Source organism: Olea europaea, unplaced genomic scaffold (genome assembly GCF_002742605.1).
Source record: "Olea europaea var. sylvestris unplaced genomic scaffold, O_europaea_v1 scaffold574, whole genome shotgun sequence".
Taxonomy (NCBI): Eukaryota; Viridiplantae; Streptophyta; class Magnoliopsida; order Lamiales; family Oleaceae; genus Olea; species Olea europaea.
The window spans coordinates 5,233-149,411 of record NW_019264080.1 but is presented as its reverse complement, the minus strand read 5'-3'; the positions used below and the strand labels follow the sequence as shown (position 1 = coordinate 149,411).

The 144,179-nt window shown below is 35.2% G+C and overlaps 7 protein-coding genes across 8 annotated transcripts; 3 read left to right on the top strand and 4 right to left on the bottom strand.

Annotated features, from left to right (window-relative positions):
* Positions 1–850: 850 nt before the first annotated feature.
* Positions 851–2,496, bottom strand: LOC111389283 (crocetin glucosyltransferase, chloroplastic-like). Its single transcript, XM_023014197.1, has one exon. The coding sequence runs from the start codon at positions 2,421–2,423 to the stop codon at positions 1,029–1,031; it is 1,395 nt and encodes a 464-aa protein (XP_022869965.1). The 5' UTR covers positions 2,424–2,496; the 3' UTR covers positions 851–1,028.
* Positions 2,497–8,444: 5,948 nt separating this feature from the next.
* LOC111389292 (crocetin glucosyltransferase, chloroplastic-like) lies at positions 8,445–10,132 on the bottom strand. Of its 2 annotated transcripts, XM_023014213.1 has the most exons (2): positions 10,002–10,132; positions 8,445–9,890 (listed from the first exon to the last, which is right to left on the bottom strand). In XM_023014213.1, the coding sequence occupies exons 1-2, from the start codon at positions 10,107–10,109 to the stop codon at positions 8,709–8,711; spliced, it is 1,290 nt and encodes a 429-aa protein (XP_022869981.1). In that variant the 5' UTR covers positions 10,110–10,132; the 3' UTR covers positions 8,445–8,708. The 2 variants fall into 2 exon arrangements, with proteins under 2 accessions (XP_022869981.1, XP_022869980.1); XM_023014212.1 differs by having other exon boundaries at positions 8,445–10,132.
* Positions 10,133–64,673: 54,541 nt separating this feature from the next.
* Positions 64,674–68,212, top strand: LOC111389282 (receptor-like kinase TMK4). Its single transcript, XM_023014196.1, has 2 exons — positions 64,674–67,093; positions 67,518–68,212. The coding sequence occupies exons 1-2, from the start codon at positions 64,825–64,827 to the stop codon at positions 68,030–68,032; spliced, it is 2,784 nt and encodes a 927-aa protein (XP_022869964.1). The 5' UTR covers positions 64,674–64,824; the 3' UTR covers positions 68,033–68,212.
* Positions 68,213–89,038: 20,826 nt separating this feature from the next.
* LOC111389294 (probable acyl-activating enzyme 16, chloroplastic) lies at positions 89,039–110,484 on the top strand. Its single transcript, XM_023014216.1, has 18 exons — positions 89,039–89,397; positions 90,690–90,881; positions 94,213–94,327; positions 95,281–95,368; positions 97,749–97,960; positions 100,137–100,255; positions 100,666–100,815; positions 100,957–101,024; positions 101,516–101,621; positions 103,098–103,256; positions 103,454–103,507; positions 103,587–103,667; positions 105,485–105,622; positions 107,644–107,803; positions 109,031–109,110; positions 109,240–109,385; positions 109,983–110,040; positions 110,131–110,484. The coding sequence occupies exons 1-18, from the start codon at positions 89,224–89,226 to the stop codon at positions 110,221–110,223; spliced, it is 2,193 nt and encodes a 730-aa protein (XP_022869984.1). The 5' UTR covers positions 89,039–89,223; the 3' UTR covers positions 110,224–110,484.
* Positions 110,485–112,212: 1,728 nt separating this feature from the next.
* On the top strand, positions 112,213–114,638 carry LOC111389284 (pentatricopeptide repeat-containing protein At4g14050, mitochondrial). Its single transcript, XM_023014198.1, has one exon. The coding sequence runs from the start codon at positions 112,655–112,657 to the stop codon at positions 114,488–114,490; it is 1,836 nt and encodes a 611-aa protein (XP_022869966.1). The 5' UTR covers positions 112,213–112,654; the 3' UTR covers positions 114,491–114,638.
* A 283-nt stretch (positions 114,639–114,921) lies between these two features.
* Positions 114,922–120,414, bottom strand: LOC111389281 (heat stress transcription factor A-5-like). Its single transcript, XM_023014194.1, has 2 exons — positions 120,096–120,414; positions 114,922–116,376 (listed from the first exon to the last, which is right to left on the bottom strand). The coding sequence occupies exons 1-2, from the start codon at positions 120,330–120,332 to the stop codon at positions 115,225–115,227; spliced, it is 1,389 nt and encodes a 462-aa protein (XP_022869962.1). The 5' UTR covers positions 120,333–120,414; the 3' UTR covers positions 114,922–115,224.
* An 11,104-nt stretch (positions 120,415–131,518) lies between these two features.
* On the bottom strand, positions 131,519–132,158 carry LOC111389296. The gene is made up of 3 exons (XM_023014217.1): positions 132,043–132,158; positions 131,752–131,905; positions 131,519–131,656 (listed from the first exon to the last, which is right to left on the bottom strand). The coding sequence occupies exons 1-3, from the start codon at positions 132,156–132,158 to the stop codon at positions 131,519–131,521; spliced, it is 408 nt and encodes a 135-aa protein (XP_022869985.1).
* Positions 132,159–144,179: the final 12,021 nt, after the last annotated feature.

Genomic DNA, 144,179 nt, shown 5'->3' with positions numbered 1-144,179 from the left:
GTGAGTGAATGTGGATCATTGTACCAAAGTGGAGATTGAAAGGGTGGCACAATGATGCAACAACCCCTTTATTGATTTGATGTATTGATTGGTTGAATTTTGTTAAATCTGTTAAAATTGTTGCTGGAAGAAAAATGTGTTTCTGTTTTAAAATCGCGTTTGGCCCTTAAAAATGGATGCCTGAGATGATGTCATGTGTTAACCCCTCAACCGTAAGATGGCTGACCATTGGTGACTCTTATGAAAGGCTCCTCTAGGGTTTTCGTGCGTGTGATTTTTCTTCCAGATCTTTCTTTCTCTCTCTGGTTGCTAGACTTCTTTATCTTCTCTCTGAAAAAATCAAAACCCTCTTTTGATTTTTCTGTAACTCTTAAAATAGTGTTATCTTGGGTGATTTCTACTACTAGAGGGTTGTGTTCTTGTGTGAACTTTCGGTTTTGAGGGAAGACTGTGTTTTTTACTATGATCTTGTGTGGTTATAGTTTGAGTGCCAAAAATTCTTATTTCAACGCCTTAGTTTCGAGATTCATACTGGCAGTGTGCTCCTGGAGATGGAAGCACTTGTGATTCTTCCAAAGGCGCGAAGATCTGTAGATTTTGGATGTATTTTGCCTTTCGGCAAACTGTGGAAATTGATCTTTAATTCTTTGTCCAATTTATTATTACAGTTTTCAATATATGTTTCTTACAGTAGCTTGTTATAATAATTGTCTAATTTGTTGAACCTCCTCTTTACACAAACCTTGGGAATAAATCTGGTTTTAAAAATGGAAAAATCTTTGGTTTTTTATCTCGTTTTGATCTCCGCACATTATGTTTACTGTTCTCTGATATTGGGTTACACGAGACATTCACTTTAGAAAAGTTCATACAAATCCTCTCGTCTAATGAGTGCCAAAGGCCGTATTTTCACATTCCTTAAAGTTGAAGCAAAATTAACGAAATGAACACTTCCAAATCCCCTTAAACTAATTATAATCTTATAATCTATTAATAAAACATCATAAATAGAATATCCTAGTTATTTACTATCCCGAAATCTCCAAAAGCTTTTTGAGATTGTTGTAGGTAGAACCCCCTTCTTTAACAGCTTCTATAGCCAAACCTCTCCATTTACCAGCATTTCCTCTGATTTCTTTACCTCTGTTTCCATCCCCCATGACAATGTCCAAGCATTTCTTGATTTCACCTCTTTCAGTAATACTTTCCCCATTTGCTTTTGCTCTCACACCTGTGCCCCAAACCTCATCCACTATCTTCGCGTTTGTCGTTTGATCTGAGAATTGCGGGCAGCATATTATTGGTACCCCAGAAACAATACTTTCTAGTATTGAATTCCATCCACAATGTGTCACAAAACACCCGATACAGCGGTGGTTTAGCACTTCAACTTGAGAACACCAGGGCACTATTATCCCATCTCCATTCAGACTATTTTCCATCATTTTATGCATTTCCTCTTCTTCACTGTTTGATGATCTGAGGACACAAAAAAAAGGCCTCTCGCTTTCCTTTAATGCATGAAAAATCTCTTCTTTTTGCTCTTTCTTTAACACTGCCAAGCTTCCAAATGACACATAGATCACTGAACGCTCAGGCTTCGAGTCTAACCACTGAAAGTAATCATCAGATACACTGAATAAATCGACTCCAAATGATTTGTCTGTTAGGTCACTTCCATCACAGAAAGCTGATGGCATTAAGGGTCCAACTGCAATAACATTCATATTGGCTATATCTTTGAATGATTCTTGTTCTAATTCTTCAAAGGAATTAACAAGAACAAAGGATCTGGGATCTTTTTCTAGGACCTTTATATGTTCTTGCATCACAGGGATCAACAAACCACTCGTGGGACTTTCAGGAAAGAGAAAGGTGGGTAAGTCACCGGAGGAAAACAATGGCAATGCTGGTATTTTTATTGAAACCGAGGGATCCATTCGGCGATGTATACCTTCTTGGCTATTGAAGAAACGGTGATAAATGGTAAAAGCAGTCGCACACTGTATAAAAAGAAAAGCAGACGGTACCTGAAGTTCACGCGCCACCACAGCCACCCAAGGAAGGAGGATGCTGTACACTAGAAAGGTCACCTGTTGACCCTCGGCTGAAAACTTCTCGATAAGATTCGTGAGATTTTGGGAGCCTATGCTCCTCAAGCTCTCAACATAGCTAGAAAAACCATTGTCGTATTGGTAATTATCATCCTTTTCATTGGAAAAAGAAGCGTACGACAATCCCTTGAGAATTGGGAGAGATTTCATTTGTTGGAGGCCACTGTTTGTAGTGACTAAGGTGACCTTTACACCATTTCGTGCTAGGATTTTGGCAAGCTGAAGAGAAGGGTTGATATGGCTTTGGAAAGGGAAAAAGAGGATGAGGAAGTGAAGGGAGTTCATCACTGTTGCTTCATCTCGATTCATTTCTTCTTTGGTAATTGCAAGCTGTCGGTATGAAAATCAGAAAATGTCTTACTTGCATTTATTAATGGAGCATAAAATTTATTATTATTGTATATAAATATTCTACACCGGTGACAGAGTCACGAGTATGTTTTCATATTTGGATGGGAAATGCCACTTAGGACCTTGCTAGGAGGATGTCCTATTGGAGGGGCGGCTGGAGGAGGGGGGGGGGGGGGGGGGGGGGGGGGGGGGGGGGGGGGGGGGGACACTTGATCATGTTGTCAACCATGTTGTAATGATTTTGTACAAATAGAATAATCTATGCCACTTATCCTAGACCACATAGACCTGGGATTTTCTATTGGAGTGGTGACTATGGGGGCCACCACTCGATCATGTTGTCAACCATGTTGTATATGGTTTTGTACAAATAGAATAATCCATGCTACTTATTCCCGACCACATAGATCCGGGATTTTCAGGGGGACACACGTCCCCCCATGGGCAGGGGTCTGGGATTTCTAGCAAAACTTTATTTGGATATGGCTTAACACAACACTCATGTTCCTACTTAAAAATGTATTTTATACTAAAAAATATAGAGCCAAAATTGCACTGAGGTCTTCAAACTAAGTTTCTTTATATCAAAATATTTTCTTAAACCCTGCAAGTATTTATCATTCATTTGATAGTTAAATAATCAAGTTTGATTGAAAAGACAATAACACCACCAAAATTTGAAGTTCTATCACAAAAAGATTATATTATTAAGAACAGTAATTTAAATCTTTATATGTTATATATTTCCTTAATCTTTATGTTATATATTTACTTAATCCTTTCATTAAATGCTTATATATTTACCTCTCAAGTAGTGAAATATGTAAGACATGGACAAAATTGGTTATTGGGGGACCAATGTCATACAGATTTTAAAAAATTGAGGACCAATTCCACACAAATATGGTTAAGGACACTATTGCAAAATTTCAATAGGTTGAAAACGTCTTCTCTATTTTTTCAAATAAAAAACATGTCCAACATGTTCTACTTATTTTGATGTTTATGTTGAATCATTTAATCTTATGTGATTCATTCTTGTTATCCATGTAATAGTTCGATACTTTATTTTTAATTTTTTTCCCCCTAGAGGAGGAAATTTACTTATTTGACTATGAAATAGATGTTATTATGAAAATAAGTAACTTGATCTGTACTTAATGTTGTCAATGAAAAGAAAATTTTAAAAATTTGTTATTTATAAATTAATTTGATTATATGTATGTTATTGAAACTAAGCCAAAACATGGACATGAAATTCTTAGGCAATTTTTAGACCATCGAAATTCTTAGTCAATTTTCCAACTTTGGGTGGGATTCTTCACTCACCATGGAATATGTTGGCGTAGAAGATCAATGCCCATATCAAATAGTATTTTGAAAATAGTTACGTAGATTGATATATTTTTTATTGTATGGTTTGGCCAAAACTTTAATTTGTTTGGAACGACTTATTGTCAAAGTTATTTGAAATATTACTTATTATTATTTTTATTATAAATGTATACATTTACTTATTTTTATCACGATTCTGCCAGTTTATATATATTTTCTAAGTTAACATCGATTTTCTATTTTTCAAGAAAAGCTATGAAGATCTAGTGAGGACAAATGATATGAGCATTTTGTGTCAATTATCTTCTTTTTTTTTTTTTTTTCATGTGAGGTTGACAAGCACTGAAAGTTGAAAATTTGTATGATGAGCCTTATGAAATTTAAATACAATACCATCTAACTATTGGAGATGAACGAAATGAAATAACTATATAAGAACTTCCCTGTAGCCTGTAGGGAATTATATATATATATATATATTCTTTTCATTTCCCCTCCTGAAATTGTGTATTAGCTTTGGCAGCAAAATTTAAGTTTTTATGTAGTTGTATAAGTTGTTTGGCTTAACTTAAAATTTATTATTCATTTAACTGTTAAGTAAATTCAGTAGTTTTTAAAGATGGATATTTTGTTGCAGGCCCAGTAAAATTAAACACTGATGGCACCCTTGAAAGTGAAGTTTTGACTCAAAGGCTGCATTCTTGCTTGCTCAACAAAACTTTAAGGGTCCTTAGGAGGTTCTAAAATACGACTCAATCGAACCAATCTAATGAACCAAAGTACCTAGAACAAAACCACAACATACAACCAGTATCGTGGACCTAAAGATTACTATAGCGGGAAACTTTTACGAAGTTTTGCACATATCTTACGAGAAAGATCGCCAAAATCAAAGAACAAGGAGACGAAAGAAGCTTAGAGAGAGAAAATATGAGAGACTCAAAAATCAGAAAACCATACAAACTGAATGAAAAGTCACCTAACTAAAGGTCATATTAGACCATGGAGTGGTCACAGCTATTGATTAAATCAAACGGCTCATAAGCAATCTAAAGAAGCACAATCCAAGTATCAATGAAGCTGCTAATTGTAGGTTGCCACTTAGACCTTCCTATCCAACTAAGCAGCAAGGATAATTACAAAATTGAACCCATCTTATTTGCATTGTCTTTTCTTCAACCAAGAAGTTTATACCTTTGATCGAGAGTCAAATAATCGAGAAATGAATAGGTACATATTACGAATTGTGCTAGATGCAATGTTGGCAGCACTGTATTGGCTGCTAACACTACATTTTTTGGGCAATATCCAATGACTGTTAAGCTGTACGTACAGAAAATAGATATACAAGAAGAAACAAATATTACATCTGCCTGGAAGTCAATTACCCTTTTTTATTATTTTTATTTGTGAGTTGTTTTCTTGGTTATACTATATGTACATAATGATTTATATACACATAATGTTGTAAGATATGATAGAATCAGAATTTTCTCAACCAAATTAAAATAAAAAAATTCCCCGACGCTCTTTTTGATATTTTATCTATATGTAAATTATTATATAACTTCATTATGTACAAGTAGTATTATTCTTGTGTTTTAACATCTCATTTCATAGACATCAACTTATCTTTATTATTACGGTGTTGTGGCATTTTTAAGTTTAGAAGCTTTATTGTTTAAAACATTTTTAACGACAGATAGAAATTTTTAACGAGTAGCTTTATATTTCACTGTTAAATGTGATTTTAGCTATGAATATTTTTTAGATAGTAAGTGATATTTAACAATGAATATATTATTGGAAAATTGCAGCAGCTATCCCTAACTTTTTTAATTTTTACATTCTTTACCCTAACTTTCAATTTGTGCCAACAAACGTCTTTAACCTTTCGAAAATATACAGATGGGGTCCAAACTGATCATTAGTTGACTAAAAAAATTGATTTTCACCAAATTTGATAAGTGCAAAATAGTTAGTTAATTCCATATACCAAACAAAATTAGAAAAAACAAAATAAAAAAACAAAAATAACCTCATCTAACACTCCCCAGCCCATCCACCCCCTGGACAAAATCAAAACTGCGACTCTTCTTTTTCTCCGGCAAGACCTACCGAAAATAGTCACCATCGCCACCTTGTACCTACACTACGACCACCGCCACCACAACTTCCCTCACTACCACCCACTACCAATTTCGGCAACCTCTACCACCATCATACTCGAAAATCAGACCCATAATCGAAAATCACACCATACTCGAAAATCAAACCCATAGTCGAACGACGACTACCCTAAATGGATACCGCCATCATCATCTCAAATCGCCAACAATCTCTGCAATGAAAACCCACAACCAAGAGTGACAAGGATTTCAAATTCTTTGCAATTTCGAAACCCTACAAAAACTCGCTGTTCATTGCCAATTTCAAAATCAACAAACCCCAAAACCACTACCAAAGATCTAAATTTCGGATCTCTGCCAAACGACCATCACTATTGATCGTCAACTCTCCACATAACCACAATCGAATATCATAAAATGGAAAAATGAAAATCAAAACTATTATAATGCTTCAATAGATTTATGAAAGTAAAATTTGATTTGAGTGGTGGCACCGGCCTTTGAGCGACGATGCCGACATTGTGATGTGTTTGTGGTGATCAACCTTTGGATGTCGGTTTCTACCACCGGTGTGGGTGGGAATGAGGAAGAAGGGGAAGCAGATAAACCGGCTTCTGGGTTTTTCATGAGAGTGGGGGTGGAGTGGGTAGGTTTCTTTTTTCTTTTTCCTTTTTCCTTTTTTAATTATTTTATGTTAAATTTGTGGAGTTACCATTTTGTCCTTAACAAATTTGGTCAAAATTAATTTTTTTGGTCAATTAACGGTCAAATGAATGCTTTCCATCCGTTTGGACTCCAACTACATATTTTTGAAAGGATAGGGACGTTCATTGGCACAAATTGAAGGTTAAGGTAAAATATACAAAAATTGAAAAGATTAAGGACTACTGCTGCAATTTTTCCTATATTATTTTATTTTCATTATTAAAAGAAGTTTCTACAACAAATTTTCTTTCATGTTGAAAACATCAACGAAAATTTGATAGTCAAAATTTTTAACCAACCACAAAATTTAGAACACCACAACTAAAATATCTCGTAGTTGAACTTTCAACAACAACATTAAATTTCGTGGTTAATTTTTGAGACGGCCTTTTTGACGATGATTGAAGGAGGATTATTTATTCTTTGACTACATACACAGCATACTGAATTTTTTTTTATATTTTTTTTGTGGTAATATATTATATGCGTTCAGATCCTACTGTTTAGAACAAGATAGACTTGAGCATGTAGTACTAATTTCACTATTTTTTTTAATTTAATAAAGATACGAAATTCATTGCATGTGTCTTACTGGTTTCTTAAGTCTTTTTAAGTCAAAAAGTTTCAGGCAATTGAAGTATTTGGATTGTGGTGAATCGGGTGATCACGATGAAACATGAATTTAAGACCACATGTAAATTTCTTTAAGAGGAAAAAAAGCATGGTTTAAGTAATTTTTAATAATTTAAAGTTAATACAAATGTAGAAGGGTAAGATAAGAACGTAGATTAGGTTTTGAGTGAAAACAGGAATTTGTGCAACTCAAACTCTGAATTTTGTGATTTTTAATGTCGATATTGTTAGTTAGATGAGAAGATGTAAGTACACTTTCAATTCAGCTAAACCATTAGAGAAATAGCATACAAACTCATGTCTAACGAATGGTAGAAAAACCACTTTCTAACTGCACTTCAAGCATCAAAATAAGAAATAAGTAACTAATGATAAAGCTAAAATTGAGGGAAAAAAAATCTGGTAAAAATTGACTACACTATCAACTCAAGTCAGAAGAAATAAATAATGAAACCTTCTTGTACATGTAGGGGTTCTGTGTGAACCTGTACTGAACACTCACATGAAAAGATCCCATGTGAGTAATTAAAAAAAAAAAAGGAATAATGTTACAAGTATATAAACATATACATATGTGTATCCATAATGTCACGTGACACTCTATTATTTGTCTGTTTAAAACACAATCAACTTTTTCAACCAATCTTTTCCTTCCACATCACATTATGTCATCCTTTATGTATATTTATTATGTACACTTAGCAAAATCCAAAATAAAAAAGGAAAATGCTGTGTGTACACCTTGTATACAGCTTTACACTCCCCTCACATGAAAGGGACTCACGAATATTTTATTACATGTGGGTCTCCCTTCATGTGAGGGGGATGTAAAGCTGTGTGTACATCATTGTGTACACACAGCACAACCCAAAAAAAAACCCTTTCCACTCACCCCGCATTTGAGTGTCTTGTTATGGTTCGGGGAACCATGAGTTTGTACACACAAACTTACTGATAAAAAATAACCTATCCAAGATGCTTTGTTTTATCATTTAGCCTTTGTTTGAGCACCATTTTTTCATCATGCATTTTTCAATGGTGATTTGATCTCATTTCAACAACACATTTTTTAATAAAATAATAATATAAGTAAATCCAAAATTTGTTCTTATTTTTTAACTACATATTCTTCATCATAACACTATTTAAAAATACATTTTTTTGAAATAAAAATGGGTTTCGAACAACCCCTTAATAGGGATGGAATATTTATTCATACAAAGGAAAAAAATATATATATAGCAAAAAATACAAAATTTTAAAGAAGAGACAGGACTTGACCTCTAGCTAATGAGAAAACAGAGGATAACTAATCCAATCAATACGATCTTAGTTTTCCTTTTTAAACTTTGTCCCCTCGTTGTAATTCTCAGCATCATGCATCGAGCAAGATATACTGCAAGAATATGGTGCCTTCCACTTCCTTTCCATCAAAGAAGTACTATCTTGTAATCTCCAAAAGAATTTTAAGATTGTTGTAAGAAGAACCCCCTTCTTTAACAGCTTCTATTGCCAAACCTTTCCATTTACCAGCATTTCCTCTTATTTCTTTACCTCTATCTCCATCACCCATAACAATGTCCAAGCATTTCTTGAATTCATCTCTTTCAATTATATTTTCTTCGTTTGCTTTTGCTCTCACACCTATGCACCAAACCTCGTCCACCATCTTTGCATTCGTCGTTTGATCAGAGAACTGTGGGCAGCCAATGATTGGTACTCCAGAAACCATACTTTCCAGGGTTGAATTCCATCCACTGTGTGTCACAAAACACCCTATTGACCGGTGGCTTAGTACTTCAACTTGAGAACACCATGGCACTATTATCCCATCTCCATTCAGCCCATTTTCCATCATTTTATGCACTTCCTCTTCTTCATTGTTTGATGATCTGAGGACCCAAAAAAAAGGCCTCCCACTTTCCACTAATGCGTGAAATATCTCTTCTTTTTGCTCTTTCTTTAACACGGCCAAGCTTCCAAATGATACATAGATCACCGAACGCTTAGGCTTCGAGTCTAACCACTCAAAATAATCTTTAGATTGACAGAACAAATCTCCACCAAATGACTTGTCTGTTAGGTCACTTCCACCACAGAAAGCTGATGGCATTAAGGGTCCAACAGCAATAACATTCATATTGGCTACAGCTTTGATTGATTCTTGTTCTAATTCTTCAAATGTATTAACGAGAACAAAGGATCTGGGTTCTTGTTCCAGGACGTGTATGTGTTCTTGCATCAATTTGATCATGACACTACTAAAGGGATTATCCGGTATGAGAAAGGTGGGTATGTCGCTTGAAGAAAACAATGGCAACCCCGATACTTCTATGGAAGGCGAAGAATTAATTTTGCCATGTATGCCATCTTGGCTATTGAGGAAGCGGTGATAAATGGTCAAAACGGTGGCACATTGATTAAAAAAAAAAGCAGATGGTACCTGAAGGTCACGCGCCACCGCTGCAGCCCAAGGAAGAATTATGCTGTAAACTAAAAGGGTTACTGGTTCTCCATCGGCTAGAAACTTCTGCAGAAGATTGCTGAGATTTTGGGGGCCTATGCTCCTCAACTCGGCCAAGTAGCTTAAAAACTCTTTGTGGGTTTGGGAATCGTCACTGTCCTGATAATCCAAAATGGAAGCAAACGACAACCCCGTTAAAGTTGGAAGAGATTTTATTTGTTTGAGGCCACGGTTAGTCGTGCCTAAGGTGACTTTGGCACCATTACGTACCAGGTTTTTGGCTAGTTGGAGGGACGGATTGATATGGCCTTGGACAGGGAAAAACACGATGAGGTAGTGATGGTTGTTCATCAGTGTGGCTTGTTGCTCTTGAGCCATTTTCTTCTTTGGTGTACTGAAATGGGAAGATTGTCAATTTATAGCTATTATTTCCTGGTTCATGCCTTTATGTCTTGTAGTCCCGTTTGCGCCCATTATTTTTTATTATATTAAATTAAATTTTTCTCTCTCATACTTTTAACCACACAATTTTCAATAAAATAATATTACACGTAAATTAAAAATTTTTCAACCGATTATTTTTCAAAAAAAAAATACTATTCATCTTATTATAATCTATAAATAATGGGACTGGCATGAGGGCAGCATCACATTGGAGAAGTTAAACAATTGATGTGACGGGGACAAGATTTTTCAACAATCAATTTTAGTTTGACTAATCAAAACATTAATGAAAAATGAAATTGGATTGGAAATGAGGGTATATCTTTGTCCCTACTCCAAGAAACGTACATAAATTTTGACTGTTAAAAACAAGAAAGTTGAAGGACAAGTCGCCCTTCAATTGATCAATGAAACAAAAATAAGAATACATATATTTTGCCGGCTTTTGACTTTATAAAAATGTAGTTATGGGCGACTTTTGCAAGAAAAGGGGGAATTATGCTAGAATATTTATGCTTGGCAAAACTTAAATTATATATTTTTATACTAATTAACACATTTCCAAAGTAAAAACCAATCCTCCTCTTTCGAACAAATTCAAATAGGCTAAATTAATGACAAACACCGAGTTAATAGCCAAAATGGTTATTGAACTTTGCAAAAAGTTTTCATAGAGTGAATGAACTTTAAAAATCACTTAAATCATCACTGAACTTTGTAAAGATTTTCGCGGGGTCACTGAACTTTGCAAAAAGTTTCCATGAAGTCGCTGAATTTTAAAAATCATCACATTTATCACTAAACTTTGTAAAAAGTTTTCAAGGGATCACTAATTCAATGATTCACTAGGAAACTTTTTGCAAAGTTCAGTGATCATTTATGTTATTAACTTGACAAACACCAACTAAGTTCAATAAATAATGAGAAGTGATTTTATCATCATATCAACTGGATTATCCTGGGTATCAACATTGCTCATTATAATATTAACATGAGCAATCACATTAAGCATAAATTGATACATCAAATCAATGTATTTAGTCCTCTCATAGAATATCTGATCCTTAGTCAGGAAGATAGCACTGTGATTATCACAATATATTATAGAAATATGCAAGTCTTCATTGATTTCACTAATCAATCCTCTCAACTATATAGTTTCCTTACATGCTTCTGTAATGACCATTTACTTTGTCTATGTTGTAGATAAAACTGCTGTATTTTGCAAAGTAACTTTCCAGCGGATAGCACAGCCTCCAAGGTAACACATACCCAGTAAGTGTTCTTCTCTTATTAAGATTCCCTGCATAATTTGAATCTACATACTCGGTGACTACATCTGTATTTTGACCAAAATACAAGCAAAGTAAGCATTAGTAGAGCCCTTAAGTATTGGAATATCCATTGCACTGCTTTCCAATGTTCCTTCTCATGATTTGCTATGTATATACTAAACGCACTGACTACATGTGTCAAATCTGGTATTGTACAAATTATTGTATACGTAAGGGAACCAACTGCACTGGAATAAAGAACTCGAGACATATAATCAATGTCTTCATCTGATTGAGGACACAATCAAGATGAAAATTTGAAGTGGGTAGCTAAGGGAGTATACATAATTTAGAATCCAGCATATTGAACTTTTGAAGCACCTTCTCACTGTACCTATTCTGACTCAAATATAATTTGTTAAACTTTTTATCCCTTAAAATTTCCATAACCAGAATCTTCCCTGTTGCACCAAAATATTTAATCTCAAATGCTTTACAAACCTAAGCTTTTACTTTTCTGACCTCTATTTTATCTTTGGTTGCTATGAGTATATCATCAATGTATAATAACAAATATGTAATCGATCCGTCAACTCCCTTTCTGAGGTACACACAACTATCATAACTATTTCTAATGAAATTACGAGTAGTCATGAATGAGAACCATTGCCTTTATGACTGCTTTAGTTCATACAAGGACTTATTTAACAAGCACATATAGTCTTCTTTTTCAGAGACTATGAAACCCTTTGGCTGTTCCATGTAAATGTTTTTTTCAAGTTCTCTATTCAAAATGCTATATTGACATAATATGCTCAAGCTCTAAATCATTCTTATCCACAACCCTAGGTAAAGCACGAATTGAACTATACTTTAAAATTGGTGAGAACACATTTGTGAAGTCAACACTTGAAATATGAATATAACCCTTTATTACCAATCTAGTTTTTTACCTTGTATCTTCAATCTCTAATGTCCCTTCCTTCAATTTGAACACCCACATTTTATCCTTAGGTAATTTTATCAAGTCTCAAGTGCTATTTTTATTTAATGACTCCATTTCCTCCTATTTAGGAATCAACCATCTAATAGAATCACTCAAACTGTTTGCCTCTGAATATGTATCATGCTCTTTAATGGAATTAATATTTTTAGTCACACTCAATGCATAAGCTACAAAATCTGCTTCTTCATACTTTTGTGGAGGTTTAATTTATCTGCGAGGTCTATCTTTAGCAATCGAATACTATGGTGTTGTTGGTGGTGTAGGCAAAATAGGCAAATTGTTACTGTCTACTAGCTTTGAACTAGACTACTCTGAAGTAGATTGTTCTGAAGCTTCTGAATATTTTCCTGAACCAGTTTTCAGCTCCACATGAGTTCAATGATTATGTTCCTTAATTTTACCAGAATCTCCACAAGGCGAACCATAAACCATAGCAAGTTCATCAAACACTCCATCTCTATTGGCCACCATCATTCCTGTGTCAGGAGACCACAACTTATACCTCTTCGCACCTGATTTATACCCCAAAAAGATGCACTTCCCACTATCTACACTCCAACTTCCCACTATCTACATGACCATAAACACGATACATAAAAATCTTCAAATTAGAATAACAAGAAGGTTTTTCAAACCATATATCTTTTGGTGTCTTTTTCTCAATGGTAATTGATGGTAAGCGATTAATTAGAAAATAAGTTATAGTAGCAACTCCAACCCAAAAAGTCTTAAACAACCTAGAATTTAAAAGCATACAACGAACATTTTCTATTAAAGTTCTATTCATTAGCTCTACCATACTATTTTGTTGTGGAATTCTATTTCAGGTTCAAAATTCATTTCTTCTTCCTGAATGGCGCCTGTTGCTCAAATTAATGCCCAAAGACTCCTTATGTCCAACTTTGATCCCTCTAATACCATTCTTCAAATAGTCCATGATAAGTATATTTTGTATACTTATCTGGGTTAAATGAGATTAATTGTAATAAATTGTGATGACTTACGACTTAATTAGATGTTAATTCTGTTTTTAGGTAAAACTTAAGGCAAATTGGTGGAATTTGAAGAAATGAACGAAAAAGGTTAAAAATGAAAGAATTCTGAAATTTGGGGATCAAAATATAAACATTCATTATTTGATTCGGACCATAAAATGATGATTGAAGATCACATATGATAAATTGGAGGTCAAATGAATAAAATATAATTGAAATATTCACAAATCAATCTCAACCTGAAGAAGTTATACTCCGAAATTTTTAGCCTCAAATTAAAACCCATTTTTCGAATAGCAAACATTCGTATTGGGGAAATTGTATTTTTAGAAGAACTGTAGCCCTTTGAGTCATATCTTTTCAACGCACATTGAATCATCTCAATTGGATATTGAAAGAGATTGTTATGATCAAAATATCAAAAGCTACTTAGGGACGAACTCCGCGAACCTGTGAGCGCTCGTGGGCTAATTTTGGGGCATGGAGAGATTGAAATTTTATAACTCGAGAACCATTTGGATCAATGGTACGTGTGTGATGGTTATACATGTTTGCACACACGAGCCATTTTCACATATAAGTTGGGAGTTTTTTTCGCATTTCAAATTATTTTGCAACCCAAATTGGATGCAATTTTAACCTATTTTTCTACTCTTATAAATAGAAAACAAGGGCTATACATAAAAAAAATTCTCTCTTGCCTATTCATACAAAGTAATATCACCAAGAAGGAGGGGCCAATTCATCTCTTTGACAGAGAAGATCAAACCCTAGCACAGAATTGAAGCCAATTACATCAAAAAAGTGAAGAATTCAATTTTGGACTTGAAGATCAACATATTTTGTATTCTTTCATAATCCGAGTGATATTTTTCCATTATTCTTCTTGTAATTTAGTTAAAACCATGCTAGGCTAGATCCATTTTTTGTATAGGATGAGAAGAAACTTATTGTTTATTCGTTTTAAATTCAAGACTAGTAGTTTAATTTAGTTCTTGCATTTCTTGATTAATTTTGCATACCCATTGCATTATTTATTTATTTGACCATCAATTAAATAATTAATAGCTGTTGTAATATTGAGAGACTCACAATAAGAATATAACGTGGCAAGATTATCATATGTGTAATAGATCTTAGGAATAACATTTATCCCATGTGTAATTATATAGATAATCTAAAATTTAATGCATTCAAAACATTCAAATTTGAGTTAGAAATAGATTCGAGTCGTGGTTAGGATAGAATTAATTTTTCTTGAAAAAGTAAATTAAATACATTAGTTTTATTGATTGTCAAGAACGCATGAAAGGAATTAGATTATAAATCAAAAATTGAAATAGATAACAATAGGCGGAGTCGAACTTCAATACAATCATCCATAATTTGATAAAAACCAAATTTTATAGATTTCTTAGATAAATTTAGCTTAAATCAAAAACTCTCTTTTGTTTCATATCATTCAAATTCATACGAAACTAGTAAATTTGATTTGAAATTTATTCGTTGTAGGAAGCGAATAACGATACTCTTAACTCATCAATTTTATTATTTGCCAATGATCTCGTACGCATTCGGGGTCATATGAATAGTCTACCAAAAAACCCAATGGAATTTAGGTTAAACTTCAATAAATCTCTACCTTGAACCAAATTTCAATGTATTAAACAAACTTCAAGATTCTTTACCTAGAGACAAATTCCATTGCAGGGAATAAACCAATGGCTCTTCAACAAAAAAAAAATAACTCCAACAAAACTCTCCAACACAAATTTCTTCACCTCTTCCACAAGACCCAACTAGGGCAAACACAATAATAAAAAACAAACTGAATCTAAGCATTACTCAATGGGATTACCTCTAGTGCCAAAGTTGTTAGAATTATTACCATGAGCAACAAATTTACAAATAATTTAATAATAACCAAATAGGGTAGAAACAACCTCTATAACAGAATCAACATAAACTAATTGATTCGATAGAAGGTTCTTGTGTAGAATCAATACCTTCAACCATATTCAAAGCAAAAATAATAACTAAAGCAGTTTCACTATACCTATGTGGATGCCTACTGGCAATGGTGACAAAGTGAAATTATCCATGACTTCTAAACTTGACTCTAATATATTCCTAAATGTGGACTCTAAACTAAACTCCGACGGTATTGAACCAAAATAAAAATCTACCTACGTCCATAAATTTTGTTGATTGATCCAAAGATTCTGTAGAACCAAGCATTGCTTACAATTAGAATTTCCTTGTGTACCAAATTTGCTCGAATTACGAGCAACAACATTAAAACTAACTCCAACTGAGCTAGCGACATATTCTTTGATACCAAATTCGCTCAAATCATGAGCAACCCAATCACAACCAATTCTATCCGAGTCAACGCTTATTAAACCATAAGAAACAAACCAGCCTCACTGAACCTCTGTTGAGGTCTAATATTCAATTTAGTGACAACTGCATCAAACGTGATCGTTTAACCTTACAACACATATAACTTGACCTTACATTGCTTCTCCTCCGGCATCCAAACAAAAGCTGCCATAGCAAAAAATGTCTTGTTGCGATCTAAAAGTGGAATATCAAACTTCATAATTATCATCCTGAAACAATCAAACCTTATCTTGAGTTTCTCACTCTAAAACAAAGCTAAAACTGGCTTTCCTAGAAAATTGTACGACTTGTTAGAAAACTAGCAACGATTATGAATGGTACAATAACACTTGCTAGAAATCGAGCCATTGGTTGTGACGAATTATGTATCGCATTAATATAGCATGTTAACAAATTTAAACAAGTGGATGCATGCACTAACACCACTTGTTAGAAAATTGTGAGATATGACAGAATGAGAAGTGAATGTCATAACTCAAGAAAACAAGGAATAAAGGTTGAAAACACTATGGACAGAAGAGGAGAATTTTATTCATAAGGAGAGAAAATATAAAATGAATTGTATTCTAATTCTATACAATGAAATCTAAAACATAATTCAAAGCTAATAATCATGTGGAGTATATATAGTATTATATATTTATGGTATAAATATAAAATGTGAAAGAAATAATCAAATTAGATAAAGTGCCAAAGTGGTGGGAAATGTGACATTTGTGTGGGACGTCAGGGGTTCGAGTCACTCCCCACGCATATATTAAAATGTCTTGATAAGGCCTTGGGGTTCTAGCCAGTATTTTCTGACTGTTTATTTTTGTAACAATCTACTAACAGTCATTAAAACACCTACTACTCAGTCATTAAAATTATGCATTAACATGGTGAAAGACTGTTCCTTCCATCTTGCCTATATAAACCTATATTTCGTTTTGGGAAAAACACACACAAAAAGAAAATAGAAAAATCATCTTGCATCAATCCTCCTTTTCATATTCTGAATTTCTTATATTCGGGTTTTTATATTTATTCTGGAGTACAATTGAGTGTTCTAGAAAAATCATTCGTGATTGCTACACAAGTGGTTTACGATCGTTGTATCCTGGAAATGATTGTCCACGGAGGTCACAGCAATTATTGACGGGAAATTTCACTTTAGGACATCGTGCTGTCACGAGACTCGATCAGACAATAAGTTTTATATTTCTGCATTATATTGTTCTGATCACTACTGCAACTAATTATTTTTTCCAACATATAGGCCTTAAAAGAATATATTACAGATGGAAAGAAGATAAAAATGACTCAAAAAAATGAAAACAATACTTTTCGGAATAACACTTCTGCTTTAGTTACATGCAAATGCTAGGCGGGCAGCACATGGCGCTTGAACAAAAATGCAGGCAACAAGAGAGTGGCAGTCTAGTATCCCAAATGACGCTCAGGGGCTTTGTTTCGGGGTCCAAAATTCGTTTCTTCTTCCTAAATGGCACTAGGCGCCCAAACTGATGCTTTAAAGACTCCAATATCCAACTTTGATCCCTCTAATACCCTTCTTCAAAAGGTTCACCAAAAAGCCCAACGAAATTTGCATCAAATTTCAACATTGGCAGTCGTCGCAATAATGGCTGTGGTGAGTTGTTGAATTTGACGTTGGTGGAAAAGGTAGGCTTTGTGTTAAATTTGGTTGTGGAAGAGTGGGTTGTGAAGAGGGTGGCAATAGGAGACAATGATTTGAGTGCAAAAAAGGTGCAAAACTATGACTTGAGTGCAATAGGTTGTAAAACTGATTTCTACTCAACGAAATTATCATTTAGTTGTGGCTTGAGTGCAAAAAATGATGTATTGCATTATCATTTATATGGGAAATTAACAAGACAAATAATCAAAATGAATAAATAAATAAATAAATATATATATATACCCTCCAAACTCTTTCCTCATGAGCAAGGGCAGCAGTGTAATCAATCACCTATTCCTAACATCTTCTACAGCTCAATCCTACGTAAACACAACACAATCGAGTCCTACTATTGTTGTGGATAGTCTTGAGCAAGAGACTTCCAATGGTATTTATATAGCCTATGCTTAATCCTCATTTTTCAAAAACTCACTTTTAAAAAAAAAATAAAAATTTAAACCACACATTCTTCCATAAAATAATATTATACGTCAATTGATAACTTTTTCTTATTTTTTAACTATACATTCTCCAAAATATCATTATTTCAAAACTCATTTTCTCCCATATTTCCATTAAAATGGGGCACAAACAAGGGTTTAATGATTTCTATTATATTGTAAATTAATTTTCTTCAAATAACTTTTAAGTTCTCTTCATAAAAAAATGTAGAAATAGCCGTAGATTGACATCGGAAAGAATAATAAATGAAAATAAGGAAAAACGGAGATGTGTGCACATTTGATGAGATATCCTCTCCATTTTCCAAGAGATTCGCATCATCATGCAAAAATGTTGTTTCGCAACACTTGAAAGATTGGAGTGCAGCAACACATAATGGTAGAGAACTAGGCTACAAATGTCATCATCTAAATAATTTTTTTAGTAAATTTGAGTTATGTTCAATACTGTAATCACTTACAAGTTTTTACTCTACCTTATGAGAAAGTTTGATGTTGACTTAGATTTGAAAGACATCGTTGTAAAATGTATAAAGAACCCAAAATGCATGTACTAAAAAGTTAAAATAATTGAAGTTGGAGGAAAAGGATCCACTATAGTGTAAGCCAGTAACTATTAAATCACATGAGGATTGTAAGTTGATGTGTGCACACTTTGAAAGTGAGAAGTTATTTATTGACTATTATTACTTGTTATGTATGCAATGATAATTATCATTTTGTAGATGCTTTTGTATGTTTCTTGTTAATTTCTTTTAATCTTATTTTCAACTTTGTAGTTGTTGCAAGTCCACTTGAAATATTGGTCAAAATATTGGTAGCGGCCAAGTATTGGTTAATAAATATCTTTTACTAACTTATTCGGAATCCAATAATCAGATTTTGGTTGGTTGCAACCAAATCTTGGTTGCTGAAATATAAAAAATAAAAAATGTTGACCATTCACTGACCAATTTTTGGTCATCATGTGAATAATACAAACCAATTTGATAAAACAAACAACGGAAAAGATCTAAGAGAGCCGGAAGAAGAAACTAATTATGAGAGCCTCCAAAGAAGTAGGTTTCTAATGAAAAAACATGGGTTTATATATTACAAAAGAAGTAAATAAAAATGAAACCTATAAAAAAAGGAAACTAAATATTGTACAATAATATTATATAGAAACTATAAAAGGCTAACAACCCCCCTCAAACTCACGATGTTACAGTAAGAAGCAGCGAGAGTTTGTCAAATAAGAAACGAAAACGATGAACTGGATAAGACTTCGTGAAAAAGTCAGCAAGCTGTAATGATGAAGAAACAAATGGTAGTGAAATGGTGCCAATCTGTAAAAGATGGCGAATTAGATGGCAATCAATCTTAATATGTTTCGTGCACTCATGGAATACAGAGTTGTGAGATATCTTAGTAGCATTTTTATTATCACAATACATAAGGACTGGAAAGGATGAAGAAACACCCACGTCTGCAAGTAACCAACGTAACCACACAGCCTCAGTGGTAGTAGATGCCATAACACGATACTCTGCCTCAGTAGAGGAATGAGAAACAACAGTCTATTTCTTACTCTACTAAGAAATAAGTGAATAACCTAAAAAATACAAAAACCAGCAGTGGACTTGTGATCAGTGGAGTTACTGGCCCAATCAGCATCAGAGTAGGCACAGAACACTAAAGATGAGGTCGATGGAAACAAAAGATGCTGAAAGCAAGTACTATGAAAATAGCGCAAAATACGAACAACGGCTATCCAATGAACTGCAGTAGGAGCTGAAACAAATTGACTAACAATATGAACAACATAAGCAATGTCAGGATATGTGATGATAAGATAAGCTAGACATCCAACAATAGTCCGATACAAAGTGGGATCAATTAATGGTGCATCGTCAAAGGATGAATATCGGGCGTTGGCCTCAAGAGTATCAACAGTTTTAGAATCAGTAAGATATGCACGCTCAATAACATCCATAGTATACTTGGACTGAGAGAGAAGATAACCTTTAGGAAAAGAAGCAACTTTGATCCCAAAAAATAAGATAATGTACCCAAGTCCTTCATTTCAAAACGATGAGCCAATTCTAATTTCAAACCTGCAATTCCATCAATGTCATCACCAGTAATAATCATATCATCAACATATGGTAATAATAGAATGTGACTAGCTGAAGTGCATCTAAAGAATAACGCGGAGTCATGATGACTGGATGTAAAACCAAGAGACGTAACAACAGTAGAAAATTTCTCAAACCACGGACGAGGTGCTTGTTTGAGACCATATAGTGCCTTCTTGAGTTTGCAAACAAATTCGAAAGAGCCAAAGGAAGAACCATGTAAACCTCATCTTTAAGATTTTCATTTAAAAAGACATTTTTGACGTCCAAGAGAGAGACTCCACTAACGAATAGATGTAATTGCAGTAAGTGTATGAACAGTGGTCATCTTGGCAACGGGAGCAACTTTCTCCTAATAATCCAAACCATACTGTTGATTTAAACCTTTAGCAATCAATCTAGCCTTGTAGTGCTCAACTGAACCTTCAGATTTGGTTTTAGTCTTATAAACACAATGACAATCGATTGCATGTTTACCTTAAAGCAATGCAACCAAGTCTCAAGTGTCCGTCTTATGTAGAGCAGAGAGTTCATAAGCCATAGCTTGTTGTCAAAGAGGATCCAAAATAGCTTCTTTATCAGAAAATGATTTAGATAACTTATGAATGGAGGTTAGAAAGCAGAAAAGGACTCAGAATAACAAGAATAATCAAAACCAGGTAACTAAGTGGACTTACGAATACGTTGAGGATATCGAGGAAGAGATAGAACAGGAGCTGAATCAACAATCTCAGGCGGTGTTTGGGAAGCCATAGAAGATTGAGGGGTATCATGAGTTGAAGCATGTGTACTTGCAGGATACGAAGAATTAACAATACATGGGGTATGGGAAGGTAGACTATTTATATCATTAGAGAATGGATCAATATGAATAAGGTCAATTTTAGTCACGTCATGAGTATTATCAAAAATAGAGAAGAATGGAATGTTCTCAAGAAACACGACATGACGAGAAATATATAACTTAAGAAAACACAGATAGTAGAGCGAGATGTCAACTTATGATGTTTGACTTTAGGACGAAGGACAAAGTAAGTACAACCAAATACTCTCAATGAGAAGTAATCCGGAGGATGTTCGATGTTTCAAAGGGTGATAAACATGAATTATGGGAAGATAAAATCTTATTAAATAAAGAACATCAGTAAGAGCTGCTTCTCCCCAAAATTCACTGAGAACTTTGGCAGACAAAAGAAGTGAACTAGCAGTTTCTACAATATGTCTATGCTTTCGTTCAACAACACCATTTTGTGGGGTATTAGTACACGATGTTTGATGAGTTGTGCCGTCAAGAGCAAGCAATTCAAAGAAATCAGTTAAAGTGTACTCTCTACCCAAATCACATCTAAAACATTTAATTATAGTGAAATGTTGAGTTTTAATAAGTGTTCTAAAGGACTGATAAATAGACAAAAAGTTAGATCGTTGTTTCATAAGATAAACTCAACAATAACGACTATAATCATCAATAAAGGACACATAATATCAAGACTCTCCTTTTGTAGCAATAGGAGCATGTCTCCATACATCAGAGTGAACAAGATCAAATGGTACAATAGAATGAGAAATAATTCGAGGAAAAGGTAAAGAATAAAATTTTGTTAACTTGCAGTCACTACAATCAGAAATGTCAAGAGCTTGTATATTTCCCAATTGACCCTTAAAAACTAAAAATTTCAAACGATTAGCGAAAACATGTCCAAGGCGAGAATGCCACAACAAAAAAAAATAGAAGACGATGAATTCAAAGAAAAAGATGACAAATCAACACCAGAGGCTACAACGTGTGGTGGTCTTAGATTGTCCAAAACATATAACCCTAATTGTCTACTGCCTATCCCAATCAGCCTCTGAGATTGAGGATCCTGCACATGACAAACAGTAGAAGAAAATCGAACTAAGTATCCAGAATCGCACAATTGGCCAATAGAGATAAGATTCAGAGCAAGAGTTGGAACACAATAAACATTTGAAAGTGATGAATTATGTGTATTAACAGAACCAACACCTACTAAAGGTAATGGTGTGCCATCAGTAGTCATAACAGACATAGACAAGTTAGAATGAAACAAGTCAATAAAGAATTATGAGTTAGAAGACATGTGTTTAGAAGCACCTGAGTCAAAGATCCATGAAGAAGAAATACCTGAGTGACTCTATGATGACAAACCTATATGAGTGGAGGCTGATACAGCATGTGGCTGTGTAGCTAAGAACTTTTGAAACTGCTCTACTAAGTCCGTCAACATTGGATTGGAGGAAGGTGATGCTCCAAGTATGGACGATCACTAGGTGGCACCTATGTTAGCATTGAGATGATAGGGTCGCTACAGTGATTGAGGTTGCTGCTTCTTCAATAGCTTAGGATTTTGAGATTTCCAATGTCCTTTTTGTTTACAAAAGGTACACTTATTACTGGTAACTCGCACATAACCTTTATTCTAATTCTGTGTGGACAGTCGAGAGGGTATAACCAACATTGAGGTGCTAGATGAAAGAAGAGATACTTCTCCTACAAGAGATTTCAAACGTATTTCCCCAGTTACAAGTTCATTAACAATCGAATCAACTAAAGAAAGTGGAGTGCGATACAAGATAGAGCTTCTAAATCCCTCGAAGTTACTGCGAAGTGCCATAAAAAATTGAACTAATCGCTGCTTCTCTCTAAAAATAATATATTCCTCACATGCTTTCAGTCCTGCTGATTCCGTAAGAGCCAATTCATCCCAAATTGAATTCATAGCACTGTAAAACTCAAAAATATTCATATCATTCTGATGTAAAGCTCATATATCAATTTCCAACCGATACCATTTTGTAAAGTTAGACTTAGTGTATAACTTTTGAAAGTGCTCCCGAACTTTCTTTGCTATTTCAAACTTTGCTGACTGTGTACTAATGGATTGCTCAGCAGAATTATGAATCAAAGTGAGAAATTTCGCACTGTTTGACTCCCAATTATTTAACTCCATCACATAATTCTCAGCAATGTTCTTGGGTTTCACAACAGTTCCACTGACATAGCCCCTCAATCTTCTTCCCTTTAGAAAATTGCTTATCACTATACTCAAATATGAGTAATTTTTACATACTAATGGATTGAAGTGAATCATCTCTTTCAATTACCATTATGTAGTTGTTTTGCGCGGGTAGTCGCTAACAATTAAAAAAGGGATCAGACGATTGTGTAAGGAACAGAACTCTTGAGACAAAGTCCCAAAAAAGGTGTTTTATTGGCAATGATTTACAATTGAAAATAAACAGAATACCTCCAAGGGGCGCAAGCACACGAGTATAAAAGAAGTGTTTAAATTTAAGCTAAGAAATTAAAGTTACATATTCTCTGTTTGAGAGTGTTTGATTCGGGGCCTTTATTCTATGTCTTCTCTTCTTTTTTATATTCCCTTGATGACTTCTTTGTGACAAATTGCTTCGAAACTGCTTGATTGTTTTATAACTACCAACTTTCTTTATGGTGGCTAACTTCTCGTGGAACTGCCGTCTCTAATTGCTGTCATTACTCGTTGTCGTTCAACCGCCTTCAACTGAGCTCCTTGAATCGTGAAATGTGATAAGATTACTCAATAACTGTTATTCTGGACAACCATAATATTTTATGTTTGCTAAGATCCTGGGCGATTCGAAAGTTTGGGCGAAAATGGGATCATCGCTCTGGGCGACCGTAAGGCACTCCATTCGCTCAGTTTCTGGGCGTCTTGCAAACTTGGGCGATGATGTCATTGTGTTCGTGGGCTTTCACTGCATTTATCAATAATCCTGTTCGGACCTTTATCCTGAACTCCCCAATTGGGCTTCACTTTTTGGGCTATTTGATTTGGGCTGCACTTTTAGTGTGTCAACAATTACCCCCCAATATGGCAGAATTGATACCAATTATTAATCTTTGCCATATTCACTTTGTATTCTCCAGCAACATTTGAACCTCCCAAGAATTTCAATCATTATTTTATTCTATAGCCCGAAAAGGTGCAACGTTACAAACCTTTATAAACCCAAAAGACACGCCATTTCGTCGCGCTACTAAGCCTCATCTCTATATTTCGCGCTTCCTCCTCACTATTTTACTGTTCATTTTCTTACTTCTCTGCTACGTTTCTTAGGCAAATCTTAACAAAACTATACTGTACACCCAATGGCGACTTCACAAACTAAATCTGATGATTCTTTTAGTTTCGAAGATTTCCAGAAAATCCTTACTAGACCGTATGTAAATCCAAACATCCTTACACCAGCCAATGCCGACCTCAATGAATTCTATTTGGGTCCATCATTCAGTAATACTGAAGCCGCTGGACAAGTGGCGGTGGGCCAGCTATTCCCTTGCACTCAAGACCCTCGGTTCCTGAACTCTCTGTCATTGAGGCCGATTCGTGAAAAAGGTATTGGCACTTGGCCCAAAGCTGATGTTATTTTTCGTAGATGGCATACACGTCTTGTGAATCATGGCCCTACCAAGGTGATTTTTGATCGTGCTAGGATTTCAGACTTATTAGAAATTGCTCTTCAACCCCTAATTTTCGACCCAGTGTTTTTTTCGATTGCTTTGAGTTTTTGGTCTTCTGAATATAATACCTTCGTTTACCCTGTTGGTCCCATATCTATTACTTTAAGGAATGTTGAAGCCCTAGTAAATCTTCCGCCTTTGGGCAATACCATCTTTCCTGGTATCTTGATTTCCAGTGTTGGCCCGAAATTTGACAAGAAAGTTACCGAGTCCTATTCAAGCATGCAAGGCTTTTATAATCATTCAAGCACTGAACCTTCCCACACTGAGCGTGTGGCCTTTCTTCAAATTTGGCTTTGTAAATATATTCTCTGCGTGCTAAATATGAAACCCTGTATGAGCTACTTACCCATAGCGCATGAATTGGCGCGTGGTAGGCCTTTGAACTTATGTTCCTTCTTTTTAGCTGCCCTTTATAGAGGCATGGCTTCACTTCAATCTCAACTGAAGAATGGTGCATCTCCCACTGGCAGTGGCCCCCTTTGGTTCACTCAACTGTGGTTGAGAGCATACTTTCCACCACTTGGTGCTCCATCAATTTCCCTTCGTTCTGCTAGCTGCTATGGGTTAGCCATTGACCCGTTAAAACCTATAAATATGTCCAGTAGGGACATTTTTTCATTCTTTTATACCTTAAATTCGATTCCTTCCTTCTTTTCTTTTCTTGCTCACTTGACTCCAGATTATGTGCAATATCCATCCACCCTGGACAGTGCGAGCGCCTCTCTGCTTGTTTGAATTCAGTTTTTGATTAGGAGGGAATTGTTCCATGATATTTTAACTGGAACCAATGCCAAGGCTGGGGTTGAAATATATGCTCCCCATTTTTTTGCTCGTCAACTTGGTTTTGGCCAAACTTGCCCTATTCCTCCTTGCTACTCCAAAAATTTGACAGATCGTTTTCACACTATTAATAAGGCAGAAGCACAAGCTGTAGATGCTTGCAACATTCTTTTGACGAGCAAATTTTCATTAGCCCCTTTTAATTCTAGCTGTGCCGTCCATCCTCTTTTTGAACAGCTCTGGCCATCAGTAAAATGCAGATTGTTTGCAACTGATGCTAATCGTGCCTTCCATTTATTGGATCAGCCAAACACTTCCTCTACTTCTCCTATTTTGGTCACCCTTGTGTCCATTAGGAATCCTCCCTCCCCTGCTCACGCTAAACGTCCTATCCGTCCATCTACTTCTCCACCTGCCAAGGCTACTGCAGCTAAAGGTGCCTTAAGCCGCAAAAGACCAGCTTCGGCATCTCTCGTTTTGCAGGATGATGATGATTATGACGCTCCACTCATCCTTAGGAGAAAGGTAATTGAATTTCTTTATTCACAAACATACTTTTCTATGTACTAATGTTTTACCTGAATTTCTCAGAAAAGTTCAGGCTCTCCTTCGAAAGCTTTGGTTTTGGCAACTCTTGCTTCACCATCTTCTGCTAAAGCTGCTTCGTCCAAATCAGCTGATGAAGGGACTATGCTTAAAGAGAAACTCGTAGTCCTGGAATCTTCATCACAACCAGTAGAAGGGCCACCTTCTTCACAGGGCGCCGACCCCCCAAATGTCGAACTAGAAGGTAATACATATTTTGATGTTTTACCTTTGCTTGTGCTATTGGTTTCTGATTCGTTGCTTCTTGAATTATGTAGAGGCTCCTATGGGCCTGCTCGTTGTGGCAGAGTCTTCTCGCCTAGATAAGGGAAAGTCTCCACAGGTGGTGGAGCCAACTGGTGATGTGCCTGAACTTCCCAAGATTACTAATGAGGTAACATTTTGCTTCACTTTCATTTTCGCTTCGTTTATTGTAGTGAAAGCCCTCAACGTTGGCATTTTTCTTTGCAAGGTGCTGTTGACATTGTGCGTTCCATCCAGGACTTGTTCACTTCCTGGGGACAAGTCAAGACGTCTCGCCCTACTTCAACCAGTCATCGTTTTGTTTCATCTTCTGCTTTTTCGGAGGAAAATATGAAGTTTCTCAAGCAGTCGGTACTTGAGTATGTGTCTTTCATGGACATGGATATCGGCCAGGCTAGTGCTACTAAACATAAGGAAAAGTTTGAGCTATTGAGTTCGAAATTAGCGCAAGCACTTACACTTCCGTCACTCAATGTTTCTGCTGACTTTAAAGCGACATTGAAGGTTGTCCACTCTAACATTCTCTCCTTGCTAGCTAAGAATGTTGAACTGAAGACCAGGAGTACTCAATATCTTTGTGCTGCATCTGAAAGAGAGTCTTTGCTTCTAGAGATTAACAAAGCCGAGGATGAATTGAAAGAAATCTCTTCCGATGTTATGATCGAAGACTCTTTGATGGTAAACTTGGCTGCAGAGATGAAGGAGCTTCAAGCAAAGATGAACGACTGTAGCGCGAGAATGGCTGCTAAAAAGCGTAATACTTCCCAAGGAATTGAACGAACCAAGTCTTCGGTTAAGCAGTATAAAAAGCTAGAGGTTGATGACGATTTTGTAACTGAATTAAATGTCGCTTCTTCTCAACAGAGGGAAAATTGGGGAAGACTTAGGGAAAGAATATGTTCGGCTTGGAGTGAATTGTAATTAAGACATCCAATGCCTTAACTTTCCTTTTGTAATTTCATACTAATTGCCATTACTAATTTTGAATATAACGGCAGCTATCGTCATTAATGTACGACTACTTTGTCTACTTGCATATTAATTGACGTTGTCCTTAATCGTCAACTCCCCAAGCATTTAATTGCTTTATGCTAAGATTCATGTACATTCTTTCTTGGTATTCCCATCTCTTTTCCTAAGACTTTGGGTCATTTGATTTCAGTTATTAGGCACGAATGTGGCCATTCATATTATGTCTTTTCACCTTCACGCCTCTATAAATGTGCGTGTATTTCACACCTATCATTTTCATTTCCATTCTTTTCTTCAAAAACTAATTTGCTGCTAGCGTTTGGCATCTCAACAATTGATCCAAAATTTTCATCTTCCATAGAAATGGATCATTTGATTCGCCCATTTTGTTATCTGTCTTGATGTCACCTTTGGTATGGGAGATATAGGAAATATTCTTTGGCCAGCAAAGGTCTTTCCATCGTCTTCATGTTCTCTATAAGGAGTTCAATGATGGAAGGAGATTTTTGAGGACCTTTCAAGCCACTTTCCTTGTTGAGAGTGCTTCTCAGTCTCCTTACCCGTTATTGCAGCAATGCGACTAGGCAGGCGATTTGAGGGTTCTTTTCTTCCTTTTTGCTTGCTGAGAGTGCTTCTCGGCCTCTCTACTTGCCCTTGCAATAGTGCGATTAGGACAACTATCAAGGCCTGTCCACTCTCTTACTTGGTAATGGACCGAAAAATTAGTTTGCTCTCAATTTTAGCTCATAGAGCATTTAGTATTTTGTATCTCGCAATTTATAATGAATATTTAATAACAACGGAATTTATTTGAACGTATTTCGTTCTTGCCTTATTTATCTACGATTGTTCAACGCAATTATATTGATTACGCTTTTATTTGTTCACTTTCCCATAAGGAATGAACATATTTTTTTAAACATTTGCCATTAATGAACTTCATGTGATTGGTGCCATCTAAATCTTCTAAATGATACGCTCCATTAGACAACGCACTATTTACTTTATATGGCCCTTTCCAATTGGGTGACCACTTGCCATACTTTGGATCCTTGCTATCCAAAGGGAGTATTGTTTTTCAAACCAATTTGCCTAGGTTAAATGACTTGGCTATGACCTTTTTATTATAAAACTTAGCCATCCTTTGTTTTTGAACTTGCAATCTATCTAGGACGTCCAACTTTAATTCGTCCAACTCCAATAAGTTTTGAACTAGTGATTCGGTATACTCACCATCACTTAACTTATATTGCAAACACACTCTAATTGATTGCACATTGATTTCCATAGGCAAAATGGCCTCCTGTCCATAAGTAAGTTGGAAAGGAGTAACTTTGGTACTTGATCGAGGCGACGTCCTATAAGCCCATAAGGCCTTGTTTAGACATTCGTGCCAATTTCAGACATTTTCATTTATCATTTTCCTTATGATGTTTTTTAGAATCTTATTAGAAGATTCTGCCTATCCGTTAGATTGAGCGTAATATGGTGTGGAGTTCACTAACTTAACTCCAAACTCGCTCAAGATTTTCTTCACTTGATCTCCATTCAAAGAAGTTTCGTGATCTACCATCAAAGTTTGTGGAATCCTAAATCTATAAATAATATGATCATGGATAAATTCTATGACACTCTTTTGGGTGATCACCTTTAAAGGTATTGCTTCTACCCACTTAGTGAAAAAATCAGTTGCAATTATGACAAAGGTATGTTGCTTGGACGATGGGGGATAAATCTTTCCTATCAGGTCTATCGCCCAACCCTTGAACGGCCAGGGTTTGATTATGGGTGCCATTTCTCTTGTTGGCGCCCTTTGTATTGGACCATGCTTTTGGCACGCTAGACAACTCTTCGCATATTGAACACATGATTCTCCCATCTTGGGCCAAAAATATTCATTCCTAATAATTAACCATCTCATCTTTTGGCCAGCTTGATGGGCTCCACATATCCCTTCATGCACTTCAGCCATGATTGTTCTAGCTTCTTACAAACTTACACATTTTAGTAATATATCATCAGAGCGTTTCTTAAACAGCTCTTCATCTATCAATGTATAGTTTAGCAAACGCAACTTCATTTTTCTACTACCTCCTTTATTAGGTTCTTTAAGAAACCTTTTAATCTCTGCCCTCCAATCTTCTATTGCATCTCCATCTTGTATGCAATGAATTTCAATCATTCTCGCCCTTCTTTGAACTACGGGCAATATTACTCCATATTCACAAGTAGATTTCCAATTTAAAGCCTTTGAATACCCTAAGGCCATCTGGGCCAACTCATTTGCTCTGTCATTATATACCCTATTAACACATTGAAACTCTACTTGGTCGAATTCTTCCAACAATTCTTGGGCGATTTCATATTGACTTATAATGGAATCACTTTGGCACTTAAAATCACTGATCAATTGGTGAATCACTAATTGAGAATCGTCTCTAACAATCACATTCTTTATCTCCATATCTACCATTAATTCTAAACTCATGATTAAGTGATGCGAACCCCGTAGCAACGTTGACTATGAAACCCACAACGAGATTGGCAAACCTAAGAAAGCCAAATTAATCCAAAGTTTAGGATTAACTCAAAAGAAAGTTGAACCAAAAAACTCAATAAGAACGACGCTTGAAAGACCCCTTGATCACGCAATCCAAGAATTAAATCCGGTTGTTTGAACGCCACAAGTTAACACTTGATAAGTTCGAAGTTGTTCAATGAAGAACGATGAAGAGAAGATAATACGTCTCACTTTAATTCAATATCAATAATGTCAAAGGTTTTTTAACAATTGAATGGAAACTCCAATTTATACTAAACCTGAAAACTAGGTAAAAATCGTGCAAAAGTCGAGCATAATCTCCAAACTATGGAAAAGAATCAAAATCTAACAAAATATGAAAAATTGCCAAAATTGGAAAATTCGCCAAATTTTTGGCATATGCGGCCGCATGGTGTAAATCCATGTGGTCGCATGGTTCAACTGAAATTGCATTTTTGGTTTTCGGTATGCATGTGTACGGTCGCATGTGGTTTTGCCTATGCGACCGCATGGTGTTGTCTTCAGCCTCCGCTTTCGTCGCTTGATGCTTTCGACCCGTACATGAAAGTTGCTCCATTTGGAGTCCCGAACATGGTTCCGTCAATGGTTCTTGAATGAGCAATCCCATCGCTTGTTTCACTTGCTTTGCCCTTGATCGCGTCATTGGTCCACCATCGACTATCAACGGGCCTCATCTCGCACTTGCCTTCGTCAGGCTCTACTCCTGGATCATATCATCCCCTCCCTCTTCAAAAGGATTCGTCCTCGAATCTGAACTTGCATCAAACAGAGAGAGATCAGATACATTAAAAGTAGCCGAAACATTGTACTCACCTGGAAGGTCCAACTTGTAAGCATTGTCGTTTATCTTTTCAATCACTTGAAATGGACCATCACCCCTCGGTTGCAACTTGGACTTCCTTTGCTCCGAAAACCGCTCTTTCCTAAGGTGCACGCAAACCCAATCTCCTGGCTCGAATGTCACGCGCTTCCTTCCTTTGTTCGCCTGCGACGCGACCAACTTACTTTTGTTTTCAATTTGCGCTTTTACGTTTTCATGGAGTGGCTTAACCAATTCTGCCTTCTTTTTGCCATCTAAACTACCATTTTCATTCACAGGTAAAGGAATTAAATCCAAAGGAGTTAGTGGATTAAAACCATATACAATTTCAAATGGAGAATATGACGTAGTAGAGTGAACAGTTCGATTGTATGCAAATTCAACAAATGGTAGACACTCCTCCCAACTCTTCAAATTTTTATTGATTACTATGCGTAACAATTGTGTCATAGTCCTATTCACTACCTCGGTTTGCCCATCCGTTTGAGGGTGACAAGTTGTGGAAAATAGTAACTTAGTGCCTAACTTACCCCACAAAACTCTCCAAAAATGACTCAAAAATTTGACATCCCGATCCGACACTATGCTTCTGGGAACCCCTTGTAAACGCACAATCTCTTTAAAGAATAAGTCAGCAATGTTCGTGGCATCGTCAGTTTCGTGACATGGTATAAAATGTGCCATTTTACTGAACTTATCTACAACAACAAAAATAGAATCCCGACCTCTCTTAGTCCTAGGTAAACCCAAAACAAAGTCCATCGAGATTCAACCCAAGGCTTACTAGGTGTAGGTAAAGGATTGTAAGTCTTGTGGTAAAACCTTAGATTTAGCCTTTTAACAACCTATGCATCAACTACAAATTCGCTCAACATCACTTTTCATCTTAGGCCAATAAAAATGCTCCTTCAATACATCTAAAGTCTTTTGAACCCTAAAGTGTCCCATCAATCCACCACTATGTGCCTCCTTTACTAACAATTCTCGAATAGAACAATTAGGAACACATAACCTATTTTCCCGAAATAAATACCCCTCATGCCTAAAGAACCTAGCAACCGCCCCTTAATACATGACAAATAAATATCCAAAAATCAACATCTTTTTCATATAATTCCTTAATATGTTCAAACCCAAGTAACTTAGAATCAATAGTAGTTAGCAATACGTACCTTCAAGACAACGCATCCGCCACCACATTTTCCTTACCTTGTTTATACCGAATGACGTATGGAAAGGTCTTGATAAATTCCATCCACCGTGCATGCCTCTTGTTCAATTTACCATGTCCCCACAAGTGCTTTAATGACTCACGATCGGTGTGTATTACGAACTCCTTCGGCCATAGATAATGTTGCCAAGTCTCCAAAGCTCGAACAAGTGCATAAAGTTCTTTGTCATATGTAGGATAATTTAAAGCAACTCCACTCAATTTCTCGCTAAAGTATGCAATAGGCCTCCGATCCTGCATTAAAACTGCTCCAATCCCTATTCCTGATGCATCACACTCAATCTCGAATATTTTATCAAAGTTAGGTAATGCCAAAACAGGTGTTTCACACAATCTACCTTTAATAGTATTAAATGCAAATTCCTGTTCATCATCCCAATGAAAACCTACACTCTTTTTAACTACTTCCGTAAGTGGTGTAGTGATAGTGCTAAAATCCTTTACAAATCGCCTATAAAAACTAGCCAAACCATGAAAACTCCTAACTTCCGTTATATTTTTAGGTGTCGGCCAATCTCTAATAGCTTTTATCTTTTCATCGTCTACATCTACCCCACTAGCACTAACCACAAAACCAAGAAATATAACTCTATCCATACAAAATGTGCATTTATTAAGATTAGCATAGAATTGTTTTTTCCTTAAAACAATTAGCACACACTTTAAATGTTCCAAATGCTCTCCTAGGTCTTTGTTATAGATTAATATGTCGTCAAAATAAACCACAGCAAATTTTCCTATAAAAGCACGTAAAACATGATTCATTAAACGCATAAAAGTGCTAGGTGCATTTATGAGTCCAAACGGCATAACCAACCATTCATATAAACCATATTTAGTTTTAAAAGCCGTTTTCCATTCATCACCCTCCCGCATACGAATTTGATGATACCCGCTTTTTAAATCAATTTTAGAAAATATGCAAGAACCATGTAATTCATCAAGCATGTCATCTAACATAGGTATAGGGTGACGATACTTTACCGTTATGTTGTTGATAGCCCTACAATCCACGCACATTCACCATGTTCCATCCTTTTTTCGTACAAGCAAAATCGGTACCGTACAAGGACTCATGCTTTCCCTCACGTATCCTTTGCTCATCAACTCCTCCACTTGCCTTTGAAGCTCCTTAGTCTCCTTGGGTTTACTTCGATAAGCCGGTCGATTTGGAATGACAGCTCCGGGTATGAAGTCAATTTGATGTTCAATGCCTCGAATAGGTGGCAACCCACTTGGTGCATCCTTCGGAAATATATCGTCGAATTCCTGCAACAAAGACTTAGCCAAACTAGGGAGGGATGGGTTAGTTTCCTCAAAATTGAGGAGTGATTCCTTATAAACGAACAAGATCATCTCTTTTCTCTCAACTACCGCCCTCCTCAAATCACTGTCTTTTGCAAAGAAATTCGCTCGTATTTTCTCTCTTCTCTCGGGGCACTCTCTTTCTTTTCTCTCTTGTGATTGCTCTCTCTTTTCCTCTCTAATGGCTATCTCAACATTTTCTCTCTTTTTCTCCAACTCACTATTTGCTCTCATTTTTTTTCTAACTCTTTTGCTCTCTTCTCTTCCTCACTTCTCAATTTTAATTGGTCCTCATAGACTTGCGCCGGTGTTAATGGCACGAGAGTAATGGTCCTTCCATCCTTAATGAAACTATATTGATTTTTATACCCATCATGCATAGCTTTCCTATCGTATTGCCATGGTCGCCCCAATAAAATATGTCCCGCTTGCATTGGCACCACATCACACACTAACTCGTCCTTATAACTCCCAATTGACAAATTAAGTAACACCCTTCGATTCACCCTCACCTCGCCACTCTCATTCAATCATTGCAATTTATAAGGTCTCGGGTGTCTCAACAATGTTAAACCCAATTTTTCTACAAGAGATACGCTAGCTACATTAGTGCAATTACCACCATCAATTATAACACTACATACCGTATTGTTGACGTGGCATTGAGTGTGGAAAATGTTCTCCCGTTGCAACTCCAAGTCATCCGCTTTGACGTGAGTAGTGAGAGCTCGCCTTGTGACTAGTAGATCCCCAACCGGCCCTTCAACTTTTTCTTCTTCATTAACACCCTCCAACGACGGCATGTCATCAAACTCGCCATCACTATCGCTCACAATCTGTCCATTATCCCGCAACACCATCGCCCATTTGTTTGGGTATTGAGAAGCAATATGCACCGTTTCCAAACACCTAAAACATTTGATGTCCCGATTGCGCGACGGTTGTGCCTCCGGTTTTGATATTGGTTTGCGTTTTCATCCTTGCCCTTTTGCCAATCATTTTTACCTCTAGGTGCAGCCCCGTTTTTATTGTTATCATCCCACTTCGATTTCCATGTTGGATTAGGAGTCGAAGTACCTAACGGTTACCTAGATGTCCCATTCCTCTTCAATTGCCTCCCGACCTTCATTGCCACATGTAACATGTCCTCGATTTCCACATAATGTTGCAACTCTACAATGTTTGCAATATCCCGATTTAACCCATTTAAGAACCGTGCCATGGTAGCTTCCCGATCTTCCTCCACATTAGCCCGAATCATAAGAATTTCCATCTCCTTGTGATAATCCTCTACGCTTTTCGATCCTTGGTACAAACCTTGTAATTTTTGATGGATTTCCCTATAATAGTGACTCGGAACAAACCTTCTCCTCATCAACATCTTCAACTCATCCCAAGTGCTAATTGGTCTTTCCCGACCCCTACGCCGTGATGTCAGTACTTGATCCCACCAAGATATCGCGTAATCCACAAATTCAAGCACCGCCAATTTTATTCTTTTTCTCCTCTGAATAATTATAGCACTCGAAAATCATCTCAAACTTCCTTTCCCAATCTAAATATGCTTCCGGATCGTTTCTCCCCTTAAATTGCGGAATAGTCATTTTAATACTTCCCAAATTTCCATCTACTTCATCTCCCAAGTTATTTCTACCCCGTCTTTCCATCATATCGCCCCTATGCCTCGCTCGACCCATATCAATGTCATTTTCATCAAAATCATCCTCATCACTACGATACTCATCCCGCCTTCCTCTCCTAGATTCACGCCTACGCGGCCCCCTAGCATTAGACATCTCCACTTGTCCCCGGCTAAGATTAGCAATTGTAGTACCCCATTTGTGCCATCCATTCCCCTTGCCTATCTACCTTCTCCTTAACATCACCAAGTACCCTTCCAAACCTCCTTATCATGTCCTCCGATGCATTGTTGTCATTACCATTTCGGCTTGAATTAGAACTTTCTCTTTCCGACATCATATCACACAATTTTTTTATGCCTCACAAAGATTTCACTCGGAAAATACTCACTATGGCTTTTCCCCTCTATTAAACTCACCACTCGGCCTTTTACCACTCAAAGTCTCCCTCCAAGCACTTCAAAGAACCAAGTGAACTAAATCAATTGTTTTACCGGCAATTCAAACAAACCGAATATTAATCAAAGACCACGAGACTCAAAGGATTTGAATAAGTGAAATAGATGAATGTTTTGACACGAATATGTGAATAGACTCAAAAAAAGAATGAAAGACTCGAACCCAATTAAATATCTCAAAAATCAAACACAATGTAGGAATTGTTGTTGGTAGAGAAAAACACAAAATCAAACAATGATATCAATTTCTTTAATATATATATTTTTTTGTTTTTTGTGAACAATATTTCGAGATGAACAGTACCTCGAATGTACAGTAAATCTTTTTTTCGTTTTTGTACTTTTTTTTTACTCCTTTATAAAAGAAGGTGAGTAAACTACCAACAACTCAACAAAGCGATGAAAAGAAAACAAGAATGAAGAAAAACTAAGAAAGAAAAATTAACGACCCAAACAAATAAAGAAAAGATATAACCTTCAATTAATTTGGAGCCAAAGCTCTGATACCAACTGATGTGAACTCCGTAGCAACGTTGACTACGAAACCCACAACAAAATTGACGAACCCAAGAAAGCCAATTTAATCCAAAGTTTAGGATTAACCTAAAAGAAAGTTGAACCAAAAAATCTAACAAGAACGACGCTTGAAAGACCCCTTGATCATGCAATCCAAGAATTAAATCCGGTTGTTTGAACGCCACAAGTTAACACTTGATAAATTCGAAGTTGTTCAATGAAGAACGATGAAGAGAAGAAAATACGCCTCACTTTAATTCAATATCAATAATATCAAAGGTTTTTTAACAATTGAATGGAAACTCCTATTTATACTAAACCTAAAAACTAGATAAAAATTGTGTAAAAGTCGAGCATAATCTCCAAAATATGGAAAAGAATCAAAATCTAACAAAATATGGAAAATTGCCAAAATTGGAAAATTCGCCAAATTTTTAGCCGTACGGCCGCATGGTGTAAATCCATGCGGTCGCATGGTTCAACTAAAATTGCACTTTTGATTTTCGGTATGCATGTGTGCAACCGCATGTGGTTTTGCCTGTGCGGCCGCATGGTGTTGTCTTCAGCCTCCGCTTTCGTCCCTTGATAACAAATTGATCCAAGTTGATTCGACTTTCGACCTGAACATCAAAGTTGCTCCATTTTGAGTCCCGAACATGATTCCATCAATGGTTTCTTGAACGAGCAATCCCATCGCTTGTTTCACTTGCTTTGTCCTTGATCGCGTCATTGGTTCGCCATCGATTATCAACGGGTCTCGTCTCGCACTTACCTTCGTCGGGCTCGACTCCTAGATCATATCATCAAGGCTTCATATTCGGCTTGATTGTTAGTGCACATCCTATCCAAAGTGAATGCGAACTTGTAACAAATCTCTAAAGGATTTATCAATGCTACTCCTACTCCTGCACCTTTAGAGGTTTTTGACCCATCGAAATATAAAACCTAAGGTTTTAATTCGAATGAATCAATTTCTAATTCAATTTTTTCAGGCATGTCAAGGCATGGATGATCGACCAGAAAGTTAGCCAAAGCCTGATTTTTGATTTCCTTTTAGAGTATGTATTGTATTTCGAATTCTGATAACACTAAAGTCCAAAGGCCTACCATTTGGTGTAAAATAGGGCGAGAGAACATATACTTAACCAAATTTACTCTATAAATCAAATAAACCGTTACGAGCCGTAAATTAGCCCTTAATTTCGTACATGTGAAATACAATGCAAGACATAATTTTTCAATGGCAGAGTAATTACATTCACATTTTATTAACCGTCTACTCAAGTAGTAAATCGCCATTTCTTCATCAAATTGGTCTTCTTGCGCGATCATTCCAGCTATTGATTCTTGTTCAGCCGATATATACACTTTCATTGGCCGTTCTTGGATTGATGACACCAACACTGGTGGACTTGATAAATATGTCTTTAAGTTTTCAAAAACCTTTTGATGCTCTTCTTTCCAGACGAATTTGTCCTGATTTTTCAGCTTTAAAAGCGGCGAAAAAGTTTTAGTTCACCTTGCACAGTTAGAAATAAAGCGTCTTAAAAAGTTTACTTGACCTAGAAACATTTGCAATTCTTTTTTATTGATAGGTGGTATGGCCTCTAAAATGACCTTCGCTTTATTTTTATCAAGTTCAATCCCCCTTCTGTGTACTAAGAAACCAAGGAAGTTTCCTGCATTAACGCCAAATGCACATTTCAAGGGATTCAATTTTAGTTTATATTGCTTCATTCGCTCAAATGAACATATCAATTGTTCAAAATGATCCTCTTCTTTAATTGATTTGACCACTATATCATCTATATACACTTCAACAAAATTGCCTATCATATCATGAAAAATCAAGTTCATTGGCCTTTGATAAGTCACTCTGCATTTTTCATGCCGAAAGGCATAACTACCCATTCAAAACATCCTAGAGATCTAGGGCATCTAAAGGCGATTTTGTGTAGATCTTCCTCAGCTATATAATTTGATTGTATCCTAAATACCCTTCCATGAAGGAATATATTCTGGGTCTGGCAGTCGAGTCTACTAGAGAATCTACCATAGGCATTGGATATTCATCTTTGGATGTGGCTATGTTTAGGTTCTTAAAATCTATGCACACCCTTAATTTACCATTCTTTTTTAATATTGGCACGATATTGGACAACCACTTGATAGATCTGGTCGTCCTAATAAAACCTGCTTTTAGTAATCGCTCTATTTCTTTCTCAATCTCAGGAAGTACATTAAAAGCAAAGCACCTAGGAGGTTGTTTATGAAGTTTAAATTTGGCTTGGTTGGCAATCTATGTTCCACCAAATCTCTATCGAAACCAGGCATATGTTAATATTCCCAAGCAAAACAATCCTTATATTCCTTTAATAAAGCGATTAATTTATCACTAACCTCTTGATCGAGCATCTGGCTAACGAATGTTGGGCGATCTTCCCCTTCATTGCCAATATTCACTTTAATCAGAGGGTATTGTGCTTGAGCATATCCAGGCTTGGTGATCTTCATTATTTCATCGTCCATTTCCCTTATAGGCACTTCTTCTTCTAAACAATCCACTTTGTTGACTTCTCGGCCAATATTTTGTTCCAACTCGAACACTGCCAATTTGTCTCCCAATACTTTCAAGGCTACTTCTTCTTTCGTCTCGTCTTTACATTCTTTATTGAAAGCCATTAATTTGGTTTTGAAGGCCTGAACATCGGCCATTTGCCTTTGTTGTTTACAACTCATTTAAAACTCCTTGATTACTTTTTTGCCAATTACTGACTCTTCTAGGGCCACTATGTTTGGCCTCATTTGACTGAACATTTCAGTGAGTGCATCTACTGAAAATGGCTCTTCGCTCTGTGCGATAATTTGAGTTTCTTCTCTATCTTGGACTACTCTAATAGGTCCGTAATTTCCTTCATACATGAACTTTTCCACTGAGTTTGTTTTCGCGACAAAAGGTCTATGATCTGCCTGCACCACTTCTGCTTCACCCTTGTCATTCTAGAAAACCAGGCATTGATGGAGCGATGAGGGTATGCAGCGACTTCCGTTTATCCAATCCCTTCCTAATAACACATTGTAACTAGTAGAACCATCTATTACGAAGAAGACTGTGGTCCTAGTAGTTGTCCTCACAGTTATGTCCAATGGTATAACCCCTTTAGCTGAAGTTGCTCCTCCATTGAAACTTGTAAGGATGACTTCTGTTGGAATCATATCACTTTCTGTCTTTACAAATTTCCTCATCATCCTAGATGGAATGGTGTTTATAGCTGCTCTATTATCGATAAGTACTTTCGTCACGGGTATACCGTTAACTAAAGCCTTAACGTACAATGGCCTCAAGTATTTAGTTAACTTCATGACTGGTCTCTTAAAAATAACTTTTTCGACAGCATTTATTTCCACTTCCTGCTTGTTCTTTGCTGAATTATCCTTTGTGATAAGTCAACATGCAGTATGTCGCACTGAACTTTTGCTTCCTTCATTTTTATTGTTTTATAATGCTTCTTCTTCGGTTACCCAACCTGTGGGAGGAGGCAATATTCTTGGAGGTGACCCATACTTTTCAGAGCGAGGTACTCTCCTTTTTCTGTTGGGTGTCCCATACAACACATAATAATCGAAAGAACGTCCAGATGGTTCTCCCAACAAATCCACTTCACGAACGTCTTCTCTATGTAGTTGCTTCAACAGGGTATTGTACGATACTCATCTCTTTCTTCTTTCTGCTTCCAGATTAATTTTCTCTTCGATGTCCGTCATACCATCATCCTCTTCATCATTGTAGGCCCCTCTAGAAGTTTGACATTCTTCACATTCCAGCACACATGCTTCTTCTTCGTTATTCTCCCTTTCTTCTTCTTCTTTCTCTATGTTCTTGAACTTATTGGCTAGTAAATAGTTATTAGCCATGACAGGAGGTAACGTACCGAACTGAATAGTAAGAGACTGATCTAGATCTTCTTCATCCCTTCTGTCTCGCCCAAACTTCGATCTTCCAGAGGAACTCTCTGGCAATTCTTCCATCGATTCACATGTACCAGTCTCTTCACTGTCTTTGAGAACATTTTGATTGGCTCCTCGAATAGTTTAGGCACCTTAGGACATGGCACTCCCTGTTGTTACCTCATCATTCGTCCATAATTCCGTTGAAAACGCCTTTGTTAGGTTCTAGTCATCTCGTTGAAGGGTATCACCCTTCCTGTATTATATTGGAACAAATGCCATACATTTGGTTGACGAGGTTGCGGCCTGAATGTTCTCCCATTATTTATTAACCTGAACTGCCTCTCAAAAGGCGGTCCCCTATAGAATGATGTACCTCGCCCTCTAACAGGCTGAGCGTTTGGGAAAAAACTAGAGCGATGGTGATGTTGCCATATTCCTGATTTCTCTGTATTTGCACTCACTTCTCCTTTACATTTTGCACACAGGACGTTTTCAGCCTTTTTAGGCTCCTTCCCTTTGATATGTTCAAAGATACTTGGGTGTGGCCCAGGGTCCTCCTCTCCGTCGTCCATAACCAACTTGAATTTTGGCAACTTATTTTTGAATCCAGTCGTCATCATGTTCACCCCGAGTGGTTGTGGAAAAAGGTTTTCATCCACTGTCATTTTCTTCTTATCCTCGAACGTAATTCGTCCTGATCAATGGCGTCCTGTAACACATGGCGAAAAATCAAAAAGTTGTTAGTCAAATGTGACCAAGCATTATGCCACTTATAATATCTTTTACCCTTGATTTGTTCAGAGTTTGGCAACTTATGTTTATCGCTCAGCTTTATCTGCTTATCCTTATATAGTTTATCAAATATAAGGTCAGCTTCGGTTACATCGAACGAGAACGTTCTAACCTTTTTGTTTTCATCTTTTATGGGCTCATCCTTACCCGATGATCTAGGCTTAGCCCTTATAGGATAAGTATACGCGTCTCCTTTGATTAATTCGGCCAAACATATTTCGATTTGATCTTGATATTCGTTATTAATGGTATGAACATCAAAATTTGGGTCTTTATAATAAGTCCCCTTACTAGAATTTTTCATTTGCTCCTCTTCTCTTATTAATCGTTCATACCTAATCACGTTTGCGCTCAATTGGAAAAGATCAGGAAATTCCCTATCTTAGAATTTCTTTTTCAAATCAAAGTTTAGACAACTTCGAGCGATTTTGACAAACTCCTTTTCAGGCAAAGGTACAAAACATTTACTTCAGACTCAGTCTTATAAAACTGAGTAAGGAACAATTGCTCCAATTGTTGCCATGTTTGAACACAGTTCGCTGGCAAATTAACGAACCAGGAGAAAGCTACTCCTGTTAATGAACTAGGGAACAACCTCATTTTATGGTAGTCTGTTACTTCACCACTTTGTAGTGTGAATCGCCCTACGTGTTCTAGAGTATACATCTCTCCTAAACCGGTAAATAATGAGAATTCTGGCACTTTATACCCTCTAGGCCATGGATATGCTTGGTCTATCCAATCAGGATATGGCGTTGTGTAAGTCGGCCTAATGATAGGACGTACCCCAAAAGCCATTTGATCTTGTACTATTTCCATAATTTGATTTCTCAACATGACGTTGGGGTCATATAGAATTCTTACAGGTTGGTTGATCGGTTGATTTGCCTGAAGCCTAATGTTTGGTCCTTGATTGGCAACAAAGTTGCCATGATTTGGGTCATTGTTACCATTAGCTTGAATATTACTTCCATCATTAACACGTGGGTATTCTATCCATTATTTAGGACATTGTCCCTTACATTTAGGTTACCCCCTAAGTTAGATGTACCATTACCACTATTCTAATTTGGCATTACACCACCCCCCTGGTTTGAAGTAGACGGACAAAAAGGTGGTTCTATCCCTTGATTTGGACTTAGGACTGGGAAATTATGTCCTACTATTGTCCTAGCTTGAAAGTGACTTGCAATAGGCACAACTGGCTGACAAATTTGGCCTACTAACTTATTCATTATTTCATTTAATGTATTCAGTTGTTTGTCCATGTTGTCATAATGTGCATTCCCATTTTGGGTAAATCTTTCCATATTATGAACATTTTGTAGATTTACCTGTTCAACGACATCCTGTGTGAATTCTCCAAGCAATGCATGCATGGTTCGAGGACTCAACTCTGTTATTGGTTCGTAATGACTGCGACTGCTCTGACTCTGTCCCTCTGTTCGTGGAGAGCTTTGCTGCTCCTCATATCGCTCGATCACAGACTGGACTCCTCCCTGACTTGCTACTTCCTTATCAAATTTGTGAGGCATATTGTTTTACTTTTTTATCCTCAACACCAAACACCAAGGTCCCACCGGGCGTGCCAAATTGTTTCGAGCGGGTAGTCGCTAACAATTAAAAAAGGGGATCAGACGATTGTGTAAGGAACAGACATCTTGAGACAAAGTCCCAAAAAGGGGTGTTTTATTGGCGATGATTTACAATTGAAAATAAACAGAATGCCTCCAAGGAGCGCAAGCACACGAGTACTAAAGGAAGTGTTTAAATTTAAACTAAGAAATTAAAGTTACATATTCTCTGTTTAAGAATGTTTGATTCGGGGTCCTTTATTCTATGTCTTCTCTTCCTTTTTATATTCCCTTGATGATTTCTTCGTGACAAACCGCTTGGAAACTGCTTGATTGTTTTATAACTACCCACTTTCTTTATGGTAACTAACTTGTCGTGGAACTGCCGTCTCTAACTGCTGCCATTACTTTTTATCGTTCAACCGCCTTCAACTGGGCTCCTTGAATCGTGGAATGTGATAAGATTACTCAATAACTGCTATTCTGGACAACCATAATATTTTATATTTGCTAAGATCTTGGGCGATTCGAAAGTTTGGGCGAGAATGGGATCATCGCTCTGGGCAACCGTAAGGTACTCCATTTGCTTAGATTTGGGCATCTTGCAAACTTCGGCGATAATATCATTGTGTTTGTGGGCTTTCACTACATTTATCAATAATCCTGTTTGGACCTTTATTCTGGACTCCCCTATTGAGCTTCACTTTTTGGACTATTTGATTTGGACTGCACTTTTAGTGTGTCAACAGTACTCAATAAAGAAACTTCTAGGAGTAAAAAAAATTCAAATTCACACAATCCTGGAAAATCAGCGCTAACCAATGAACTACTAAATACCATCAGAATATATCACAAAGTGTACGTACAATAAAAAATAATATCACCAAGCAATCACGAACTTTAATCAAAATAATATCACCAAACAATCACAACCTTACGAATGAACCCGCTTGTATTGCGACTGCCTATCTTCAGAAAAGAATGTGATGAGAAGTTGCCAAAATTTTGAACCACCGTCCACTTCTAAAATGACAAAGCAGAATTTGAACCAAATTCAGAAAAGAACGTGGGTGTCGATCTTCAGAAAAGAATATGGTAAGAATTTGCCAAAAAAATTGAACCACCATGCACCTTAGTCCACTTCTAAAATAACAAAGCGAATTTGAACCAAAAATAACAAAAAGACACACTTCAAGAATGACAAAGCAGAACATTCTCAAGCCAAAATCTTCACTGCCAACTCCAACCACCAATTGTCCACTTAATTCACCGTCCACCACCCACTTCAACGGTGCATCGTTTTCAAATTGCACAAGCATAGATTTGAGCTCTGATACCATGTGAATAATACAAACCAATTTGATAAAACAAACAAAGGAAAAGATCTAAAAGAGCGGGAAGAAGAAACTAATTATGAGAGCCTCCAAAGAATTAGGTTTCTAATTAAAATACATGGATTTATATATTACAAAGAAGTAAATAACAAGGAAACCTATGAAAAAAGGAAACTAAATATTATGCAATAATATTATATAGAAACTATGAGATTGTTTGGTTTAGATTTTAAACCAATTAAAATCAATTTTTTTTCATCGTTATTTCATTATTTAAGCCGTCATTTTTGAATTTCTCTCTCACAGGTAGGACTTACTTTATCTCTAACGGTAAAAAAATCAATTATCAAAATCCTTACCAAATAAGCACTATATGTGGCTAACAGATGTTTACCTCAACATGAAGGGAACCCTACTGCTACCAATGTTTGGAAGTTGGAGCTATGCATCAGTGACCAATGCCTGGTTCGTGACAAGGACCAATATTTGGTCTTTAGGGAATATCTAGTTGTTAAAGGTGTACATAAGACAAGGTATTGATCTGTATGAGGTAGCAATTTTCTCCAACGAACTGTTGCTCTCTGATGGTGAACTTTCATCGACTAAAATTTGGTCGTCGAACACTATAGATAAGAGTTGGTTGCTAAAGACTTTCACCGACGGTACATTAGCAACCATGCAGGACCATAGTTTTTGACCGTTACAAGACTTCTAGTGACCAAAGACTGCTTTTATCTACAAATCCTATTGATCGCTCGAGAAATTATTTTTTGTGGCTTGCGAGCACTAACTAGTACTTTGATAAACTCGTGAAGAGTCAAATTATTGCTGTAATGTAATGTATTGTTGGATATAATGTATGAACAATTTATTTTATTTTATTTTAAAAGCCACAATGCATCCGCAGTCTAGTTTGTTTGTTTTTCTTCCAATAAATTTCTTCCCCTTTTTATTGGAAGAAAAACAAGAACACAACTTGTCCACAAAAATCCATCGTCTATCTACTATAGAAATGATGGCAACAAGGGAGCCATATTATTCCCATTTCGGTAAATCAAATGACACGTAACAAATTTGAGTTGTTAAGAATAAAGCTACAATATCAGTAAAATAAAAAATGACTCCGTTTTGGGCAGAGATTTTTTTATTTTTGATCTAAAATTAGGGCATTTTCGAGCACGACTTTTAAGGCACAGAAGATTATGCCCATGTTTGAGTCACATTCTAAAAAAATGCATTATTCATGTCAAATCAATAAGAAATGTGTGGTTAAAAATAAGAAAAAAGTTTTAGATTTACGAGTAATATTATTTTACTGAAGAACGTGTGGTCGAAATGATATCAAATCACTGTTGAAGAATGTATTTTTATAAAAATAATGTGACTCAAACAAGCTTATATGTATTGTGGCAATTTATGTCAAACAAATGAGAGTACATCATAGGAAGCAAAACACACTAGTTCTCTCATTGAAGAAGTTGCCCGCATTTTTTTTGGATTCGAGGCAAGGAGAAGAACGAAGATCATTCAAGATTCATTAAGGAGATTCAAGAATTCGAGATTTATTTTCTCTTTTTCTTCCATTATTTCAAAATCTCGGTGCTGTATTCTTATTCAAATATGTACTTTGGCAATTCTACCATGATAGGCTAAAATTCTAGTTGCTAGGATTATGATCAAACCTCTTTAACTCTTTTATTCATAGTTACTCGTTTTTGGGTTATTTCTTGTTATTGTTTGGTTATTGAATTATTGAAATCCTATTGTCTAGCCTAATTTTCAGAGTGTTTTTCAGATTCTTGATTATAACAAGATGTAATTCATATTTTTAGCTCAAATAACAAATAACAATATGTCCTATAGGATATAAAGATATACTTCTATGCTTAGTGTAATCATATATACTTCTATGCTTAGTGTAATCATACATACTTCTATGCTTAGTGTAATCATTTGTGATATTATATTCAGCCTTTGTCTTTTATGTTTATTTATTTGTATCCTTCATTGAAATATAGCTTGGTCATAGAAATAAATTGGATTAATTTATTTTGAGAGAGAAAATTAACAGATAAAGTATATTGATTATCAACATAAAATATGAATTGGGTGATAACGGATAATTATAATTATTAGGACCATGCTACATGTATCGAATTTTTTTACCCAATCTCTTACCGACTAATCACAATAGAGGGTAAGAACCACATTTTGAAATTTTTTTATTCACTCGAGTCCCGCATGCATGTGAGAGGGGGTAAACAATTCGGTACATTTTTTGGGTATACAAATAGAATTATTCTAATTAAAATAGGTTAATAATAGTGGATTTGAGATCCTAGTGACTTTCATGATTAGAATAAACGATCCATGATTTCATTAGATAATTTAGCTAATAATTAGAAATAAATAAATAAATAACAAAAAATTAATCTTTTATTTTCCTGATTGAAGCTAGTTTAATTAAACTTGCAGCTATGCCACATGTATGGGAAAAATTAACGGAATTTTTATAGATTAACACTTGATAATTTTTCATTGGTTTTGTACTCCAATGTCATAGAAAATGCATGATAAGACATGAAATGTCATGTTTTACATCCATTAATACATTCATTTTTGTGATTAATTAACGCCTAAATGTACTAAGTACTCAAATATTTTGATTTAGGTCACAATTGGATGATTATGACAAAAATTGGAGGAAAGGAGTGAAGAAGGACCAAAGTGAAAGAAATCAAAAGATCAAGGACTGAATTGCAAATATCCAAAAGTTGAACCGGGAGACGAACTATGAAATGAAGATTCAAGAGTTTTAGAGGTCAAGTGAATGAAGAAAGAAGTCAAAGAGGTGAAATATAGTCGAAGTATAATCACACATCAATTTCCGATCGAAAAAGTAATGTACCGATTTTTAGCATCATATTGGGACCCATTTTCGACATGGTAGACGATCGAATTGGAAGATTACTTCTGAAGAAAAGTTATAGATCTTTGAGTTATCTTTTCAACTCAACTTGAATCACCTCAATCAGATATCGGGAGAGAAAATTATGACTAAAATACTGAAAACTGTCCGGCGGAGAAAATCGTATAACCATATGGTCGCATGGTTTGTTTTCCATGCGGTCGCACGAATTAGTTCAGCAATTTCTGGAGCCTTTTTTATTGTTCCATGCGATAGCATGGAAATATACCATGCGGCCGCATGGAAGGAATTCGAGGCGCAATTTTTTATTTCATTTTTCCGTCCAACCATGTATGGAAACAAATATTTTCACCACATAAATACCCTAATTCACCCTAGAACGTGAAAGAACGCCCCCAAATCACTTTTCTCTCTTTTGTGCTCTAAAATTGAAGATGTCTAGCTAATTTCTCATACTTAGTCGAGGATATTGAAGCCCCGAAATCTATTCAACTGTGAGATCGAATTGTTTTATTAGTTTAATTCATTTTTTGGGTATTGAACATTCTTTTGCACTTATTTTCAATGATTGTTGTGTTTAATTGCTAAGATACATACTAGTTTATTATTCATTACAATCTGCTACTAAGTTAAAATTGTTTGATTGATTTAACTTGTGAAGCAACTAGGATTAGTAATTTGCTGGTTTGGAAATTATTAAATCTTAGGAAGAATGTTTGAATAGATTAAATGCAAACGCTTGGCTTGTGTTATCTAATTCATTGATTTCTCTAATGTAAAGCTGTTATTGAATTAAATCTTAGCGCTTGTCTATAGTTGTTTGATTTTGCCCTAACTAATTATACTTAAAAAGGAATAGGAAATTAATTTGAATGGTAATTATTTTTCTAACGGTGAATATTCAAAATATGAATTGATTTATATTTGCATCTATGATCGGTTGTAAAATTTCAAAGGTGGATATTGACTCAGGCCAATGTTAGTTTTTTTTATTGCTTTAATCCAATTTATTAATTTGCATTGTTTTTAGTTAGAATTGATTTCAATACATTCAAAACCCCATTTTAGTTAATTTAGCATAGAAATACACTAATCACTTTTCGTGGGATCGATTCTTACTTCTACTATTACATTTGTTTTAAGGAGTATATGTTTTAATTTGGAGTGCCTACGACGGCACGGACTAATGCACCAACGTAGCACCTGTATGAATTCTATGAATAATTCTTAAAATTAATAAGTAAATAATCAGTCCATGTAAATTCGACACTTTACTTGACGTATATTACTTGAATACAATACCATTCCACATGGGGGATAATTCTGCAACATGTTTTTGGCACCATTTCCAATAAATTGATTAATTACTTTTTGCTTCAGTAAATTTATTTTCAATTCCTTTTCCTCTTTTTTTCCCCGCTTTTTAGCTCATCTATTTATTTTTCTTTGTTTCAATTTGCCGTCAAGGAAGGGAAATCGAGGGAATGACAAAAATACGAGATTGTAAAAAATAAAAAATAAACCAAAATTGATGAGGTCGACTTGTCCGTTGTGGACTCTATGACTATTCCAATTGTTGAAAATCAATCGAGCATCATGTATCCTCATGGAAAATCCAAACGTCCAACCGAGGCTTGATGCAACCAACTTGTTCTCGAACATCCTATTTTTCTTCCCGGAAATTATGATGGTCCACATTATCACTCACCCGCTTCCACTAGATTGGTGGTAGATTTAAATATTTGAGTGTGAACGAAAAAAAGCAATTAAGATAAGGCTCAATCCCTACCTTAGGATAAACATCACTTCGTGGACTGAGTTGGTTTAGAAATTTCCCATGAAATAATATCCTCCAGTCAAGATTGCCAATATCAAACACGATATCTCCATAGTCAAGAATAGTTTTGCTACACGTACACCGAATTTGACACTCCGGTCTACACACCCTCACATGAGAGGGGTCCCACGTAAGGGGAGTGTAAATTCCGGTGTACAAATAGCATTTTTCATTCAAAAATCTGATTCTGGAAGCTTTCAAAAGGTTTGGGAAAGATTCAAGAAACTGTTTAGGAAATGCCTGAATCACGAAATCACAAAGGGTATACAAATCCATTAATTATATTCCGGGTTGCTTCCATCCAGCCGATTTGCAATTGATTTAGCTTCCGATGGATCAATATTAAAAGACTTTCAGGGAAGCATATGAGTTGCTGAAGTTAATGAATGAGCAAGGTAATATGTGGCCATATAAAGGATCATAGAAGAACGTAGATATGGTACATTCGTCCCTACTGAAAGATTGATTCCTTAACTAAACATAGGTGGATGGGCTATCACATGCTCAATCAGTTAACTTTCAATATATATATATATATATATGTTAATCAAAGAAGTCATTCACGATTAAACCAAAATTTACACAAACCATTCAAAACAGAAATTTAAATGCAGGAAGTAAAGTGTAAACACAAAGATTTTTCGGCCGAAGTCCCAGAGGTTCAGCTTAAAGCCTAATCCCCTGTTGAGCATCCATTATAAAACGGATCTAGCTCGGTTGCACTAAAAACTCAAAATATGGAAGTCAAAATACAGAAGTACAGATCACAAGATAGTCACAGAGACTTATCTTTCTCCACGGGGATGATTGAACTATGCTTCTCACAGGAATCACTCAGATCACTGAGATCTGTTACAAAGCACTACCGAACTCAAGAATCACTCAGATTCTAGTCATTAATCACTCAGAAAGTTAAGCATTCATACAATCAGTAGTATTACAGTGAGATTACTGTATTTTCTCACTATTTTCTCTCAAGAAACCATATCACAGAAGAGAAAACACGAAGAGTTTTCAAAAGGAGTGTATGAACTCAAATGGCAGAGAGAAAACCCTAGAAGAAATGATGATTCCGCTGAGTGAAATAAGTCCAATCAAAGTAAATAATATCAGAAGCATCCAGAAGCCTGATCCAACGGCCACCATCATCACACGTGTCATGATCCAGTATAATGTTGTTATTTAAAAATGAAAGAAGTGTCAAACTTATTAAACACGATTTCAGCTTTAAAAATGTGGAAGCAATATGACCAAAGGTCCAGGGTTCGAACCCAACAATCTCCACCTTGCTTCCAACAATTTTGAGTATAGTGCAGCCAGGAGCTTAACCAACATTTTACAATTTCATTTGCTCTAGTTCCTGCACAGTTAGTGAAAAGAATCAATAGACAATATCTTTAAACAGTTCTGAAACTTATTTAAAGATATTACTTTTGTTCCCATATCAGATGGATTATGTAAAGTAGCAACTTTTGCAATATTTAACAATCCTTTTGATATTACATCTCTTATAAAATGATATTTAACATCTATATGTTTAGTTCTATCATGAAACATGGGATTTTTAGTCAAATGTATTGCACTCTGATTATCTAGAAAATATAAAGTAGGACTAGTGTTCACAAAACCAAGCTCATTTAAAAGACCATTTAACCATATACCTTCTTTGATGGCATCAGTAGCAGCAATGTATTCTGCTTCAGTAGAGGATAAAGCAACAATTTTTTGTAACTGAGATTTCCAACTAACAATAGTACCACAGAAGGTAAAAAAGTAAGATGAAGTGGATCTCCTGTTGTCTCTATCTCCAGCAAAATCAGAATCAGTAAATCCTTTTAGTATTACACCTTCTTTATTCATTTTAAATATTAATCCTATATCAGATGTTCCCTTTAAGTATTTCATCAACCATTTTACAGCTTCCCAGTGACTTTAACCAGGGTTGGCCATAAATCTACTCAAGACACTGATATTGTAGGCTAAGTCAGGTCTAGTACATATCATCAAATACATTATTGATCCTATAGCATTAGCATAAGGAATTCTTGACATTCTAGACAATTCATCTTCAGTTTTAGGACAAGCATCTGATGTAAGAATAAAATGATTTGCAAGATCTACATTCAAACATGTTAAATTTTTATAAAACTTTATTCACATAGTTTTTTTTATTTAAGAACAGCAACCCTTTTTCTTTATTTCTAACAATTTGCATACCAACAATCTTCTTGGCAGGGCCAAGATCTTTCATTTCAAATTCAGATTTAACCTTTTGTTTAATATTTTCAATTTCAGATTTGCAGCTCCTGGCAAGAAGCATATCATCAACATAGAGAATCAAGTAAAGAGAATTATTATTATCATTACATTTATGATACAAACATGTGTCATAGCTACTTCTATTAAAGCCAAGTTTTAACACAAATGAGTCAAAACGTTTATACCACTGTCTAGGAGCTTGTTTTAGCCCATACAAAGACCTTTTTAATAAACACAGTTTTATTTGGATCACCCTTTTCAAAACCTACAGGTTGTCTCATATAGATCAATTCATCTAAATCACCATACAAGAAGGCAATTTTAACATCTAATTGATCTAATTCCCACTCAAATTGAGCAACCAAAGCAAGAATGCATCTAATAGTGGTATATTTAGTTACTGGGGAAAAAATCTCATCATAGTCAACCCCTTGTTTTTGGGTAAACCCTTTAGCAACAAGTCTGGCCTTGTACCTAACATTATTGTTGCCCTCCTCCCCATCTTTAATTTTATATATCCACTTGCAATCAACTAATTTCTTTTCCTTAGGTTTGTCAACCAGATCCCAAGTCTTATTCTTATATAAGGAGTCCATTTCCTCCTCCATGGCAGCTAACCATTTCTTACTATCATTTGATTTTATAGCTTCATAATAAGAGTAAGGTTCAGTCTCAGTTTCATCTTGATAGGTGAAATAGGAAGCAAATTCATTAGTATTGTATCTAGCAGGTGGCCTAATTTGTCTCCTTTCCCTATCCCGAGATAATTGGTATCCATCAGGAGGTAAATCTGTGATATTAACAGGTTCAGTCTCACTCTGCTCAATATCATTTTCATTCAGATTTGAATCAGCATTTTCAGCTTCTAATGGTACATCATTGTTATTTCCAAATTTAATAGGCTCTACCTCAATCTGAGCATTATTATCAGAAACATTTCTTTGATTTCCTTCTAAACATGGCATGCAAGACTCATTAAAGACAACATCTCTTCTTATAATGACCCTATAACCTTTCTCACTATGTACCCACAGTCTATATCCCTTGACATTTTTAGTATATCCCAAAAACACACATTTTAGAGACCTAGGCTCAAGTTTCCCTATATTTTGATGTGCATATGCAGCACAACCAAAAGTTTTCAAATATGAGTAAATCACAAGTTTTTGAGACCACACAAATTCAGGCACATTATAATTCAAAGAACTTGTAGGACTCCTATTAATTAAATAAGCAGCAGTTTTTACAGCCTCCCCCCAAAATAATTTTGGTAGTCCTGAGTTTAAAAGCATGCATCTGACCTTATTTAATAATGTCCTATTCATCCTTTCAGCAGCGCCATTTTGTTGAGGTGTATAGGTGATAGTTTTATGCCTTAAAATGCCATGCTCTTTACAGAAATTATCAAAGTCAAAACTCTAGCCCATTGTTTGTTCTTAATGTTTTGATTTTTAAATCAGTCTGATTTTCAATTTGGGTTTTCCAATCTCTAAAAACAATGAAAGTTTCATCTTTAGTTTTCAAAAGAAAAACCCATATTTTCTTTGAAAAATCATCCACAATCAGCAAGTAATATTTAAACCCATACAAGGTAGATGTAGAAGCAGGCCCCCACAAATCAGCATGAACATACTCAAGAATTTTCTTTGATTTAAAGGTACTAAGTGAAAATGGGAGTTTAGTTTGTTTGCCAATTAAACACTCTTCACAATTTGAAACTTCACCAATGTTTGATTTTCCAAAAACACCTTTAGTTTTAAGAGCATTCAGACCTTTTGTACCAATGTGACCAAGTCTATCATGCCATAATTTTGCTAGATTAAAATCATCATTTAAAACTGCATTAGACAGACCTATAAGAGGTTTAGCATTTAAGAAGTATAGACCATGTCTCTTTGGGATATAAGTGACTAAATCATTTTCCCTAAAGATTTTTATTTGTCCTTGACCCAATTTTATGTCAAACTCCATATCATCTAACATTCCTAAGGAAATTAAGTTTCTTTCTAAATCTGGTACGAATCTGGTATTTCCTAAAAGTAAGATTCTGCCATTTTCTAAAAGAAGTTTTATGGTTCCAATACCTTTAACTTTGCAAGTCATGTTGTTCCCCATGACAACTTGTCCTCCATTAGACTTTTCAAAATTTAGAAAGTAGTTTTTCTTAGGACACATGTGGAAAGAACATCCTGAATCTAGAATTGCCTTATTCTGAGATCTTGTTTTATCAAAAAACTTCTTTTTAGGTTCATTAGAAAATTTTGAATGAAAGTTTGATCTACCAACAATTTTACTTTTTATCAGTAAATTTTCACCATATTGTTTATTGGTAGACTCAGATTTCAGTTCAAGTACCCTATTTCTTAAAGCAGTTATTATAATATCAGTGGTAAGACTATCCCTACCATACTCTAAGGCATTTTTAAGGTCTTTGTGTCTGTCACTAATGGAGTTCAACAATACCACAGCCAACTGATCTTCTGATAATTCTTCATCACAGTTGGTGAGGTCTTGGGTCAATTTGGTAAACCTATCAAGATTTTCTTCCAAATCTACTGAAGGATCCATTTTAAATGAGAAAAACTGTTTTAGTAAAAAACATTTGTTTGGGACAGTTTTTGGTTCATATTTAGCCTTCAACTTAGTCCATAAGTCTTCTACAGTTTTAGTTTATCCTATAGACCTGATCACATTGTCAGAAAGGTATAAGAAGATAGTGCTCCAGGCTATTTCTTCCAATTCAGTTTTCTTATCTTCTTCAATACCAGTAGGCCATGAATTTTCAAGAGCTTTAGCACATTTTAATTGCATCAATATAGCTCTCATTTTCTGACTCCACATACTAAAGTATCCCCTCCCATCATACAGTTTCAATTCAAACTTAGCAGTAGCCATACTGAGTATAACACTTAGTTAATACACAATATACAGTACTAAGTTCAAGAAACACACAGGAACATACACAGTTGGAGACAACAGCAAACTCAAAATCTTTTTAGTGCCAATTTAACAATACACTTTAAGCAAATTTCTCAAGACAGTAAACAGTTAATACTTATTACAAGAGGCAGTATTATAACTGAACAGAGATTTCAAAAACACTGTGCCTCAACTGACTTCTCCTACAAGATCTTCCAATTGTACTACTCACAGAGATGTTATCTCAGATTCCCAAGACTTCAAGAGTCTTTGGACAAAGACCAATCACTGGAGTTTTAATAGTACAAGGTAAATCAAGGGAAAAAATTCAGGAGTCAAGCAATATGAAATTACTAATTTTAAGATACAGGAAAGATCTCACCAAAGAGTTCGTAAGAACTCAGATTCCTCCATCAACTGAGTTGACTGTCATTTGAAGCAGGTTTCAGAAATCCAGATTAATCGAGAAGTCACAAAGCTCTGATACCACTGTTAATCAAAGAAGTCATTCACGATTAAATCAAAATTTACACAAACCATTCAAAACAGAAATTTAAATGCAGAAAGTAAAGTGTAAACACAAAGATTTTTCGGCCGAAGCCCCAGAGGTTCAGCTTAAAGCCTAATCCCCTGTTGAGCATCCATTATAAAACGGATCTAGCTCGGTTGCACTAAAAACTCAAAATATGGAAGTCAAAATATAGAAGTACAAATCACAAGATAGTCACAGAGACTTATCTTTCTACACGGGGATGATTGAACTATGCTTCTCACAGGAATCACTCAGATCTGTTACAAAGCACTACCAAACTCAAGAATCACTCAGATTCTAGTCACTAATCACTCAGAAAAGTAAAGCATTGATACAATCAGTAGTATTACAGGGAGATTACTGTAATTTCTCACTATTTTCTCTCAAGAAACCATATCACAGAAGAGAAAACACGAAGAGTTTTCAAAAGGAGCATATGAACTCAAACGGCAGAGAGAAAACCCTAGAAGAAATGATGATTCCGCTGAGTGAAATGGGTCCAATCAAAGTAAATAATATCAGAAGCATCCAGAAGCTTGATCCAACGGCCACCATCATCACATGTGTCATGATCCAGTATAATGTTGTTATTTAAAAATGAAAGAAGTGTCAAACTTATTAAACACGATTTCAGCTTTAAAAATGTAGAAGCAATATGATCAAAGGTCCAGGGTTCGAACCCAACAATATATAACGTGTGGGTCCAATAATCTATTAGCCGAGTATTATTTAGTCACCACTGTCCACTGATTCATCACCAACTAAGCGAACTGATTATGGTCGAAACTTTCAACGACAACAGAGTAATCTGTATTCTCAAATATATAATCCGGGTTGGAAGAATCTGTTGAAAAAAAATAAGTTACAAAACTTTCAAATTAAATATTAAAAAATTTCAGTTTTTCATTTTAATTTTTAAGTTATCAGTGTGTGTGTGTGTGTTTTTTTTGTGTTTAATTTTAGATTAAATACAAAATTTAATCCCATTATTATATTTGTAACATATGTTGAATTTTTTAATTTTCATAATGAGATGGTTGAATTCTTCTACTATAAAAAGGGGTGGATTTCACATTCTTTGACACAACAACAAAATCAAACACAAAATACTCTCTACTCTCTTTTCATACTACTTTCTTATCATACTACTCTCTTGTCATTTTATCTTATTCTATAAACTTTTGGCTATTGATAAGGACTTGTTTTTTCTCTCCCTGTGGTCATGCCCAAAGGAAAATCGACTACGAGCTATAAGGGTTTTATCTTGGAGTCTTGCAGTGCCGAAAGTACCCACACAAAAGGGAGGCCACACGATTTTAGAACAACGATTATCGCGACTCTCTTAGGCCAGCTTTTCTAACTCTATTCTCATATTTATTTTATTTGATTCATGGTTATAATTGATAGTACATTGCACAAATCACATTAATTTTTACAACAATCTAAAGTATTGTGTTGTTTGTGTGATAATAATACTTGGTAGTTGCTAACATACTCATTGTTATTATGCTTCAATTTTTTTATTCTATTAAATTTTAGAACCTTTTATAATTTTCATTTTGAAACTTACTACATAAATTTTCATTTTGGAAGCTCATAGAAATTTTATTGATTAAGTATTGCACTCTTCAAAATTGCTTCCATATTTTTAATTTTAAGCACTTATTTCATTTTGATAACTTAGTAGAAAATTTTAAAACTTATATTATTTACTTGATTGATTGATTTGAACATAAAATTAAATTGTGACTATGTCATTTTAAACTTCGATATTCATTTAATTTGTTAAATTGTTACTTGGAATATTTGAATTAATATTGTCAAGTTTTAAATATTTGACTTTTAATTGAAAATTTTATTGTTGGTATTATTCATTGACAAATTTATATATATTTACAGTTACTTCTCTTTGCCTTAGTAATTTGTAGGGTAAGAATGTCATCTCGTGAAGATACTAATAGTGCTAAACAAGAAAACTTTGATGGAAAAATTTTTTAAAGATGGAAAAAACAAACGGAATATTGGTTGACCGTTTTAGGGTTAATTTCTGCTATAAAAGAAGATAAAGAAGGTAGAGAGTCTACCTCTTGGTATAACCCATAGCAAATTGAATTCCATTGTTATAATCGAATTTTAAGTGCTCTTTTTGATAGACGTTATAATAATTATCAAAATATCAAGAATTCTAAAAAGCTTTGGAAAACATTAGAGGAAGAATATGAAATTGATGATGCTGGAGTCGATAGATTTAATGTGTCAACCTTTAACAAATATGTTATGGTGGACGAAAACCTATAAATGAACAAATCCATCACTTTCAAGATTTACTACAACACATAGAAGAAAAGGGTCAAGTTTTAGTGAGAACTATAAGGTTTCATACCTTATAGATAAACTTCCACCTTCTTGGTCGGACTTTGCTAAAAGTCTTAGACATAAGCAAGGGATTTTAACATTGAACCAAGTATTTAATTCCTTGAGAATAGAAGAACATCATAGAAATCGTATCAACAAAGCTAGTGAATCACATGCTAAGGCAAACTTGGTAGAAAATTCAAAAAACCCTACTAGCTCCTCAAAGCAATTTAAGACTCGAGGTAATAAGTTAAAAAAAAAAAGTTCACCATTATAGGAAAAGTTTCCAATCTAAGAATAAGTACACTAAGAATAACAAAGGCAAAAAGAAGGATGAGCAAGGGCCATGTTATGTATGTGGAAGAACCAACCATATTGCTCAAGATTGCTACTACAAAAAGACTAAGGAGTACAAACTTAAGGACAAATTTCAAAAGGATCAAGTAAACATGTTGAAAGATGGTGGACATTTCACTAGGTGTGAATCACCAGCATCTTTAGTCAATTTTACTTATAATAGTAATGAATAGTGGTTAGATTCTGGAGCAAATGTTCATGTTTGTTCTGATAAGAGTTTGTTTAAATCTTATCAGACTTCAAGCGGAGGAAGCGTGACTTTGGGAAACGTCGCTCTTGTATTGGGAATTGGAAGTGTCGAGCTTAAGATTACGTCCAGGAAAAGTTTAATTTTAGATCAAGTTTGCCATGTTCGAGAAGTTAGAAGAAATTTAGTTGATGGATCACTTTTAGTTCAACAAGGTTTTAAACTTGTAATGAAATCAAATAAGGTGGTTATAACAAAAAATAATATTTTTGTTGGGAAAGGTTATATTGGTGATGGATTGTTTAAATTGAATATTATTGAAAATCTTTATCGTGATTCTTCCATGGTTCTTCATATGGAAGTTAGTTACTTGTGACATGAACGATTGGGTTATGTTGGTAATATGAAGATCAAGAAACTTATGGATCTAAACTTGATTCCAAAATCTCAAATTGGTAATAATAAGTGTGAAGTTTGTGTATAAGCCAAACAAACTAAGAGACCTTTTAAATCTGTTAGAAGGGACACAATCCTTTTAGAATTGATTCATAGTAATGTTTGTGATTCTAATAAATTGCCAACAAGAGCTGGTGACAAATATTTTGTAACATTTATAGATGACTATTCTATATTGCTATATTTATTTATTGAAAGCGAAGGATGAAGTCTATGATAAGTTCAAAATCTATAAAGTGAGGTTGAAAATCAATTAGAACGTAAGATAAAAATTTTGAGGTCTGATAGAGGAGGAGACTATATCAGGAATAATCTTAAGGATTACTGTGAGGATAATGGTATAATTCACAAAGTGACACCTTCTTATTCATCACAATCCAAAGGTACTGTAGAAAGGAAGAATAGAAATTTAATGGATATGGTAAATGCTATGCTCATAAGCTCCGGAGCACCTGAAGACTTATGAGGTGAAGCTGTCCTAACTTCTTGCTATATATTGGATCGAGTAACTGTTAAAGATAATATTAAAACTCCATATACCTTATGGAAAAAGAAATCTCCTAGGTTAGATTTTCTACAAGTGTGGGGGTGTTTGACAAAGGTAATTATACCTGATCCTAAAAGAAAGAGAATAGGACAAAAAACTGTAGATGCTGTTTTTATAGGATATGCTCAAAATAGTAGTGCAAATAGGTTCTTGATTATAAATTCCGAAGTAAGTGACATTAAAAATAATACTATCATTGAAGTTAGAGATGCTACTTATTTTGAAGATGTTTTCCCATTTAAAACTACAATTTCAAGTGAACCCTCGACTTCTAGGAAAGTGGTTTTAAATAATACTCCATCTAATTCATCTTTAGAAGATAAAGTTGAACATGAACTTAGGAGGACTAAAATGACTAAGAAAGAGAAATAATTTGGAGAAGAATTCTTTACATAATTAGTTGAAAGTGAACCTAGAACATATAAAGATGCTATGATCTCTACTGATGCACCTTATTGGAAAGAAGCCATCAAAAATGAGTACGAGTCAATTATACAAAATAATACTTGGGTCTTATGTGATTTACCTCAAGGAAGTAAAGCAATTGGATATAAGTGGGTATTTAAAAAGAAGTTGAAACCTGATGGAAGTATAGATAAATATAAAGTTAGGTTAGTAACTAAAGGATTCACCCAAAAAGAAGGAGTTGATTATTTTGATACAAATTCTCCTGTTACTAGAATAACTACTATTAGAACATTGTTAGCATTGAGTAGTATTCATAAATTAATCATTCATCAAATGGACGTTAAGACTTCATTCTTAAATGGTGATTTGAATGAAAAAATATACATAGAACAACTAGAAGGATTTAAAGTCAAAGGACAAGAACATAGAGTATGTAAATTAATGAAATTGTTATATAGACTAAAACAAGCTCCTAAACAGTGACATAAGAAGTTCAATAGAGTTATACTAAATTATGAATTTAGAATTAATACACACGATAAGTGTGTATATTGCAAAGGAGTAACAGTGAGCATGTGATACTTTATTTATATGTAGATAACATATTAAAATTTGGAACAAATTTAGGATTTTTTAATGATGTAAAGATTTATTTGTAAAAGAATTTCGAAATGAAAGATTTGGAAGAAGCTTATATAATTTTGGGAATGAAGTTAATAAAAACTTCTGAAGGAATTTCACTAAATCAATCTAATGCTATTAAAAAGATGTTGAAAAAGTTTGGACATTATGACAATAAACCAGTTTCCACTCCATATGATTCAAATGTACACTTGAAGAAGAATTTAGATTAACCAGTTTCGTAATTTGAGTATTCTCAAATTATTGGATCTTTGTTGTACATAGCAATTAGGACAAGACCTGATAGCCTTTGCTATTGGGAGACTTGGTAGATATACTAACAATGCAAATAAAGAACATTGAAACACTCTAGAGAGAGTACTTAAATATGTCCAAGGTACATTAGATTATTCTATAAACTATAAAAACTTTCCAAATGTTATTGAAGGATGTAGCGATACAAACTGGATAATTGATAATGTAGATATTAAGTCTACTATTGGATATATATTTATGCCAGGTGGTGGGGCCATATCTTGGGGTTCAAAAAGACAAACTATTATCTCTAGGAGTACTTTAGAATCGGAGTTAATAGCATTAGATACAACATGTACTAATGTTGAGTAGCTTAGAGATTTATTATTAGATATACCATTAATAAGTAAGTCAATTCTAACTATTTCAATACATTGTCACTGTAAAATAGTAATAGAACTTGTAAATCAATCTCACTCAAATACGAAGATGAATAGGCACAGTCAAGCACGACTTAAGTCAGTTAAGGCCTTACTTAAGAGAAATGCGATTCTCTCAATTTCGTGAGATCTGAAAAGAATTTGTCAGATAACTTAACCAAAATTTTACCCAAAAAGGGTGTTAATGAATCATCGAGGGGGATGCGTTTAAGCCCGTAAGGAAGTCACCTCCGGGAATAATCTAACCTTTGTGATTGGAGATCCCATGAAAAGGTTCAATATGGTAGGAACAACCCTCATTGCGTGACTCGTAATAGCATTATATTTTGTACTCATCCCTATGGTGATAATGCTATGATTGTGATGTTAGGAAGGATTTACCCTAAATGAGTATCGACGCGAGAATTCTCGCGAGGTGTGGGTCACATGCATCCTTGGAGGACTTACCTATGTAAGAGTTGTCATGAGATCGTGACTATGAGATTGGGCTATTTCCTAGAGGCTCTTACTAGAATCAAGATAAGAGCGTATGACCATTAACAGAGCTACCCACTTTGAACTAAGCCTAAATCGATACTGTGTGGAGCAGTTGAAATTTGGTTAAGGGACCTAATTCAAGACTTAGTCCATTATGACTCCCTCAAATGGAAATTGTTATCACTAAGTGAGGTTCAAGTCCAAAAGACATCTACACCTATTACGCAATATAATATTGTCACTATATACATATACATAATTATTTTGAAAATTTTAAAACTTGTGGGGGATTGTTGATAAGTTATAAAACTTTCAAATTAAATATTAAAAAATTTCAGTTTTTCATTTTAATTTTTAAGTTTTAAGTTTGAAAAAAAAAAATAAGTTATAAAACTTTCAAATTAAATATTAAAAAATTTCAGTTTTTCATTTTAATTTTTAAGTTTTAAGTTTTTCAGTTTTGTTTTTAATTTTAGATTAAATACATAATTTAATCCCATTAATATATTTGTAACATATGTTAAATTTTATTAATTTTCATAGTGAGATGGTTGAACTCTTCTACTATAAAAAGGGGTAGATTTTACATTCTTTGACACAACAACAAAATCAAACACAAAATACTCTCTACTTTCTTTTCATACTACTCTTTTGTCATTTTATCCTATTCTATAAACTTTTGGCAATTGATAAGAGCTTATAAAACAACTGATAACTGATGAAGATCAAGTACATAAGCAAGCCATGCCTGAATCTAGCATAAAAGAAGTCGAGCACTTCACATGTCAAAAATCTTGCATTAGTGAAAGGGTACGTGCCTCCCATTTTATTGCATTCCCTCTAAAGCTCACAATATTCAAGTAGACAAGGGATTTGACAAATTTCTTGAAATTTTCAAGAAATTAAATATCAATACTTCCTTCGTTAAAACTTTAGACTCTGTGGATCTCTACCAAGAATTCATGAAGGAGTTGTTGATAAAAGAAAAAGGAAAGATTGAATTAATTTGTGATTTGAAAATTTTAGGATTACAAGAACCCTAAACACTTGTGATTCTAGCTAGCTAGGCCCAATTTTGACATGATTAATAGGTGTTTGTGCCCCCAACAAAATTCTTGAACTATTCATTTGCTTATTCTTTGGGATCATCTTTGTCCAAGTTTGAGGGTCCTTTGTGCACCAATGGTCCAACATATCTTGCAAGTTTGGCCACTGCATTACATTAAAAAAAAAAAAAAAAAAAAGATTGAACCCCAATCTTGAGGATCCTCACTGTCCCGCCCCTAGAGTTTTGTAAGGGAGGTAAATCACGAGATGTGCCCCAACAGGCCAGGGAACAAGAGCTGTTTGTACACTGCGCCTACAAAGAGTCCAATTCCATGTTTCAGGAATCGAACCCTTATACTGCGGTTGCCAACAAAGCGTGAGATAACCTCACGATGTGCTTGCACCTAATCTTCATTAAAAGCTACCCTCTAATACTGTGTACTTCACTATGCGATCCCATAAAAGGGATGCAATTATTAATAATAAACACAGAAAAAGGACACTAAAAGATGATAAATGGTAGATTGCATAAAAATGGCATCAACATATGATATGGAGAATATTGATATCATTCATTAGGCTTATTTTTGTGCTCAAGACTATATGACTTTTAAGTTTGGGGTAGTCATCTCTGTAAGTCAATTGTGTGCTAGTTTCATTGCTTTCCGTTATTAAAAAAAGAAATCCAAGAAATTTAAATTTTGATAAATTCAAAAAATTGAAAACTTTGGAAAATAGAAAAAAAAATATGTTTGCGTATACTTAGTTGGATAGCCTTGCTGGTTATGGAAAATTTATGTTGGATATTGAGTTTGATAGTTTGATTAATGATATGTGACCTAATGGTACTATTTGTGCTTATTTTTATATTTTACTTATTCGCCCGAACACATATCCACTTTGTATTATCAGTTAGGTTTGAAAATTATTGTGTATTAGGGGATTCCTGAGTTAGTAGAAATAGGTTGTAAATTGTGCTAAAATGCCTAATACCGTACAAATAAATCACTTTACCCAATTGTGTGAATAAGTTCGTGGGTGGTCCGTGGTCGACTCAATAAATTTGATTATTTGGATAAGCTTTGATTTCATGTTAGATTTATGTGGAGTGATTTTGATTATCAAGTTGAAGTTCAGTATTGGCCTACACTGAAAATCAAATTTAAACTGCTAGTCTCAAAAAAGCATTGCACTAGTCATGACAAAAAATGACAAAACTTTCATATTTGTATGAACGAAAGCTACCTTATGAAAAAATTCAATGAATACACCAAATAAATATCCCAAAAAATAAATATAAGTAACATAAAGTCAAAATTGGGATAAAAACATGTTCATAAATAGAAGACAGACTCTGACTTGGACACTAAATATGCATATCTAAATAACATGTGTTTGACTAGATTAGTGAAACTTGAAGGATAGGAGACTCAAAATTGAGGAGAATTTTCATGTGTAAACTTAAATGCTTTTATTGATTCAATCCGACTAAAATTGAGTAGAAAGTAACGAGTCATTTGAGAGCAACCTTTAAAAATACCACCTTCGGAGAGGAACTATATATCGAGTTTAGGGCTATGTACATTTCACAAAAGGTAATGAAAATTTGACCAAAAAAGGTCCATGCCAAGAGAAAATGTTAAGTACAAAAATCACACAAAGACCATATATTAGGGACCATTTGCGCCAATATCCCCAAAGTTATGTACACAAGTCTTCATCAGATGAAAATAGTTAATTATCTATTACAGTGACATATATATTACACGTTACTTCGTTTTTAGGGTCTTTATATCTCCTATACTGAAAAAGAATAGAAAAGAGAAAAATTAAAAGAAAAGAAAAAAGAAACATAAAGATACATTAATGAAAGTTACCTTTCAAAAAGAGCTAGATGCCTTAACATAAAATTTATGAGTATTGTACTATCATAGTCGTTCTATGTAGTAAATTGTGTTGTCGAAAATTCGACTAACGCAATCAAAAGAAGAAATAAAATAAGCAGAAAAATAGACAGTAAATGAAGCGAGGTATACCAATAAAGTAAGCAAATCTCCTTAAGACAGATTTCGCCCCCCAATGAAGTGCAAACGGGATTATGGACGTCTGTCTCCCAAGATACAACGCTCCTTCCAAAGTCGATACTGCACAATACCAACCTTGTCGGTCGAACCAATGAATGATCGTACTTCAACGGAATAACGACGGAAGTATAAGAGATTTTTTATGAGCAGAATATGGAGATAGAAGAATTTAGAAATCAATTGAATTCGTAATTGATTTGGTGTGTCAAAAAACGAATCTGGGGGTCCCTATTTATAGAGATTGAAGTGTCTCATGGAACAGGTGTGTGACATTTCAGGAACTGGTGCACCACTTGGTCTGATTCGTCTTAGCCATTGGATCGCACTATTTTTATGATCTGACGGCCCAGATTGAACCATGAAGTGAAGTGTCCATTCATCATGCCTATTCACCAATTTCTGAACAGTCACAGCCATACGGATGCCACGCGTACACCTAACCGCCATGCAGGACGAAGGGACGCGACCTACCACTCGTTCGCCACCTAGAATGCCAACTCATCGAGCCTTGTGCTGCCACGTCATCGAACCACGAGTCCATTTCCGAAAACTATAAGGCTCCTCAGCTCCTCGCGACGATTGCGAAGTGCCAAGTGCGCCTCTAAAGCGCCCAATGCGTACTTTGCGACGTGCACGTGCCGGGACCGGGACCGGGACCGGGTCCGGGGAATGGTGCTAGTGGTGCGAAGCACCACTCTAGTGGTGATTAGCCTTTGGCTAGCTAAAGTTAGCCAAGTGGTAGGTAACATATTAAATTATATATTATTTACACAACCCACTATATAAACAAAACTATTTTCTTGTAAACTTTCGATGTGGGACTCCTTTCCATATAAAAACCACTTAAAATGGGCTTATCAACATATGGGCCTATATTGGAGACTTTTCCAATTCACTTAAATTAATTGCAATGACCCATATCATTAAATATTACATTTAATATTTTAAACCCAAATCAAACCCAAATCAAATTCAATTAATTCCAACAAATTGCCATATGTATATTATGTAGGATGATTACGATAGTGGGCGACTGTAAGTAGTATTATTCAAAATTAATAGTTGACATTCAATTGAGACATATAATATACTTTTAATTCCACAAAAATCGAGAACCTAAAATTTCTAATAAATTGTATGAACTTGAAACAGTATAAATTCACTTATCAAAGATCCAACACTAGCAAAAAATTAAAAATAATGTTATTTAATATTATTGGTGTTGATATCAGTCTAAATGGCAACACTGATGATATTAAATTACAAATTTAATTAACTATAATGAATTATGGTATATTAAATAGGAATAAGCTATTTGTACGGCACCCTTATAGATCGATGGAGCCTGCACCAATTAAAAAATGGCGCGATTCCCCTACACTCTGATGTGAGTGTGCTGTGAACCGAGCTACTATTCACATAGCCCTAAAGAATATCTCAAAAAAGGGCGAAAAAAAAAAAAAACTCCATTCTTTCCTTTCCTCTACGAAAGAAGAGAACAAGCACTCCTCTCACATGCGTAGGGGGTCACATCCAATTAATGCAGAACACCGAATAGCGTACACGTAACATATCCGAAATAAAAAATCAGCTACAAGAAATACTCAACCCTAACACATACTGCCCCTACTTTCCCTCGTACACACACTACACTGCCCCCAACACCCCACATTCAAAAATCCCCCATTACAAATGGCCACGCGCCACCGCTTCTTACACCTCCTCCTCATCTGTCTTCTTTCCGTTTCCTCGGCCGATGACTCCGCCGCCATGTCCAAGCTCCTCTCCTCCCTCTCCCCCACGCCCTCCGGCTGGTCAGCCACCACAAGCTTCTGCACCTGGTCTGGTGTCAACTGTGATAGCACCAACTCCTTTGTCACCTCCATAGATATCAACTCCCAGTCTCTCTCCGGCACCCTCCCAACTGAACTCAACCAGCTCTCCCATCTCAAAACTCTTGCTGTACAAAAGAACTCTTTAAGGGGTACATTGCCTTCCTTTGCCAATATGTCTTCTCTTGAGCAAATCTTCCTTGACTTTAATGATTTCACTACCATCCCACAAAGTTTCCTTCTAGGCTGTACAAATCTTCGGACATTTAGTATAAGTGAGAATATCCACCTCAATCCATGGCAAATCCCGTTGTATTTAACTGAAAGTACAAGTCTTGCCACTTTTTCTGCTAGTAATGCGAGTATTACTGGGGTGATCCCGGATATATTTGATTCGTTTCCTAGTCTCCAGAATTTGAGCTTGTCTTACAATAATTTGAATGGATCTTTGCCGGGATCTTTGGGTAGCTCTGAGATACTGAATTTGTGGTTGAACAATCAAGAGCAAGGGTTGTCTGGGAGAATTAGTGTTTTATCCTCCATGACTCAAGCTTCCCAGGTTTGGTTACATGCTAATGCATTTTCGGGGCCGATTCCAGATTTGTCGAATTGTACGAATCTGTTTGATTTGCAGCTGAGGGATAATCAGTTTACGGGGATGGTGCCACCTTCTTTGATGAGTCTCCCTAAGCTTGTTAACATTAGTTTACAGAATAATAAGTTGCAAGGACCTTATCCTCAGTTTTCGAGCTCGGTTCAGGTTACAATTAGGAGTACTAATAGCTTTTGTAAGGATGCTCCAGGCCCCTGTGATCCACAAGTCACTGCACTTCTTGATGTTGCTGGTGGTTTTGGGTATCCAATGTCTTTGGCCGATGCTTGGAAAGGCAATGATGCTTGCAATGATTGGAGGTTCATTACTTGCGATTCGCAGGGGAAAAATGTGACCACAGTGAACATGGGAAAGCAGGGCTTTTCAGGTACAATTTCGCCCGCCTTTGCGAATCTTACTTCTCTGAGGAGTTTAATTTTGAATGATAATGATCTCACTGGTTCAATCCCAAGTGCTTTGACTGCTTTGCCTCAGCTTCAGAATCTTGATTTGTCTAATAATAATTTGTCTGGGCCTATCCCATTGTTTCCTGCTAGTCTCAAGTCTAATTATTCTGGTAATTTGTTACTTGGGAAAAATGTGAGTAGTGGCGGTGGAGGAAGTGGTGGAGCGCCAGGGTCTGGACTAGGTTCCGGCTCCCAAAGTGGAAGCCCAACGGGGTCTTCAAAAGGGTCCTCTGTTTCGGCTGGTATGGTTGCTGGTCTGGTTATAGCTGTTGTGGCATTCATTGGAGTTTTATTGTTTGTATTTTATAAATGCTATGTCAGGCGGCGACGACAAAAGGGAGTTGAAAGGGTTGATGAGGGCCCTAAGCAAAGCATGGAAATGGCTAAGACTAACCTGACAAATGAAGTGAATGGATACGCTGAAGCCAGAAATGAGTTACAGAGCCAGAGCAGTGGTGATCATCGTGAAATTCCTATATTTGAAGGTGGAAATGTTGCTATTTCAATGGAACTTCTTCGACAAGTGACCAACAATTTCAGTGAAGAGAATATATTGGGTAGAGGAGGATTTGGAGTAGTTTACAAGGGTGAATTTAATGATGGTACTAGAATTGCTGTAAAGAGAATGGAATCTGGAGCAATGGGAACAAAAGGAATGAATGAGTTCCAAGCAGAAATTGCAGTGCTTACTAAAGTTAGGCACCGGCATTTGGTTGCCCTTCTTGGATACTGTATTAATGGAAACGAGAGGCTTTTGGTATACGAGTACATGCCAAGGGGAACTTTAGCTCAGCATTTGTTTGAATGGCAGGAACGTGGCTATCAGCCTCTCACTTGGAAACAGAGGGTTACAATAGCGTTGGATGTGGCTAGGGGAGTCGAGTATCTTCACAGCTTGGCCCAACAAAGTTTCATCCATAGAGATTTGAAACCATCAAACATACTTCTTTCAGACGACATGAGGGCGAAGGTTGCAGATTTTGGATTGGTAAGAAATGCACCTGATGGAAAGTATTCCGTAGAGACACGGTTGGCCGGAACATTCGGGTATCTTGCACCTGAGTATGCTGGTGAGTATTGCCGATATGTGACATTATCCGATGAAATTATATTTACTAACGTAGCTGCAAATCATGCATAAAATCCCTAAATGGACTAGTTCTTTGATGCATAATGACAACATAGAAAATTACAATTGAGTAGTGCAATTTTGTTTTGCTGATCTGTTCTTCGGTTATGCTTTGGTAGTTTCGATCTTGAAATTATTACACTGGTGTCTTTTTTTCCACCTTGATGTAAATACGATTGAGATTATTAGCTTATGTTTTAATCCTGTATTGAGATTTAGAGCATTGTGGATCCATGGATGGTCAAGTATGAATTTGATCCTCGGCATTTGAAAAAGCTTGATTGAATCAATTTTAGTTCTCGTCTTTGTAGCGATTAGCGAATGAATACGAATCTCACGGCTTCCATTTTCTATGTTTCCAACAGCCACAGGAAGAGTGACAACAAAAGTTGATGTCTATGCATTTGGAGTTGTTTTAATGGAGATAATCACAGGTAGAAGAGCACTTGATGAGACAATGCCAGATGAGAGGTCTCATCTGGTCACATGGTTCCGTAGAGTCCTTATCAACAAAGACAACCTTCGAAAGGCCATTGACTCGATTCTTGATCCTGATGACGAAACTTACGAGAGTATATGCAAAGTTGCTGAGTTGGCAGGTCATTGCACAGCCCGCGAGCCATTCCAGAGACCCGACATGGGACATGCGGTCAATATCCTGGGACCTCTAGTCGAGGAATGGAAACCATCTAAGCATGAAGAAGAGGAAGGTTATGGCATTGATCAACACATGAGTCTTCCTCAAGCCCTTCAGAGATGGCAAGCTGATGAAGGCACGTCGAGAATGTTTGACGATTTCTCTTACAGCCATACGCAGTCGAGCATTCCCTCGAAACCTTCAGGGTTCGCAGATTCTTTTAGTTCAACGGACTGTAGATGATCCTTCAAAAACAAATTTGGATCACATCGTATCGAAACTGGTACACCAAAACGTAACGTCTCACACGGTCGAGTCTTTCTTGATTGTTGAAGATTGTATTTAATTTTTTCTTTTCCCACTCTATTTGTACTTATATTCTTTCGCTGATAAATTAATATAACAAATTTGAGTTGGGAGACAGTTGTTTGATTCATTTAATGTTTTCATAAACTGTTTAAATTATAAATATATAGAAATGAATGGTAAATAAGTGGATAGTACTGAAAAATGATTTTGACCCAAATTGCGTTTTGTTATTATTGTTGTTGTTGTAATTACGGGATAGGAATTAATAGATGCAATGGACATTCTAATAAGCCTCCGTTAAATCATATTTTATTTTCTTCTCTTTTATTTTCAATTACACAATCTTTCATAAAATAATATTACATGTAAATCGAAAATTTTTACTTTTTTTTTCAATCACTTATTTTTTAGAAAAAATATTATTTCTAGAAAATGGGGCCAAACGGATGCTAAATATGCAAATTGCCTTTAATAATTGAAATTCTAACACAATACCTCCATAGAAAATACTTAGGTAGTGTTTGATTGGAGGTGGAATTTTATGGAAAATGGAATTGGAATTTCACCTTCCAATTTAATAGTGTTTGATAGTATTTTAATGGCCTAGAATTGCATTTCCATGTTTTGTGCCACATCAGTCCAATTCCACCAACTCTAGGTTACTGTAGCGTTTTTTCAATTTTTTTTGAATTTTTTTTTTGGTTGGCAATTAATACAAATTCTAAGAATTATTGTAAAAAAATATATTTATTTTCCTTTAATTGACAATTTTTATGTAAAATAAAGCCAAACGAACATAAAAAGATAGATGATTTTCTTGAAATTTTTTTGTTTTGTTTTGTTTTTTTTGTTTTGTTTTGTTTTGGCAATGGAAACAAATTTCATCCCTAATACCAGTAAATTCTATCCCTTTAATTGACAATTTTTATGTAAAACAAAGTCAAACAGACATAAAAAAATACTTTAATTTAAACATTTTTCACGTGGAAAATTATATCAATCAAACACAATAATTTACAATTTCCAGGAAAATAATTTCCTATCAATTCAATTCTCTGAAATTCATTTTCTTTCCACCAAAATTTCACATTTGCAATCAAACGGACTCTTATTTCTTGGCCAACAGAAATGTGATATTTCCTCCTTTTATGCCAGCTAGAAAAGGATAAATGAGGACAAAAAAATGTTCGCAAACTTAAATATACTTGCTGTAACCAAGCTGGCTAAGCTGGAAAAATATATTTTTTGGTTTATTTTCAGTAAATTTCTTTAATTAGATATGGGAAATTTTCAGTAGGGGTCCAAACGTATTGAAATATAGCAAATAGGTCTTCAACCTATTAATCACCAACATTTTATATTTGTTGCACTCAAGCCCTTAATAGACAATTAAAAACTCCAATTTGTATTAAGAAGACAATTTTACTCTTATCTTTTGTTAAAGAGAAAAATATAAATATAAAAGGGTAAATTTTTAATTGGGAATCGGGGATGACAATGGGAGACTGGGTGGGATCTATTTTTTCTCTTCGTTAGTTTATTTATTTTTTGTTTAACTAAACTTAAAAGTAAATTCATATTTTAGACAAAAAAAAGAGTTATAAATTATAAAATCGCAAGAATAAATATTGTCGACTAAGGACTCAAATATTAAAAAAGCGATTGTCGGCAACCGAGTTGCTAGTATATTAGGTTTGAGACCTACTTACTACATTTTCGACAAGTTAGAGACCCGAGCTACAATTATATTTATTTTATTTTATTTTTTTGTGGGGTTTATAAATGTTGAAGTCATCTCTCACTCACATGGTGGTTACTGATTAGGCAAAAAGTATTCACAAAAGGCATGTTGGGGAAGAAAAATTGACCCTACATTATTGAGGAACACTTGTGTTGTGGGCCCATGTTCCTCCAAATTTAAGGCTGTTTTGTTAAGAATTATTGCTTCGGATACGTAGGGTAACCAAAAGTAGTTAATTTAATAGGAAGGGTAATGACAGTTTAAGAAAGGTATCAAGATTTTTGACATGTAAAGAAAAAAATATATATACGATATTCTATTTTATATGTTGCATCTCTTTAGATGTGGGGTCGTTGCGATTTATTAAAAAATTGGACTCAAAAAAGAAAATCTTGATTTCAATGAGAATTTACGTCAAGATAACATTGTCTTTCAGTGGTCGGCAATGGATATATTCAATGTTGTTTTCACTTGATGTTGCAAGTAAGATTGCCATAATAGTTTTCCAATTAACTATTTTCTCTCTCTTTCCCTTAGCCTACCACTGTCCAGTAATTTGTTGGCCACCAACCTTTATTTTCAATCATAATTAAGCTACGATTCTCGCCAACCAACCTATTGACCAAGCCAAAAACCTTATTCTTTTGGATTCAAAAACAATAGAATGATTTCTGAATCAAGGTTTTTCTTTCCATTTTTCATTTGAGGTAAATTCGAAATTATTTGAATTGAGTAATCGTCAATTATTGACACTGATAATCTGAAGTAAATCAGATTGTAAATCTTCAATGACAAAAAAAATTCAAATTATTTTTAAATCATCACGTGACTTTCACATATTTAACTTCATAAAAATACTTCTCGACTTGGACTGCCGGTTAAAAGAAAAAAAAATGACTCGGTACTTGTTTCTAGGATGGTAATGTGAAAATCGAACAAAGATTTTCAATAATTTCTTTAGTTTGGGAAATATAGTTAAAGATACACCGAATAACTAATACAATTTTGATTAAGAAGAAATTGTTCATTTCCAGACAATTTAGCTCCATCAAGATCGTACACTTTTATCGGTTGTTTCCAACGGAAAGTTATGTAGAAAAAAGAACTCAATCACTAACGAGTAAAGCACTTTTTTTTTGTTGAATATATGTGATTCCATCCTTCTTTCATTTTTCTCTTTCCATTAGAACTTATCGTGGATAATGCTTTACAAATTTATATATTATTTATAAATTTTATCAAATGGAGGATTTTTAGTTTTTGCATTACTTATTTTTGTACAATGCAGCTGTATGTAGTAGTACACAATCATAAAGCATTTGCTGCTAAAATAATATGACATGTGGAGTAGTTAAGAACACCAATTAATATACTAAAATTTTAAATTTTCTTTTTATTAAAAGGTAAAATGATTATTGATTGCAATTTTAGACGTTGTCACATCTTTGTTAAAGTATATTCTTAATCATTGAACAGAAAGTGTAACTCTCATTATTGTGTCAAATAATAATTATTCAAGACCTGAATTTTATTTGAAAACTAATATTTTTATAAAGTTATTATAATCATTGGTCGGTTAAATAGATATTTTATTTTTGTTGACCAAGGCTTAGGTGGATTTAGATATCCAAAATTTTTAAATATAATTTAACTTTAAATTGGAAGGACAGGTGGCTAGATCTCAAAAAAATTTCAATTATATTGAAATATTCTCCTAGATAAAGTTATTTTTTACATCCTTATTTACTTTCTATGAGTTGACAAAAAATCATTTATCAAATCAAGTTTGCTCAAAGAATAATGCTATTTAATATCATTGGTGCTACAACACTAGTGTAGATGGTGTTAGGTGACATTTTCAATGAAAAGTAGAATTAAATTATTCATTTAATTATATATCTCCTTCAATGTCATATTAGTGTCACTTAGACTACTATTTTAACACCAATTGTGCTTAATATCATTATTTTTATATAGGGACGAACGCAGACATTTTATATTGGGGGTCACAATCAAACTTTTAAAAACAGTGACGAAATTTTTTGTTTTACTTTTATATTAGGGCGTGAGGTGACATATTCAATGAAAAGTAGAATTAATTGATTCATTTAATTATACATCTCCTTTAATGTCACATAAGTGTCACTTAAACTACTATTTTAACACCAATTGTGCTTAATATCATTATTTTTATATAGGGACGGACTTTTAAAAACAGTGACGAAATTTTTTTTATTACTTTATATGAGTTATGAACTATTATACTACTTTTTCATTTTGATTATTTTTACATCTAAAAAAAATTTATATATAAAAAAATCGATTACTTTTAGGATTTTTTTTATTTGTTATTTTTTCCTCTTAATCAAATAATTTTTTTTAAAATAATCTAATAGATTTCCTAATAAAATTTTTGACGTTATTTGAAAAAAATTAATTGATTGAGAGGAAAAATGTAACAATAATTTAAAAAATCCTAAAAATGATTGAATTTTTTTTTATATGTAAATTTTTTTAGGTAATAATCAAGATGAAAAAATTGTATAACAATTTATAATCCCTATGAAGTAATAAAAAATTTATTTAGAATTTTTACGTCCAATAAATAAATAAATTTTGACGTCATACCATATATAAAATTTCCTAATAAAATGATGTAAATTATATTAAAAAAATTTCGAGCAAAAATAATAAATATTAATAAAATAAATGATTTTTTTTTCCAAAAAAGGCGAGTTGTACGTCTCTTTTTAGCATACACATTTGACGTACGTTTAACTAGTTTTGATATTCATTTAGATCATTCGATATATTTATAATATAGTTCTTGAAATGAGTTTCGAGAGGATATAAAAGATTTATGGATACGGCTAGCATATAATCGTCCAAGAACTTTTTAACATTAACTTGTTATCGAAATTTTCGAACTATTAGTTTGGAACGACCTAATTTGATGCGTCGTAACATTTACTACGATTGGTCATTTCGCACACTATTAACGACATGAAATGTTAGGCAGCGAGTACTTTAAAATGATATTATAAATGTAATATTTCAATTTCATTTAATATTTCATAGCGAGCCCAAAAACTAAGACCCAAAAAAAAAATTGAAAAAATTAGAGGGTCAAGTGACCCTATGGGATCCCCCTTGGGTCCGCCCCTGTTTTTATATAAAGAATAATATCATTTAGCACCGCTGATACTACCACGCCCATGTAGATGGCTTTAGGTGATAAAAATATAGCATTAAGTTATTAATTTAATTATACATCTCATTTAATGTAAGATTAGTGCTACTTATGTTTTAATACTAATAGTGTTAAATATCATTACTTTTATTACTCCACGTCATTAAATGATATGACTTTGTCAATAAACATTTTTATAATCATCTATTGTTAGTTCCAATTGTAGACTTAATCTACGGGTGGCACAAACAAAACTAGAACTAAGTCCATGTTTGACATCCTTAAAATTAAAAAAACATTGTTTTGAATAGTATTATTTAAAAAATGTGTGGTTTAAAAATAAGAAAAAAATTTGGATTTGTGTCGAATATTTATTATGTGAATGTGTGGTTAAAATTAAATATGAGAAATAAATTAAATTAAAGTAATGGATATTAAATAGAGGCTAAATATAACTTTTGAATAGTCTAAATCTTTTTCCAAGACAATATTATCTGGACAAAAGTAACTTGGACTAGTTTAATGTAAGTAAGATATATTTTTATATTTTTACTTATTGCTTATTTATTAGCTTGCTTAAATTAGAATTATTTTGAAATGCCAAAACACGTGCCAAAGAAAATTGTCCAACTGATGCAGTCCAAATAATGTAATAGTCAGTCAGTTAGGATTGATTGGGTGCCACGGGCTAACAAATTATTGGCTGCGATTTTTTAGGGTTTCCAAACCCTAAACGAGATACAATATTAACCTACTTTATAACTGCATATACAAGAACATATATTATTGGATTGGTTTGATTGATCAAATAATTAAAAGAATGAAACGTTTCTTTAACAAATTAAAACTTTCTTTAATTTGATTATTGACTATATTAAACATATTTTATATTATTTTTACCATATTAAACTTTCCTTAATTTAATTATTAACTTGTTTTGATCAAGTTAAGAGCTTAGCTTGATTTTTGTGATGACAACCATGAAGTATGATATTTTATTTAAATCGAAGTACAAGATATTCGTTGTCGGAGATAAAGATGATAGTAGTACTTGTTCAGATAGATTAGAGGATGCGTTGTTGGTTTGACAAAATGTCCACAACTTAGATGTCGGAGGAGAAATAACGGAGGGAACTAAAGGTCCTATCTCATATACATCTTCATCTTTCAAATAATATTTTTCATGAAGTTTTGAAGAAGAAGTCAGATGATGCATTATGATTGAAATTGGAGCAATTATGTATGAAAAAGAGTTTAACTAGCAAATTATATTTGAAGTATCGTCTATATTTCATTATAATGACAAAAGGTACATCCCTTGCTATCACTTAGCTATTTTAAAAGAAGTCGCTAATTTAAAACCTTGGAGGTTAAACATGATGAAGAAGAATTGGGTTTGATTTTGTTGTGTTCGTTGGCCGCTTCATATATATCTTTTAGAGACATGATCTTATATAATCGTGATGTTCTCGCCATTGAAGAAATCTATGATGCTCTATATTAAAAGAAAGGAGATAAGGCATTTTATTGATTCAGAGGTTTATGGAGATGGTCTCGTTGTTGAAGGTGGTTGTGCAAGGAACAAATTAAAGTCTAACTACAAATTTTGTAAAATTAATTAAGGACTTAATAAATTGCAGAATGAATAAAAATTGGCTGCAAATCAGCAATCAAAAACTTTAGGGGAAGCTTGAGTTGTAGAAAATTATCACAGTAATGAATAACTTTAATTTATTTCTAACTAAGACTTCAAATCTAACGAGAATTGAATTCTTGATGTACCTTGCACTTTCAATAGGTGTCTCCATCAAAATTTATTTTCAAGATATGGAATAGTTTCAAAAGGTGTTATGGTAATAGGAAATAATGCACCTTGTAAGATAGCTAGTATTGGCAGGGATAGAATAAAGATGTTTGATAGGACAGTTAAATCACTTGATGTAGCGAGACACTTTCCAAATTTGAAGAGAATCTTATCTTCTTGAGTACTCTTGATTGGAAAAGATACAAATAAATTGTTGAAGGTGGTGTCCTGAAAGTTAGTAAAGGAACCCATGTTTCATTGAAAGAACATAGAAAATCCCAGTTATATGTTTTACAGTGTTAGACAAAATCTTTGATCAATTAGCATTATTAGAGTATGACCCAAATTCCTATTGGAATTAGGATTGGGTTGGTTAATTGATAAAAGGAACAAGGGTTTTCTTGGTCTGGAAGGTCGGTTGAAAACGAGATCAAAGTTCATTAGGGGTAGAAAGTTTGATTGGCAAAATGATTTTAAAAAAATTGAAAACTTGCTTTTGGAGTTTTGGTAGAGAAAAAGTTGCTGCAATTTTGCTAGCTGCCGTTAGCTTTGGCGCTTAAGCATTGGGGGTGAAAAATGGAGCAGAGAGCTAGACCAGCATTTCACTCAAACGTGGAGCTGTCATTATTGGACTATTTTAAGCACAATTAATTTTTTCATCAAATCATTTGTTGCCAATTGGGATTATGTCATTCTATTTGTTACAATTTTTCTGTCAAAGTGGCAAAATCCAAGGAAATGTGGCTTAGGCAAGTCCCCCACATGAGCATCTCTTCCCAGCAATCTGACCATTAATTTTTGCCTTTCTAGTCATTCTCGTTTAATGCTTCCACACACAGGTATGGCGACAGATGACGTCCTCGTCTCAACTCTGGGCTTGGGACCACATGGCCCTTGGCTCCCCATTAAGATTGAAAGCAAATAAAGAAGTAGAAATACATTCCAACAATAGCTTGCACCAATGGTTGGGAAATCCCATTTTCACCGCATAGACCACCCCATATTTAGCACCTGTAAGCAAGCATTGGTCATGGATTGTCTCACTAATTTACCGTGTTTTTGAAAAAACTAAGCATGGTATCAATTTGATTCCAGGGCCTTAGTAGGCCCATATTCTTCTCTAGAAAAGGTTTTTCTAGCCACCTCTAATCAAGTATAATAGTTCAAAGGAGGTTGGTTATACAATACAACGTTTATTATCAATATCATTTAAGGATGGTGAGAGTCTCTTCCCTCCACCGGTCGGTCCTACATTCAAGCTGATCCTGCCTTGAATACCAAAGGAACGAAGAACATGGTCCCTGCCTTGAATCTTTTTTTTTAATTTAAATAGTATTTAAAAAATAATAATTAATATAGTGAATGGTAAATGAAGATTTTTTTAATTCCTGTCCCATTCCCATCGAGTCCGTGCCCCCACTTCCCAAATTTCCCCAACTCCACAGGAATGGTAATAACCATTCAACAACCCTATTTCGTTAAGCACTGTCCTATTGTCATCCCTAATCACTCCTATAGAGGTTAGATAAACTACATTCTTATTAACTAAGATTCCCATCAAATTTATACGACTATTGGCATTCTATGAATAACAAGTGTATGTATCGAACAAGTAATAAAGTAATTGAGTCGTGTAATGTCCCACAAGGAATGTTATTATTAAGTACAAAAAAGAAGAAGATCAATTATAACTTTATTTTGAAGTTTTTAAACTAAAACTTAATTACATATTTAGATAGGAATGGCAACAGGCCATCACTATCTCCCCCTTCGGGGATTTTCGAAAGGTTTAGACAGGGACATGTATTGAAAAAACTCATAGCATGGAAGGTGATAGTCACACATAACTTCTTGGTTCACCAAATCAAACCTTTCAAAGACGGGTACTTAGTTCAGGCTTCTATAAAGAGGAGCCTCTCTTTTGCAACTCATTCCTAACTGTTATTCAAAACTCTTTCAAGAAAATTACAAGATCGATATTACACTTGCTAAAAACATTACAGATCTATCACTGGACATCAAAGATGGTAATCGATTTAGGCTTAGACGCTTGTACCCTTCTGTATCATCATAAGAGGCCCTAACTCGAACCAAAACCCTTACACAGAACCAATATAGGGTTGCTTCAATGGACATTATTTTTGGACTCTCAACAAAGATCTCTGTTTACTCACACAGAGAAATGCACAGATTTTATCTCACAAAGAGAGTAAGATCAACTCACTAATAGAAAAAGAATAGACGAAAAGCAGGAACCCAGAATGTTCCAAAATCGGCTGAAGGAGAAAGAGAAATGAAAGTCACACCAAATTAGGGTTAGAAAACTGATATATATAGTAAAACAAAACAGCCGTAGATCTCAATCTTAATCCAATGGTCCAGAGCAACTCTCACGCTATTGGGCTGAATTCGAGTTGTGGTAAGTGGGCCATCTCAGTTGAAATTATTAGGCAAGGTTATTAGTGCAGTATCTGGGCAGAAGGCCAATATCATCATTGCCTAATAGATTTGCTGGACCAAGACTGGCATCATAGCCCAACAATTCTCTACCTTGATGCCAGTGGTAATACAAGAAGCTAGTTAAATACATTCTCCAAATACTCATTAAAAAAAATGAAACACAAAAGCTTCCTAATATTGCCAGCAAGCACCAAGTATACAACTTGCAAACACCACAGAAATTACCCAGTATCAACATTTAATATTTGCAAACAGGTTTTAAACTTGTTTAACGGTAATACCTTTGTCCCAATGTCTGCAGGACTAAATTCAGTAGCAATTTTTTCAAAGAACAAAATTTCTTTAGAGACAATATCTTTAATAAAATGCAATCTTACATCAATGCGTTTAGTTCTTTCATGATAAACTGGGATTTTACACAGGTGTATTGCACTCTAACTGTCTGAATATAGTACAACAGGGCTGCTCAATTCTTTTATTTCAGAAAGTAATCCTTTAAGCCACAAGGCTTCTTCAATTGCCTCAGTAGCAGCCACATATTCTGTCTCAGTTGTAGATAAAACTACGACTGGTTGGAGTTGTGATTTCCAACATATACAAATTCCACACAAAGTAAACACATAGGCAATGGTTGATTTTTTGTTGTCCCTATTTCCAGCAAAGTCAGAATCAACAAAACCCTCCAGAACCACACCCTCCTTGTAAGCACTAAAAGCTAAGCCTAAGTGTGATGAACCTTTCAAATACCTCAATAACCATTTTAAAGCAACCCAATGTTCAGGTCCAGGGTTAGCCATGAATCTGCTAAGTGTGCTAATGGAATGAGCCACATTAGGCCTTGTGCAAACCATAGTATACATGACTGATCCTACTGTATTAGCATAGGTTATCTTTTCCATTTGTTTAATCTCAGATTCACTTACTGGACATTGGTCCTTACTTAGTTTAAAATGGCTGGCTAAGGGGAGAGTAACAGATTTTGCATTATTCATTGCAAATCTAACTAACATTTTCTCAATGTAACCCGTTTGTTTTAGGCACAATGTTCTATTACTCCAATTTTTGATTATTTCCATCACCAAAATTCTTTTAGCATGGCCAAGGTTTTTCATTTCAAATTCTCTTCCTAAAGATCCTTTAATGTTATTAACCACATGCATGTTCTGCTCTATCAATAACATATCATCAACATACAAGAGTATAAAAGCAATAATTTCATTTTCTTCACCATAATTAAAGTAAAGACAATGATCAAATTTACTTCTTGTAAAATCAACAGTAGATACGAAGTTATCAAATCGTAAATACCATTGTCTTGGAGATTGCTTTAAACCGTACAATGATCTTTTTAACAGGCAAACATGTTCAGGTTTAGATTCATCAACAAAACCATGTGGTTGTTCCATTTATATCACTTAATCGAGGTCACCATGCAAGAAAATCGTTTTTACATCCATTTGTGCGAGTTCAAGATTATGATGTGTCACAAGAGCAAGCATAACTCTAATAGTAGTGTATTTAACTACTGGGGAGAATATTTCATTACAATCTATGCCTTTTTTTTGCGTAAACCCCTTAGCTACAAGTCTAGCCTTAAATCTTATAGGCATTTTCTCATCATTTCCCTCCTTAACAGTAAATATCCATTTACAGTCAACTATGGACTTACTTGTAGGCTTAGGAACTAGGTTCAAAGTCTCATTTTTCATTAAGGAGTCCATTTCATCTTTTATAGCAGCTTGTCAGTTTACAGATTGCTGGCTGTTTATAGCCTCTTCATAAGATTTAGATTCTTTAAAGACAAGATCTTGATAAGAGAGAACGGCAAGTGAAAGGCAATCCCTATACCTAATAGGTTCTCTTATCTCCCTTCTTATCCTATCTCTAGACAATTGATAATCACCTAATTCTATAGGCTGATTTTCTATGTTCTCTTGCAAACCTTCTTCATTTTCATGAGGATATGAAGCATTTTTCTGCCTCTTCCTCCACCTGTTCACCTAGAACAGGTTCAGATGGGGCATCAACCTCCACCTGCAATCTGGACTTATTATTCTCTTGTTTTTCAGATTGGCTATTTGACGCAAAGTCATTCAAACAAGGCATTTTTGATTCATCAAAAATAACATCTCTACTTGTGATTATTTTAAATCCCTTAGTTTCCTTATTCCACAGTCTATAGCCCTTTACCCCATCAGGATAGCCCAAGAAAACACATTTAACGGCCCTAGGTTCTAACTTACCAACACTCTGATGAGAATAGGTTGCACACCCATAAATTCTTAAATGTGAGTAATCAGGGACATGGCCAGTCCATTGCTCTTCAGGTGTTTTATCACCTAGAGCACTTGAGGGTGTTCTATTCACAATGTATGAAGTTGTCATCACAGCTTCACCACATAGGACTTTGGGAACACCATACACCTTACTTTATCCAATAAAGTCCTGTTTATTCTTTCAGCAACTCCATTTTGCTGAGGAGTATAAGGTGCAGTCCTATGTTTATGAATTCCAGCATTACTACAGCGCTGATCAAACTCCTTATTGCAGAATTCCAGACCATTATCAGTTCTAAGCACTTTAACTCTCTTCCCAGTTTGATTTTCTATCAAGTTCTTCCAAATTTTAAACTTTTCTAGGGTTTCTGATTTTATGTTTCATTAGGTAGACCCAAACTTTCCTAGAACAGTCATCAATCAAGGATAGAAAATATTTATTTCCTCCTTGAGTGATAGTGGATGAAGGCCCCCACAGGTCAGCATGTATATACTCTAAAATAGAGGTGGTCTTATGCTTTCCAGTGTTGAAATGCAGCCTATGTTGCTTACCTAAAGTGCAATTTTCACAAAAGGGCACTTTAGATATGGAATCCCTACCAAACACACCCATTTTGTCAAGGATCTGTAGATCCTTCTCACCTACATGAGCTAATTTCTTATGCCACTTTAAGGTGGCATCAAGTTCAACATTGGAAGATTCAGCAACTTCCTCACTCATTATACTGGCCATAACTACATAAATTCCAATTCTTTTTATTCCTTTAAAGATGACAAGTGAGCCCTTAATCATCTTTAAGAATCCATCACCAATTTTACCTTGTAGGCCCAAATCATTTAGGTTACCTATTGAAATAAGATTCTTGTTCAATTTAGGAAGATATTTAACCCTTTCAAGAGTATAGATATATCCATTTTCAAATTTCAATGTAACCTTTCCTATACCCTCTACTTTACAGGCTATGTTTTTTCCCATCACTACCTCTTCTCCATTTAATTTCTTAAAATCTGCCAGCCAATTTTTCCTAGAGGTCATATGGAAGGTACAACTAGGGTCCAGAATCCATTCTTGAATCTAGTTTCCTTCTTTAACAATATTAGCAATATCAGGGTCAGGAGTTTGTTTAGTCACAGTATAAACATCAACAGTAGTAGGTTCTAACATTTCCTTCATCCACCCCCTTTTATTTCTGTTCATTTTTCTTTTTGTAACAGTCTTTTATAAAATGTCCTATTTTACTATACCCATAACATTTTTTATTACTGGTTTTGGATTTAGATCTACCCCTACTCTTAAACTTTCTCCTATGAGTAGTCCCCTGACTACTTTGAACTTCCTAAGTGGAATTAAATCTGGTTGGGGTCCTACCTCTAACAAATAGATTTTTTGGTCCACGGTCCAACACTGTTCCTTTCAATTCTAAGTTCAAGATCTTTACTCTTCAAGGAGTTTATTACTATATCAGGTGTAAGGGTGTCTCTCCCATATTTTATAGTTGCTTTTACTTCTTTATATATCTCAAGGATAGAATTTAAAAGGACTACAGCCTTGTATTCTTTTGAAACTTTATCACCAGCATTTGTTATGTCTTGTACTAACTTATTAAAGTTGTCAAGACTATCTTCTAAGTCCATAGTGGGGTCAATCTTAACACTAAAAAAATTTTTCCAACAAAAACAATTTATTAGGTAAAGATTTGACCAGATAAAGTTTCTTTAATTTATTCCACAATGTTTTAGCATCATCATGCTTACCAACTTTTCGCAGCACTTGATCAGAAAAATGTAAACTAATAGAAGTATATGCAAGTTCATCAGATTCTTGCTGTTGATCATCTGTCATAGTTTCAGGATATTTTTGTGTTATTGCTTTAACAACTTTTTGTTGAACTAAAAGACCTTTCATTTTTTGTTGCCAAATGGGAAAGTCCCATTTTCCATCAAAAACATCAAGTTCAAAAGAAGTGTTCGTCATTTTTAAAAAAAAGATGCGAAATAACACAAAGTACTTTAAAAAATTTTAAAAAACTTAACAACTAATCAAACTTGAACAACAGAAGTGTTTTGATCTTCACAAAATTTGAGAGAGTCACAAATAACACAGAAGTATAATAATGCAGCAAGATAGGAATATCACAATTATGTAAACAGTAGAGACATATAGTCTATGCAAAATCAAGTAAGCTGAAAACTAATCACAGATTACTATATAAGATGATCAAATTCTCCCAGGATTCCGTGAGAATCATGTTCTCAGGTCAAGGCTCAATTTGAGCATCCCAAGCACAATACAATATACTTCAATAACAAGTCACACAGACCCAAAGAATTATTAGAATTATACTAATCAAGTGATCATAAATGTGAGGTAAGCAGTTAAGATAGACAGTAATCAGATCAATGCTATGGGTATAACCGAATGCAAACCAGAGGGTGGTTCATGGAAATTTAACCACCAATCCACCCAAACACAAGGGATCAGTTTAGAGCCCCTCAATCCAGCAGTAGAAAGCGAGCAGTATTTTTGGTCCAAGGGCCAATCCAAACCAAGATTATAGTCACCTTGGGGTCCAACCACCAACCGAACCAAGTAATCACCCAGGACTTTCAGGTTTTCTCTCAAGACAACCAGATCCGTAAGAAAACTCTCAGATCGAACCAAAATCGGATCTAGGGTTTCACGGAATAGCAATTGATCTTGGGACAGAACACAGGAAATTAATTTTCCAAGTTCCACAACCCGATCGAAGGTAAGAAATCACAAGATCGAGGCTCTGATACCACTGTTATACTTTGCTAGTGATAGATCTTGTAATTTTCTTGAAAGAGTTTTGTATAACAGTGGTATCATAGCCTCGATCTATCACTGGACATCAAAGATGGTAATCGATTTAGGCTCAGACCCTTGTACCTTTCTGTATCATCATAAGAGGCCCTAACTCGAACCAAAACCCTCACACAGAACCAATATGGGGTTGCTTCAATGGACAATATTTTGGACTCTCAACAAAGATCTCAATTTACTCAGACAGAGAAACACACAAATTTTATCTCACAAAGAGAGTAAGATCAACTCACTAAGAGAAGAAGAACAGATGAAAAGTAGGAACCTAGCAAGTTCCAAAATCGGCTAAAGGAGAAAGAAAAATGAAAGTCACACCAAATTAGGATATATATATATATATATAGTATCTGGGCCGAAAGCCAATATCATCATTGCCTAATAGATTTGTTGGACCAAGACTGGCATCACAGCCCCAACACTAACAATATCGATTAGACTATAATTAAAAAGAAATCTATATGTGTCCTATTAATTATTCTAGGTGAGAAAATACGAGGAAAGGCAAGGATTCTTATCATGCCTGTACATATTCATGCATACCATCGAATCTCCCTAACTTATTTGATAATCTCTTCTAAATAGTTCCGTAACTACTTTCCAAATACGAATCCGCTATATTTTTATGTAATGAATGATATATAAATCGCATTATAGGAAAAAAATGAGTTTGTATATTGGGTGATTGTTCGCGAAATTATTTCTTTCGATTTAAAAATACCGTAAGTGTACGGTTCGTTAACAAGTAATAAAGTGGATTGAATGAATCCGAATATCGTCCCATAGAGATTGATTAGTTCAATTTTACCTATCGTCGCTTTAAACGAAACTAAATTATTAAAGTGAATGTGAACATAATTAAAACCCTAATTTTGGAAAGAAAACCCTAAGTATGCAATTTTGATGATTGAATTAAATTAAATATGCAAAAAAATATTTTTAGTACTCTAGAATGAAATCAAATGTTGAGAACGAACGTTTATTGTAATCAATAGAAATTAAACACACTAGGATCACGATTTTTCATGCAATTATCACTTTAAAATCCTAGTTTCACAATGTGACAATACACTTTAATTATAACGAATCAATATTCCTAAATCTATTCAATACTCTCTCTCGAGATGTATCGAATCTATTTCTATGACAAGTGCATATGTAAAAATGCATGTGATTTTATGAACACTTAAAGATTCACATAGGGCATAGCGGTATATTTCTATCCCCTATCGGACCCTACGATGATTTATATTATGTCGAACTTATTCCAATTCTTTCGAATGCAAGAATAAAACTCACAAAATTACGAGCCCTTAATTGCGGAAACAATAATTGCATATAGTCATTCAAATCAATAATATTATGTCTTAATGTCAAATTGCAAAATTAGAAAATTAAAGATCAAATGACATGGTACATTGATCTCCTAGCACATGAGAATCTAGCCTAACATAATTAAAATAACAAAATACATCAGGTTTTGAATAAAAGACATCACCAGGTTATGAAATCTTGAAGAAATCTTGAAGCTCTTCATGCTAATCTTCGTTCTTGCGCTCAAAATCCTCTCCAAGAAGTGTTTTTCTGCCTCCAATACATTCTGCCTCTTTCTGAACGTCTTTTGGTATTTATATAGTGTGAAAATTGGTTATCAAAAGAGTTTCAGTCGTATAAGGAAACTGCAGAATCGGCCCCCGAACTTGATCTATGCGACCGCATAGTACATTTCTATGTTGTCTCATAGAGTAAAAAAAAAAATTTGAGAAAAAAATTCTCGGGAGGCCTCTGTGCGACCGCATAGAAGTTTATACCATGCGACCACATGGTTATGTCATTCTTTCCGCCGGACAGATTTTAGTATTTTGGTCATAACTTTCACTTCTGATCTCTGATTGAAGTAATTAAAAGTGCATTGGCAAGAAAACTCAAAGATATACAATTTTGATAGAAATAGGCTTTCTCAAATTCTGATGTTTACTATGCTAAAAATGGATCTCAAGTAGAGATTAAGAATCACGAGCATAACTTTTTCGCCTGAAAGTTGATACTTGATAATACTTCGACCATATTTCACCTCTTTGACTCCTTTCCTCATCCGATTGACCTCTAACACTCTTGAATCTTCATTCCATTGCCCGTCTCATCTATGAATTATTTGCAACTTGATCCCCGAACTTCAACTTTAGTCCATTTTCGCTTGTTTCTTTAATTTCTATCATCTCATAATATCACCAAATTGGTACTTAGCTCATTCACTTCCTTGATTTGTCCTTCGGACCATATTTTGGATAATTTCACTTTGGTCCCTGAACTTTTATTTTCTTTCATTTTGCTCCTTTTTTTTGAATCTTTTCTCATGAATCCCTTTATATCCATCAATATGGCCCTATAGCATGAAATTGCATAGAATGAAGTCATAATCAACCAATTTTATCAATAATTAGTTATGTTTTGTGGACCGAATAAGTGTAAAAACACACTTATTAGTGGCCGCTCGAGGGGCCTTCGAGCAGTCGCACGGCCTGAATTTCTAATTTGGGCCTAAAGGATATGTTCATTGAGAGCCCTGCAGGATTTCTATTTTAAGACAAATAGTCAAGAATTTTTCCAATCCCTCTTCGGCTTTCCTGTGCCCATTCATTTCACTGTGGCTGCAAATAGTCCACTGAGATTTTTATTTGTGGTTTGTTTCTTTGGACAATCATTTTATTTGTGCATTTATTCATTCAATTGATGATCGATAATTTTCAAATAGAACGATTTTATCGACCTAAACGAAAGTCCCAACTTAGTTCTTCTAGTCGAGCACAGGGGTTGTTAGCCATTGATAGCACAAAGAAGTCTCAGGCTCAATTCAATGTGGATTCGTTATTACAGCCGTTAATGGTCAATTATCGCCCTAACTCACTCTACTTCCTGAATTCATCCCTCTATATATTTATCTCTTATCCAAATTTATGATTTCTGTTATTAAGAGATAAACGTAAAAATCGCCTCTTGCTGTCATGATGATTTTCAAATCAATCAAACATTGATCAGCATTCGAATGAATCAAATGTAATCATGAAAACTAAACATAAGATTGAGTATAGTGAAAGTAAAAACTATATAATAGAAATCAAATCATCCTAACTATATATTTTGACATCTAATCACAAATTTAGCACATGTTCGAATTACAAATACGAATAAACATAATTGTAAATGATATCACCGGGATTAAAGATAAACAATAAGGTAGAGAGGAAGAATTGTTGATCTCATCACCAAAACTCTGAGATTTGCCTTTTTGTTCTTCGCTAACCTTCTTTTCTAAAAATATTTTGCTTAGAATATTTCTATACAATCGTGAATTGTTAAAATATTTGTCGTCAATAACAAAATAAAAATTGTAGTAGCAAAAATCATCTCCAATGCAAGCTAATGTGGACTCTATCAAGCTGATGTAGCAAAGAAAATTATATAAAAAAAGTCTAAAACTTTGTCTGCTTTCAAAGGTTTTGTTAGACATAATTGCATAGCAAATTATTTTACTCTCTCTCTCTCTCTCTTAAACACTGTTTTAATTAAACATAAGATTTTCTCTCTCTTCCTCTCTCTCTCACACACACTTTCAAACACTATGTTAATTAAACATAAGATTTTCTCTCTCTTCCTTTTCATGTTACTTTTATTTTAGGATAGATAAAAGATAGGCGGGCATTAATATTGGATTGTAGATACAATCCACTAGACCCGAATTTTAGAACTTGTACATCTTTTAACTCATTTGATATGTAGACGGCAATCTATAGAATGCATTAAAGATGCTCTGAGATGCTATCGTCTATATCCAACTCTATTGATATTAATAGGTAGCTCTTCATAATTGTGCTGAAGATGCATGTTGTATATAGCGTTGAAGGTGTGTATTGTGCAGTGATGGATCTAGAATTTTGAGTCAGCACAGGCGATCGTTGAGGGCCAATCGTCGGCCCAATAAAATATTACAAGCTCGTTGGATGTAATTTTTTTTTTGGCAAAAAATGCATTTTGGAAAATAGTGATTTGATGGAAAATATGTGGTTAAAAATAAGTAAAAGCTTTGAATTTCGTGTAATATTATTTTATTGAAAAATATATGATTGAAAATAAAATAAAGAAAAATATATTTTAAAATAAATGGAAATTAAGCAAGACCTAAAATTTAAACATAACAATTATTTTGTTAAAATTCAACATATATAATTTTGTTAAAACAATAAACTATATTCATCAAATAACATTGTTGCCAAGTTTTATATAATTCAAAAGAAGAGCACGAGTTCAAATTTGTATTGTTGCATTAAAACAAGCTAAGATCTAATATATATAAATTTGTTATATATGTCATCACAATTCAACAACCGGCATAATGGTCAAACCATTAATAATTTTAACAATAGCTCCAGGTTCGAATCCCCTCCTCCTCATTCCATTAATTTTTGGTAAAAATTGTAAAGCTAAAAAAATTGAACAAAAAGTTGATTGATGAAGAATCGAACCAGGGACCTGCAAGAAGTAAAAACCAACACTCACCAACTTGGCCAGAGGGAATGATTAAATGGAAAATGATAATCAGAAATATAACCTAAAAATTCATCTATTCTCAAACAAAAAAAATGGGCTGCCGGCGGATCCAGCACTCGCGATCGCGGGTGCTCGCCAGGTGCTGGATCCGCCAGTGGTATTGTGTAGGGTTCCATTCACACCTTGAGCGCTCAAATTGCCTTTGGAGTTGAAAACTAATTAAACATTTGTACTTAGGAATATGATCGCTCACACATCAGAAATTTCCTTGTTGCAAGAAGTGAAGACGGTTAGCACTATTTAGTTAGTGTGTCTAAATATATTAGTGAGATGATGTAGAAGTCGAAATTATTGACAGTTTGGTTGTACAAAAGAAATAGACATGAATAAAAATAGATGAAAGTTCAGATTTTAGGGACCACATCTACAAGTTGAATATGTGCATTACTCAATTCGCTAAGGTAAAAATTGAAGGGAAGATCAAGCAATTATTTTTTGGCATCTCTTCCAAAAAATGGTTTGAACTCTTGCATCAACATAACTAGTCTATAAATACATTGATTGCTTACGATCATACTAAAAGACGAGTAAGTACACCTTGTTAAAGTAGAGAGTATCATCGAAAATCAAAGTTTAAGTCTGATTTACGGCATGATAGAAGCTCGTCGCACTTGAGATTATCGAATTATCAAATTTGTCTTATAAACTTCTAATCTGCTAATAATTTTGTGGACAAGGTAGTGTTTTTACAGTGTCTTGTCCATAAGCATAAAATAATGATTAATTATTGAACAAAGTCACAGTAGTGATTAATAGGCGTTGAAATCTCTATCATTAGTAGGTCTATTGACCCATAAATGATTAAAAATCAATCTTATTGCAGAACAATTTTATACAATAGTGCCAATCAACTTTTCGAAATAAAACCCAACTTATAATTAGGGACGAATCCAGGAGTCGAGTTCAATTAGGACGGATCGCGAGCGTTGAAAGTTTACTATCGACGACCAACTTCCGTAATAGTAGGGGTTTTTGTTAATATTTATTTAAATAATTTTCAAAAAGTCGTATAGATTAGAACTAGAACTAGGTACAAACCTTCATTTTGGATGAAAAAATCATTCCATAATGTGCAAAATGCCTTAATTTATTTTTCAATTAAATATGCAATATATATTAACAAAATGTCAATATTTAATTTACAATTAAAGTTAATTAAACAAGTATTATTATATTAACAAAATTGAAATTATTTATGTGCTTATATCGATATTATGTGCTTGTATGATTTCACTTTTTCGCAATCGATTTTCTGTGAACGAAAGGTGGAACCTTTTATTAATTAAATAAATTTTGTTGAAAGATTCCTTATGACATTAAGGTCAATTTTTCTATAAATTCATTTACCATTAATTGACCGAACTCTCAAATCAATTGATTAGGGGGAAAAAAAAAAGAAAAAGAAAATCAAGAAGAAAGATAAAGCACTGGTTAAAATGTTTCTAGTTGCATTAAACCAGTAAAATTGAACATATATTATTTTGTTACATTATGCGCTAAAAATCAATAAGTGTCATGATGGTAAAGTGGTCAATATGTTTAATGAAGATAGCATGTTTGAATCATCTTTCTTGCATTTGTTTTGGTAAAAATTGTTGAAATACAAAAATTATAAAAAATATTGTTCTTGAAGAATTTTGAATACAAGATCTCCAATTCAGGAGTGGAAGGGCTAACCAGTTGAACTACAAAAAATGTTTGTTGTTAATATGAATTATCAAATATATAATCTAAAAATTATATCTATTATCAGCAAAAAAAATTTTTCCCCAACGAATCCAGCTAGAGTGTCGCCGCCCACTAAAAATTAATGAAAATTAATGACAAAGCAAACAGAAAATACAAATTAATGAAAATAAATCCACAAAGCTATTGTCATGTAGGATCCAAATAATACAAAAAATGGTGTAAAGGGACTGAAGCTACTAAAATATTAGATGGGGACCCTAACTGTAATATTTCCTGAATAAAATCAATGGCTCAATCAATGGTAGTAGCTTAAGGCGAAGCATTTTTGCTCAGTGTAATATAATTGTTATCACCTTCCAATCATCTTCCATAACAGTCCCCACGGCCCCCCACCCACTCCACCTGTTGAAACTTCAACGCATTGCCCAATATCTACGGAAACTTCTCTAAGTCGCTTGTTGCTTCAAGAATTTTAATAGATCTTCGTTTTTCTCTGTATTTTCCAGTATCCCAATATGGTTATGAGTCTGAGTTCTAGTTTTGTGGCGAGTTCTCGCGATCCCAGATATCCACTGAAACATTTAGTCTCACCCCATCATAGATTGATCAACTCCAATTTACTCTATCGGAAATGTAGACCACATCTTGTTACAAGAATTCAAACGCTTCAAGTTTACTGCAACTCCCAGGTGACTGCCCAGTACACTTTTGTGTCTGAATCTAATATTACTGTAATTGGTTCTTGAATGCCCTTGTGATGTTACTGAGTTTTCGTCGAATTTATTGTTGTAATTTGGTTTAAGCTGATTCTTGAGTGATCACTTCATTTCCTGGAAACTGTTCTGTTACTAGTTTGAATTTCATGCGATTCCCAAGTACCGTTTTCAATAATAAAATTTTTTAACCTCTGTTCTAGTTATGGGTTGATTAAATTTAGTTTTGATAACCCACCCACTTGTGCATACAATTTTTTGATGTATTTTGATGAGCTATTAACGTAACTTCATTTCGGGCTCATCATTCATACATTATGAATTTCTTCCACGTGAATGAATTAAATGGCATTTAGGCCAAAAGGGGAAAATATAAATTTGCTGTGAGATTTTGATTTGTAGATGAGGTCAAGATCAATAGGATAACTCGTTGGAATTAGGGGGAAGGTTAAAATCAGAAAATTGTTCGAAACAAAAACAAATAGAAAACCTCCATATTTGGTTCATTTGATTTTTGCAATACTTTGCTTTTTATGATATATTAGTGCTTTGGCTGCGGCAATCTTGAACATATTTTGTAATGGGAACTGCTCATATGAAGAATCTAAATTATTACTAGTTATTTAGAATATGATCTTGTCCAACATTTGTACTCGTAATATTATTGGTGTTGTTAGCAAACTGAGAATTGCTGTAAATTTTATACTTGTTGAACCAGGCTCAAGGCATTAGGTAAAGTTTTTCCCAATCATCTTAATTAAAATATTAAATGATCATAAAGGGTTGGACAAGGGATGAATAACTGAGTATTAGGAGGAGTTAAGGTCCTGGAAACTTCTTGCACAAGTGGTAATCAACATTCTGACTTTCATAGATGAAGCTAGAATGTTAATCTGGTTTTTATCCACCTTCTAACAACTGGTTACTGTCACCTGCCTACCTATCTACTCACACCATTTTTTCTTATATTTGTTTGTTTACCTGCATTTAGTGGGTAGGTTCTGTGCTTGTGGGTGAGTTGAACTCAATGGCTGTAACGCTTACATACTGGGATCCATGAAGATCAATAACTCATTCTCCCCGCAGCTCTTATACTTCCTTTCATTAAGAAATTTAATTTATATGAATGTGGTGTGATATTGATTTCCAGGCTGCAGACTTTTATCCCTTTCTCCAACAAAAGAAAAAGGTTCTGAATGTAGGAATTGGGGCTTGAAAGAATGCAAAATTTAAGGATCTAACATCTACATGCATTTATCTTTTTACAGGCAAAGGAAATGCAGATCAGAAAGTTTTCCCCCATTCTAGAAAATATGCTACTGTCAGGAAATGGGGTCTTGCCTTCTAAAGAGTGGAAAGCAGTTCCTGACATTTGGAGGACTTCTGCAGAAAAATTTGGTGATCGTGTAGCATTGATGGACCCATACCATGACCCTCCTACAAATATGACTTATAAACAGGTCAGTTTCTAGTCTCTGTTTCTTTATATTCTCTATCATTCTACAGTTGGGATTTTGTAATTAATGCGGACTAGGTGCTGTTGCAATGAGTAAGACAATGATTTGCCGTTTGTTTTGGGATTCACTATATGTACCCAGAATTTCATGCTTTTTGGATCAACAGTTGGTAGATTGTGGGCTTCATTTTGCTATGTCACTTTTCTAAAATGAAAGACATGAGCATCTACAATTTTCGTATGATGATGTAAGACTGGATGCGGGTGCTTTATATCAGAATGCTATGGTGAGAAATAGGGAAGGAATATGCTGCAGAAATATATTGGATTACACTTCAAAAAACTAGAATGAAAAAACGGGAATCACTCCTAGGCATCATGCCTTATGTGGTTTGCATCTAACAAACCTGACACAGAATTTTAGCTGTAGACAATGTCTTTTTTTCAGTTATGCATTCTTGGCCATTAATCCAATTCACTGCCATTTCATTTCTTCATAGTGAAATGGACGAGGAAGTGTATATGAAAATTTCAGCTCGGCATTGGAGGAAATCTTGGGAGCAGGATGTGTATCATTCAAAGACGTCCTTATAAGGTTAAAGCAGTCTACTAGGACATGGTTTTGAAGGTTTACAGAGTCAATGGTCAAGAATGGATGTCATCAAAGTCAAGGAGATCAAACTCTATTCATTAAACACTCCACGAGCATGAGGATTACAACATTAATTGTATTTGTTGATGATATAATAATCACTGAATATGATGAAAAAGAAATGCCCAACTTAAATGTGTATCTTGCAAAAGGACTTTGATATTAAGATTTGTGGATCCTTCGTTACTTTCTTGCATGAAGGTTGCTCAGTCCAAACAAGGAATCTTCTTAAACTAGGAGGAATATATACAAGATATTTTGAAAGAGAACAATATACTTGGGAGAGGACCAAGTGATTATCCAATGGAAAGTAGCTATGAACTAGAATGAAAAGGGAAGATGAGGTTTCTGATCAAGGAATATATGAGAAATAGTAGGGAGATTGATCTAATAATTACCAAAAGATTGATATTACCTATAGCATGATCAATGTGAGCAATTTCATGCATGCGCTGTTTAAGTCTCGTAATGTTTTGTATTTAATTTTGAGCTATCTTAAGAGTAGTTTAGGTAAATGAATTCTTTCAAAAAAGAATGGCGATCTATAGGTGGAAGCTACATTAATGCTGATTGGACAGGTTCTACCACTAATTGAAGATCCCCTACTAGCTGTTGTACCTTCCTTGGAGGGTACCTTATTACACCATATGGAGAAGTAAAAAACAAGTTGTTGTTACCTATTGAAATGCTGAAACAGAGTTTACAGCGGTGGCTCTAGAAATCTGCAAAAAGTTATGGCTGAGATCACCTCAATAATTTAAAAATTAGCAATCGAGTCTCCTGTAAGACTATATCGTGACAAGAAGTAGCTTATAATATAGCTTACAGTCTGTTCCAGGATCACGAGACAAAACATGTCAAGATTGAGACTCTTTATCAAAGGAAATAAGACTTAGGCCTAATCTGCACTCCATTTGTATCCTTGATCAATCTCTGGCTGATGTTCTTAGCAAGGGTCCACCTAGGCAACTTTCCAAAAAATTGTTGGCGAGTTTACACCCGCTTGAAGAGTACTGACGAAAAGTTTAATTGTGTATTTGAATGAAAGTTGCCTTTTAGCTTACACTAGGTCATAATTTATGTGAGGAGATCTGGTCATTAAGGGAGCTTCTGTTGATAGGATCTGGTTTTATTCTAGGATCCTTGCTTTATTTTTCTAGGACATTTTTTTTTTTTTTTTATTTTAGTTTTCATTTTTGATGTTTAGGGGTGAACTCTATTATTTTTTTTTTGGGTTGTTTAACAGTCGTTGGGGAAAAGGCAGATTCAATCTGATTGGACAGGTTCTACCACTAATTGAAGATCCCCTACTAGCTGTTGTACCTTCCTTGGAGGGTACCTTATTACACCATATGGAGAAGTAAAAAACAAGTTGTTGTTACCTATTGAAATGCTGAAACAGAGTTTACAGCGGTGGCTCTAGAAATCTGCAAAAAGTTATGGCTGAGATCACCTCAATAATTTAAAAATTAGCAATCGAGTCTCCTGTAAGACTATATCGTGACAAGAAGTAGCTTATAATATAGCTTACAGTCTGTTCCAGGATCACGAGACAAAACATGTCAAGATTGAGACTCTTTATCAAAGGAAATAAGACTTAGGCCTAATCTGCACTCCATTTGTATCCTTGATCAATCTCTGGCTGATGTTCTTAGCAAGGGTCCACCTAGGCAACTTTCCAAAAAATTGTTGGCGAGTTTACACCCGCTTGAAGAGTACTGACGAAAAGTTTAATTGTGTATTTGAATGAAAGTTGCCTTTTAGCTTACACTAGGTCATAATTTATGTGAGGAGATCTGGTCATTAAGGGAGCTTCTGTTGATAGGATCTGGTTTTATTCTAGGATCCTTGCTTTATTTTTCTAGGACATTTTTTTTTTTTTTTTTAATTCTAGTTTCCATTTCTGATGTTTAGGAGTGAACTCTATTATTTTATATATGGGTTGTTAAGCAGTCGTTGGGAATAAGGCAGATTCAATTTTTCCCTGGAATTTCTACAGAAACAAATGTGAAGTGGAAGTATTCGAGAAAATGTATTCTCAGTGGCCATAGATCATGCATATTGGGTTCATTCCATTCTTAAGCTATTGCAACATTCGAACTCAGGCTGCTTGTCATGCTGTTTTTTCTGAAAGATAAAAACCCAAGAAATGACAATTCGTCTCTGATAGCCATAATGATGTTTAATGAACCTAGCTAAAACTTGCCAATAAACTTCTGTTAAGCATTTACCTACCACTTTTGATGTTTCATCATCTTGATCCATGCTGTGTGCTAAAGTCAGCGTCTTGCATTGTTATTGTTGTTGTTTTCGTTGTCGTTGTGATCATTTTCCATATCAGATGCATTGTTTAACATAATAAAGTTCCATATTCTGAAGTCAATTTGAAGTAGTCAGTACCATTATCTGCATTCATTTTGTGAATGGGGTTCATAGAAAACCTATGAATCAACAATTCCTTTCCTTCTCAAAGTACTAATCCATTTTGTTGTAAGCTGTAGTTGATGGGTATTTTAGTTTAAAATTTTTATTATGGAAATTCTATTCTTGTTGGATTAATTTGCCTTATATTTTGCTACTTTAATTTGTTCCCAGTATTCTGAGAGACATTTAGTTTCCCCATCCTCTTGCTCCTCTCCCAAAGTACTTTTATCTGAAGTTCATTCCCTCTACAAACTTTCAGCTTGAGCAAGAAATTTTGAACTTCTCTGAAGGACTAAGAGTTATTGGATTGAAACCAGAGGAAAAGATTGCCCTTTTTGCTGATAATTCATGCCGGTGGCTTGTCTCAGATCAAGGTATGCAGCCATTCACCTTAACCTAAACTTGGTGCCTTAAAAAAAGAAGTGTACTAAATTTAAAAGATGCAGTCTGCATCCTTCCCTCGGCCTACAGACTCTGTCAGTTAGCCCCTTGCTCAAGCTTTTATTGAACTCTAACTCCCTAAACTAGCAAACAAAGGCTCTTTTGGATCTAACTTTCTTTCTATCTCACACAACAAGCAAATAGGTACCAGTGGTTCATTCTTGTATTACCAAGAAATGCATTCAAAACTAAGATTATGGATAAGGAGCAGCCAATTGCTCTGGAAACTAATGGAAAGTATAATGGTTCTCCTAACATTCTACATCGGACTTCTATCCCATTGGAAGAGCTTTTCTTTGCCTGCAAATTTGTAGATCACAAACTTCGAGACTATGTTCCATTCCACCACAATACCAGGTCATGCTTTAATTTTTCCAATTTTATGTTGTTACCGTCATTTCTCTAAGTAGACCCAATGCAAATCTACAAGTTGCACAAATTCTTGTGCATCCAGTTGGATTGCAAAATATATCCTGCTTTTATCTATTTTATCCTTTTCTTGGTCTGCATCCACACAGTTCGCTCAATTGGGTTCAGACAGTATTTTCATTGCTCATCTTTCCACCTCTAGAAATGTGTTGATGTAGGATAATTGTTTTCTTGCTAGTTAGCAAATAAGATTGCTCAAGACTTGGGGATAGTAGTTCTGAAGTCATTTGGGCAAATGCTGTTTGTGGGGTCCCTCTCCTAAGTTATTACACTGCCATTAGTAACTCTAGCAAAATGTGGGAAAAACTTGTGCGATATTTGAGATGCTCTTCTGGAAATCACTCTTGAAGATTAGATTCTGTTTCCTTTAGAGACTGGAGTTGAAATGTTCAATCTGTGTACAACATGCATTTTTGAATTCTTGAACGACTTCTTAAATGTGTCAATCTGACCTCAGGTATTATGGCAACTGGAGCAATCAATGTTGTGAGAGGTTCGAGGTCATCTGTTGAAGAGCTTTTGCAGATATACAATCACTCTGAAAGGTTAGAGGAGATGTTTCCTTTCAGACTTATGCTCTCTTCTTATTCCAACTGGATTTATGTTGATAGGTAGACATATATGTACTCTTTTTAGCATGATCTGTCATAGATTGCGATGAGTGTAGTGCATGTGATCATACTATCATTTTCCGTTATGTTAATGGAAGTTTCTGTAGTTTTTTCCCTTATCAAATTTCTAACTGTAGTTGGTTCATCTGCGGATTGAAGTTCTTTTCCAATACTAGGTGCTGTAAAAATATTCATTGTTGCATTTTCACGCTTTAACTGCTGCTCTGGGATTGAGGCTAATTTAAGCTGCATTCTTAGTTAATTGGTTTGTTGGTACAATACTGCAGATTTCTTTGTGTACTCTTATTTTCTTACATAGGTTGCATAATTCATGAATATTTAGGAACTCTGTAACAATTATATTTAATTTTTCAATTTCTCTTTCTTATTTGTGAGTGGAATTTATGAAGTGAAGAACTACAAGGGTTTTTCCAAGTAAAAAGAATGAGGTTCTATTGTCTTTCACTGATGTTTTGAGGAAAATGGATGCCATTAAACAATTGCTTTGCAGATGACTAGATGCCAGTCATAAATGAATCATCTATTATACTTTTTTTAGTCTGCTTCTGTTTAAAATGCTTATGATACCATGCTTGGATTAAAATAGTTTTTCAAAAGAAATACAAAGTCTCATGGACCACCCCTTGTCATTAAAGTTTTAATTGTTGAAAGGAGGTTGGTTTTGACCTTCTAATGGTGTTGAAGATGTTATAAAATATTTTATTAGATTGTGAAATTGGAATCTTTTTATTGAATGAGATATATTATGAATTTTGGTATTAGTTTGTGTGCAGGCAAGTTTACAGTATAAATTAGTTTTTCACTGAAAGTTGTTGCACGAAGTTCATATTTTTTAAGACGCCACAAGACGTTGATAAAACAGTATCTTTAGTTCTATATATACCTAAAGCCACTGTGAGGAAAGAAATTATTATAGATCCTATTGTATCATTTGAGCATCCAAACAATTGATGTAATGTGAAAGAAAGATAAATTGAGCCCATGGTTTTGTGAAGGTTGGTCAACATTAGGTGTCCAAGTTCTTGCATCAACTTCTTTTAGTAAAGAAATTATGTGCTTAGTGTTTTAGCATCATTATCTACTATCTACAGGTGAAGGACTTCATAGATTACATTCCTGACTCTTCAATACTAAAATGCTTGATGGAAAGGATTCTAGGGCATAGAAAATGTGATATCACCAAAATAATCTACTATTTTACACAATTAGTAAACAAGAAACAAATCATGTTCAAAAAGTACTTAGAGACACTTTTTGTTGAGCATTCAGTGCAGCATCAAAACTATGCTGGACATATACAGGCAACAGAAATAACTGTAGGGAAATGGTACTTTCCTTCTTGAGGTTATGTGACAAGTGCAAATGTGCTGGTTTGGAAATTACTGATTAGCCAGTTCTTGTTTGTTGGTGGAACAGATGGTAAAATCCCACGTTTTATCATTAAAAATCAGCACTAGCAGAAAGGATTTACTTTCATTCTCTTGCTTGTTAATTTTAATTTCCCCTGGTTCTCCCTCATCTTATGCTTTTACCAACTTTATTTCCTCCAATTGCTCCTGCTTACCCACCAACTAAAATTGCTTCTTTGGTTCTTCCACCATCAAAATGCTGCATTCTGTCTCCCCTGTTGACGAGATAAGATGAGATTTTCTGATTGATACAGATTATGAACAGAAAATTATAATACCACAAGATAGGGAAATTAGTATGCAATGCCTTCTTAGAATTATTTGGTTCCTGCAATTTTTTAGCTATGTTGATATCTCGTAAAAAATTTGGTCGTTTTAATTTACAGTTGTGAATTTATTTTTGAAATTGCTATCTGTCAATATCAACGTATTGTTTTTTGAAGCGCTATATCGAGTTAATTAAAACACTTCCGTTCTGCATTAGTAATGAGAACAACAGCAACAAGAATGGAGAGGTATACTTAACTAATCTTCTTTAAAATATATATAATACGACTAGATATGCAGAAAAATGGCGTCATTGTATGAAATGGTTTGGGATGTGCTGCCGTACAATACTAGATATAAATGCAAAATGTTCTGATCAAATTATCTGAGATTTCAATGCTTCCCCACCCCTCTATGGGGACAACATTTTATTTGATTCCTGCTGTGTCTTAGGCAGTGATTCATCCTTTCCACCATAGATGAAAACTCTCTATACCTGTGGATACATAATGCCCGTTTTTGGTTGCATATCTTGGAAGGTGGTGAATCTTTGAGAAAAATCATTTCCGTTGTTCCTTGAATTTCAGAATGTAAATGTTTTACTGCTATAACCGCAGTGTGGCACTGGTCGTGGACGATCCAGTTTTGTACAACCGCATTTTGGAAACCTTTCATTCCCGAGCCACTATAAAATTTGTCATTTTGCTATGGGGACAAAAATCAAGCATAAGAGATGTAGCAGCAGCAGAAATTCCTGTTTATAGCTATGATGAGATAACAAGTTTGGGTCGTGAGAGTCATACGGCCTTGCTTCTTTCTGAAGATGCCAGTAAGTTGCTCTGCTGTCATTGTTCAGTAGCGTTAATAAGTGATTGCTGCTGCAGCAAAATTTTTATTGCCTAATGCTTGATTGTCTGATGTGAATATAATATTTTTGGATGCATATATTAAGATGTATATTTAATCGCACTTGATTTGAACAGAAAAAGAATCGATCCTTTTAAGAGCATTGTAACTTATTTTATTATTTAGTCATGTTATGCCCTTCTATGTAGTCTTATGATGCACCGACATAAACACGTGTGTCCGATACGTTACATATTGGATACACCGATATGCGATTTTTTAAAGAAAGTACTGATACGATACGTCGTCGACACTTCATTCATTTATATAGTATAAATTTATTTTTATACTTCTTATTAATTTTTCTAGTTGAAATATTTTAAATATGAGTATATATTTGTTATTTACTAATAGTTTTGAATTGAAAATATATACTATTTTAATAAAAAAGAAAAATGATCATCATACAGTGTTCGAGGAGTGTCGGTGCTACAGGGATGTATTATATATGCTATGTTTAACAGGGAAGAGGCGTTAGTGGCACCTCTAACAAATTTTAATGTCAGAAGCTATAGGACTGGGTTTATTCTTTATAGTACCTTAGTAAATATTAGATTACCATATATTTTTAAACTTGCACAAAGTAATTCCTCGGTTGCTTTTGTTTTCTTTTTTTGCCCTTTTTTTTGGGTTTGTTTTGGGGCCCATATCTACTTTGTTTAACATTTATTTTGTCATGTCAAACTTTTTGAAGAGATTGGCTTTCGTGTGAGGGAGAGAAGAAGATGAAGATGAGAAAAGAATCCATCCGATTGTGTTCATAGCCGAGTATTTTGGTGTTTGGGTGAGGTTGGTTTGGTATGGTTAACTAGTTATTCCATGAGATATTAAAGTCTAAAACAATGTGAGACAAATGAAAGAAGAGTATTTGATTAAATACTAGTTGCAATGGATATGTCTAAAGGTATTTGATTAAATAAAACCAAGTCAGAGGCGTTATTGTATGACTGTTAATGGGGAATGACTTGACGAGGATGTTATGCATTGGAAACAATGACTACTTAGGTGGTTGAGATATGTTTGGCAGCCAACCCCAAAATTATTGGGAATAACACTTAATTTTTGCTGGTGCCTGCATTTTGTTTTGTGTGATGAGCTTCTGATATATAAGATTGTGATATTGAATCATTGATGATCCGATGAGAGCTCAGTAGAAGGTTTCATTATTGCTTTAGTTGTACAGATACAAATTACAAACATGATTTTCAGTATCATAGTGTTAATAACATTACCATTATGCTGGTTTCTCAGATGTTGTCTGAGATTCTATGAGAAACTTTTCTATTGTAATTTTTATGGTTTGAATGAAATATCAGAAGAATCATAAGCATGATTAGCATGGGCCATAAGCAAACAAGTAATTTTTTTGGTGGTAAGCAAATCATATCAAATTTTCTGATGTTACCAATGCATAACGTTAAATTGAACTTTTTATGATGCAATGCCATAAGATATACTATCTATTCAAAGTTAGTCGAATCGCAATTTTGTCCTAGCTCAGAAAATAACAGCCATAACTGATTCTTTTTAACAGTTGGCAGTCGTAAATAGAATCCTGTAGCTGAATTTACTGGTATGTATATTCAGAATAGACCTTACGATGTTGATTTGAGTCTATGAAGAGATTTTATATAATGAAGCAAATTCAAATATTTTAAAAAGGTCATAATTCAAGCAGATGCATACTAATTGAGTGCCTTTGGAGGGGTTGACTGATATGTTAAGTTTTATTAACAATGTGGGTAGCCTCTTATAACAATCAATGACCTTGTGAATACAGTTAATGGTTCATTGCTTTGCTGATAGATGATTTCTGAGTTTTAAAACTTTTAACACTTGTAATACTGGAATTATAGTTACAAGTTCTTTTGATATTTATAAACAATTTCTCTTTTAGTTCCATTTGATGTAATGAGGCTGATCATATTTGATTTGCAAATATTTTGCGCAAATAATATTTCTGTCAATGTTTACTTTGAATTAATGATACTGTGATAACAGTTAACTTATCATCTTACTAGTGACGAACAATTTATCGAAAGGATGAAAACATAATCCACATTGGGAATGACATTGCTGACTAGTTACAATAATTTCAGGGAAGCAATATATTTATGAATCTATTGGATCTGGAGACATTGCTACGCTTGTATATACAAGTGGCACCACTGGGAATCCTAAAGGTGTTATGCTCACACACAAGAATCTGCTGCACCAGGTTGACCGTTTATTCTTTTCTATTTTTTTGGATAGGTTAAGAAATTTCTATTTCTATTTTTTATTTTTTCTGAGAAATGGAGTTGGGGGTTCTGCTAGAATAATGAAGGTAGCTTTGCCTGTTGGAATTTCCTCTTCATTTGGATCTTTTAATGTAATGTTCTCTGTCTTTTGAGAGGTATTCTTTAAATTTCCTCTGGCATCGAAGAGAAGCATGTAGTTCTTTGCTGAGAAGAACTTGAGCTATACTTGTGATTTGTTGATTATGACCATATGTGTGTGTGATGTTGCCTGTTTTATCTTTTAGCAAATAAATTTCTTTGTATCTAAATATACTGCCCGTCCCATCGAAATCTGTTGCGTAAGTTATCTGGTTGTTTTTAAAGACCCATGTATATGCTTCTATCTTAGATTACAAATCTATGGGACATTGTACCTGCTGTGCCTGGGGACAGATTTCTAAGCCTGCTTCCACCTTGGCATGCATATGAAAGAGCTTGTGAGTATTTCATATTTACCCATGGAGTCGAGCAAGTGTACACAACAATGAAAAATCTAAAGGTGCATTATTTCCCTTCCTATTTGGTGTTGTTATATTTTTGTCCCTTTACTTCTGTAATTATGATTTCACTAAAAGAAAATGTTTGTAGAAATGATTAATTGTTGTCTAGTTGTGAGGGTAAATGGTCTCTTCAATTGCAGGAAGATTTGCAGAGTTATCAACCTCATTATCTGATTTCTGTTCCATTAGTCTATGAGACACTTTACAGGTGAATCTGACTGCCTTAAAGTATTACTTTCATCATGCACTGTAACTCATTAAATATATCATATGTCTATGGGACAAGCAAGAATTGTATATCATGTAGTTGGAAGTTGTGGAAGGGGGTTATTAGAGTAAGAAGAGGAACTATTGAAGAGTAAGTATTGGATTCATGACCTGAAGTTATCTCCAAAAGACGTAGGAGTGGCATTGCTGTTCTTTATTTTATGCATTCACCTCATATTTCAATTTTTGGTTTTTTGAGTTTTTGTTCCTTTTATCTTTATTTTGTTGTTGCTGATTATGAAGGATTCTAATATGCTTTGTGTATATGTTCATGTCGATGGTTTACACTATTGTCTTTCAGTGCTGAATGTGTTTATGTTATTTCGATTCTCAATTATAACACTGAAGCCACTGACAGATCCCATATTTACCTTTACTGCTTGATGAATTTCATTACTGTTTATAGATCACTAACACTGGTTTATTTTGCAGAGGGATTCAGAAGCAATTTACTACGAGTTCTGCTGTTCGTAAACTAGTTGCTCTTCTATTCTTGCGGATCAGTTTAGCGTACATGGAGGCCAAACGAATTTATGAGGTTGAATCATAATCATGTTTTTTATTTTTCCGAAATTTGTTTTAACAGTTTGGCTGTTCAGAGCCCATTATAATTAGAATCACTGTACTGATAATTATATTCATGTTGTTTCCGTTTCATAGTATAAGATAATATGCTGTTTTGACAGAATATTACTTCTTCTTACTTTGATTATGTGTATTTATTGAAGATTCATGTAGTTTGGTAGTCTTTCTCTAAACAAATAGTAGCCAAAGATCTCTTTAGCTCTCACTCTGTCTTGTCATAAAGCGTACTTTGATGTTCTTTTGGCTTGAACGTTAGACAAGGATATGCTCTAACATGATAGTGGAACTGGTTTTTGAAACTTTGGATGATACAATTCTCGACACCTATTGAGATATAGATACCGGATTTCGGCAAGATAGTTACAGATGCTAAAGGTGAGGTAGGGTAACAAGCAAAAAAGCCCCTCTTCTTTTTCTAAGGTAGATTGATTGTCTCCTCTGTTTTTGTAAAGCTACGTTTCAAATAGGAGCAATTACTCCCTTGTAGCTGATTAACGTCGTACATAAGGCAATACTTTGACCTTTGCAAGTATGAATGGATTTTTCTTTTGTCATAAAAGAGGGTGTTGACGAACTATTCTAAATGGCGCTTAACGCCTTCCAACCAGGTGAAAATGTTGAGAGATTCTTATCTCTGTCTATTATACGCATTGATCTTCCTCACTTTTGTGCTGCACCATGTTTCGCTGTATTGACACGTGAAACAGTGAAGATTACTTGCAGCTTTTTAAAAATTTCTTGTTTTCTATATGGTTGGTTTGTCTACTCAGTATATTTGAACTACTTAAAGGTGATTTGCTGAGTTTTTTAAAGGTGGTTTTAAGAAGGCAGGATCATTAATCTGCGAACAGCGGTGAGCAAATAGTCACTCTAGGAAAATACTCAGGGTTGCATCATTTAAATTGCTTTACAAGACACTGATCTATGCTCTAAGAAACCTAAATTTACAGCAAGTAATCATAGTAAAGGATACTGGGACAGCAGTAAATTGTTAGTAGCCAACAGAATTTGTAAATCCAGTGGTACCGTCATGGAGTTAATGTGAGAATGAGGAAGACAAGGAGAGTGGCTATAGTGGACCCAAGGGGTTTGATCCATTTGGTGGTGACCTACAGTAAAACTGTGAAAAGAAAGAGAAAAAATAAGAAAGGAAGAGAAGCAAGCAACACAGGAATGAAATTCGGTTTGGATCATGTCCCATGGACCACTCAAAATGTAACAGATAGATAATTAAGTTTTAAAAGTGTAAGTTGGATTTGACCCAAGGCCATCTCCCAAATATCTCCGTACAATAAATACCACTTAGAGAACTTGCACTTTTCAAGATTATCAGGATTTCATGATTAATTTTGATTAACTGGTTTATTTAACGCTGCATTCCCATTTTTATATTTTACACTTAATGAATAAGATTGTTCTTTTTTCTTAGGGGAAATGCCTTACAAAAAATCTGCAACAACCTTCCTTCCTTGTTTATCTTTTGGAATGGTTGTGGGCAAGGATTTCTGCTGCGATATTGTGGCCATTGCATATGTTAGCAAAGAAAATTGTCTACAGTAAAATTCATTCTGCTATTGGTATTTCAAAGGTTCGGCAATTCTTTTTCTTATTGCATGTGTATCCATGTTCAGTTTTCTGATTTATTCTAGGAAGTTCTTACAATGATTAGGTACTTCTTTTTTTATTGTATGCGTATTCATGTTCAGTTTTCCGATTTATTTTTGGAAGTTCTCAAAATTATTAGGTACAAATGACTAATGTAAAACTTTTTTTGACGTTTTGCAGGCTGGCGTGAGTGGAGGTGGTAGCTTGCCTTCACATGTGGACAAATTCTTTGAGGTAAGAGCTTATTCATTCTTTGTTAGTTATGTCAGGAATGTGTCTAATTATTCCTTGTAATATTGATCCGATACTGCAGGCAATTGAAATAAAAGTTCAGAATGGATATGGTTTAACAGAATCCTCACCTGTGGTTGCTGCTCGACGACCAAATTGTAATGTAATAATCATATTTGATGACCTTAAAGTTAATGAACTGCTGCATTTTTTCTTCTTCCCATGATGAGTTCTGAATCAATAAATTTCGTGTATTTGTTCCATTAAAGCAATGAATTTCTATTCAAGAAAGACTATAAAAGGAGTATCTGATTTGAAGACCTTGATTTGAAATACTTAGCAGTCTTGTGTGCATAGTTTAAACATCCTTGGGCAATGGAGAAAATATTGGGTGGGAACTTGTTACCATCTTACTAGAATCATATAATTTGCATAGTTTAAGGCATTCTATTAATTAGTCTCTAGAAAATTTAAAATCAACTTTGTGCAAGCTTCTCTAAATCTACTTTGTTCTTAGGGATAAAATATTATTGAATGTTTTTTACTATGACTTTCCTTTTGAACTTCTCTGCCATTGAATCTTCAAAGTTGATATTTTGGGTATTTATGTTTAGATCTAGAACCATTTGTTAGATTAGTTTCTGCACTATCGATTGCATGACAAACAATCCAAATTTATACCAAATAAGTAATGCCTTTTCTGCTGTTAAAAGTAGAAAAGAAACAACAAAGTTCTGACAAAGGAACTCTTTTAAAGAAATTCTGTGTACTTCTGTTGCAATAAAATCAACTCATTCGAACTGGAAAAATCTTTAGAAATCCACTGGCCAAGTTGGCAGACTTTCCAACAATCATGCCCATGCTGAGGGGAAGGTATTTTTCATCCCTAGCCTGCTTTGGTTAGTTTGAAATGACCCAGTAGAAACCGCTATCTTAGAATATCAGCTAGTTCGCCCTTGATAGGAATATGATTGAGTACACATGAAATTTAGGCTGGATATGGTATTAATAATGGACAATCAACTCTATTAATAATAGTACATTCCAATATTAGGAAACGTAATCCTACCACCATGTTAGTTCCTAGTTAACTAGAACATGAAAGTAAATAGAAAATAAGTTAAAATAGATTTCCTATTTATAATTGGATTTTTATTCCAACTCAAATCAGTCCATTCTCAATTTATTCTTTTATAAACTGTTGGCACACTTCCATGTGCTTTACATTGTTCATTTTGATTGGATCTTGTGCAAAATTCGTTCCTAACTTGTCTCAACAAAGTTTCATAATTTTTTTACACTGGATTCCAAGGTCACTCATCCAAAGCCACTCACAGATTCCATGTCTATTAACCCACACATTTCTGTGCTGGACTTTCCCATCACTGATACTGATTGCTTCTGAAAAAGTGTAATACCCTGATGTTGATCTTAGATCAGATAATGACTTAACCCAGAAACATTCATGCAGGCTTCTAGGATTAATTATCTCTTCTTCTTCATACAACAAAGTGCTTTTCTTTCCCTCAACATTGAAGGTGGTTCTATTAAGAGTCTATCCTTTAGAAGATCCAGAATACATTTCTGTTGTGATTCTACTATTCTTCAACTAAAGTGTGCAACTTCAGTCCAAGCTAAGTCATGCCAAAACTATGTCATCTACCAATGGTTAGAAATTGATGGAATGCATTAGGGAGAAAAGGCTTCCTAACAGAATTTCCCACCATGGAGTATAACCTCATGACTTGATGGTGGCCAGTATCTATAATTGTCGTGTGAAAACAACTGTGCTTGTATGGATTTCCGAAACATGGAAATCGATCTTATGATCAATCCACAGAAATCGATCTAAGCTGATCAATCCACCTCTTTGACTAAGTTCTTGTCAGTTTCAACTCTTAATATTCTGAATGCATTTCTACAGTAACTTCTTTCTATTATATTATGTTACTTGACAGTGTCATAACTTATCATTTGAAGGTTCTTGGCTCAATTGGGCATCCTATTAAACATACAGAGATAAAGGTTGTAGATGCAGAAACAGACAAAGTTCTTCCTTTTGGTTTAAAGGGCATTGTTAAAGTTAGGGGTCCACAAGTCATGAAGGGTTACTACAAGGTAACATTTGAAAGCTCTTCTTGTCACAGAACTTCAGTATTTATGTAACTAGATCTTTTAGATCCATGAACATAAGTAACATGTTCTTGTTATTTGTCATTGTTATTGTTTTTATTTAAATTTCTAATTTAGACTTGGTCATCCTGCCCTTCTTTTATAATGCTTTGTCACCTTTCTGCATGGCTAGTTGCAACATTTGTATCAAGTGTATGAATCTTGTGATCTCTCTACCATATCATTCTCAGAGTTGTTTCTTGGTTTAATTAGTCGCACTAATATGAAAGATTGTGCTATTTTGTTAAGGAATAAAATTTCACGTCGAATAAAGATGAAAATATATGCCAACTTATAAGGGATTGAGTTACTTCTCTTAATAAGTTTGGCCTTTTAAGATAGAGCTCCGAATTTTAACATGGTATTGGAGGCCATTAAGCTCTAACGAGCAATTTGATTCGATTAAGACTAAAAAAATGAGCATATGAATTTCAAGATTGATCTACTCAAATGATCTACCATCTTGCAGGGACATATTAAGGGATACAATTTCACATCGAATAAAGATAAAAATATAGATTAACTTATAAGGAATTGGGTTACTCCTCTTAATAAAATTGACCTTTTAAGATAAAGCCACAAATCTTATCACATTCATATTAATTATCAATTACACTTTGTCAAAGGCTTTAATCAAATGAATGAGCGTCACTCTCTAATAGCTTGAGCTCTTGGGATGAGGTGATTTGAATTGGTATCTAATCTGGCGCAGGTTCTGGCTTTAAGTCTCATCGCCACCCATTTGTGAAAATTATGCACATGTTTGATGTGATGGTCATGTGAAAGGCATTTAAATAAATAAAATTTGTCTCCCTCTTTAATAGACAAGGTGGTTCAACAAATTCTAGGACAAGATGAAGACATTTAAATTTCTGAACTTGTGACAATGTAGCTTGGTTTTCATGCGCAAACCAACATTTCCCTGATCTGCTGTTAAATGGAAGATGGGAATTGGAGGCGTGGACTACATTTCACTGTCATTGGATTTATCTTCCATAGCACTGCTAAAAGATTGCTTACTTTTTGAAGTTGTGAATTGGTTGCTAGGCTTTCATGCCGAAAATTAACCTTTCTCTGATCTGCTGTTAAATGGAAGATGTGAAGTGTTTTAACATTTCGCTATCATTGGATAAATTTTTCCATATCGCTACCAAGTGATTGGTGTTTTTGTATCAGTTTGATTTGCGAATATTTATGCATCTTCATTTCCTAGTCAGTAGATTTATTGAATATTTATTTGTTCAGCCACTTCAACCCGCATAAAACCTCGCACGTGCTTGTATGTGTAGATGTGTGATTTTATATTTGAATATCTTCATTAGAAGCTTCAAATTAAAAGCTGCATTAATAATTTAATATTATGTCCACGCTACATAGAATAATTTTCACAAGACTTGACAAAGTATCCATTTTTTTTTTCTTGGCTTCAAATTCCTGCAGAATAATTCGATAACGTTAATATTCTACTGATTTCACTATTGATGTCCATCTTATCTACTTAGTAGTGTCTTTCTAGATGAGTGTTTGCAGTTGTTTCGGTCTTCAATATACTTAATAACTTATATTTGCTCTATGTAGCTGATGTTTACAATTTCTATTCTCGTCTTCCACCTTGTAACCTGAAAAATAGATATTGCTCACACTGCCATGCACACCTGCTGTATAACTTACCAGAAATAACGGCAACAACGTTGACCATGTAACATATGCACCTGATAGTTGTCTTCAATGTGGTCCTCAATTTTATTTAAATGTATAAATTTTAGATATTCTTGTTAGTCCCGAGTAACTCAGTGACTTGAATCATATCATGTAATGTTCTTTAACAAATATATTGCAGGTCTTTAAAATGGTCTATATGGTGTTGAGCATTCAATACATATGTATGAAAGCTACTAGTGATAAATTATGTTCATTATCTTCTATATCAAAGTTATTTACCTTCTCTTTTGAAAATGATAAACTAGAATCCACTCGCAACCAAACAAGTATTAGATGAGAATGGCTGGCTGGATACGGGTGATATTGGCTGGATTTGTCCTCATCATTCTGTTGGACGAAGTTGTGCTGCTGCAGGTGTTATTGTTCTTGAAGGACGCGCAAAGGACACTATAGTCCTTTCAACAGGTAAATTAGAATGTTTATTACAGTACACATGTTTTTCTCTCTGTTGGCATAGTACTAATATGAATTAGGTAAAACAAATAAAAGGTGCATCTTTGACATAGTTCAATAAATCTAAATTCGCTAGAATGTGTTCTCAGGTAGAACAGAGCTGATTAATCTTCTATTACATGAGTTGGATATTACGAAAGACTCCGTAACCGTCGGATTTTCCTATAGTATCTGAACTTATTTATTACTTCCATCAAAATTATTTCAAGTAGCAAAATAAACAATTCCTGAAATTTTTGAAACTAATTTCATATTTATTTGGTATGACATAATTAGATAATGGATCCCCTGTTCCTTCATAGTTGTATGCTGCAGCCATTTGTTTGACTAGATAAATTTTTTAAGGCATCGATATAGTAATAATCTCCTCTATTTCTCAAAGACCTTACTCATTTCTAGGTCTGGGCATGGTTCGGGTTGGGTTGGTTATGAGTCCAACCCCAACCCGAAACCGACTTGATCGGTTTGGATAAATTTCTATCCAAACTGACCCAATCCAGTCTTTGAAACCGAACCAAATCGGGTTGGTTTGGTTAATCGGTTTGGAATTTGTGCAAGCAAAAAAAGAAAAAAAAAAGTTGTATACCTATATTGAGTTAAAACATTTGTTTTTTATACATATAATTTTTTTCTTACATGGAGCATATCAATAATATATATTATATAAATTGTAAATAATCAATTTTTCCAAAATCATCGTATATATAAATTTGATAGTTACCAACAAACAATTACACCAAAATGAAAACAAGGCTACAATCTAAATTCGAAGTTTATACCAAATGATTATTCTTCTTACTTTCTTTTCTTTTGATAATTAGAGTTTTGATAGAAAAAATATGGACGTTAAACAAATTATTTGAGATAACATTATATTTTTGTTTTTATTATTTTGTTTTTTACGTTTAAAAAGATATATTTTAAAATAAAAAAAAATAAAAAAAGATATTTGCAGGTTGGATCAGTCAATTAATGGGTTGGTTGCTTAAACCGAAACCAACCCACCAGACTTTTTAATGGTTAAAATTAACCGAACTAAACCAATTTTTTGGTTCTAACCAACCCAAACTGACCCGACTCGGTTTAGTTTGATCGGTTTTTCGATTTTCTTTTACCCACCCATACTCAGTTCATTAAACGTGAACATCATGTCACTAACTGTTCAATGAGGTGAAATAGGTGAAAATGTTGAGCCTGCAGAGATAGAAGAAGCTGCCCTGAGAAGTAGTCTTATTCAGCAGATTGTAGTCATTGGCCAGGTGAAATTTTAATTTATTTCAATTAGGCATGCCGACTTCTGTTTCCTTACAATAGCTCACCAATTGCCATATATGTGATAAAGCACATGATACTTCCAAAACTTGTGTTACATTGCATCGAATTTGCAGGATCAACGACGTCTTGCAGCTATAATTGTCCCAAACAAGGAAGAGATTTTGTCAGAAGCTAAAAGGTTGTCTAAAGTAGAATCTGATGCCTCTGAAGTTAGTAAGGAAATATCGACTAGCCTATTGCATGAAGAGTTGAGAAAATGGTAAGACGCACATTCGAGAAATTCATAGCATTTACAAAATCTTGAGACATTAGCATCAGTGAAGCGATATAAAGGTCTTTACTTTAGCAAACTTATACTGAAATATTCCTTAATATTTGGTTTAAGGAAAACGACCTCTTTTCGCGTAGGACAACTGTTTAAAACATAAGTTGATAACAATCACAACACTGAGTGCAAAGCCTTTTGCTGCTTATATAAGATTTTATGCGTAGAAAGCTATAATCTTTTTGTCCTTCACTTGAATTTGATGTATTGTGTTTTGCTTTACTCACTTTGCTTGAAGAACGATGATCATTGCAGACAATTTCATGTAAACGTCAAAAATAAATTTAGTTGCACTAAAAAGAACGTTGCAACACGCAATCAACGGATCACACGTATGGTGTAGTTAAGCTATAGTGTCAAACAATTTGAAGATTCTAAATCTTGTCTGTTGAAGCTTAACAGAACTGATCTCTTGGAAGTTTTGAATCCTCTACACAAAAATTTGGAAATTAGAATTTCAGGATAGAGCGTAAATTCAACTGACCTAATATCTCACTTTCTTGTTTCTCTTTGCCTTTTCTTCGAATGCAGGACTTCAGAGTGCTCATTTCAAGTTGGACCAATTCTCGTGGTGAACGAGCCTTTCATGGTAAATTTCTGTTTCAAGAGTGTAAAATGGTTTTTACGGAATCTATTTTAATAATAGTATCTTCTTAACAACTGTGGTATCAAATTGCAGATTGATAGTGGCTTAATGACTCCAACCATGAAAATCAGAAGAGACAAGGTTGTATCTCAATTCAAAGAGGAAATAGACAGTTTATACAAGTGAAGCCTAATATAGTCTCATTGAACTAGTAAATGTGCAAATATGGCTGGTCAATCGCTTACACAATCTCTGTAATTTACAATACATTCTTTTTTCCTTCGCTAAATTTCAATATTCACTATTGTAATAATATAGATACAGTGTTGGGCTATAAATTTATTATATATACCACATTGTTCTAATGTAAACACATCAGTCTACTTCTTGGAAGAGATGATGCTTGTAGGAAACTATCATTCTTCACAAAGGCAATCAGTAGCAGCAGCTAGATAGTGACATGGACTGTGGCGACATCAACATGGGGGAAAAGAACGAAGAGGGACGGGTTCTTTTTTCTTTTGGCATAGAAAGCCCCCGGTGGCAGACTCTCGTGTTAGGCTATTTGATAATTGTGTCAAACTTATGCCAACGTAGGATGCATTGTTGAAAAAACTATAGCTGGACATCATTCTCCCTAAGATAATAGAATACGTGACTTCCAACGCTAAAGCCAATTGAAGTAGTGAGAGACAATCACATTTTTTAAAAGTTATAGCGGATAGGAGAGGTCCAATAGTACCTTTTAACGCTTCAGATCAAGTTCAAGAATCTACCTCAAGTAGCAATCGTTTGGCATAGCTCCAGGGCGGAGCCAGAAAATGATTTTAGGATTGGTTGAAATTTTAAAAAACTTTGAATGAACTTACGCCACAAGAATTGAGTTTTGGAGGCTATTTTTGTGATATTCAAGATAAAAAGTATACGACACTTAATGAAATTAAAAAAAAAAAAAAAGTTTAGATGTCTCACATTAAGATATTCCACAAAATTTTTGTATTTTTTACCAAATAAAAAATCGATGCTTATCTTAAAAAATATAAACTAATTGAATCACGATAGAATTAAGCAAAAATACATATCCACCAATGAACATTTAAAAAAGTACTTAATGAGTACTCTTCTAGTAACTTTGACAATTCATCTTTTCAAACAACTGAAAGTTTTAATAAATATTCTTTTTTATTGTCGATATAGATTACTTTATAAATAAAAAAGTTTTAACACATTCTTTTTATTGTCAATATCAAATCTATAGTAAATTTTTTATTTACATCATAATATCTACTTTATGGTCAAAATAAGATTTTTTTTTTTAAATATGAATTAGTAATGAATGAAAACATACGTAATTTAGAAAAAAGACATAGTGTCTCTAACTATTAGAATAAGTAGTTTACTTTTACATCTAATCAATACAAATTATTTGTAAAAGAATGTACTTAATAATTATAAGTAAATTTTAGTCAAACATTTATTAAATAGAATATCTAATTTGACAATAAAATATTCACATTTAATGAATGTCTTGAAAAGAGTAATTAATAATTGTAGTGTCTTTAATACAATTTGTATAATGGAACATTGGACTTGAATTGAGATTTAAATTAAAGCTGAACTAATGCTAACATCTAAGCCATAATTTTAAAATCTTTGCTTAAAATATAATATGGGCAGGCGAGCATTTAATATGAGATGGGGAGCATTAAAATAATTTGGGCTGGGAAGCATTAAAGTAATTTGGGCTGGGGAGCAAATAGTATGGGCTGGGAGGCATTGCTGGGCTGTAGGTTTGCCCATCTTCAATGATGTTTAACATGACTACTCTTCCAATAGTTTTCAATGTTTTAATATTTAAGGTACTCTGTGTAGGCATGGCCAATATCCTTTACCGATGCTTAGGGTTGTTATGCATTATTTGGCCTTCATTTTGTGTCGTGTAGATTCTCTAGGATTTATTTCCTCACTTTTCAAGCTGTGGCCCAGGTTGATGTAACAGAGGTCATTGACACAAATGGAACTAATTTGAGTCCCAAAATGACTAACCATATTTTTCGTACCAATTGCACTTGACGTACAGAATTGGCTTCGCATCGGTTATAAAGGGCGCAGATAGTGGAAGGGGTGGGTGGGTATTTTTTTGTAATATTTTACTCATGTGTGCTCCATGTAAGTAATCTGAAATTTTTCTGTCATTATTCTGTACACAGAATAATTGTTTTCGTAGTTTTCATATTTCCAAAATTTTTATGGGTGTCAAGATGAATGTTTCTCTATTTGATACGATACAACTACTAAAATTTATTTAAGCACGGATGACAACTTCACAATGTGTCACATACTATGACTCGTGATGAAAGAAGGCAAAAGGCAGTTTAGCGAAGCAAACTACTGTCCACGGGAGAAAAATAATTTCGTTGCGAGACTTGAAGAATCGGCACATGAAAAAAACAAGACATCTAGACATCCGTCGAGAATTTATAGTTGGGGTCGACTCTTTGATCCAAAAATAGAAGTGTTAATCTAGACAAAATAGAAGAAGTATAAATTCTGATTTCTCTATGCAAAAGCAAGGGACTGGAGAATTTATCTTGAGTTAGTAGCCTAATGGTCATGAATGCCTCACACTGGCCTTCTCCACCAACTTCAACAATGCGCCAAGCGCCACCTCCCGACCCAAGGCAAGAAACTCCATGCCCAAGTGATCAAATCCGGCCTAGACCACAATGGCCTCCTTTATCCCAACACCCTTATTGATATGTATGGAAAATGTGGCTATCAAAATGACGCCCTCCAGCTGTTCGACAAAATGCCCGAACGCGATTTGGCCTCATGGGCGTCAATTTTCACTGCCCACAACCAAGCCAGCCTTTTTCAGAACACCCTATCTCTGTTCTCCACCAAGTTTCTAATTGAAGGCTTCCAACCGGACCATTTTATCTTTGCAAGTCTCGTTAAGGCTTGTGCTAATTTGAGTGCCTTGAAACTAGGCCAGCAAGTGCATGCCCAGTTTATGGTGTCGCCGTTTTTGCATGATGACGTTGTAAAGTCGTCCCTGGTTTATCTTTATGCAAAATGTGGACTGCCTGATACTGCACATAAAGTTTTTAATTCCATCTTGTCAAAAAATGTGATTTCTTGGACTAGCTTGATATATGGCTATGCGCGGGCAGAGAGGAAGAGTGAGGCTATTGAGCTCTTACGCGGAATGCCGGGGAAAAATCTGTACTCTTGGACTGCTTTGATATCAGGGTTTGTGCAGAGTGGGCTTTTGGTTGATGCGATTAATCTTTTTATCGAGATGAGAAGAGTAGGAGTTTATATCGAGGATCCATTTATTCTTTCGAGTATGATTTGTGCTTCAGCTAGCTTAGCTATGTTGGATCTTGGGAAACAGGTTCACAGAGTAGTTATAGGTTTTGGTTATCAGTCTAGCTTGTTCATCAGTAATGCATTGATTGATATGTATGCCAAGTGTAGTGATGTATTAGCGGCAGAGAAGATTTTTTGTCATATGTCGAAGAGAGATGTAGTTTCTTGGACCTCTATAATAGTTGGAATGGCACAGCATGGGCAAGCTGATGAAGCATTGTCACTGTATGATGAGATGACTTCTGTTGGTTTGAAGCCAAATGAAGTGACATTTGTCGGGCTAATTTATGCCTGTAGTCATGTTGGCCTAGTGAACAAAGGTCGCCAACTTTTCAAATCTATGGTGGACGATTATGGATTGAACCCGTCTCTTCAGCATTATACGTGCTTGTTGGATCTTTATAGTAGATCAGGATACCTTGAAGAGGCTGAGAGCCTCCTTTACTCAATGCCGTTCAAGCCTGACGAAGCTGCATGGGCTGCTTTGTTGAGCTCTTCTAGGCGAGTTGGGAAAAGTGAAATGGGAGTTAGAATCGCAAATCATCTGCTGGAACTTGGACCAGAAGATCCATCATCATGTATATTGCTATCTAATACTTATGCTGGTGCTGGTATGTGGGAAAACGTATCGAAAGTCAGAAAATTTATGCTTGCCATGGAAGGGAGAAAGGAACCCGGTTACAGTTGTGTTAACTTGTCGAAGGAGAACCAAGTTTTCTATTCCGGGGAGACGTCACATCCTATGAAGGATGAAATCTTTGAACTTCTCAAGGAGTTGGATGCTGAGATGAGGAGAAGAGGATATGTACCAGACACTAGTTCAGTTTTGCACGACATGGGACAGCAAGAGAAGGAAAGACAACTCTTTTGGCATAGCGAGAGACTGGCTATTGCTTACGGGTTGCTTAAGTCTGTCCCTGGAACAACCATACGGATAGTTAAAAACCTGCGTGTTTGTGGAGACTGTCATGTAGTTCTGAAGTTCATCTGTAGCATCATGAATCGGGAAATCGTTGTTAGAGATGCCAACAGATTCCATCATTTTAAAGGCGGTGTTTGCTCTTGTCGCGACTTCTGGTGATTGTGTGATTTGGAGAAGAAAATTAGATGTGAGTTAATTTTTTTTTTGAATGTCAGTGTTGATATGTGGACCATTAAAAGTTTTGAGGTAGTACATCAAAATATGTTCAAATTTGAGTACTTTAATTGTTACAATACATTAATTTCGAGTGCTGATGTCGCATCATAATTTATAAAGATTACATTCTAGCCATGCACGGGTCAATCAATAAACCGAACTTTTGAACCACAACCTGACCGTTTTAGAGTGGTGACTTTGAAAGACAGTATTCTCATAGGTTTAGTATCAAGTAGTGGCAGTACTCTAAAAGAGTAATCTCATCCTAAACTTGACGCCCTAAGTGAGTTTAGTGCATTTTTTTCAGGAAGAAGCACCTCTTTTGAACCTCACTTATCAATGCATTAGTCTTTTATAATAAACTGAGAGTCCAGTTAGTAGAGAAGAATCGTTGCAATCTTATATCACAGCTAACACTTTCTATAATAGTAAATCATATTCTAGTGTTTATAGGACTAGCGTTTTAAGGACTTGGATAACAATATTATAAAGGATTATAAATCCATCGAACAATCACGATCATTGAATCTACACATCTAACCTTCTTTGATCAGGTTATCGTCATAATATTTAGCTAAACACACAACAACAATATGGCCTATATTAGTTTTCCCGCAAAGCACACAACACCACTGGGAGAAGCCTTGAATTAGTGGCAGGCCTAGAGGCAACTATGGTTATCCAAGAGTGAGATGCTCCACATCCTGTGTCTTTCTAGATATTACCTGGACAGGTTTCTTCTCTTCCTGTTCATCGTAAGAGTTAAACCTAAACTCAGAGCTCGACTCTTCAGTATCAGAACATCCTGGTCTTTCAGTTAAAAATTGTTCCCAGAATACATCATTCACCCGACTCTGGACTGTTGCTGGCACTTGCTTCTCCTTATGACCCTTGTGTGGTGAAGACAAAGAGGGATCATTATCTGGGTGAAAATTAAACCTGGGTTCGGTACTGATTTCCTGACCTGAGGGAGCTATCCTAGCTGAGGTTTTACCTTTGTCGGGTTCCAAAGAAGAAGATGCTAGAGTGAGATTTAGTTGGCAGGGGGTAAGGCCATCACCTTCATCGTATGCACTCAAACATCGCTGCAAGGAATGAAATTTTGGGCTTTCGGGTCCTGCTTTACATGACAAAGATGAATCTGATAGGTCTAACTCTTCAGGGACGCATAAAACACCCCCAGTCCTTGAGCGCACATCTTTGGACCATCCTTCCATCCTCCCTTCAGGACTTTCCCCATCTTCATTGGAGCTTTGTGTGCTGTGTGAAAGCAAGTTGATGTCTGAAACAGCAGGTGACAACTCAAGCCTGAGCTTATTGCAAGAGTCTTGCTGAAAAATGTTCCCAAACTCGGCCCTAGAGCAGCTTTGATTATCTACAAAAATATTTTCCTGAATTGTCTGGGGGAAGTCATCAACGTGAGGGAGTCGCCTCTTCTTATTATATGATGAAAGATCCATCGATTCAAGCTTCTGAGCAAGGCGTTCAACAAACTCGGGATTCTGAACTGCTTTGTCCAGGAAGGTCAGCAATTTCTCCTGCCGCAGCTCCATGCTACTTATACGTTGTTTTAGGCTTTCCAACTCGAGCTTTGCAGCAGACTGCTGTTGTTCAAATCCCAAAATATCTCCTTCAAGATTAGTCTTTTCAAGTGACAACTTCTCAATTTCTTCCTCAAATGCTGCTCTTTCCGGATCAACAGAACCTTGAGGTTGACTGTGGCTGTGTATAGGCTTTCTGCGATGGATATTCTTTAGAAGATGTTTTTGACCTTTCACAAATTCTTCATTAGAAAATTCCCATTTTTCCGGATCAATTTTCCTAAATCCCTACAAATAAACACAGCTAGGTCATTAATGCAATTCCAGCATTTGACAAATAAAGGAAAATTAGTTGAACCCAAAATACAATTCATTCAGTCAAGCATCAGATTTATTTCACTTTCTCTCAATTTTATTTTATTTTATTTATTTATTATTTTTTTTGGGGTCAAAAGTTATACAAAATGATCCAAAAGGCGAGGCCTATGAAAATGTCAATAGTAGATAGAGAATTATTGGAAGACGTACATAATAATAAAGAGGGGAAGGTATGGGAACATATTTATGTTCATAATTCTCTGTTATCTTTACTTGAGGAAAGCAGTAGTTTAAGCAAAGAAGACCATACCATTTAAAGATGCAATACATATCGCACTGAAACCTTGCACATACAAAAGTATTAAGCATATTATGTGCACAGACCATTCAAACAAATGATAATATGCAATCCACAAGACATCTTCATTAGCATATGTATAATAACAGCCAGGTTAATACCTGCTCAATCTTCATCCCTTTTTTATCTCTTAATTTGCTAAATAAGCCTAGATGGCTGCACTTTTCAATGCCTACATATAGTAGAAACTAAATAGGTACCATATATAATTGACATTATAATTATCTGATTTATTAACATAATCAGCACATAAAGTCATCACTTCTTGCTAAATAAATATAATCCACATACAACTCCTCACGTAAATACCTATTCGGAAACAACAACAAAGCCTATTTCCCTATATACTTCTGACTGCTACATGAATTCCTTTTCCATTGCTCCACTCAGTTCACTGTTACATCTACTAAAGGTCAAAAGTAACTGAATCCTTTAACCACCAAAATAGACCATGTAAGTTTTGGTCTATCCCTAAATATGTTCTACTAAGATTGCATCAGTTATATAAACGGAAGCAAGACATGTCCCCACCATATAGGTCATCTTTCACCTGATTATGCCCCTCGACTCACCATTTATTCCATATTTACTTGCAAGAAACTAAAAATTGAATTTCACATAAAGGATCAGTGCTTGAACACGAGTAAATACAAAAAACACAACCAGGAAATTAATAAGGCAATTAGACACCTGGATTTACCTGTTTACCATAATTCCTTCACAGAAAATTTAAAGGTGATTAGCTGTCAGAAATCAAAGTTGCGTAAAGGTGAAATGGTACTTGTTCATTGCAGTAACACATACGTTTCAGTTGTCTAATTTTCTACATTTCATCTTGTGGTCCATCATTCTTTCATAGCTTCTAGTGTTTCATCATGGATTCCTTTGAGCAAGAAATGATAGCCTATCTAGTATTTCGTGTTCCTTGGTGGGTGGCAGAAAGGGAAAAAGGGAAAAAGGGTTCAAGTTGTGTGAACTCTTGCTTAGAGACCCAAATCATTTCTTAAGAAACTTCTTAGCATCAATCCGACTGCAATTAGCTGGGACCAATGGCTTTTATTGCTCTGGTCCTGAAAATTCCTCCTTCTATTGTTCCATAGCATGTTTTGATTTAGAAGAAGAGGCATTGGAACATTTGGAGGGTCAAAAATCTAAAAGTATCATGGGGTGGAAGAACTTTGAAAAGGCATAACTTTTGATCTTGAAGCGTATATGCAGGCACTTTCAAACCTGACACTGGTGATAATAGGCTCTGCCCAATTGGATCTGACTTTCAAGGCCTTAGCTTTTCCATGGCTTTATGATTCAATTTTCTTATTTTCAGTATTTTTTAAGTTTTTTACGCATTTTACACTCTATTATGAAATTTGTAATTCTTTAATAATGTTATTAGAACTTTTGGAAAAAATTTCCAGTTATTTGGTTGTGCTAGCTGGTAAATGGTTACTAGGGTGTCAGAAGATTCTACAAACAAGATTAGCTTATAAATAAACTCTTTTCCATTTTCCTGTTAGTTATGATTCGAATAACTGTATATACGTGACAAACATATGTGTAAGGGAAAATGTGATATTTGACATACAAAATGAATAAGCTAACTTAGGCGTGTTTGATTACTTTGTCAGTTGTTTGATTACTCTGTCAGTCCCTATAAATCAAGGAATATACCTGATCATAAATAAAAGGAATAGGTACAGTTGTACAAAGACTTTCAAATATTCAAAAGACCATGAATTTCTCAAATCTCCCCCTCAAGATGGTGAATAGATATTATACATTTCCAACTTGCTTGTAATTGCTTGAAATGAGAGATTTGCTAGTCCTTTAGTTAATTCTGCAAGTTGTCCATTCGTTGAAACATACGGAGTGCATGTCGATCCACTATCTAACTTCTCTTTTATCAAGTGTCTATAGACTTTAACGTGCTTACTTTTATCATGTTGAACTGAAATATGAGCTAGATTGATGTACACTTATTATCACAAAAAAGATTGATTGGTTCTCACCACTTGATTTTAAGATCTTCGAGAATGATTTTGAGCCACAATAGTTCACATATAACATATTCCATGCACCAAGGCTCTAAGTAGTGCTTTGGCATTGGATCTTGCCACAATAGTTTACTTCTTGCTTCTCTAAATTGCGAGTTTCTTCAGAGCAAGGTAAAATAGCTAGACCTTATACCTAGAACAATCCTGCCAAATCTGACTCTGTACAGGATTCTTAACCAGCTCTGTGGTCTTTATAAACAATATACCCTTTTCTGGGGGTAAACTTAATATAGAGAAAGATTCTGAAAACTGTTTGAAGATGTGTCTCTTTCGGATCGGGCATAAATTAATTACACATTCAACATAGGCTGTATCAAGTGTTATGTGTGAATGATAAATCAGTTTGACAATGACATCTAGTACCCATTTCGATCCACTGTTGCAGCCTGATCTGTTTCACTCAGTTAATTATCAAGGTCAATAGGTGTATAAAATGGCTTGCATATGAGCATTACTGTCTTTTTGAGAAGATCAAGCACATTCTTTTCTCCTGATACAAAGATTCCCTCTTTCAAATGTGCTACTTTAATTCCTAAAAATAATTGATTTTTCCAAGCTCCTTTATCTCAAAATCTTCAGCTGATCAATTTTTAAGTTAGTTTCTTTCTTCAGGATCATTATCAGTCACAATACCTACAGGTTGGCACAATGATATCTTGATTCCTTCTTATGTTTTTGATAATAACATTGACCAAGCATCTTGAAGTGAGACAGAATTTAGACAATCACAATTCATACAGCATATTTTAAATTCAGTAACTAACAATTGAGTTTCAATTACAACTAACAAAATAAATTTGCAACTCCAAAGCATTCTTTCTATGATTTTATTTATCATATAAATTAATAACTCATATAATGTCATTTTTCCTTCATTTCACGAAACTGAAAGACGTGTTGTTCCCATTTTAATTCTTACTAATGCAGACATGGAAACACAAAATTAAGCATTCTTCAATGCGTATATTATAAAAATATAGTTGCATTAAACTGCATAATGTTTGCAAGAATTCATAAACTGCTACTCAATAAATTGGGTGCCTATTCATCACACAAATATAGCAACTGTGTAAATCTCAGCTCAACCAAATTTAACAAATTTATGGCAATAAATTTAGTCAATCCCCACTCAACAAAATTCTAATGAAACTTAAAATTCGACCAAATTAAACCTTGTTTATAGCAAATAGAGCAATTAATTTCATTCAAACGAAAAATTGAAAAGTTTCATGCATTACAGCCAACGCATCTATAAATACAGATACAATAGACACACGTACATAGGTGTTGAGCTGGCGGATGAAGCTGGAGAAGTTATTGTGTTTGAAGTAGGAGGGAAGAAGGAGGCGTGCGAATTCCGGTGGGTTCCACACCACGAAGCTCTTCGTGCTCCCGCTCCACGATACGATGTCGTCCGTCGTCGAGTCATCAACCATCTCATACGTCTTCAAGAGGAACGGCGCCGGTCCACCTCCGCCTCCGGCCGCGGTGGTGGCCACCGCTGCTCCTCCGTCCATTCAGTACTCTATGATCGATTGAGAACGCGTTTTGGTACTTTGGTTCGTGGTTCGGGTCTGACTTTGTTGACGGATTTTATGTCGGGAGTTGGGTTAGTTGTATTGGTTGTTAAAATCGCACCTGTCCCTCATTTTTGACATTTTATTTATTTGAGTCCTTGATCTTTTCTTATTTAGCTTTTCAGCCTTCAACGTTGAACATTTAGGGTGCATTTGACTGCAAGTACAGAATTCGCATAGAAAGAAAATAAATACAAGGCAATTCAATTGACCAAAACTTATTTATATAGAAATTATTAATTAAATGTGTTTGATTAATTTAGCATTTAACCTAAAAAATATTATAATTGTCTATTTTTTATTAGTGGGCGCGGGTCGGGTCGGTTCAGTTCGGTTATCTTTAGAATCGAATCGAACCAAAATTTTCGGGTATCTAATAAATGGAACCGTCGGGTCCAAATATAATTATGGAACCGTTCGGGTTCGGTTCAGTTCGGTTCGGTTCCATTCGGTTCTGTACTATAATTAAATTTTTTAACATTTATAACAACATTATATAAATACAACTAATGATACATTCAATAGTTTTGGAATGCCATAGACTAATAGACTACCTTATTTAAATGATCGCTACGATCAAAGTTTCAGTCGGCGGAGGTCGCAATTTTGATCGGAGATCACAGCATCGGCCGACGATTGTATAGGTTTTGAAATGTTGACGAGGCTGCGAGAGTGAGTGCGAGAGTCAAGACAACGTTATGCACTTTAGTGTAGGTGTTTAGAGTTATTTAGTGGATTGGATCTTGTTGAGCTAAGAAATGAAATAATAAAATGGGTAATGAGGCCAAAAATTAAAAAAATTAGAAATGAAACAAATTATTGAGCCAAAATTTTGGATTTAAAAATTATTAATTTGTTAATTTATTTAGAAAAAACTAAAATTAAAATAATTTGATTTACTCAATATAAAAAAAAATTAGAAAGATTCGGTTCTTCGGTTCTTGGTCTAGAACCGAGAACCGAATCGTACCCGTCGATTCTCAATTCAGATACCCATTCGGGTATTTAATTTGACAAGAACCGTCGGGTTCGATTCAGTTCGGTTCGGTTCGGGAGATTTGCCCAGCCTTAAGTGGGTAGATGAAAGAGAGTGGATAAATAAGATAGAGAAAGAGAGAGCGAATTCCCTGAAAAATAAAAATATTAAAAATCAAAAGCACCCTTAATTAAAACTGAAAGCTCCAATCAAATTCGGTAAAAAGTCAATTTTAACCTCATATAAAAAAAATTAAAAAGACAATTTGATCGCTATTAAAATGCATTACAACATTCAATCATATTCAGTATTGCGTACTAAATATACACTAAACAAATCTCCACTTTTTGTAGCATATTATGATCCTACATGGATTAGCAAGCAAGTTATGTGCTTCCGAGAATTATAAACTTCAACATATTCCATTCCTCATCGCGATAAATAAGCATGTACACTCGTATAATGAGTTAATGACGCTAGTCTCTCTGTCCTTCAATACTACTTTGAAACTCTCATTTCAAAGTCATCCTTGAGATGCTTCTTTCCTACAGACTTGATTGTCACATCGATCGACATTTGAGAAATATATCTCAATATCCCTCTTTGATGTTGAGAGAAAATCACTTGAGATTGCTTCCACACCTCACTTGAGATTGCTTCCACACCTCTCGAACATTAGAGGAACCATCAGCAACCTCAGCAACCAGAGAAAAGGTGAAAATGCCCACGACTTAAGTTTAAAGTAACCGAAAAGGGAAATGAGGAAAAACAAAAAGTAACTGAAACAAAAAGTTCATATGACAGAATTCAGAATCAATTGGAAGCATGATTTAGTGCATCAACACTGATCAGAAGACAAGTTTCTATCTGCCTCGATAATGAAACGTAGTATAAAAATGCTAAAATAGTAAAATTATCCACTCTCCTTTATCGTAGTGCAGACTAGATATGTAACAAGACGAAGCTCGCCATCTTTATCAACCATAGAGATAAAACTCCTTCATCCTCCTCCCACCCCAAAATAATGTTTCTTTGCTGCCATGTACACAGCTCTAAGAGGACTACTCACACACTGATCAAAAGGCAAAAGAAAGGAAGTTAGCAACAATTAAACTATTGAAATAAAAAGGACATATTCGAAAACTAAATCAAGAAGCACCTTCTTGATAGGGGATGGATGAGGATAAAAATTACATGATAAAGTGTAATTAAGAAAGCAAGAATAATCATATGGGTATGGGAATCCATTATTTAATCCAATTCAAGTTTTTATTGCAGCACTGTAAATGATAATTTAATTAAGGCTTCCTGAACCATCCAATTCTGAAGAATTGCTTTCGTGTCATCTCAAAAGTGATATTAGGAAAGGACAGAAATTATACAAAACTTCATATTTACCACGGACTAAATCTGAATTGGACAATGCAAAAACCTCTTGCGTACTGAATTCCATGAATACCAGTTTTTGCTATTGCATTTAATCTCGATCATTATTAACTCACATCCCCTAAACATATTTCTATACCATTTTCACCAAAATGCCTACTACGAGTAGAAGAAACCTGGAAAAGTAAAAGGATAGAACAAATCCTTTAGCAACTCACTAGCCACAACATGCTTCAGAACCCCCAATTTTAGAACATGTTCAGCGAAGATTAAAAGTTTTTTTATAAGAAAATAAAGGAATGAATTGCTCCTTTTGCAAAAGGGAGAATAACAAAAACCAGATATATGCTGAAAGAATAATTTTACTGAAAATGCTTTCTCTTGTATCTGCAATTGCTTAGCAACACACGTATATATACAGGGAGTGAGAAGGATCTAGAATATTTACACAAATTGAATTAATTGACTGAAAGAAAAATGCTATACAACAGAATTTAACAAAAAAAAATGTCATGTGACAGAATGGTCTTCAATGACATTTTTACCCTGCATCATCATGCTTCATCTGATGGCTATTTTCTTGTTGATTATCAACTCGTTGTTGCTGACTGTACATTATCTGTGACCCACATTTCAACATACCCTCGCAAGATGGAGAGTAGATGTCAACAACTCCCATCTTGTTCACGTGCTGATAAAATTGAGAAGAGTTTAGTGACTTTGTTAAAATGTCAGCAACCTGAGAACTGCTACTAAGATATTTAGTAATTATACTTCCTTCCCGAATTTTGTCCCATATCAAATGGCAATCTAATTCAATGTGTTTAGTTCTTTCATGGAAAATTGGGTTGGCTACTATGTGGAGAGTAGATTTGTTATCACAGAACAAGACAGCAGCCTGTGGATGATTGATTTTCAAGTCTTGAAATAAGTACCAAAGCCAGGTGAGCTCACTGCAGACATTTGCCATTGCTCTATACACTGCTTCTGCTGAAGATCTGGATACTGTGCTTTGCTTCTTTGATTTCCAAGATATTAAGGATCTTCCAAGCATCACACAATATCCTATTACACTTCTTCGTGAATCTGGACAAGCTTCCCAGTCTGAATCACTATAGGCATTAAGCCGCAGATCTGAATTAACAGGGAACAATATCCTTATCCTGGGCCTCCTTTTATGTACCTTAATACTTTATTAGCAGCATTGAGATGGGAAGTCCGAGGAGAGCTCATGAATTGACTTAGTAGTTGTACTGAGTATGAGAAGTCTGGTATGGTTATAGTTAAATACAATAACCTCCCAACAAGTCTTCTATACATACTTGGATCAGGAAGAGGTTCTCCAGCCAGCTTAGAAATCTTCACATTTTGATCTAAAGGTATCTTTGTTGGCACACATCCTATCATTCCCGATTCTGTCAGTATGTCTAAAGCATAATTTCGTTGGCAAATATGAATACCTTTATTAGACCTTGCTACCTCTATTCCCAAAAAATATTTCAGTGCGACCAAATCTTTGATCTTGAATATCCTATAAAGCAAGTCCTTGAGACAGTTAATGCCGTCAATACAATTACTGGCCGCTATTATGTCATCTACATACACGAGGATAGCAGTAAAAGAACTCTTAGTGGACCTTGTAAATAGGCTATAATCAGCCTTAGATTGAGTGAAACATTGTTCAATGATGAAGGTTGAGAGCTTGGAGTACCATAGTCGAGATGTTTGTTTTAGCCCATACATGCTCTTTAATAGCCTGCATACCTTTGAGTGCTTCGCAGCAGGATGGCCAGGAGGCATCTCCATGTACACTTCTTCATCCAGATCCCCATGTAGGAATGCATTATTTACATCAAATTGATGTAAATGCCATCCTTTTACAGCTGTAACAGCAAGTAATGTCCTAACGGTTACCATCTTTGTTACAGGTGAAAACATCTTATGGTAGTCCAATCCCTCCTGTTGTGTATATCCTTTTGCCACAAGCCTGGCTTTGTACCTTTCAATAGTACCGTTTGCCCTATACTTCACCTTAGACACCCACTTACACCCAATAGATTTCTTGTTAGGAGGTAATTATGTGAAAATCCATGTGTTATTCATCTCAAGAGCTGCAATTTCATCATTCATGGCTTTACACTAGTCAGGTGAGGTTACTGCTTCTTAATATGTGTTAGGCTCAATGTGTGTAGTTATGGAAGTTACTAATGCTTTGTGATTATTTGACAATCTATGATTTGATATAGTAGCATTGAGAGGAAAAGGGTTACCTGGAATGTGAGAACCTTTGTCCTTGTCCAACTTTTGTGATGGATGATGTTCACGAAATTATTTTCTTTCGATTTAAAACTACCGTAAGTGTACGGTTCATTAACAAGTAATAAAGTGAATTAAATGAGTCCGAATATCGTCCCACGGAGATTGATTAGTTCAAATTTTACCTACCGTAGCCTTAACCAAAACTAAATTACCAAAGTGAATGTAGACCTAATTGAACATCAATTATGCAATTTTTTTATGATTAAATTGAAATTAATATGCAAAACAATAATTTAAAACTCTAGAATGAAATCTAAAAGTTGAGAATGCACGTTGTTATAATTATTAGGAATGAAATACGCTAGGATCATGAATTCCCATGCAATTATCACTTTAAACCCTAGTTTCACAATATGACAATACATTTCAATTTTGACGAATCAATGTTATTAAGTCTATCCAATACTCTCTCTTGAGATGTATCAAACCTATTTCTACATACCACCAGTTTATATTTCTATGACAAGAGCATATGTAAAAATGCATACGATTTTATGAACATTTAAAGATTCACGTAGGGCATGGACCCTACGATGATTTATATTATGTCAAATCTATTCCAATTCTCTCGAATGCAAGAATAAATCACTAAAATTCACACAATTACGAGCCCTTAATTGCGGAAACATTAATTGCATATAAATCATTCAAAACAATAAAAATTGTGTCTTAACATCAAATTGCAAAACGAGAATATTAAAATTTAAACCACATGGTTCATCGATCTCCTAGCATAATAAAAATCTAACCTAGCATGATTAAAATAACAGAATACATCATATTTTGAATAAAAGACATCACCGGGTTATGAAATCCTGAAGTTCTTCGTGTCAATCTTTGTTCTTGCGCTCAAATCTTCTCCAAGAAGTGTTTTTTGGCCTCCAATTATGTTCTCGGCGTCTCTGGAATGTTTGTGATATTTATATCCCGTGGAAAATTAGGTTACCAAAGGTGTTTCAATCGTATAAGAAAATAAAAAAATCGCGTCGGAAACGTACCATGCGACCGCATGGTTTTAATCCGTGCGGCCGCATGGTTATTCTCTATTTCCAATTGAATTCCCTGCATCACTTTGTGCTGCCGCACGACATTTCTACCATGAGACCGCATGGTAGAATTCGACTTTCATTTCCTGCAAATTGGTCCATTTACTTGAATCTTCCACTTCTTTGCATCTTTTCTTCATTCTTCACATTCTATCATCCCAAAATGTCATCAATTTGTATTTGGCAACTCAATTTCTTGATTTGTGCATCGGGTCAACTTTTAGGTAATTGCACCTTGGTCCTTGAACTTTCACTTTGTGTCATTTTAGTCTTTTTTCGCGTCTTTTCTTATGTATTTCACCATGTTCATCGATGTTACTTATAATTCACAAATGTAATGAAATTAAGTCACAATTTAATCATTTTATTCGTAATTAAGTCATGTTTGTGACCTAAATAAGTGTGCAAAAACACACTTATCAAACCCCCCAAACTTGAACTATTGTTTGTCCTCAAACAAGATAGTGACTAAATTCTGAACAAACATGGTTTAATAGCCTGCTACGGCTCGGGATTGGACTAAGTGTTTGATTTGATAAAGATATATCAGTGCAAAAATGACATCAACCTTCGCCTATTAAATGCGTACTTGACGTGTGTGTGTGAGTTCATGCCAACATATTCGGTTCATGATGGATTTGAGTCCCGACCCCGAGTGGTCAATTCTATCCTTACTCGCTCGAGAGATACACAACCCCCCAAACTTATTTTTTTTTCACTCAATTATCCCAGGGTTGTGTTTCGAAACTAGGAATTCACATAGATGTAGTTCTCACCCTCTCGTAGTTTGGATTAATCTCACTATCACAAGTTTACATTTCAACAAGTGACGGCTCTCCTAAATTTGATCGCTTCGATACTCAAGATTAAATTAGGTTACTTGCCTCACCTCAAAGGTATAATTTCTTTAACCAAATGTCCAAGGATTATTCTTCATGTTATCGTCTCTCTTTTCTCTAATTTTTCTGATTTTATTATTAAGCTTCTCTTTTTTTTTTTTTTCAGTTTCATCTTCTCATTTGCTTTCTAATAACCCATGTAACGAGTTTTAGGCCGGTGACTCCCAAACCAGTTGGCTTTAGGGCACTAGGTTTTAAACCCTTGCAGGCTTATTCACTCGAATTATAAAGGCTCGATCAGATGACTTTCAATTAACCTCTTTCCCTCTTACTTTCTATATGACCCTTTTAGCGAGCTTTAGGCCCGTGACTCCCAAGCCAGTTGACTTTAGGGCACTAGATTTTGAAATATCTTTACAGGCTTACTTGCTCGAGTCATAAAGGCATGAAAAGAAGTGTATTGTTCTCACAAATTTATTTTATGCCCTTATTGTTCTAGACATTTAGTTTCCAAAACTAACCCTTAATTTAAGATTTTCACCTAATTTTCACCTGACTGGTCTAGACAATCCACACAATAAAATTTATGCACGGAGCCTCCACTTATCTCAATGCTCTCTTACAATAGCTTAACCATCACCAAACTATCTTAAGGCAGTTTACGGTTTAATTCAATAGAAGGTTATCATTCTTTTTCTATTTTATGCTCAAAATCTAGTCATTTATCTAATATGTCAAGCATGAATAGTGTACACAGATAATTTCAAGTTTTGCATCAACAAGTGTCAGCTAGCCTAGTTGCATCAGATCTAAAGATTTTGCAGTTTAAACTAGTCTAGTTATAACATCATAGCTAGCAAGGTTATCAAGCACACACAAGCATGCATGAAAAAAATTAAAGCAAAAATGAATAAAATGCAAAATATTTTTTTTCATGCACACATGCCGATGAATACAGATAACACAGATACTTAGTTAAAATTATGTCACATATCGATGAACACAGATACTTAGTTAAACACATCAATGAACATAGATGACACAGATACTTAGTTAAAATTATGTCACCTCTCCAAACTTTGGTACTATATTGTCCTCAATATAATATTAACAGAAGATTAAAGACAAAATTTTACGGACAACATAAAAATGAAAATCTAAAATGTGGTAAATAGTATTTCCCTTGAATCAAAATGGATGAGGTCGTGGGAAACTGGGTCCTGCTGTACCATCATCCGGCGAAGGAGGGTGTCGTCCAAGGAGCTGCCACATCATCTCATTCAATTCCCGCATCAAGGTAGACTGCTGTGTCTACTCGGCCTGGATAGCTCTCATGGTCTCCCAAGTTTCATTGACCCTCATTTGGATACCGTCCACCCGACCAACATACATGTTCAGCCGACCATTCATAGTATCAACTTCTCGTTGCATGACTATAGCATGATCCCTAGCATCTCTGATGTAGTTCAACGCAAGGTGATTGTTTCTTTGTAAACTTCTCAATTCAGTTCTCATGTTGCCAAAATCTTGAAAGAAACTATGAAGGTCTCGGCTAATGCCCATGTGGTGAAGAAGATCTGTCTCAGCAACTGATTATCCATGTCAGCTTGTGGTGTTGGAGCCCGTGAGTGTTCCTGATCTTCAGGGATTTGGCCTTGTTTTGCCTGCTATCTACGTCGTTCATTTTCCTGCTCTTCTCTGTGCTTAACCCAAGCCCTTGTCTGAGTGTTAAATGTAGTTCGTTTGATCATGGAGCTGGGTTTTTTAGGTAACTCCTCAGGTAAGAGGGCAACACCCGTAGCCCGACATATGCCACTAATGAGGCTCGAGAATATCAAAGTGGAGCGTCGATCTCTCCAAGTTCCCAATGAGTGTAGTTGATTGTATATAAGAGTAGCGAGATCAATCTTGTTACCTCGAGCCAAGTGGTAAATGAATCCTGCTGTCTGATCTGGAAATGTAGTCCTGTGTGATATGGGCTCAACATTGTGGCACATAAAGAGCCATAGAATGGCCATGGAAGGGGTAAGCTCAATCTGATGCCACTCGGTAGTATCGAGGAGCCATGCATTCTCCCGCCCCATTAAAACCTCAGCCACTTCATTCCAGTGAAAGTCAATTGGGACAGGGACCACATTCTTCATGGTAAGCTGGTAGTAATCATGAATGACCTCGGGAGAGAACATAATCCATTTCCCCCGCACCCAAGTCTGATGGAAATGCTCGGAGCCTGGCATGTCAATGTCACTGTTGAAATTGGTGAAGAACTCTCGGCATAAAGTCTCATTGAGTGGATGCGGTCTCTCCACTAACTTTTGCCACCCACAGAGCTGAATTAAATTAACCAGCTCAAAACCCGGGAAGTCATCAAGCTTAACGGGTCTTCAGCATGTAAAGTCCAATGGCGTACGATGTTTTCATATCGTGCCGCGGTAGTTGCAGTTAAGAATCACTGAACTTCTCCCGCGAGTTCTCGAGTACGGGCTGTCCCGGTGGAGGAACTTGCTTTTTCTTTCTCGTGCAAAGTTCTTTTAGGAGGCATCCTGCAAAGTTTGTAAGATTACACTCATTAAGTTCGATGTGAAAAGAATAGACAAGAAATGAGAAAAATAAACTATGCATTACACAAATCCCCCAAACTTTCCTAAATGCATGTGTAGTAACATTGTGTGCACTAGACAAGATATGATGTTTAATTGAATTCAAGTATTTTGCCAATATGAAAGTTGGAGAAAAACTCGGCATAACTAAGCAACATTTCAGAATTTGGAACCATGATCGAGTGCACACTTTCGGCCCTTGACATCATTGAGAATTATCAAAATTTTCCCAGACAATCTCCAGGCATATCAAAGTATTCATTGAAGTGTAGCACATACTCGAATTTCAAACCAATTGGACATTGTTTGATGTGTTAAATGAAGATGCAAAATAGGGGACGAAGGGTGCCGTGTGCGGTGACCTAATTATGTGCCTTTGTATAGTCAAGTTTGGTTCTAGGAATTTCCAATTCATGTGTTAGGGTAATTCATCACATTACCCCAGTTTGTATATCCAACACGTAAATTTACTAAAATGCATAACTCACACATTGACAATGGATCAAACATGTAGCATGCCATTGTATGGGATCTCTAGAATTCCAACAATTGGAGTTTAAGTCATGCCCAAGATGACACACATTCAACAATCTAGCATCTATTACTATGAGATAAGTGCCTTTCAGGTTAATGTACGTAGGAATGCATCACAATATGTATTTTAATTCATTCACCAATCACAAGCAATGCAAGAAGCACCATAAAACATAGAATAGTCACTGTGGCATTTCATCAAACATATAGCATGCATAATGTGAAGGTATGACCAATGTAAAGAATTGAGTTTTAGAATCATTCCATAGTTCTCATAACACAATCACATCAAATCCACCCATACATGAACTAGCCCAATCTCCCTCAACTTCCCAAAATTGAAATTTCAAATGCGACTAACCCTAAAATGGAATCGAGAGGGATGGAAGAACAATTACCTTGTATTTGTAGGGGTTGAATTTAGTTAAAAAAAATGATCTCCTTTAGATGATAATGCACTTCAATAACGAGATTCGTGTGTAGTGTATGTGACTTGAACTCAATCGAGTGTAGAAATCGTCCCCTAAGATGATTTTGGACGTGAGAGAAATTGGGAAGAAAATTGAGTGGGTAATGAACCCACGCCTGATTTTTGCCATGCGGCCGCATGGCTTTAAGCTCTGCGGTCGCATGGTTCAAGTGGCTTTGGCTACTTAATTCACGGCCTCTGTTTGTGTAGTCGCACAGTGCGACCGCATGAGTAAAAATACTTTTTTTTGGAAGGAAAAAATAATAATAACAGGAATAAAATAAAATAAAATAAAAACACGTTTTATATCCCCAAAAACCCGACTTTTGATTAAAATTTCGATTTTCAATTGATGAATTGACCCGGCTCTCAACGTTCCCAATTATTCAAAAGCATACTTCCAAACATTCTGGGATGTGTATGGGTCGTAAACTCGGTACCCAAAACCAAATTTTTGTATTCAAAGTCATACATTGACATGTGAAATTTAGAAAACAAAATTTACCTCGAAATGCGTGAATTTCACACCCACTCACCCAAACTACTCCAATCAACCCGAACTCGTGCGTGATGCTTAGGGACTCGTGTGAACAGTAAATTAATTCCTAATCTAATGCAAATAGCATAATAAATTAAATAAAAATGATACAATAGGTTGCCTCTCACCCAGTGCTAGTTTATAGTCGATAGCTCGACTTTTCTACATCTGTTTCATTCTGGCATCTCGAGTTGAACGGTGAACTTTTGGTTGGAGAAGTCACCGCCTCAGTAGTGTTTTAGTCTTTGCCCATTAATAGTGAAGGTACCCTTAGTCTCATGGCTCACTTGTATAACCCCATATGGTAGGACTTTCGTGACAGTATAAGGACCCGACCACCTTGATATTAGTTTTCCTGGGAAAAGCTTGAGTCTCGAGTTATACAATAGCACTTTCTGCCCCACTTCGAACTCTCGCCTCTAAATATGCATGTCGTGCCACTTCTTGGTTCGTTCTTTGTAAAGTTTTGAATTTTCGTAAGCTTCCATTCTAAACTCATCTAACTCATTAAGTTGCAGTAGGCGCTTTTCACCGGCGGCGCTCAAGTCCATATTCAACTGTTTCATAGCCCAATATGCATATTCAACTGTTTCATAGCCCAATATGCTCAGTGCTCCATTTCTAGTGGCAGATGGCACGCTTTCCCAAAGACTAGGTGGTATGGAGACATGCCTATCGGGGTCTTGAATGCTGTTCCGTAAGCCCATAATGCATCGTCCAGCTTTTTAGACCAATCCTTACTAGATGAGTTCACAGTGACCTCGAGTATTCTCTTCAGCTGCTGATTAGATACCTCAACTTGCCCGCTGGTTTGTGGATGATATGGAGTAGCAACGTGGTGTTTAACGCCATATTTATTTAACAACTGCTCAAATTAGCGATTACAGAAGTGCTTGCCCCCGTCGTTGATTATAGCCGGGTGAAAATGTTTTTTTTCAAGAACCCAATTACTGCCTTTGAGTCATTTGTTGGCAGTGCAACTGCCTCCACCCATTTTGATCCGTAATCCACTGCTACCAAGATATACTGATTTGAGAACGAAGGGGGGAACGGTCCCATGAAGTCAATTCCCCAAACATCAAATATCTCCACTTCCAAAATGTTATCCAGTGGCATTTCATTCTTCCTCGAGATCTTCCCAGTGCGTTGACATCGGTCACACCTCTTGACAAACTCAAATGTGTCTCTAAACAGTGTAGGCCAGTAGAATCCTGATTGTAGAATCTTTGCAGCTGTTTTTGAAGCCCCAAAGTGCCTTGCATATGCAGATGAATGACAGTGCTTGAGAATCTCATGTACTTCTTCTTCAGGTATGCATCTCTTTACTATCTGATCAGCCCCTCGCCTATAGAGAATTGGGTCCTCCCAAAAATAATACTTCAATTCGGCGAAGAACTTTTTCCTTTGGTGACTCAAGTAGTCCGGTGGTGGGATGGAACTGGCCAAGTAATTGACAATATCTACATACCAAGGTGCTTCATCTACTCACAACATCTGCTCATCTGGGAAGATTTCATTGATGTCCACTAATTCTTCTGTCTCCCCAGGCTCTAATCGGGATAGGTGATCCGCTACTACATTCTCACTGCCCTTCTTGTCTCGTATCTCGATATTAAATTCTTACAGCAATAGCACCCAACGAATCAACCTCAACTTTGCATCCTTCTTTATGAGTAGATACTTCAATGCATGATTTGTGTAGACGATGACTTTAGACTCGACAAGGTATGACCTGAATTTGTCGAATGCATATACTACAGCCAATAGCTCCTTTTCAGTGGTGGCATAATTGATTTACGCTTCATTTAGAGTCCTACTTGCATAGTAAATTACGTGAAAGATTTTGTTCCTCCGTTGTCCTAATACTGCAACTCGGCGTGATCACTTGCATCACACATCAATTCAAAAGGGAGTTCCTAGTCTGGTGCCAAAATTATCGGTGCTGTCGTAAGCTTCTCCTTTAAAGTATTGAATGCTTTGGGGCATTTTTCATTAAACTCAAAGGTTACATCTTTCATTAGCAGATTGCATAACGGTTTAATGACCTTCGAGAAATCTTTTACAAATCTCCTGTAGAACCCTGCATGTCCCAAGAAACTCGGTGGTAACTTCTCAATAATGTAAATTTTTGCCCTGTCCACCTCAATTCCTTTTGCTGAGATTCGATGCCCGAGTACAATGCATTCTTGCACCATAAAGTGAAATTTCTCCCAATTTAAAACCAGGTTAGTCTCCTTACATCTCTATAAGACCAAATTCAGGTGCTCTAGACATTCATCGAATGAAGATCCAAACACTGAGAAGTCGTCCATGAAAACTTCAATAAACCTTTCAATCATATCGGAGAATATCGCCATCATACATCTCTGAAATGTGGCTGGAGCATTACAAAGACCAAAAGGCATCCTACGATAAGCAAAAGTACCATAGGGACAGGTGAAAGTGGTCTTCTCCTGATCTTCTGGTGCGACACGTATCTGATTATAGCCCGAGTATCCATCAAGGAAACAGTAGTGTGAATGTCCAGCCAATCTTTCTAACATTTGATCAATGAATGGGAGGGGGAAATGATCCTTTCGTGTGGCTGCATTGAGTTTGCGATAGTCGATGCAAACTCTTCATCCCGTAACTGTTCTGGTGGGAATTAATTCATTCTTCTCATTTTTCACCACTGTGATTCTCCCTTTTTTCGGTACCACTTGAACTGGGCTAATCCATGCACTATCTGAAATTGGGTAGATAATTCCTGCATCCAGTAATTTTAGTATCTCTGCCCTGACCACTTTCTTCATGTTCGGATTTAATCTTCTCTGACCCTCTGTACTTGGCTTGCAGTTTTCATCCATTAGAATTTTATGCATGCACAGAGAAGGGCTGATTCCTTTAATGTCAGCTATTGTCCACCCAATCGCCGTCTTGTTTTTTCTGAGTACCCTGAGCAATTTTTCTTCCTCCACCTCACTGACTGTATTCGAAATGATTACTGGAAGTGTATCTGACTCCCCCAAATATGCATATTTGAGATGTGGCGGTAATTGCTTGAGTTCCAAAACTGGTGGCTGCTGAATGGAAGGCAGTGGCTTTGTATTTCCCGTCCCCGGTTCCTCAAAGTGCCTCTTTCGGGTATATGGCGGGTTGGTCTTCAAAAATATTGCACATGTTTCAACTTCAAGAGACTCTGACTGGACTGGTTGGGGTTGTGCAATACATGCTTCATAGGCATCAGATGGGCCGTGAAGTAAGAACGTTTCTTGTACTGCCTTGTCAATAATGTCAACTTGATGACAGCTGTCAGATTCTGCTGATAATTTCATTGCCTTGAATACATTGAACGATATCTGCTCCTCTCCCAATCTTAAAATCAACTACCCCTTTGAACATCAATTAACGCTCTTCCTGTTGTCAGAAATGGTCTGCCAAGTATCAATGGGACGTCCTTGTCTTCTTCCATGTCCAAGATGAGAAAATTCGCTTGGAATATGAACTTCTCAACCTTGATAAGCACATCTTCAATCATTCCTCTGGGATGTGTCAGTGACCTGTCATAGTGGTTGCTTTAACTTCTCCCAAGCCGAGTTTTTTGAAAACAGATAGAGGCATTAAATTAATACTTGCACCGATGTCACATAATGCTTTATCAAAATATACTTCACCGATTTTGCAAAGAACAGTAAAACTCCCTGGGTCTTTTGGTTTTGTTGGGAGCTTATTCTAGATTCTGGCACTACATTCCTTCGTAAGCATAACTATCTCATGGTCTTCCAGCTTGCGTTTATTTGATATGATATCCTTCAAAAATTTCGCGTAGCTAGGCATCTGAAACAGTGCATCGACGAGTGGGATGTTGATATGGAGCTTTTTGAAGACTTCTAGAAATTTTTTGTATTATTGTTCCACTTTTTGCTTCTTCAAGCACTGTGGAAAGGGAATCGGGGGCTCATAGGGGTTGACTGTGACTTTGGCCTTACCCTGTGACTCTTCTGAATTTTCCTTTGAACTGGATTCCTTTACAACAGTCTCTTCTTCAGCGGGGGAAGATGTTTCTCTAAACACACCCGGTCTCTTGACATGGATTTCAGGCAATTGTACTCCACTTCAAGTTGTAATGGCCTTGGCTTGCTCTTTAAGATTGATTTCTGTATTACTTGGTAAGTTACCTGGCGTTCTGCCAGTCAATGCGATGGCTAGCTGCCCCATCTGAGTTTCCAAATTTTTGATGGCTACATAATGATTTTGAAGTGTTGCTTCAACTTTCTCCATGAATTTTCCTATCATATCTTCCAATTAAGGCCTCTTCTCTTGTTGTTGAAATTACCCCTGTGGCTTATTTTGATTCTGGTTGCTCCAAGAGAAGTTGAGATGCTTCTTCCAGCTGGGATTGAAAGTCTCTCCATATTGATTGTGTTGCTGGCATTGTCCCCACAGTGCATAGTCTGCTTGCTCAATTCCTTGCATGAGTATTCAGCAATCTGATGTTTTGTACTCGGCTCTACATTCCTCACAATTGCTCTTTTTAGCTTGTGATTCTTGGGATATGCTTTCCACCTTGTGATACAGAGAGTCAATTTTTGTAGATATTGCTGAATAAGCATCCACCTCATAGACACCTGGAGTTTTCTTTGGGATCGTCCTCTTAGAAGACCATATGGCTAATGTGGTAGCCATTCGCTCAAAAAATTCCAATGCCCCATCAACTGTTCGTGTGAATATTGAGCCATCTGATGTTGAATCCACCATGCTCTTATGGTATGGAAGTAATCCTGTGTAGAAGAATCGGATTTGGGTCTTTTTATCGAACTCATGCTGAGGGCACTTCCGGAGCATGTTTTTGAATCTGTACCAGGCTTCGTAGAATGATTCAGTTTCTCCTTGATTGAATACTGATATGTCATGCCTCAGCTTTGCTATCTTGGCTAGGGAGAAAAACTTTGTGTAGAATTTGTGTGCCAGCTCGTTCCATGTAGTGATACTCGTAACTGGGAGTGAATCCAACCATTCAAGTGCTCTGTCTCGTAGCATATATGGAAAAAGCCTTAACCTAATAACGGCATCCGAAATCCCTTGGTATCTGAAATGTTGACATATATCTAGAAATTGAGATACGTGTGTGTGTGGATTCTCCTCGGCTTTGCCATAGAATTGGTGTCCATTTTCAAACAGCTGTATTACATTGGTCTTCAATTGAAAATTGGGCTGCCCAAATGGTGGATATACAATGCTGGATTGCTTTGAATAACTTGAGGAGTCAAGAAGTCCCCCAGAATTTCATTTCCTTCATCCATTGCCTCTCCTTCGTTAGCTTGAATGATAGGATTGTTTAATTCGTTGGCCATTTGTACTTGTGCTTCGCGGTGATCTCTTTGTCGTCGATGAAAGGTGCTCTCAATTTCAGGATCAGCTGGAATCAATTCTCCTCCAGGCAATCGTGACATGTAAATCTGAGAATTAAAACCAGTACGAGCACTGAGATTCAAACAATTTAAATAACTAAAACACAAATAAAGGATAATAACCTAAAATAAAAATAAAAACAAAAACAAAATTATACTAGCAAAATAAGAATTGAGTTCGAATTAGTGTCTCGAAAAATAAAATTAAACTAAACTCAATCCCCGACGACGGTGCCAAAAACTTGTTCACGAAATTATTTTCTTTTGATTTAAAATTATCGCAAATGTACGGTTCGTTAACAAGTAATAAAGTGGATTAAATGAGTACGAATATCGTCCCACGGAGATTGATTAGTTCAAATTTTACCTACCTTAGCCTTAATCGAAACTAAATTACCAAAGTGAATGTAGACCTAATTGAACCTCAATTATGCAATTTTTTTATGATTAAATTGAAATTAATATACAAAACAATAATTTAAAATTCTAGAATGAAATCTAAAAGTTGAGAACGCACGTTGTTATAATTATTAGGAATGAAATACGCTAGGATCACGAATTTCCATGCAATTATCACTTTAAACCCTAGTTTTACAATATGGCAACACATTTCAATTTTGACGAATCAATGTTCCTAAGTCTATCCAATACTCTTTCTCGAGATGTATCAAACCTATTTTTACATACCACTAGTCTATATTTCTATGACAAGAGCATATGTAAAAATGCAAGCGGTTTTATGAACATTTAAAGATTCACGTAGGGCATAGCAGTATATTTCTATCCACTATCGGACCCTACGATGATTTATATTATGTCAAATCTATTCCAATTCTCTCGAGTGCAAGAATAAATCACTTAAATTCACACAATTACAAGCCCTTAATTGTGGAAACATTAATTACATATAAATCATTCAAAACAATAACAATTGTGTCTTAACATCAAATTGCAAAACGAGAATATTAAAATTCAAATCACATGGTTCATCGATCTCCTAGCATAATAAAAATTTAGCCTAGCATGATTAAAATAACAAAATACATCATATTTTGAATAAAAGACATCACCGGGTTATGAAATCTTGAATAAATCTTGAAGTTCTTCGTGCCAATCTTTGTTCTTGCGCTCAAATCCTCTCCAAGAAGTATTTTTCGGCCTCCAATTACGTTCTTGGCATCTCTGGAATGTTTTTGATATTTATATCCCGTGGAAAATTAGGTTACCAAAGGTGTTTCAATCGTATAAGGAAAGAAAAAAATCGCGACGGAAACATACCATGCGACCGCATGGTTATTATCTATTTCCAATTGAATTTCCTGCATCACTTCATGCGGTCGCATGACATTTCTACCATGCGACCGCATTGTAGAATTCAACTTTCATTTCCTGCAAATTGGTCCCTCTACTTGAATCTTCCACTTCTTTGCATCTTTTCTTCATTCTTCACATTTCATCATCTCAAAATGTCATCAATTTCTATTTGACAACTCAATTTCTTGATTTGTTCATCGGGTCAACTTTTGGGTAATTGCACCTTGGTCCTCGAACTTTCACTTTGTGTCATTTTAGTCATTTTTCGCGTCTTTTCTCTAATATTTCACCATTTTCATCGATGTTACCTATAATTCACAAATGTAACGAAATTAAGTTACAATTCAATCATTTTATTCGTAATTAAGTCATATTTGTGACCTAAATAAGTGTGCAAAAACACACTTATCAGATGAAATGAGGCGTGTTGACAGATATAATCCTCAAGGTAAGTGGGAGTTTTCTTGATTCTTGAGGACCTACGTGTTGGTAGATTTTGGTCATCATGTCTTCAGGTAATTCTTGTTCAACTTCTTAAAAATCTGGTGAGACGGACAACCTTACAGGGTAGCTGTTTGCCTCATAAAGTGAGGAGGAGTTTTCAGTCTCAGTCCTTCCTGTTATTACTTCATCAGTGCTGTTTGTAGGGGGGAAATGAATATGGTTTTCTGTTTTAATGTTATCAAGAATAGGTTGCGATGATCTTATGTTAGCATTTTCAGATGCACTGCAGTCTTTGTAAGGGAATTTGTCTTCATAAAACACTACATCTCTTGAGATAAATGGTCTTTTGGATTCAAGATTAAGGAGCTTGTACCCTTTTATCCCAAAAGGATATCCTAAAAACACATACCTCCTGGCTCTTGGCTCAAACTTAGTTCTATGATTGGCCAAGGTTGAAGCAAAAATAAGGCATCCAAAGACTTTAAGATGTGAGTAGTTTGGCTTGCATTTGAATAGCATTTCAAAAGGAGTTTTGTTTCAAGCAAAGACGAAGGTGTTCTGTTTATCAAATATACTGCAATGAGAATGCAATCACTCCAGTACTTCATGGAGATAGCACTTTGGATTTTTAGGGCTCTTGCAACATTAAGAATATGCTGGTGTTTCCTTTCTACTATTGCATTTTGTTGTGGTGTTTCGATGCACGTTTTTTGGTGTATAATTCCCCTTTTATGGTAGTATTCTTTCATTTCAAATTCTCTCCCATTGTGTGTTCTAATCACCTATACTTGTGACTGGAATTGAGTGTTTATTAAAGTACAAAAAACTTACAATGTTGCAAGAGCATCTGATTTAGCTTTTAACATATAGACCCATGTACACTTGCTGAAATCATCAACTATAGATAGGAAATATTTGAATCCATCATGGCAAGTTACAGTGCCAGGACCTCAGAGGACACAATGTATGAGATCAAAGGTTCTTGTAGTTTTATGATGACTGACAGGAAATGGCAATCTATGCATCTTAGCCATAGGACACACAAAACAAGGTTCCTTGGTGAGCTTAGAGATGTAATTGATATTTAACAAATCTAATCTAGATTGAGATGGATGTCCAAGCCTATAGTGCCAGAGATCAAAGTCCTTGTTATTGCTGAGAATAGATGCTGACATAGAAGTTCTATTTGGGATAAGAGTAAGGGCTGCTGTTAAAGTTGAAGGAGAAACTTGAGATTGCTACAGATGATATAATCCTTGCCTCATTTCACCCATCCTAATCGTTTTCCAAGTCAAAAGGTCCTGCAAAAAATATTTTTCAGGTAGGAATATTAGACAGCATTTAGAAGTTTGTGTCAACTTTCTAGTTGATATTAAGTTGAATGAAAAGGATGGAACACAAAGCACATTATTTAAAATGATATTTTCTGTGACTTTTATAGTTCCTATGTGTGTGACATTATAGATCACCATTTGGAAGGGAGACTGAATAAGACACTTTAGCTTGAATGTTGCTGGAAAGTGAAGTGTAGCAGACCATGTGCTCTGTTGCTCCTGTGTCGATTCTCTATTGTGTGTTAGGGTCCTTAACAATACTAGGTTTGATGTCATAGGCTGATAAACAAGACGAGATACTAGGGAGTTTGGAAGCTTGTGTGTCTACAGGGGGTGTGTTAGGGAGGCATTTGCTGTTTTGTGAGTGTTGTAAAGCCAGAATTGAGCATGCTGCTCTTGAGTGAATGTCACTTGATTATCATTGTTGTTATCTCCTTTTCCCTGTAGGGAAACAAGATTAGAACAGACCTGTGCTCTTCCATATAACCTGTGTCCGGGAAGTATCCATGAATCTTATAGCATTTGTCCACAGAGTGTCCTGTCATGTGGCAGTAGCTGCAAGTGGATTTGTTGGGATTGGCCTTGGTGCATCTCTCTAGTGAATGTCCAGGCACCTTGCAAAAAGTGTGGTAGAATTTTCTCTGTCCCATCCCACTCAACCTTGTGGCATTAGGAAAGTTTCCTTTGGTTGTAAAAATCATATAATCAGGTACAGAAGTATCAGTTGAGATTTGTCTTCTTTTCTCCTCTTGTTGGACTATAGAGTACACCTCGTTCAAAGTAGGAAAAGGCTTGATCAGTAGGATTTGGGCCTTGATTTCCTTATATAAATCATTCAGCCCCATTAAAAACTTCATTACCCAATCCCTTTATTGGTTCTCAACGACAAATTTAAAACCTTCACAAGTACAATTGGGAATGGACTCATAGTTCATCAATTCATCAAACAGTGTCTTATATTTTGAGAAATACACACTTACAATGTCTTCGTTCTGCATTAGGGTAGCAATGGACTCTTTTACTTCATAAATCCTTGGGGCATTTTGCTGTCCTAACTGATGCTCCAGGTCCAGCCAGAGTTGGCGAGCGGTGTCAGCATAAAGTTTACGGGATTTAATATCAACGGACATAGTGTTTTGTAGCCAAGCAATTACTATATCGTTGCAACGTAGCTAATGTTACATCAGAGAATTATTGGAATCTGGTGGCTCACGAAGGCTTCCATTGATGAAGCCGAGTTTGTTTTTAATTCGAAGCGCCCTTTTGATAGACCTTGCCCGAGCATAATAGTTGGTGTTGTCAAGCACATAAGTGACTAATATTGCCCCTAAATTTTCATTTCTCCCAATATAGTAGGGACTGCAAGAATGGGTAGGATCATTTAGATTTGAATTGTGATGAATGTTTGACATTGGGTTGGTGTTGCCGTTGTACCCAGTGCTTGTATTCGGATTTGTTGCTTCCATGGTGGTGCTCTGACTTTTAGCCATATCTTGGCTCTGATACCATATAAGAAAATAAAGGAATGAATTGCTCCCTTTTGCAAAAGGGAGAATAACAAAAACCAGATATATGCTGGAAGAATAATTTTACTGAAAATGCTTTCTCTTGTATATGCAATTGCTCAGCAACACACGTATATATACAGGGAGTGAGAAGGATCTAGAATATTTACACAAATTGAATTAATTGACTGAAAAGAAAAAAATTAACAAAAAAAAAATTTATGTAATAGAATGGTCTTCAATGACATTTCTACCCTGCATCATCATGCTTCATCTGATGGCTATTTTCTTGTTGATCATCAACTCGTTGCTGGTGACTGTACATTATCCGTGACCCACATTTCAACATTTTTTTGCTTCGAAACATGATTAAGTCACTTTCCTTATCTTCAAAATAAGTCTTTACTATTTTCTAAAGGGAAATTGACATGAATTATATTAAGAAATACTAGTCAAGTGTTGTTTGCTTCTAAGGCTTCAATTTCATCGGCTATAGCAGCACGCCATTAAGGAAGAATGACAGCTTGAAAATAAAGGTGACGATCATGAACATTTTTGGAAACGAAGGTGAGAAAAGCAAAATAATTAGGACTAAAAAAATGACAAGAGAGAAATTAGGTAAAGAATAAACCGTACCTAGGAAAGTCTGTGGAACGAGATTGGAACTTGAAGATTCTGGGAGGTTTGAGCAGATATAGTCTTGGAGGTAGGAAGGATGAATGATCTGGCTATGTGGTTGAGAGGGCCAGATGGAGGGTTGTGGTCAATGAGTTCAGTGGAATGACTATTAGTGGGAATATGAATATCTGAGGGACTATCGGAGGTTTGATAATGAATGTGCTCTTCGGAATGAATTTTAGAGAAGATAGGATTTGGGTTGATGGAACAAAAATATTGGTGTTTATGAGTTAATATACTGTAGGATCAACATAAAGAAAAATAGTATTAACAAAACGAACATCAAGAGAAGCAAAAATTTTCTTGATTGCTATGTTATAGAGACGAATACCCAAGGAAAATGCACGGGTATGCACGTGGTGCAAATTTATCACGATTAACATTCAAAGTATGTGTATGGCATATACAACCAAAAATACAAAGATGCTCATAAGTAGGTGCCTTATGAAAGAGAAGCTTGTATAGAGATTAATGAGAAGCTGATGGGGTGTTATTAATCAAATATATAGTAGTTAGGATGCATTCTCCCCAAAAGGGGATAGGCAAGCAAGCTTGAAAATGTAAACATCGAGCAATGTTTAAAAGGCATCGATGTTTTCGTTCTTCAACACCACTTGGTCGAGGAGTCTCAACACAAGTTCGCTCATGAGTTACGCCATGATCAGAAGAGAATTTTGCATGCGGTGAGCTAAGAATTCTTGACCATTGAATATTTTATGTCAAATTTGAATTGGGTTTTTATCATAAAAAATAAAATAAAATTGGTGAGACAGGAAAACGTGTCTGATTTAAATTTCATGAGATAAACCCAAGTGACATAAGAATAATCGTCTACAATCGTAAGAGAATAATCTGTACCATAATGAGAAAATGTGACATAGCCATATATCACAATAAATACGATCAAATATAGCTAGCCAACAATCGATTCATTTGATAGATACGACTCATCCTCTCCAAGAAATCATTTTCTCACTAGCTTTATCTAAAGCTTTATTGATGTTCAAACACAGTTGGAAGATTTCTATCAACCATTACACTAGTTAATCCCTTTAATTTGTGGATTTTATACTTGGGTATTCACTTGTCATCATTAAGTCATTACAATGATCTTGAATTTATGAATATTCTTTGAATATTTCCATTGGTTTTACAAGCGCCTTGGCTTGCTTTCACCAATTTCATCCACTTTAGACTTAATGTATGTTAACCTTATAATTGTATAGGGATTTTCTACATTTTCTCCTTCATAGATATTTTTCTATGATTAAAAGGTTTAGAGAATTGTAACTTTTATGTTAAGTTACCCCCACAATTCTCAATTAGGAATTCATATGTAATCTAGTAATTTTGTATTCACAAGTCTTTCGAACTTCTCATATAAGTTCACAAGCATCAATGTTAACCCCCACATTTAGGGTTATTTTAGAGCTTATCAATATGTTAACCCTCACATTCGGAATTGTTCTTGAAGTTAGAGTTCATCAACTCTTCCATGGTTCAATTCACTTATCACTTTGATAACATTCATGAAAGTTTAAGTATTTTCAGATAGTGGTCATTAAGTCACAATGTACTTCAAATCGACTATCTTTAATTATGATCACACAATTTGATCAAAATCATCTTATCGACCGACAATGCTTTTCCAAGCTTAAACCAAATCAATTGGTTTCATAATTGAAGTCAAATTCAACAACGAATACGACAAAACATCTTGATTCATAAGAATTGCAAGTTGTCACTTTCACAAGATAACATTATATCATATCGATTAATAATTCATATATTCACCTAATTCATGGTTTGACAAATCACTTGTCATATGCAAATATAATTTTGCATAAGATCATTTTCCTTAATTCTATCAAATTATTTGAGGCTATCACCATTAACCAAAGTTAATATAATGCTAACAAGACATGAATTCAACCAACAAGTTTATCATGTCATTCTCATATTTCAATAAAGAAATGGTTATTGAAACTCATACACATTCAGCACTTAGTTGGCATTCTTCATATATCATCATTCTAAGCATATGAACCATTTCCAATTTCAAGTCATTAAGCAAGTTAATTCTCGTCACCAAATTATGACTTTCTCTTAGACTATGCGAGTCATATAGTTAAACTCGACTAATGGGTATGATAATTGCCATTAAATTACCACACATCACTTTGTCTTTCTCATTGTAAACATAATCATATTTTAAATATAGGATTATGCAAGCCATTTATAGCAGATCATAAATTTTGCAAATAAATACAATTAAAGGTCCTTTTAGATCTAATTTAATATAACAATGATTATCTAAAAAGAGATGGTCACACCATAATAATATAAACATCATTGAGACATCAAGTCCAACATGGATTAACAATTTTAAGGAACATCAATTATTCCTTTCAAAAC

Coding starts and splice junctions, on each gene's coding strand:
- LOC111389281 (XM_023014194.1), bottom strand. CDS start 120,332: ATGGACGGAGGAGCAGCGGTGGCCACCACCGCGGCCGGAGGCGGAGGT. Junction 116,377..120,095: donor TCCGCCAGCTCAACACCTAT/GTACGTGTGTCT, acceptor GTTTATTTGTAG/GGATTTAGGAAAATTGATCC.
- LOC111389283 (XM_023014197.1), bottom strand. CDS start 2,423: ATGAATCGAGATGAAGCAACAGTGATGAACTCCCTTCACTTCCTCATC.
- LOC111389294 (XM_023014216.1), top strand. CDS start 89,224: ATGGTTATGAGTCTGAGTTCTAGTTTTGTGGCGAGTTCTCGCGATCCC. Junction 95,369..97,748: donor ATATACAATCACTCTGAAAG/GTTAGAGGAGAT, acceptor CTATAACCGCAG/TGTGGCACTGGTCGTGGACG. Junction 109,111..109,239: donor AGATTGTAGTCATTGGCCAG/GTGAAATTTTAA, acceptor TCGAATTTGCAG/GATCAACGACGTCTTGCAGC.
- LOC111389284 (XM_023014198.1), top strand. CDS start 112,655: ATGCCTCACACTGGCCTTCTCCACCAACTTCAACAATGCGCCAAGCGC.
- LOC111389292 (XM_023014212.1), bottom strand. CDS start 10,109: ATGGCTCAAGAGCAACAAGCCACACTGATGAACAACCATCACTACCTC.
- LOC111389296 (XM_023014217.1), bottom strand. CDS start 132,158: ATGGGACCGTTCCCCCCTTCGTTCTCAAATCAGTATATCTTGGTAGCA. Junction 131,906..132,042: donor GACTCAAAGGCAGTAATTGG/GTTCTTGAAAAA, acceptor TCCACAAACCAG/CGGGCAAGTTGAGGTATCTA. Junction 131,657..131,751: donor GCATGTCTCCATACCACCTA/GTCTTTGGGAAA, acceptor GCTATGAAACAG/TTGAATATGGACTTGAGCGC.
- LOC111389282 (XM_023014196.1), top strand. CDS start 64,825: ATGGCCACGCGCCACCGCTTCTTACACCTCCTCCTCATCTGTCTTCTT. Junction 67,094..67,517: donor TCTTGCACCTGAGTATGCTG/GTGAGTATTGCC, acceptor TGTTTCCAACAG/CCACAGGAAGAGTGACAACA.